Raw genomic sequence first — 104,757 nt, 5'->3', positions numbered from 1 at the left:
TTCATGTGAAAAGTCATCTTCAGGTATTAAAGCTTTCTAAAGTACTGTAGATGTTACCCGTAATATTGTTTCAACTTCCCCCCACAAATTAGATTCATTTTCTTTGTTCCCTGTAGAAGTACCGAATTGCAAAATACATACCAGACTCAACAGAAGGTAATGCCTGTAACAATTCTGGTATTTTTCGGAAGAGATTTATTGTGCTTGATTTCTTTGGTCTTAGCTGGCTGAACTTTTTCAAGTATAATTTAAGAAGGGTGGAGTAATTCATGTTTTTGCTTTGCATTTTGTATATGAGTGTCACTTTCCTCTCATCATGAGGAGATTCCTTTATTTTTCTTTTTATTTGCATTAAATTTCTATGGAATAATTAGGTTCATGATGATGATGATGATATCTGTAATTAGATCACAACAGCCCTAGCATTTATAGACGATCATTCTCATTATTCAAACCACTTCAGAGAGCCATGCACAGAGTGCTTTTAATAATAGGCTGGCCTTTTTTTTTCTCAGATCTGACAATCAAGCATTTGAGGTGACCCTTAATCCTCAATGCAAGGAGCGTTCTTTTGATTTGCAAACTAGTTAGAAAAATGACCACTTCTCTCTCGTTGTTGAAGGCGGAACTCAAAAAACCTTGAAGTTATGTTTCAGATTAAGAAAACAAAGTTTAGTTTTTGCAACTCTATAGGCTAGAGTTATTTGAGATGATATTAATGCTAGCGGTTTCCCCCCTTACTTCCTTCTATACAACTATTAACATGGCGCAAGCCATCACAAAAGTATCCTTAACCTTCCATGTTGGTATGATCAATTCCCTGAAATGATCAGGCCAACGTCATTAAAGAGAACTGAAAAGCAATTCAGAATCCATTGTTTTAAGTTTGTGTGTACATTTGTCTGTTCCACGGTGGGGGAGGGGATTTTTGGAATCGGTTGACAAGAGTTGAGCTTGCCTATTTTATACGCAAAAAGCCTCTGTTGAATTATAGATTTGATATTGGACCCCAAATCACTTGCTCTACTAATCAGAAACATGCTGATTTCCCTTACCAATGGTATGATGGCTCAGCCGTCAGACTGATATTGACCCTGTCTGCAGTATGTGAGCCATTCTAAGAAGGAAACTTTTTTACCATTCTTGTGGTCACCAGCAAGTGTTTGCTTGGCTTTGCTGACTTTCATCAATCTACATTGCTCTTTTCTTTGAATAGATTACAATGAACTTGATTTAGTTAAATAATAATTTTGATTAGAGTAGCCTTTTCTATTGCAGGAAAATTGGAGAAAAGAAACAGTATGAGCAATGTACCCCAGCTCGATGTTAAAACGTAATGTTCATGAATTTTATTCTATCGTATTGGCATCCTACTCAAAACACAATTCTCCTTTTAAAATTGTAATTCTTTGAAAATTTTCGTTTGGTTTTATTTTTCTTTTCTTCTTTATTGCTCTGTACATAATAACCCTTTAGCAGTAGAACTATATTCTGACACCAACATGTGAACTTTGAATGAAAGTGGCTTGCAGATCAAAGAGGCACTGCAAGTGCAGTTAGATGTCCAGAGGCGTCTTCATGAACAATTAGAGGTGAGTTCATGGGCTTTTCTTCTTCATTTCAGATAGTGATTTTATTTATGTCAATATATCTTCCCGTTTTACCAGTTCTCCAGTATCTTCTAGTCATTGCTTCTATATGGTCCACCCTCTCTGCATTTGTTTCCTTCATTCCATGTATAGTTTAGTTTCAGGTATCCTTCAAAAATTGATCTCTCTTTCAAGGTGATAATGACCTTTTCTTTCACAATTAAAGGAATTTCATAACAATTGGAAACAACTTTTATGAGCTTGAACTTTAGGGTCACCCAGCACAACAGCTAGGGACTTCTAATTGCCTGGCAAGACAATAGAACAGAACAGGTTGCAGCCTTCTTGAACCCCAGGCAGGAAACGTATATATAGCGTATATGTTCCCTTTCATTCTTACCGGTTACTACAAACTGGACCTCACACCTTATATAAGCACTTGCATCTGCTACTCAGGTTTCAAACCATTTATCAAGGGGTTTGCTGGTATATAATCTCTTGGCTACTAAACTTTGCTTGATGACTTATCCGGGCCAGGTTCAGCGAAAATTACAGCTACAAATTGAAGAACAAGGGAAGCAGCTCAAGATGATGTTTGACCAGCAACAGAAAACAAATAGTAGCCTCTTCCCGAATCACAACTTGGATACTTCCTCTGCTGAGCCATCAAATAGTCAAGAGGTTCAGGTTCCCATTTCTGAAGGTTCTGGAAATCCTTTATTCCCATCCAAGATAAGCTAGATCCTCAAAGCATGACATATGATCTTTTGGTTATACACCTTCAAGCACTTAATCAGTCATGGGTTCCCTGGAAGGCTTTTATCTTTTGCATATTGAAAGCAGTTAAACAGTCATGAGGTTCCTGCAAAGCTTCATTCCCTACAATAGAATCAAGACATACGCAGCAGCCTAATTAAGAATACCATGCAGTTTGTTTGCATAATCCAAACTGTGTATTTACAGTGTAAATACAATTGAGTGCACTCGTTCATAATTCCCTTCAGAAAATAACTGTTGTGTATACTTCACTTCATGCATCCCTCGTCCATCCTTAAACCTAGTGAAAAGCATTCTTGTTGTAAAAAGCTCATTTAGAGCTTGTGTTAGCGTAAGAATAATGTTGTCTTGTAATTTGTGTGCTCATGTTCTTTTGAGTTTGGTTGAAAACTGTATTGAGGGAACCCATATGAAATTCGAACTAAACTCTCTATGGATTTCTTTTCTTTGAGCTCATAATGTAGGAAAATGTTCTACAAAATGTTTTTTGGGAACCATTTAAATTATGTCCAGCTGAAGAACTTTCGAAAACATTGCCATTCATTAAACATATGGGTCTTCTTTCCTCGTAATTTCTGAAATAAAAAACGTGGAAGAATTCTAAAAAGAGAGACAACATTATTCAGAAACAGCATTTATGTTTTAAGAGAACAAATATTAAGCAAATAGACAGGCCATGGCTGCCAAGTTTTAGTTTCATCTTCTCTTAATGAATGGTAGTTTTGAAGCACGAATTCGAGGGAGGATCTGATCTTTATTACGAAAATATTGAACTGCACGGTGCATCCCAGCATCTTTACAGGGTACATCTTGTTTATCTTCTCTTCTTGCTGTTTTCCTAACAAACTTACAGTGTGGGGTCCTCATATTGGAAGTTTTCGAAGGGTTAGCGTGCCAATTACCCGAGAAATTTTATATTTAACCCAAAACTTTGATGATCTTCCATCAACATTTAACTTTGAATAATGGTTGATATAGTTGTAGGACTTATTTTGAAAAGAGAAATACTTTAGCTACAAAGAAATATCACAAAATTAAATTTATAAATTAATATATCTTGACGTAGTAGGCTAGATTGTAAAACTATTGCTATTATAAAGTAGGTTTAACATATCATATAAAATATATCATTTTATGAGTTTATTTTTATAAAAAAAATTTGTGACTATAACACTACCTACACTTTTGAAAAGTTAAAAATAATAAAACCCACTATTAAAAGCTGAGAATTTTTTTTATTTAAATTTCAAATTTATCGACTTTTCAAATAGAATTATAGAATTCGGCGGCCCTGTAGTAAAAATCACATTCCTGCAATTTTTTTCATGACCCATTTTATAAAATAACTGCTACAATCAAAGTAAATTTTCAAAAATGCTGCTCGTACACGGGAGGGGCACCCCCCGCGTACTCGAGAGTCCACGTGGGATTATTAAAACGATGCGATTTCGTTTTAATAATCGCTCGTGCTCGTTCAAATTGGCAAGACACTCGAAACGACGAAGCCGTTTCAAACCCGAAGACGACCTCCCCTTAGTTTCAGTTCAGCCACGAAGACCATGGAATCCCGCACGGAACATGGGAACCTTCCCAAGCAAGCAACGAAGACGAAGATTCACGGAGGGTGGTCATCTTCTTCAGCTCAGTTGAGCGACGTCCCCACCGACGTGCAGGAAGACGATACACAAAGGGAGGTACTCTCTTTGTCATCTTGATTGTATCTATCGATTCGCATGACCACAACCGATTCTCCCATTGGGTTTCTTTATTGAATAGATGATTTCGATTTCTCCAAAATCACCAAATCGGCAGAGTACACATGATTCTTGAATAACTGAAAACCCTAACCCGAACCCCGAACCCTAACCCTAACCCTAACCCTAACCCTAACCCTAACCCCGAACCCTAACCCTAACCCTAACCCTAACCCTAACCCTAACCCTAACCATTTCCCTAACCCGAACCCTAACCCTAACCATAATGGGAGATTTCGAAATTCTTGTGGATTTCGAAATAGCACTTGATTTAGACTCGAAATTGTAAATTATTTCGAAATACTTGTAGATTCGAAACCCTAGCCCTAATCGATAAGAAAAATATAAATACTCTGTTTTTTTTTTCGTTTATCAATTCTTGATTGTTCATTTACCGTGGTTGTTTCTTTGTCTCCTTCAGTTTGAGTAGCAGTAGGCATGATTGATCTTTAAAAAAAAATCTAAAATGAAGGCATTTTCACTTAGGTATGATCTTTATTTTGGTAGGAAAATCAAAAAGGAAAAAAATGTGCTGGATCCCAAAAACATTGAAAGCATTGGGGGACTGAAAAAGGAGTAGGTGAAGGATTGTGTGTGCTGTTTCTGGATGATAAGTAATAGATGTACGAGCAGAATTTTTCTTTCTCCTTCATCTGTTAGTCAAGATTGAGACTTTTATCTTGACTAATCATTTCTTTATTTCTACATGTGTTACAATGTTACTAGGATTGGATGATAAGTAATAGATGTTGGATTGTGTATGCTGTTTCTGGATAATAAGTAATTGATGTACGAGCAGAATTTTTCTGTCTCCTTCATCTGTTCTTAGATTGAGACTTTTATCTTGACTAATCATTTCTTTATTTGTACATGTGTTACAATGTTACTAGGATTGGATGATAAGTAATAGATGTTGGATTGTGTGTGCTGTTTCTGGATGATAAGTAATAGATGTATGAGCAGAATTTTTCTGTCTCCTTCATCTGTTCTTAGATTGAGACTTTTATCTTGACTAATCATTTCTTTATTTGTACATGTGTTACAATGTTACTAGGATTGGATGATAAGTAATAGATGTTATGTCATATCTTTATTATGGTTTTAAATTATACATCAGCTTTTCAAACTTAGATTGAGGAGCATCAAGGAAGAATTTAATTCCGTCATCTGTTCTTAGTTGTGTTTTATCTTACCTATATAATTTCTTTTGCAAGACATGTGTTACAATGTTACTAGGATGGGTTTGTGTGCTGTTTTCATAAGCATTGTGTGATTGATATTCATAAGCATCATGTCTCAGATTTTGAATCTAGGTTTGTCTCGTCTCACATATAGGAGCAAATGATACCAAATTAAATCTAGGTTTTGGTGATTAAGGAATCTAGGTTATGATGGGAAGAGGAAGACTTTAATTATTTGTAAGGTCCAACATGTAGAATATCTTATTAAATGTTTGGAGAGTAAGATTTGTTTAGTTTAAATGTGTGGAGACTTTAAATTGTCTTGATAGTTGATAGTCTTTTAAAGAAGATGCTGAAAGTTTAGTTTTGTTCTTGATTGTCCATTTTCCTTTTGTTTCTTATTCACGATAAGTTTAAGAATATCTCATCATCCACAACGGACTCTTCTTCATCTTCTGGTAAACGAAGTCTGGGTCAACTATTATGCTTCTGTGAAATTGAAGCCCAACTAAGATACTCATCTACTACAAGAAATCCAGGACGACCCTTCTTAGGGTGTCCTAACTACAACACAAAGGTAACTACATTCATGTTTAATAAAAAATTTAAATATTATGTGCATCTAACATGTTTCTCAAATATGTTTAAAATAATTAGGGATTACCATATTGTAAGTATTTCAAGTGGGTAGAGGAGGATCAATACAGAAAGTCCGATCTAAGAGAAACTCACAATGAACTGTTAAGAGCCAAGAAAGAGTTGGAGAAGATACTTGATGATATCGAAAAGAGCAAGATTGATCTCCGTAGGAGAGCGGATGACATCGAGATGGCGCTATCCAATAGAAATGAAGAGGTTGTGAAGAAGGAGTTGGCGCTTATTGTACGCAAAGCTGAAATCAGACGCTCACGCACACTACTCCGGATGTATTGGGCTGCTGCATTTGTTGTAGCATGTTACTTGTCTTGTAAATAAGTGATAAACTTACAAATAGTGTTAGAAGTTAGTTGCTATGTATATTTAAGTTGTTTATATGTTGGTTGGTGATGTTAGTACTTAGTCTGATTGTATAGTCTAATTGCATTTTTTTTTTTATGTTAATGACTTGAGTATTTTAGTCTGATTGTATATAGTGTATATTTAATTTGTTTTTAATTATTTTTTGGATAATTGGACAAAGTTGAAAGCTGCACACAAAAGGGATGAACCAACCAAATAACACTCCATTGTGAAATAAATTGCCCCGCAAACTGAGTGGTCCAATTGCATCGTATAGTCACAATAATATGTCCAATTCCATATGTGACTAATACCCAAACTGAGTGGCCTCTTCAGAGTCCTGGACCCAAATTATTAAGTAGAGTAATAGCTTGCAAATCACTTATGTAATATGAAACAATATATAATAGAAATAGAAAATCTTACAACTAGTTTGAAGACAAAAAAAATTCCTAGAAAAACTGTCGTAGCTTTGGCTTAGATAGGTACTAAAACTGCATACCAGTAGGTACTAAATTAATCAATCCAGTAAATAATTCAACCATGCGCATTCTTGGAAGAAAAACTATCATAACAAATCAAAATAATGTTATGATTTGTTCCAACTACACAAAAAATCATTGCCAACAATCTTGTATCTTTTGTCAAGATTTCCAAAAAAATTACATTTACAACTTACAAAAAAATAACCAACATGAGATCTTACATGCCATATCACCACTAAGTAGAACATGATAAACTTACAAAAATCACTAATGTTTCTACCAAAAAACAAAAAATGACTAATCCATCATATCATTTCCAGATCTTGAAAATCCTTCACCAATGTTTCTACCAATAAACCCCAATGTTTCCTGCATGTGAAGTAAGATAAAAATAAAGGAATTAATATAATTGATATAGAAGATAAAAATAAAGGAATTAATATAATTGATATAGAAGTTTGTTCCCACTGTAAAACATTCCCAATGTAATTGATATAAATATTAGCATAGTACGAAAGTCGATACTAAAATCATTCTATAACCTGGTCCAAAGTTCTATTTCAAATCTTTCAAAGATCCCTTAGACAAACAATAGCAGACTGCTAAAGGTCCACCTTCTTCTTCACTTTGATTACATGAAATAAGCCAAAAAACGAAAGAAAAAAAGCTAGTGCCTGATTACATAAGCCAGAGGTGCTCGAATGCTTATTTCATTCATGCTATGAAATTCTATTGTGAGAAGTACTGCAACTACCACCACTAAAACTGCCACCAGTAGAGCTATTGTCATCTACCAAGTTTGATCAATGACAACCCCCACAATAATGTACCCCGACACAATAATGTACCCCCACAATAATCTAACAAAACAGATTCCATATGAGGTTGTAACACGGATCATTTATTACTTTATCTATATCCTTAGCTCGTAGTACCTGGAATTAGTTCCTTGGGCTCGCCAACCACGGTTGAACCAATTGTGAATCATCCAATCCAAGTTGTTCAGGTTGTGATCCATCCAACCCAAATTGAACCTGTAAGGATTAATTTGCATAGATTAGAATAATGTCAATATTACTATTGACATATGAAAAGTTAAGAAATATTACACTTTCTTGACTCCCACCCACTGTTTGTCCAATCTGGGTTCCATCAATGACAACAGCTGATTTGTCTTGAACAAGCTGGAGATAAAAAAAAAAAAAAAAACATGAAAATCAAATAAAAACATAAATATAACATTTCTAGTATAAATATAACAAAAGTAATATAATTGCACATAACCAACATTGGAAATATCTAACACTGATGGGCCAAATAAATTCCTGCATGTGTCTGGCACTGGTGTATCTCCTCCATCTCTCTAATAAACAAGTAGCATTGGCAAGAACGTAAGTTTTTGCATGTAATAAAATAGCCCCTTTACAAATATATTTTTAAAGCTAAAATAATATTCACATGTTTACGTTTCCGGTTTACTGGTGCTTTCTTTGTCTTTCCTTTAAGTTTTCGCATCTCTTTCTCCATCTTGGATGCTCTCCGAAGAGATGAGGGTCTGCCTTTCCCTCTGACAACCAATGGACTGAGTACTTGTTTTGAACTACCCACAGTGAGTGTGTCATTTTGAGTACAACCAACATTAGAACCAGTGAGGGTAATTGATGGAGGTTCTTGATTCTCACTATATAATTCAATCATTGCATGTAACTTATGTGTGGCATCCTCAGTATGTTTTTTTGAACCCGCTGCATAAGTAATCATTTGATAACAGACTTTTAATAGACTAGAATATCTGCAAGCATCTGGCCGCTGATCCCCTGCATCATAGCTGCTATCGATTAACGTGTATCTCCTTTTGATATCCTTCCTCCATCGGTCTAAAATGAGAATGTACCGACACAGTATACCTCTCATCTGAAATAAACCACATGAACACTTAACATCTGCATCTTCCTCATTGAAGTCCACAGAAAACGTAACCAACTTACTGAACTCTTCCACACGAACTTCGTCCTCTACCAGATAGGTCTTTACTGCACCATCCCTCTTAAGTAACTCTGGATCCAAATCGATAATGCCGATAAGTTGCATCTGAACTTCCCTAAATTTAGCATTTGTGTACAACTCTTGAAATCTCTTCTCGAGAGGAGATCTAGATATGCAAGGAATGGTAACGCTAAATGAGTGGAAGTCCGCGTTATTTTCACTCTCAATTTTTTTTTTCAACGCACTATCAAACTGATCGACAAACTCTTTCAAGTTTGTCTTAGCATGAACGTAACCATCGAAAAAAGCATTCATGCTCTCACTGCGCTGCGTTGTACTCATCCCAGCCCAAAAACAGTCCTTCAAGAATGCCGGCACCCAATACTCACGCTCAGTGTATAAACTTTTCAGCCAGACATTATCATGCAAGTGGTAAGTATCGATTAACTCATCCCAAGATTTCTCAAACTCGTCAATAGTATGCGTGTCATACACACATTTCATCAATGCATTCTTCATCCTACTTTTGCACGAAGCATAGGAGGACAGCTTCTCGGGCACTTTTTTCAGTATATGCCACAAACAAAGTCGATGTCGGCTTTCAGGAAAAACAATAGCTATTGCATTTTTCATCGCTCTGTCTTGATCGGTGATAATAGCTTTTGGAGCGATATCATCCATACACTTCAACCACGTCTGGAATAACCAGATAAAAGTTTCTGTATCCTCACTGGAAATCAACCCTGCTCCCAACAGAATTGATTCCCATGGTGGTTTACACCAACAAATGGGGCAAAGGGCATCCCATACCTATTCGTCAGGTATGTAGTGCCGAATGTCACCACATCACCGAAGTATTGGTAGGCTGCCCTACTACGAGGGTCTGCCCAGAAGACATTCCTTAACCTCCCCTCATCATCCAAATCCATCAGTGCAAAGAAACCAGGATTTTTGTACTGCATCCTACAAAAATACTCTTGAAGCGCTTCTGCACCACCTTTACCAAGCCTTAGATGTCTTGCCTTGTCGATATAATTACGACAATCCTTTTCTAAAAATGGGAGGTTCTCGAATCCACCAGCGCCAACGACGAGAGATCCGAAACTCTTATTCATTCGAATACCAACCATGTCGTTTATATCTAGGACTCTTTTTACAGAGTCACTCACTTCTCTATTACATCGAAAGAAGCGAGCCTTATTTGGACTAAGGTCATGGTTATGGGTATTATTCACTGTTGTCAACCGGAAATTTCCATCAACTTTTAAGGCATTAATCTTTGCCTTACATTCTGTCTTTCCTGTTGGACGTGGTCTAGCGACATTCAATGTCCTATTCCGAGCCTTCCCACCACGGGCACAACCAAGAGTGACATATCGGACAGTTCCATCATCTCTTTTATCAGTCATTCTTATCATTACCCCAAACCCGTTTTTTTTACCATACTGCTTATAATAGACCATTAATTCTTCAAAAGTATTAAACTCCATTCCCGAACTTGGCTCTTGAATCGGATCACCACCAACTTCATCCGACAAATGTGGTGTCCCGGCAATCCCATCCTCAGTTTCTTCTGAATTTAGTCTATCTTCTTTGCTTTCTTCAACTCTTTCAGAGGTACATGGAATATCAATTTCTCTACATTTAGGTGGTTCCTCTATATCAACTCTTTCACTCGTGGCGGAATATGTAGTCATGAGAGGAGTCGGGTCACTAACATTCTGCCATGTGAAATTGACAAATCAATGACATGAAACTAAAAAAAAGGGCCAACTTATACAAACAAAAAAACAATAAGCCAATTTAATCACCACTTGAATGTTTCTTGGATCTTGCCCGCCATCAGGATATGGCGGAAAAGGCATTGCCCACGCAGGAAGTGGTCCGTAGTAATCAGGACTGGTGTAATCTACAAAGTACCGGTTACTTGATGGTATATCCTAACATAATTACACAAGTTATTTATGTATTTTCAAAATAAATATCAACTCAACACAGAAATAAAGCAACATTGTAAAAAATATAATATACAGCGATTGGGGAATTTGAGCTAGATGGTATTTGAGGAGACGAGTATTCTTCCCCTTTTCCCATGCCGAGAAGAGATGAACTGCATAATTCCACAATCAATTACTTCATAAAAAAAAATACTTAGCCACAAAACTTCAAAGTTTTATCTTCTCATTGTCATTATGACTTGGGAGTGCGCATACTTCAAAGTTTTGTGCGCATACCACAAAACTTCTAGTATTTAACTGCGCATACTTCCCTGCACTTCTACTCGGGAGTGAATACAAATTGAACTTGGAACTCTTAATCGGCGGTTAGGGAAGGTAACTCTTGTAGTCCTAGTCCTAGTCCCACTTAAGAATTCTCATAATCCTTTTTAGTATGAAATAATGCAAATACATCCATTCTCTAAGATTTTCTTAAAAATAATAATAAAAAAAAAAGGATTTTGCAAGAGGAGAAAGCAAATTGCAATTAGGCTTGTATTCTTGTCCATTGTGGTAAAATATAGAAATATTTAGAGGATTGCATTAATGTAGTCTAATACTAAAGTTAGCGACATTCAATGTCTTATTAGGAATTTGCCCAAACAATATATGCTAATAACAAATTTTCACTGTGCATAAGAAGGTAATTACAGTAGAGGTGTGCATTATGACTTGCATGCATAAGAGGTGTGCCATGTTTTTGGGTGAGTGTTGCAAGTGTTTGGGCATGTGCTCGAGTCTTGTGATGAAATATTAAGCTTCAATCATGTGAAATTGACATATTTTCCATCCAACCAATCAAAAACAATTGAGATATTGAATTAGATAATTAAAAATGATTTCTTTTAACAATCCCAAAAGCAAACATGCATTAGCAATTCTTACAAAACCATATTGCAAATTCTGGCCAATACCATATGAGCTAAGGACCAATAATCATGTTCCAGACAAAAGGAAGAAGTTAATGGCTGTGCGTCCATAAGCGTGGCATAACAACAAACACATTTACTACAAAAAAACAATGAATATGAAAACCACCAACAGGAATGATTCGAACAACAAAATTTATAACAAAGAAAACATTACATTCAATATCTCCGTAGGTGTTCTATTTATTTATGTTCTATTTATTTATGATAAAGAAGAAAGAAGAAGATCGGCTGCTGTTTAGACTAGCATTTCTTGAGACAGAGCAAGCCCATATCGTTTCTTCAGACACCCAAGAGGAATACCAGTACCAGTAGACGGTGATGGAGCCGATGATGCCAAAGATGAAGGAAAAAAAAAAAACCATAAAACCAGAGGCACCTTCAGACGAAGAAGATGAACCTGTTTTCTTTTTCTCAGAGCCCAAAATGGTTTCGGGGTCCGACGACACTCACTTGAACGCGATGAAGATCGACAAACGGATTTTCCCTTTCAGCGCAAAATGGTTTCGGAACAATTTGGAGAACGATGAACCCACAACATTTGGCTCGGCAAAAATGGTTTCTGAAATCAAAATGGTGCTCTGAAACGAGGCCTTTCCGCCCTTTTCTTTCTTTTTTTTTTCTTTTTTTTAATATATAATAATCGCTGATGTGGCATTAGCCACATCAGCGATTCCGCTACGGGTACCTGTAGCAGAACTGGTAAATTTTATACATACGTTATATCTATCTTTATAATAAATTTTTTTTAACTAAAATATTTTTCTTTCGTAAATTCACCCACAGTAGAAAACCGAACAGAAACTCATCAATTCCTCCCGATTTTCCAATAACAGTGACGGAAACCGTTTGCCCAGAGCTCTTGGACGATGTCGTCGTTGACATCTTCTTCGAGCAGCTTGCCAGAGTTGTTCGACTTCCATTCGAGTCCGTTATTTTTCCCTGATCCCAAACAGCCTCTTAATTGAATAGTAAAAAATAAGAATGAAATGGTTGGGTACCAGTTTATGACAATCCTGTCAGGAAATGGTGACATGGAGATATTATAGGCCAGTCCATGGTATCATAACGGCTTTTATAAAAAGCCAAACAAGCCCTAAGGAGAAGTACACGGAACCCCATCGTTACCTAGACCAATTCGCACACTGGGCAGTAGGCACTTCCTTTGCCCGCACAGAGAAAGAAGAAGAAGAGGAATGGAGGACATGAAGAAGAGAAAGCTGGGAGAAGCAGCGGGTGACGAAGAAATACCATCGGAAGAAGAGCTCCGCTTGCTGCTTGATCCTCTCCCTAAACCCCAGCTCGTCCATCTTCTCTCTAAACTGTACGTTTCTTTATCCTCGTCCCAATTAAATCACCCCCTGCCCATCTTTTTTTCCATTTCACTTCGCCCCCTTCCCCAATTTCTAGCCCTGAAAAGTGAATAAGAAGAGTGATTTTGGTCTGTGTTCTTCACTTTTCAATTATTAAGGTTATACTTTAAAAGCAAGGTTCTATTCCTTCCCCCCCCCTCCTGTTTTTGTATTTTCGTTCGGCGGACGAATTGAAAAAACGCCGTAAGTCTTAGTTTTTATGGCACAAAATGACATCTTGGAAAGCAAATATATATATATATATATATATATATCACGCTGGTGATCATGAAAAGATGTAAAAGACATTGGAAACCATTGTATCGTTTTTTTTATCCTTCCGTTTTTATTTTTATTTTCATTTCTTGGATACCAACGAAACTATTTCTATACAGAACGTATTTGTATTTTCTATATGGTAGATAATATGTATAAATTTAAGGCAGTTGTCCCATTCTGGAAATTTGGTGTGTATTTCATATTGATAAATATAAGGCTTAATGTTGGTACTTTGTTTTCTCACTGCCCTCTAGTATATGCAGTGATAGCATCTCTTGCTTATCATAAATGTTGTGTTGGGTACTGTAAATCATTTGGAATGCAGCACAAATACGTCAAGTCTTGGAGTTAAGGTTGTGTATTTGGCTTTGGAAGTCACTTAAAAGGTCGGTCTCTCACAAAGGCCGCACTCCGCAGGAAAAGAATTGGTTAGTCTTATTAAGGGAAAAAGTAAAACGAGATACAGGCTCTGAAACCTGCAGATTGCTGTAAGGCCTGTAGGTATCACAGGGCAGTGATGCTCCATTATTTAGACATCACCTGATATAATCATTAAAAGCTACTCTTTGGGCTGTGAATCTAGCCATTAATTGATTTTCGTCAGGTTCCGGAACTTCTACTGTTTTATGCACTTGGAAATAGTATATGAAGTGTTAATATAAAACATAAAAGATAAGGAAATGAACTAAAGCATGATAATAGTCAGCTTTAATGCATGAAGTCCGGAACTTGGAAATGAACTCAAGCCATGAAACCGTGACTTTGAAGCAGGCCTAAATGCCTAGAGCCTTGAAATATAGAGGGGCCTTGTCTGAAACGTATACGTGTGTCTTTTTGTCCATGCATGTGCGTAATAACGACAATCACAATCTTGAGTTTTTCAAACAAAACATCAATCCGCCTTTGAGTTCGTATTGGAATTTTGGCTCATGTTGCATGTGAGAATGTTGTGCATGTGTCATGAGAAGGGGCCACATCAGTGTTGCTCCTGACTGTATGCTGTCTGATTGATCCTGTGCATGTGTGTTTGCTTGCATGTTGAGGCATAAAGAGGGTCCCAATATCCTTCAATTGCAGAAGAAATTAGAAGTATTGCCAGTGCAGATCCTGTACATCGAAAGCTTTTTGTTCGTGGCTTGGCCTGGAATACCACTTCAGAAACCTTGTATGCTGTGAGTGCATTGCTGATTGCTGATGGTGTTTTGTGCGTCATGCTTGTGACTGTCCCATGATTGTTCAATGAACTTATATCTTCAACTTAACATCTTGCCTTTAGCTATGTTTCTTCTTGACTTCTCAGAAAATTGGAGCACTAAGCCTGTATGCATGCTGAACATTTGGGATATTTTGTTCAGGCATTTCTAGTGCATGGAGAAATAGAAGAAGGAGCTGTGATCTTTGACAAAGCAACAGGAAAATCACGCGGTTATGGCTTCATTACTTACAAACATATGGATTCGGCTCAGAGTGCATTGAGAGCACAGAGTAAAATGATCGATGTAAGCATTGTCCCTTTTTGGGTGAAATTGGACTTCTCAATCTCATTTAGACTTGTATGCTAATCTTCCCTTCTCATATTGAATCCTCTTCCTGAGAGGAAACTACTGTCTACACTTGCAAATACGTTTCCAGTGGTTTTATAGAATATCCTGGAATGTAAACATCTCTTTGTCATTATATTGTACTGTTTGCAGTGGGGACAATCGAGTGTTCTTCTCATCTCTCTCCCTCTCTCCATACAGACATCTACACTATAAAACCATAATTTTCCCCATGCTGATTCAGAGTTATTATATAAGAGCATCAACTCCATCCTGTTGCATAAATGGACTCTTCAGCACAATGATGAGTTTCTTGTTTTCTTTTCATGGTTGATTGAAAATTTTCATTCAGGGCCGATTGGCTGTTTGTAATCTTGCTTGCGAGGGCTTGAGTGGAGCAAGTACAACACAGGATTTAACCCAGAGGAAGCTCTACATTGGGGGATTGTCACCAGATATCACTAGTGAGAAGCTGCTAAGCTTTTTTGGGAAGCATGGTGAAATAGAAGAAGGTTCAGTTGCATATGATAAAGATACAAATGAATCACGGTATACTACCATGGCCATCTCTTATGTTGTCGAGATTATTTATTTATTTATTTATGATAATTTAATAATGCAACCATCGTTCTCAATTTCCTTTGTGTAGTGGGTTTGGCTTTGTGACATACAGGACAGTGGACGCTGCAAAGAAGGCCATAGATGATCCAAATAAGATGCTTGGGGTGAATAACTATAAGCCTTATGTCTAGTCGTAATATTCAATATTGTTTTCTTCATGCATGACCCTTCAAAGGTAATAGGCCTGATTGGTCTTATGCCTGGAGATAATTTCTGTTAATGAAGCCTAAAGAAGTATTTAGAAAGAAAGAAAATAGAAAATTACACATACAACCATTTTGAGATAACAACTTCGAGAAATCAGATCTATTACCTTTCCCGTTCAATGTAAATGAAGCCTGTAAAAAACAGCATGTTGAAAACTTTCTCGTATTTCTGAAAACTCAATCTCATTTTCTTGATTTTAGGCACAAATTTTAGATTGTGACTTTTTAGGAGACTCTTGTATACACAACCTATATACTTAAGTTTCTCATCAATTCATTGGAATTTTTTATTGGCTATTGAAAGAAAAATATGAAAGAGAGAAAATTTCTTGCTTTATCAACGGGAAATGGCAATATTTAATTTTTTATTCTCCATCTTATTTCAGTTTCTACCAAGTTAGTAAAATTAGTCAATACAAGAATGGTTGGAGAAAGCTCTATGCTTGGAAGAATATAGGACTTATAGGGGGTAGAAGATTTTGCTTTAAATCATCTTGTTTTGTCACTGAAATAGTTGGTTTATTGATGATGTCAATGGTTACGTGGATTTTATTTTTTGGTGTTAATTTGTTGCAGGTGTAAACTAATTTGTTTCTCAACGTAACTAATTAACCTGATGTTTAGTTGTACAGGATTTGTATGTGGTGGCCGTTCCATATGTGCCGATTTGAAATAGCACTTGATATAAATAAGAGCCTTGGATTTGGAGGATTTTTAGTTTAATTTGTACATCTTTTTACTTGACGAAAAAAATGTACACTTTTGTGCAATCCCTGGTAATTATATAGAGTTTGGTTGCAGGGAAGGAATATAATTGTGAAGCTTGCCGATTCTCACAAGGGCAAATCACTACAGACACTGTTACCCACGGCAGAGGTCCCTATGTCCTTTCCTATGGCAGCTGGATATCCACAGCCTGGAAGTGCACATGCCAGTACTACTCCTGTTGGCTATACTTACCCTCAAACCGTAGCATCATACACTGCGTCTGCTTACCCTAGTGTTCCTGCACCACATGCTCTGTACCCGGCCCAACCTCAAATTTCCTATCCACCTGTGGCTTTAAAAGAAGAATCCCTAGGATTCCCATCAACACAAGTAGGAATTGGCGGCTACCCATATTACATTTCCAAACAATGAGTACAATGGCTGAGTGAACTATAAAGATGGTGAGTGAACTAATCTTCATCTCTCTCTCTTTTTCTGTGTTTGTTGATCTGATCTCAGCAACTACTACTTCAATAGTAGTTTTTTTTCTCACTTACTCTGTTGTATGTCATGGTTTCTGCAGGTCAGTACTTGGTCTTGCGCATCTGGGAAGTATTGTGATTTCATAGATGGCATGAAATCTAGTGTTTCAACATTTGTTTCTACTTTCTGGTTATATATGGCTAGAATAACGGGATCCAGTTTTACAGTGGTAGGATAGTTTCTCACAAATTCTGTAATTCATATGATTGTTTTATCTTTCTTGGATCAGACGTATAAGTGTTAGGATGAAGTCCTAATCTTATTATTTCCTTCTTGGATCAGAAGTAAAAAAGTGTTAGGATGAAGTTCCTAATCTTATTTCTCCTTTCTATTGATCGGTTTTTACTGTTTGATCTACTATAAAAGCTCCTTTTCCAATCTAAATACAGAGCAAAAGTTGAGGCTTCCATCGAAAATAAAGAGGCAAATTTACAATTAACGATGTCCTAGTTATCTTAGCATATCACTACTGTCTTGCTTGCAGGTCACTGTTTTGAAAGCCGCCTTCGTGTAAGTGAAGGCATAGGAAATAGTCGACTGCCTACAACTCTACCTTGAGTCCCAAAAGACTTTATTATTAATTCCTTACATTGTGTTTGGGAGAAGGGATTTGGGCGGAAAGGGAGCGAGATGAACAGAAAATAATGCAGCAATATTTGTAATATAAAAAAATGTATTGTTGTTTTTATTATCTCTTGGGCGTTTTTGAGTAGGCAAACGAAGGACTGACGAGGAGACTTGTACCCTTCAGGTGGGGGATCTGCTTTCTGCGGAAATGTGGACGAATTCGGAGACAAGGGGAAATTGTTCCCCGTTTTGAGGATATTATTTCTTTCATCCATTACAAAATTACACCTTACAAAATATTTGCCTTGTGCTTTACATTGTTTGAGATTCGTCATAGCACGGATGTTAATCCTAAAGAACACAAGCACCCAAAATCAAGTAAGATAGCACATGGGATTTGCCCAAATTTTCCTTTTTTGTTAAAAGAATGTACTTTTTGATTGTGAAAATGCATTACCAACTTACAAGTCGTCTCTTGTGAATGAGAAATTATATTTATAAGAACACCGCTACGTACAAGCATCTTTGCGCACGAATTTGCACATAAAGCTAACATGGCATCTTTCTCAGACTACTTCTTTCTTTATATGTACATAACGTGATTTTAATACTAATTTGTCAATGGGCCTCACCTTCTACACCCATTAAAGAAAATAGCAACACTAGCATTAAGTTGTGATGTACATCACGCATCCTCTTTCACATACTATTTTAATGCTTTTCTGAAGGTCAAGTCCGCCATAATCACACTGCGCCACCTTCATCTTTCTCTTTCTCCCTCTATTTTTCTATAACCAGAGTAACTATCCATTCTATAAGCTTATACAAACCTTCTTCAAGATTCTTTGGATTTTTCAAAAATAATGCCTGTTCAGTAACGAACTCTCGATGTGGCGGAGGATGATTCTGTGCAAGATAACCCAATAACCACCATGAACAACCAAAGGACACCGATGGTGCGAGTTTTACTTTAGCTTCCCCAAAATCATCTCACGAAACCTTGAAGATTTTGACAACAAAAAGAACCTGTTTGCACACATTTTGTTTTCAATTTTTGACTTTTCGTTTAAGTCTCCCAATTGAAACACGTTGCTTCAATTTAACACATCTTATGTAAACGCACTGTATCAATTTCTAGTTGGCCAAACTAGATCTTCTTCGTGCGCAAAGTCGCCGCATCCAATTTTTATCTATTTATAACTCTAAAATGTTTAAGTGTTATGTAATTTCATTAAATAAATAAATAAATACGAAACTTTAATTATAAAAAATTAATTTTTTAATAATAAATTTTACTATATTTTAAAATAATTATATAATATTTATTATTTTATGACTATAATTAATATTACTCCTCACGAATAACAGTTGTTGAGAAAAAGATGCTGCATCTATCTTTAAATTTTAAAAAAATTGAAAGAACAAATTTTAGAGTGTTTGGATAAAAAATATTTTGTAAGAAACTTGATCCTGTCAAGCCTGAAGACACCCAAACATGCGTGTCAGCCATTAGGCTATAATAACTATAAGATGGCCTTTGAAGGTTTTATATTTTTTCTTAAATACGAACTCTCGATTTCGTGTTCGCCTTTTTCCTGTTATTCCCTTTGTTCCGGGCTTTTGAAGCCTCGAACTTGAAGCGGCTCCATGAATCGACCATGACCTAAGCTGGACTCCACCATCAATGCTTGGTGTAAATGTTTTTGTATATGAACTGGCATCATTCCTCAGAATCATCTATGAATATCCCATAACTCAAAATTACTGAAGATACTCCCCGGTCGTTTCGCGATAACTTCGTCGAAAACCCTTCTCTGGGAGTTTGGGGCTTAACTGCTCTGGCACCAAAGTTCCATAAATATGGCTGCCACTGAATCTCCAGAACAGAACTTCGCAACTCAAACTTTAACGCATACTGAGTAGACCGCACATGTCATTTCCGCGCACCCATCAAAATCAAAGGTAAGAAGTTCAGCCCAGAGACTTCATAGTTCATACTCCTTGCTATTTAACCTAAAATTGACCTACTGGGTTCTCTATTAATCACCCACTGTTAAGTCTCTTCAAACTGGTCATGACCCGTTTGGCGAAACTGAGAATACTATCTCTTCTCAAAGGGGTTTCTTCAAATATCGGTGAAAGCCTCCTTGGATCATCAAAATCACCATTTTGGCCAACGAGGGCTTTCCTCATTGCCCAAAACCCTAGGTATTATAGAACAAAAAGAACTCTTCAAATTGAAAACTGTGAAGAGTTGGGTGAAGCTTCTTCTACTAATAGCAAAAATGTTGGTAAATTTCATCGTGCCATGAGAAAAGAAGCCCAAGCTGCATTGCTGGATTATTTGCATTATACTAGGAGCATACAATTCGTGGATGCTGAGAACATGAGTAAAAACTCGCCTCATTTTCTCGGAAAGCTTTTGGAAAGGGTCGAGAATGAGGAGGACATTGCGCGGTCTATAACCCGTTGGTTGCGTTACCATCCTATTAATGAATTTGAGCCTTTTTTTGAGAGCTTGGGTTTGAAGCCTTCTGAGTATGTTCCTCTTCTTCCACGTAAATTGATATTTCTGAGTGATGATGATTTGTTGATGGAGAATTATCGTGTATTGTGTAACTATGGGGTTGCACGTAATAAGATTGGGAAGATTTATACAGAGGCAAGACAAGTTTTCCGATATGATTATGGGGCATTGTCATCAAAGCTTCAAGCTTATGAAGAGCTGGGGCTTTGCCGGTCAACCATAACTAAGTTTATTGTTTCTAGTCCATATATTTTGATTGGAAATGTAAATGTGGAGTTTGTTCAGGTATTAGAGAACCTGACGAGTTTTGGAATGGAGATCAGTTGGATTGAGGGGCATTTGCTGGAGGGGATTACTTATAAGTGGAGTCAGATGCTTCACGTTCTATGCTTGTTTAGGAAGATGGGATTAAGTGAGGAGCAGTTGGCTGGATTGATCATCAAGCATCCGGGGCTTCTATTTGAGGGCTCAGGGGAGGGGACACTTTCTATAATTGGATTCTTATTGAAACTTGGATCTACTATGGACCAGATATGTATGATATTTTTACAGTTTCCACAAATCCAAGTTATAAAATTTGTTTTGAATTTGAGGCAGTGTTTTCTTTTTTTGAACGAGATTGAGATGGAGGTTACTGAGATTAGGAAGATCGTCTGCTCTCACGCCCTATTGCTTGGTTCATGTACTTTGAAGAAAACCAACAGCTTGCTTACTAATTTGAACGTCGGGAAGAAGCGACTCTGTAGATTTATCCAGGATAACCCACAACAACTGAGTAATTGGGTTCTAGGAAATAAAGTTGAGGCATTACCAAACTCGGGAGAGGACCTAAAATCACAAATCCTGAAGTCTGAGTTTTTGTTGAAGTTGGGGTTTGTAGAGAACTCGGACAAGATGAAAGCAGCATTAAAGGCATTCCGGGGTAAGGGAGGGGAGCTACAGGAGAGATTTGATTGTATTGTGAAAGCTGGTTTGAATCCAAAAGATGTTTCCAAAATGATTAAAGCATCACCTCAAATTCTTAACCAGACGAAAGATGTGATTCAAATGAAGATTGATTTTCTTGCAAACAATTCAGGTTATCCCATTTCAACTTTGGTGACATTCCCAGCCTATCTTGCATACACAATTCAGAGGGTCAAGCTCAGGTTAACAATGTATAATTGGCTCAAAGGTCAAGGAAGAATAGATCCCAAATTGGCTCTGAGCACCATAGTTTCATGCACAGATAAAGAATTTGTAAGGCAATGTGTAAAACATCATCCTAGTGGCACTCAGGTTTGGGAGGACTTGAAGAAAAAAAATTGTTCTGAATAAGTATTCATGAGAAGGTGGGGGAGGCATCGGTTGAGGACAAAATGAAGGAGAGTCATAAAGATGGATTGGACTGGTGAAAAACTTATGTCCTCATATGTGTACGTGTTATATTTAATCTTGCATATGGACTTGTTACTGCTCCATATCCATTTTCCTGAAAAACTTATCTTCTCATGGCTCTACCTTCTCGTTAGCTTTACTTATTTTATTATCATGAAAGCACAAATTGGTCATGATAGATTGTAATATCAAGTTCCTGCATGGCCACCCAGTGCAGTTTTGGGATTATTAGTTCTATTAGAGATCGATCAACAGTAGCAATGAGAAACACAAATGCATATAAAAGTAACCACGACTCACTTCTGTTCTCATCTAATCTGACTAATAAAGTAGCAAGCAACTAAAACTTTCCCGTAAGGTATCAATCCAGGTTTGTTCGTCAAAAAAGGTTTCAATCCAGGTTTTCATAGATTTGTTTAAAAACAGGTAATCATGTTGACTGACGTCCATTACTCAGAGCTTAGATAGTTTGTCACTTCGTTTTTTTCTTTTGGCCATGCAGCTGATACTTGGGAGTTACTGGTAGTGGCAAGCTCAATGGGGTAAAATCCTAGCCCACGGTCACCTTATGACAAGGAACAGACTTCTATGATGTTTAATTGCCTTCTCCAGGTGTAGATTCGTAGTCAAGGATTGCAGTGGTATGATTCCCTCCTAAGGCAGGAAACCTTGAAAGAAGGCAAGTTTTTATGTTTTTGTGGGATTCTTTTTCCAAATACTTATGCGAGCATAGAACTTTTATATACCATGCTGACACTGACACCAACTTTCATATTGCCCGTGTTAGCCAAATCATATTTAGCGAGCAATGGTTGCACTTTACTATAGTGAAGAGCATATATAGTGAACTTTGCAGCTGCCTCAATTATTTCATGTTATTTTCATCATGCATGGAGAGAAACCGATAGTAGTATTAGGGTGTGTGTGTGATTTTGACTCGATGAGTTTCTTGCAGCTGTTGAAACAAAGATAGGAGTAGTTGTTCTGATCTGTAACAGGAGTTGCTCTCTCATTCATTTTAACCCCGAATATAAGCTCTCTCTCTTGAAAAAAGAAATTTATTTACATGGGCAATTGGGGGTTGGATAGAGTTGCTCCCAATCTTGAAGCTTTTTTTTCTCTCGAAATTCACAAAAATAAGAAACCTCTCTCTCTTGAAAAAAGAAATTTATTTACATGGGCAATTGGGGGTTGGATAGAGTTGCTCCCAATCTTGAAGCTTTTTTTTCTCTCGAAATTCACAAAAATAAGAAACCTTGACACTTAATACGGTGTGAGCACTCTGAATCCCTGATTCTAAAACCATTTCTCTTTCTTGAATCAAACGAATTGAGAAATAAAGTCAAGCTTTGTAAGCGAATTTGTGTCTTCCAACGTAGCATCTGGTAGTAATCAGGAAAGTGATAAAACAGAATTATGAGTATGTTAGTGATGAATAAAGTGACTAAACAGAACCTGCAAGAAACTCGTGGGATTGATTTCATGAATTGAAATTGTGATTTGCGCATGACTGTCCTTCAATAACATCAACAAATTAGCACTTCTTACTGTTCTCAGGCTATACACCACAAAACTCGATATGCATCCAAAGTCTTCTTAAAACGTCAAAGAGCCTCGTTTGGTTATGCAGTTTAAATGAGATGAGATGAGATGTTTTGTTAAAAGTTGAATGAAATATTGTTATAATATAATTTTTGTTTTTTAAATTTGAAAATTTTGAATTATTTATTATATTTTGTGTGAATTTAAAAAAATTATAATGATTATATGAGATCAGATAGTTTAGTTTTGATTAGAATTATGTTTTAATTAAAATTACCTTTTTTTTTTCTTTTTTTTTTTCAATTCATGGGCTCATTGTTAGCTTGAGGTATGGTTGGATTATGTTAAATGAAGTAGGTACTCCTTTTTCTCTTTTCATTTGCAAGTAATATTGTTTGTTTCCTCCGATTAATTATAAAGATGAACAACCTTTGCAGTTAGGATTTTTCCGATGCTTGTTGGGAACCTAAACAACAGGGCAACCGACCATTATCTTTATTTTGACCAGAATGATCAGCATTGTATCTGTGATATGTAAAACTTACGTACGAAAACAACCAATCTAGTGAGACCACCGAGACACAGCAAAATGTAGTGGTATCCACGCTTTCTTTATCTCCTCCTGAGCATTTTCGGCCCATTTGCATTCAATATCTTTTCTCATTTTATTTCGTCTCATTTTATTTTAATTAAAAATTTTATTATTATTTATAAATTATTTCAATTCATTTCATCTCATATCTGAATCCAAACGAGCCATTTGTACACCGATAAAGCAAAATAGTTTTTTCTTTTGTTTTTTTTTTTAATTTTTTTCATACATTTTTTTATATTTTTAAAAAAATATTCATAGCATCATTACAAAATATTTTCTTAATCATTAAATAAAAATAATAAAAAAAAAAATCAATCGAGAAAAAAAAATTGGTGTCGGTGGCTGTAGCTTTATTCTAATATTTGAGCACTTATTATATATTGGTACGATATGCAGTGATGTTGTCTTTGAATAGTTTCAATTTTTAATTTTTTTCCAGCTATATTGTAGTTTTTTAAAATTATCTAGAAAATATTTCTCTACTAATCTAAATTCTAATATCATCAATCCAATGAAAACACGCAAGTAACAATACATTGAGAATTAATAAGAAGATCTAAGAAGGAATATGTTACTAGCAATATAAAGATAAATTATTCTATTTGAAAATCTTTACAGTACATACTATTTAAATTTGATTTAAACGATAAATTTTAAAATTTAAATCTTATAAATTAAATTATGTCATATAAATAAATCAATGATGTGTAATATAAAAATTTTCAGATGAACGTGCGAATGGTATATAGTATAAAGACATTCAATAAAACAAATTATAATTTTTTTAAATCTTTTATTTAGTAAATTATTTTTTATAGTGTCATGTCACGTCGTATATATTATCGGTTGGCTATATAAAAGGTTTTTTTAAATAAAGTGTAACCTACACTCATGATTTTGATCCCAACCAATTGGCTTCATCAAGCAAAGTCATATATTTGGTATAGGCTACCTACCGTTAGGGCTTTGTGATTGGTGTTTTTATTTATTTATTTATTTATTTTCTTCTAATATTATTTATTTATTGCTTAACAACAGTTGGTGTATTCTAAAACATTGAACCCTATCTACGGTTAAACGAGATTCCACTTGTCACTTGTATATTCTTTGCTTGTGAAAGTTCCACTAATAACTCATTCGCTTTAAAAAAAAAATAATAATAGTTTGGAAATTTGACAACTTTCACCTCTAAATGAAAAGAATCTGACTTTTTTTCTTACTAAAATGAAAGCCCGGTGATGATGGATTACTCTATAACGTATCCAGCGCTGATAACACGTGATATGTCAATAAATATAATTAAAATTCTACTAACTACACTATTATCTTATTCTTATCCTAAATGATACGACATTACCCAATTCTTAATTTTTTTTTTATAAAAAAAAATAGACAATCTAAGGATAATGATAAATGTCAGATTTTATATAGTTGAATGATACTAAGGCCTCATTTATTTTCACGACTATTCTCATCTCATCTTATTTAATTATTTTAAATTTTTTAAATTTTTACACAAAATAAAATAAACAATTCAACTTTTTCAAATATCAAAATAAAAATAATATTAAAAATATATATTCTAATAATATTTTTTTATATTTTAACTTTTATCTCAGCTCATCTCATTTATAAAAACAAACGAAGCCGATAAAAATATGACATATAACACTATTCTAAAAATAAATAAACATCGAAGAGTTGTTAGAAATCATATAATTTAGGACGCATGGCTTTTAGGATAAAAACATTTTATCTGTTTTAATCTTATAATTTAAGTATTTATTAATGAGAACTGCTAAAGAAATAAAAAAAATTATATAAAAATAAATTTACAAACTGACGTATCTTTATGAGATCCGTTAGATCTACTTTATAATAAAATTAACTTTACAATAAAAATAACTTTACAATCTAATATACCATATCAAATTACGTTAATTTATATATTTATTTTTATGTAATTTGCGTGGCTAAAGTATTTTCCTTTATTAATAATTATAAGAAATTTGAAATTTCTAAAAAGTCAAGACGCTATACTTTTTTCTACATATGATTTATCACAATTTATACTCAAAGAAAACTATATTCAAATAACTTCGTAATCATACCAAAGACAAGTTCGCAATTAATACATTCTCTCTCTCCCTCTCGTTCCTCATTTCTCCGTTACCCATTTTGCTTATTAAGGTAGTTCTATTTTTTCAGTTTTTTTATTTTTTATTTTTTAAAGGTTGAAAATGATAGATCTACATCTTTTTATCAATCATAAATAGACGTGTGCAGTACAAGAAAACTCTTAAGCTACAAATCATTTGGAGGCTAGTGACAGTTTTACCAAAATTACTGCGCGTGGTCCTCACGTATCGCTCACAACTGCATGTGATTCTCACCTGCCACCCTTCTCGATAGTTTTTTTCGCCACACACGTCGAATCATCGGAATCACCACATCAGATATTTCACACCTGACTTTTGTGGCTGAAAAAATATAAGTGTAGTGTCTTCTCGTGCCGTCACAAATTTTGAAATTTATTAGAATTGATCAAAACTGTAATCCATCTTTTTTCACATCTATTTTATTATTTTCCTTATTGTTTAGTAAAAAAAAAAAATTGAATTCGTCTCTTTGACCTTTTTCCTAAAGGTTGAGTCATATCTTTTTATGAAGAGTGAGGTTGAGTCTATGTTTAGGCAAAGTGTTATCTTTTAGATATTTATTTGTAGAGAGTATCAACAGTAGTAAAAACCAGACCTGTCACAAAAGAAAATAGTATACTAGTGGAGCTCCAAATACATTAATTGGTTTAAGAGGTAATAGTTTATATAAGAATATACTTACATGTATCTAGTCATGAATGTAAATTTTTTCTGATGAACGATATTAACAATTTTCCTTTCTAAAAAAATACATTCTTTTTACATGTATAAATATGTTATCAAAGTACGAGGAGATTACTAATCTATTAAAAAAATTATATTCATTATTTTTATATTACACACTTGATTTTATTTTTTAATTATATTTTAATAAATATATGATATGAGGATGATGAGTAAAATTCAATCTGCTAATTAATAATTTATAATTGAGTATTCACCCAAAATTTGAAAAAGCGAAAGGTTGGTTCGAGCAAGCCTTCGGCAAGACGCCTACTACATTTTTTACCACACAGACCACCATTTTAACCCGAGGATTAAAAAAAGGGGGAAAATCCATTTAGCTTCTCGACCATTTTTCATTTCCTGGCTCTCTCTCTGTCTCTTCCTCCTCTTTGGCTAAGCTCTCAAACCCAGTATGTATATGAGAAACCTCTTCAAGCCTCAATCGTTTATGCTAACATTTTTCCTTTATCACATCATTGACTGATCTGGGTCTTCAGTAGTTCTCTTTCAGATCATAGCTTCTACCACTTTTTGGCCTCAGTCACTTCACGTTGAAACCGTCAATAGAAACAAACCCACTTGTTTCTTGCAGTTTTAGTCTTCCGATTAGTATAAATCAGATTTTGAGAATTGGGTTTTGCTTTTTACATGCAGAAAATGGATGTGTGCTTATAAGGTTAGCTTCATTTTTGTCGTTTCTCTCTTTCTGTAAAACATATTGTATAATAGCAGTGATATATGTTCGCTCTAAAGTTTTTGCTTTCAGAAAAGAATTAAACTTGATCTGTTCTTCTGGGAATACATTAGAAAATAAAATAAATTACTATTTGTAATCATAGATTCTCGTTTTTTGAGGACTGAGAATTTAAAGAGCTCTACTTCACTGAGAAAAATTAAGCGCAGATAGGCCAGTACTTCATTTTCTGGTCCGAAACGATATAATACATAGGATTTATGGTTTTGGTTCTCCCTTTTCTCGCTTATTTATTATCGATTTTTTTCTATGTATTGCTCAAAGTGAAGTTAGCATCGATTTACCTTTGTTTTGATCCTGAAAAGAATTCGTTTTGCTTATTTGGCTCGTTATATGACGAGCGTGACTTTGTTTGTGATATTCTATCTTCTTTTGGTTGTTTATCCTTTGATCTTTCCGTTCTCGATGTATTTGTTTCCCATGGTTTCCCTTGCTTTGTGCGGACACTACTGATGCTTGAGTTGGTTGACTAGAAAAAGGATGTAGGAAGAGGAGGCCAACTAAAACCATGAATTTAATTTTGTTAAATAGAACGTCAGAAGCATAACCAATTGGACTTATCGAACTTATCAGCACGGTTAAGGCGAGTTTTCATATTCAAAACTATATGATCGCAAAACAATTGATTCAAGATTGTATTTTTATTCTATTTTATCTTTTTTTGGCTTCCTCAGCAACCAAATAGAGGGTAGTATACAGATTGTTATATTTTATCATGATGGACTGTAAGCTTTTTAGTTTGTTTATTTTCCATTTTGTTTTTAGTAAGGCTGTGGATATGCCCTCTTCCTTAAAGATTGCTGATTTTGGCTCAGGTTATATAATCCCGATTCATTCCCACCTGTTGTCATTATGAGCTTCGATGTTGCCATGATATAAAAAGTATCTTGAATCCTCTGCCTGTGAAATAGCTAGCCTCTTAGTTTTTGTGTCATCATTTAAAATTTGCAGTCTCAGTTAATACGTTTTAACTTGCGTCTCTAAGTTTATCCACTTTACTTTGCAGAAATCTCCTTGACTTGATCAAAATTTTATCAGGGGAGTTTCTTCATTATGGGAAGAGGTAGAGGAAAAGGAAAGAAGCGAACTGCTATTGCTGCCCGTGAGGATCCTGGAAGTGGTGAAGAAGGAAAAAGTCCAGGGTACAGGAGAAGAGGAAGGCCTCAAAAACCATTGAAGGATGAAATCGAAGAAGAAGCAGAAGAGGAAGAAGAAGAAGTTGCTGAAAAGATAGAAGAAGATGGTGAGAATTCTAAACGCAATATTTCTAGAAAAGATGTGAAAAATCCAGCTACCATAGAGAATGGACGAAAGAGGAAGAGGTCTGCCCAGGTCAAAGAAAGCATAGATTCGGTGGGAGTGGAGAATGGTATTGGAACAAAATCAAGCCCCAATGATTCGACTAAGTCTGTCGGATTTCGACAAAATGGAAGTAGGAGAAAAAATAAGCCTCGCCGAGCTGCTGAAGCTGGTGTTGAGTGCAAGTGAGCTTGGATTAGCTATTATAATGGTTGCATACCTTCTCTTCCCTTGGATAAGTCATTCGTATGGAGAGGGGCTTTGTTAACTTTCCTATGGTTTCCTGTAATTCCTGTGTCATATATTTGCTTTTTGTAATATCTGAGCTCCCATTCCTCTATGAATGATTTTGATTGGGAGGTTTTGGAGCAGATTATCCTACCAGAATTTTGCATGGAGCTAGCACCTTTAAAAAATATTTACTACTTTTCTGCTATTTTCCTTCCGTTGAATGAACAAAACTTCTAGACCCCCTGCAAACATTGTTTCTCTTACTTCATTGATCTCGAATTGTACCAATTACTTTTGTTTCCCTTTCAGTTTTCTTTCTTCTTTTCCTTCCTCCCCCAGCATGGGATTTGCAAGAAAAGGAGCACAAGAATTGGAGCAGATGTGTATGATGAATTAGCACATTGGAAGGGATCCAGATCCCAGCAAGTTGGTCATAATATAAGAGTGCACGATGCAGGTTGGTGCTCAGAGAATGAAACTGTAGGGCTGGAACTGGAAATTAAAGGATAAATGTTATGGGTTAACACAGGCTAACTGAAACATTGATCAGATATGACTCTGGTAATGGACGGCTGCAACATGATCTGTATTGCTGAACCAACTATGCTTCATTAGTCACTGATTACTACTTTTGACATGTAGACAGATACACATTCAGGGTTGCGTTCTTTGCTCATTGTTAACTCTAATTCTTGAACACTTCACCATATAAAACGAGGTAAGTAATAAAAATTATGCATTTCTTTTTAATATTTGTCTTTTGGCGTTTAATATTTTTCCCTGCTTTGCTTTGCTGCCAATTTTGTAATGATAGATGCATTTGTATGGTGAAATGGTTGGATTATATCCTGTGACACATATAATGATGCGAGATTCATGTCGATTATACTACGAAGTATATTCTTGCTCTTGCCAATATATGGAGGAAACATTTTGGAGATCAAACATGTCGTAGGTAGGTTTGATGATTGGTGCATCTCGGTTTTAATTTATCTGGAACCTGCTTTCTAGTCCTTCAAATGTAAAATTTTCTTGGTGTACTCTGTGCTGGAATGCTGAAAAATAAGGGAAATTGATGCTGGAAGCTTTGCTCTGGCAGATGGGAATAATAGTTGGATGCTGAGGAGAGCATGAGCATGCAGCTTCCTTTCTAGGATTCCAGGAGTTCAAACAAGTTTCTGGATGCAGACAGTACCCCTAAATTCTAATGGAGACTCTGCACATGTGCACGCATCATACAAAATACTGGAGCTCAGATTCTACTCATCAAAAAGAAAAACCCAAAAAGAAAGGAGGACTTGTAGAAGTGATTGATTGATACAGTAATAATCCAATTTTAGCACTTGGTTGCCCAGCAATTAGACATGGAACATCTTGACAAAACCAGCAAGAGACTGATTGTAATATTCAACGTTTCTAAGAATCCACATCTTCACTGAAACCAAACCATCTCATCTTCATTACAACTTTTTCAATCTCCCACAAAAAATATAATAAAAAATTCAATTTTTTCAAATCTTAAAACAAAAATAATATTAAAAATTTATATTATAATAATATTTTATTTAATTTTTAACAAAATATCTCAATTCATCTTATCTTAACTGTATAGCCAAACGAGGCTTATTCAGTTAATTTTTTGCTAAACCAAAACTCTCATTGTCATTATCAAGTCTATAACTTATCATAGACTTTCTCACCTAGTATAACATTTTATCCTCGTACTTGTAACGGTCTACGTGTCCAGAGAAAAATTTACGATTTTGGGTTGCTTCTGGTCCATGTGCAACCAAATTGTGCATAGTCATATAACTGCGGGCTGGCCCATTTGACTTCTTTAAAGAGATTTTCTTATATTCGTGGGCCACTACTTCCTAGAGCTACAATTCTGCCGTCCTTGGATCGGAGAACACTTCGCAATAATATCCTTTGCTTTGCCTATTTTCCTTCCCTTACAAACTCCCCCCCATAACGTTTAATTAATTTAGTTTTGATTAATATTATAAATATTAAAGATTAATGTTTATATGTATGCACTTTAATTCTACGAAAATAATAATAATAGCAATAATAAATCCTTGTATTTATTATTTTGGACGGTGTTATTTCCTCGGACTTGCCACCGGATTTACATAAAAAGAGACACAGGCTATATAGCTGGATCGTTCCCGTAAACATGGTTGACTTCCTAGGAACTCACGTTTTTTAATTCTCTGGCTGTGGTGTTCGAACTTCATTCCCATAGACAATACGTGGGCGAATCTCCTTAGCGTGGGATACGTGATAGGGACTTTCTACTGCCTCACGTGTACTCCAATTCCCCATCCCTGCGTTATAGAATCTGAGATTTTGAAAAAAGAAAATCTCTTCTTCTTCTTTCTTCTTTCTTCTCTTTTTTTTTTTTTTTTTTTTAAGAAATGAATGCTGTTTTTTAAATATGGATTTTAAATTTATTTATTTTTTAAGTGAGTGTACAAGATTTATATATTTTAAAATTAAAAATATTATTTGATTTTTTTTTCTTGTCTATCAAATAAATAAAACCTATTTTTTATTTTCAAAAACACTTATTAATTTTTTGCAATAAATAATATGATAATCCTCTAAAGAACACTAGTATTGGATTATATATACATCTATATATTTGCATAATATAACCTTAAATTAAACTCTCTCCTCTTCCTCTTTCTCTTGACACCAATGGAAACAAGTCATCTCTCGAAACATTTCTTTCTCTTGCTCTCCCTTTAGACACTAACAAAAATAAATTTAAAAAAATAATAATAATAATTTATTATTTAACTCAAATATGCACAATTTAATGTAAAATTTTTTATTTTTATATATAAAATTAATATTCAAAAAATATGATTTTACATGTGTATATAAAAAAAAGAAAAAAATTATCTAATTGTTATCGTTCCATTTGACTGTTCAATAATTTTTTTTTATTAAATGATTAAATAAGTAATTTTTAATATATTGATATATTTTTTATATTTTTAAAAATATTTAAAAATAAAAAATATTTATGAATAAAAAATTGAATTAAAAAAAAATTATTTTTACACTAACAGTCACGATAAGCTGAAAGCGGCACGGTGGTAGTGCAGCTCATAAAAGAACAACCAATGTCATACTCTTATAGCATCCCTCTTTTCACATTTGCTCTCTCTCTCTCTCTCTGTGGATAATAAAAGTAGTGTGTACTGTAACCTACCTACAAGCATAATTAAAAATAAATGCTAGGTACGAATATACTGTTTATTTTGTTTTATTGATGGTGGCGTTATGTAGTACTAGGTGATTTATTGATTATAAAGAATAAGTACTAGGCGATTTATTAAAAATAAAAAATGTATATTTAAAATAAAATAAAATCTAAAAAACATACAAAAATAAACTCTCACAATTTTAATTAAGAGATGAGTTGAAATTATTTATTATTATTTATAAATTTTATTATTATTTATAAATCATTTCATTTTATCTCTCAATCTAATATCTTTTATGTTTATATTTTTAAATTTTTTTTAATAAATTGCTTGACATTGCATTGTGGTGGTTGGTCCACGAGACAAGGTGAACGGCATAACTTTTTTTTTTTGAAGCAAAGAACCTCATCTCATTTATAATGTCAAGAAACTACAATTTCTGTCCTATACAATTTTCTGTATGACTTCCTGTGGACTTTCCTCAATCCAACATAATTCAGTATTTGTATGTAAAGCCTTTTTTGCTAAACTATGTGCAACACTATTTCCTTCTCTATGTATAAAACTCAAAGACCACTGAAAGCCTTGTGCAAAAGCTCTTTTGGTGTCCTCGATCAGTTGACCATACTCAGACTCGTCAGCTTCCTTTGCTATCACTGCCTCTATCATTCCCTTTGCATCTCCCTCCATCATGACAGCCCCAAAACCCAGCTCCTTGCAAAGATCTATAGATCTCTTTAAAGCCTGGCACTCGGCAATAAAAGGGGAAATAACATGATCCTTCCTGGAGCATACCGAGACCATTACCTCTCCATTGCTGTCCCTAATAACAATTCCTATACCCATCCTCCTATTCTTTCTATCAACCGCAGCATCAAAATTCAACTTATAAAAACCTGGCATAGGTCTCTTCCATTTTCTGTCCCTCCCATTCCCTTCCCTAATTTCCTGCCCTGTCTCTCTTCTATTGTTAGCCTCCTGGTGCTCCTCTAGAGATAGCAAAGCCAACCTCATCACTTTGCCAGGGCTTCCGAAAACCTTTTCAAAGACAAAGGCATTTCTCCTCCCCCAAATTCCCATCATGATGGCAACCACTCTTTCCAGACAATCCTTTGAGAGCTTTTTTATCAAATCCATCCACAAACTTGTGAAATCTTGCACCTGGTTCCTCCACTTTCTCACCGGGCTTTCAGCTTCAGCCCACACATCAGCAGCCGCAGGACAGCACCACAGAACATGCTTAACATCTTCTTCTTCTCTTCTGCATATCGGGCAAAGAGGGTCCTCAATCACTTTTCTTCTGACCAAGTTAACACTTGTAGGTAAGGCATTATTCAAAGCATTCCAGGCAAAGTGTTTAAATCTTCCCGGCACCTCCAGAGACCAAATCTTCTTCCACTGCTCAGCATCTCTATTCCCTTCCGAAGAACCCCATTTCCTTTCTGACTTCCATTGGACATCAGCATGGTAAGCACTTCTTACCGTGAATTTACCTGTCTTTGAGAATCCCCAGAACATTCTATCGTCTGCCCCAAAGCTACTAATGGGTAAGGCACAAATCATATCAGCTTCTTCCTTTTTAAAGACCCTTGAGATTAAATCCACTTTCCATTCCTTCCTATCATCATCAATCAACTCTGCCACCCTTGCATCAGCTGCTAAAACTTGTACAGGAGATTGAACACAATGAGAAATAGGAGAAGGAAGCCATTTCTGACCCCATATCTGAATTTTTCTTCCATTTCCCACCCTCCACCTCAGGCCCCTTTCAACCATATCCTTTACTTCCCATAGACTACGCCAAATTAAGGAGGGAGATCTCCCTAATTTTGCAGCAGTATAAAATTTCCCCTTCAGATATTTTTCATTAAAGATCTTTGCCACCAGTGAGTCTTGCCTCTGGACCAACCTCCATCCTTGTTTTGCCAACATAGCTCTATTAAAACCCTCCATGCTTCTAAAGCCAAGACCACCACCATCTTTAGAAGTCCCCAACAACTCCCATGATTTCCAATGAATACCAGCAGCTGTCTTGTTATTTTTCCACCAAAACCTTGAGATCAAAGCCTCTAAGTCACTATACAACTTTTTTGGCAACTTAAAAACACTCATAGAGTAAGTAGGGATGGCTTGCAAAACAGCCTTCACCATCACTTCCTTTCCAGCCCTAGACAAGAAATTAGTCTTCCAATTTTGAATTTTCTGCCACACTCTATCTTTGATACTACGAAAAGTGTTGTATTTTGCCCTTCCTACCATTGCTGGCAGCCCCAGATATCTTTCAAAATTATCAAACAGAACAGCCCCAGCCTCTCTTTGTATCCCCCCTCGAGTTGAGAAGCTAGTATTAGAGCTAAACATTAAGGATGTCTTTTGTTTATTCAAAATCTGCCCAGAAGCTTCTTCATAACATTTCAAAATAGCCTGAATATTTCTCCACTCCTCAGCTTTTGCCCTACTGAAAATGATACAATTATCAGCAAACATGAGGTGATTCACTCTAGTTCCACCCCTAGCTACTACCATTCCACGTATATCACCCCTTAACTCTGCCTTTTCCAGCAATTGGCTTAGGCCCTCTGCACAGATAATGAACAAATAAGGGAACAAAGGGTCCCCTTGCCTCAACCCCCTCGAGGGTTTTATAATATCCCCTGACTTTCCATTAAGTAGCACTGAATAGGTCACTGAACAAACACACTCCATGATCAGCTTTATAATTTTATCCCCAAAACCCATTTGCACAAGTAAAGCCTTCAAAAAAGTCCATTCCACCCTATCGTAGGCTTTGGCCATATCTAGCTTAATGGCCATGTTACCCTCTTTCCCTTTTTGTTTTTCTTTCATAGAATGTAAAAGCTCATAGGCAATCATGATATTATCAGTAATGAGTCTCCCCGGGATAAAAGCACTCTGGTTTGCTGAAATAATGAATTGCAAAACCCCCTTAATTCTGTTTGCTATCACCTTAGAGATCAGCTTATACAGCACATTATACAAGCTAATAGGCCTATAATCTTTTGCAGATAAAGGGGATGTAACCTTAGGAATTAAGGCTAGAAAGGTGTAGTTAAGCTTCTTATCCAAAGGACCTCCCTTCAGCACCTCAAGAACAGCTTCCTTTACTTTTGCTCCAATCACACCCCAATTATTCTTATAAAAACCAGCACCAAAACCATCAGGTCCCGGAGATTTTAAAGGAGACATTTCTTTTAAAGCCCTCTCCACTTCCTCCTCGGTAAAATCTCGTTCCATATTCAGTTTCATTTCCTCGGAAACCTTGGTTTCTACACAGCTAAGGCAGGTATCAATTTTCTCATTTGAAGGGAAAGTGGAAGAGTAAATACCTTCGTAATATTCTTTGAATTTTTCTGCAATCCTCTCCGGTTCTGTCACAACCTCCCCTTGTTCATCTTTTATATTACTAATGTAATTTCTCTTCCTCCTTTGATTAGCACATGCATGAAAAAATTTTGTATTCCTATCCCCCTTTTGCAACCAATGCCTTTTAGCCCTTTGCTTCCACGCTAAGTTTTCCTGATCAAGTAATTTCTCCACTTCTTTTTTTCTCCTTTTTATTTCCTCCAGCCTGTCTTGCCCACCCCCTCCCCTCTCTTGTAGCCCTCTTAGTTGCTCAGTTTGCAAAGTGATCTCTCTACCTCTTTCTTTAACTAAATTTCTGCTCCAGTTTTTAAGGGAACCTCTACAACCATCTAATAAGTTCAATAATCCTGCCATACCCTCCCTTTGATCCTTTTTTCTCCCCCACTCATGTTCAATAACCCTAGCACATCCCTCTTCCAGATCCCAAGCCAGCTCATATTTAAAGCTATGTCCTCTTCTAATTTCCCTTCTATCCCCACTACTAGAGCAGACCAATAAGGGGCAGTGGTCAGAACATACTGTAACCAGCACCTCCACCTTAACTTCAGTATTCAAAGCCAGCCAATGATAGTTAGCTACCCCCCGGTCTAGTCTCTCCATTACATAAGTGTCATCCACATGCCCATTCCACCATGTAAAACGATCTCCCTTCCATCCCAAATCTGATAAATTGCCCTTTTCCAATGCCTTTCTGAATAGATCCATTTGTTCCTCACTTCTTAATCTCCCCCCTTGTTTTTCATCCTGACTCACAATCTCATTAAAATCCCCCACCACACACCAACCAATTCCAGCCTCTGGTTCAAGGGAATTCAATAAGTTCCATCCTTCTCTTCTTTTGTGCACTATCGGATCCCCATAAAAACCAGTCAAAACCCATCTCTTTCTACCTCCCCCCTCATCCACCCATGCATTGATGTGTCTGTGAGAAAAATTTATCAAATCAATCATCTCCTCCCTTTTCCAAAAAAGAATTAGTCCCCCACTCAAACCAATGGGCTCCACTACAAAGCAGCCCTCAAAACCTAACCTCCTCTGAATACCAATTGCTTTACACTGTTTCAGGCGTGACTCCATAATAAAAATCACTTCCGGCCTCTTCTCCTTTACCATCTGGCAAAGGAACTGAACTGTTCGGGGGTTTCCAAGCCCCCGACAGTTCCAACTAAGAGTTTTCATGGCCCCTGGCGGGGCTGTTTAACAGCCTCCGCCAAACATATTTCCAGGCCACTTCCCAGAGCCATCCCTTTTCCTTCCCCTTCTTTTTTGACTTTCTTTGAAAACCCCTTATTCCCATTTTCTTTTTCCTCTTCTCTGTCCACTCTTTTCTTCCCAGTATCTCGAACTATAATAGCCTGTAAGTCATTTTTTGCCCTAGCCCTGCGCTTCCATCTACCCTTTATAGAAAACTGGTTTCCCCCCTCATCACTACTCACCACCCTTGCTCCTAATAAATCTGTCTCATTAATCTCTTCCTGTCTCAACAGACTACCCTGCCCCCCAGCTACCTCACTTGCCACTTCCATAACAGCCCTCCCCAAACTAACATCCCCAACCCCCTCCACTCGAGCAGTAGCCAAAGCCTTCTCCTTCTCTCTAACCCTCCCTTGTCAATTGTAGTGTCTTCTTCCGTACACTCTTCTCCCCCTTCCCTTCCCGCATTCTCCCCTCCTTCTCTCTCCTTATCACCATACTGAGGGCCAGACTCAAAGTCTCTCGCAGTATTGTAATTCCATCTGGATTTCTGTTTTACATCTTTTGTTATGAAATTTTTCTCTGCTCTAAGCCATGCGCCAAATTGGGGCACCATAGCTTCCATACTCCCTCCTCCCTTACAACCACCTTCCCCATGAACCATCCAACCACACGTGAAACACATTCTCGGTAGCTTCTCATACTTGAAGCCCACCCACACCTTCTTACCATTGACAGTAATCAACCGACTCCTAGCAATTGGTTTTCTCAACGGGACCTCAACTCTTACCCTCAAAAATCTCCCCCACCCAACCCCATCGGGAGGCACATCTACCTCCCAAACTCTCCCTACAGAACCACCTATTTGAAAGCCCCTGGACTCATCCATGAACCCCATAGGAAGGTTATGGAGTTGGATCCAGAAAACTTCCTCCTCGAATTTCATAGTGCCCGGTTGAGCCTCCGCATCAAACATCCGGAGTGCAAGAAGGTGATTATCGAAGAGCCAAGGTCTTCCTTCCCAAACTTTTTTCCAAATCAAAAATAGAATGGAAAGTAATAATGAAAATGTTTGTACCTATCTCCTGGAACACTGCCGCTTTGCTAATCTTCCAGATCTTTGCCATCATTGAAGACAAAATCTCTTTCCCGATCACTCTATCCAAGCAAACCTTCCCAACCAGGCTTCGGTCTCCTTTATCCTTCATCGCATCTTCTTCTACTTCGTTTACTTCTAGGTCTAAACTTTCCTCCTCCGACAACCGAAAGTTCTCCCACAGCACCTCTAATCTATCAACTCCTACCCTCGCCATCGCCGTCCTCGACGGAGAAAAACAGTTATGTTCTTCTGAAAGAACCCTAACTGACTACCTCACTCCACCTCTGCCCCCGTAACAGACACAGAGAGGATACTGTGAACGGCATAACTTAAACGACATGATAACATCACTCATAATTAAATAAGGTAAGGTTATTATGCCGCCAAGTGGTTATCGAATTTTCTTTTTTTAGCTTTTTTTCTTTTTATATTTTTTAATATCTTTAAATATTTTTTAAAAAAAAATATATTAATATATTTAAAATCATTTATTTAATTATTAAGTTAAAAAAAAAATTAACCAACGATCACATCAAACTAAAACGACAGAATATCTTTTCCCGATTAAATATGCCTAAGAGAAGTGTACTTAGGCTATATTTGAAAAGTTAGATGAATTGAAAATATCTTTTCTTATCTAAAAATTTGTCATAATTTAGTTTTTAAATATCACTTAACATAAAATATTTTTTAATTTTTAATTTTTAATTTTTATATAATTATTAATTTTCAAACAATTGTTACTAAATTATTAAAAAAATTTATTAAAAAATTATATTCACTTTATAATATTATATTTAATTTTATATTTTAAAAAATATAATAAAATATTTTAATTTAAACGATTACATTATTATATACGAAATATCAGACGATATTATCCTCAAGGACGACTGTCGTGCGAGGGATTACCTCCACGTAATCTAACAGACGAAATATCATGAATTATTCCCAGACGAACATGAGTCATAAGTCATAACCAGGGCTGCACTGCAAACAAGACGTGGGTGAAAATATCGAAGGGCACTTGCAGTTGAAGGGACATGGACAGAGAGCTAAAGGCAAGCAGCCTGGGCTGGGTTCATTTATTTTGTTTGTTTTGATGGTTGAGTGGGGGAGAGGTGATCGGGGTGAGCGGCAGCAGCACGTCCACCGGCTCATCATGGAAAGATAAAAGGTCAAATCAATGAACAGGTGCTACTGCTCGTTTGTGCGGGCCGCGGGGTCCATTCATCCCCGATTCCAATAGAGCCTGACATGATTTCTCAAACCAACCATATTTGTTGGATGGGGACACCTTTTTCCTGTTTCGACCCATTATTGTTTCAACTTTTCCTATGTGCTTCCTCAGGGCGACATGATTTACCTCTGCTTCTGTACATGGACCAATCTTCTCTTTTCCAAAGAGATGACGACAGGCATTTACATATATATATATATATATATAGCTTTGAAAATATCAAATAGTGGTATATTTTCCAGGACGGAAACTGATGATGCAAGTAGTCTGGATTAACTGGTTTTGATCTTAGTTTCAGTCAAATTTATGGGAATAAACCCAGGATAGGTGGTGTTTTCGTTTCGTACTGTCTTTTTTTCTTTTTTTTATGCTTTCACATCACCTTGGGACACGTGGTGGGGCTCGTTTGTGAAAACCCACCATGTCCCTCGCGTGTTAAGTGCCCAAACTAATTTTTAGTTGCCGGACGTGTTTTAAAATAGATATGAAATCTTAAATATATAAATTTTATGTAAATATTTTATAAAAAAAATGGATTTTATTGTGAAAAATTCGTTTTTTTTTTTAATCTAAATTTTTACAAAAAGAATTATATAAGATTTTCATATTTAAAACTTGTCATTATTAAATAAATATTATTGTATGCCAAGTATATTACAATTAAATTACAATTAAGTATTAAAAGTTTCTTATTTTTATTTTGCTTTGAATCACTGTATTGTCAGTACTTTTTAAATAATGTGAAAAAAATAAAAAAATTATGGTAATGGGTTTGCCACGCGGGTGTAGAGGTATTTATCAATCGGATCAAGTGATGAGTTGAACTTGCTCCAAAAGTATAGCTGATATAGAAAGACGTGTAAGATAAAAATAGAAAGTTAGAAACTTGCTCCAATTTGTTGTTTTGCAAACAATTATGATTGTTATCTTGAAGAAGTCCATACCTATATTGATTTCTCAAAAATATATATAATTAAAAAAAAAAAACCCTACTTTACAAATATTGTTCAAACCCAGCTGATTGATTTCTTAAGGACTTTGCTGTCGGGTATCCTAAATAAAGTAGTCGATGGTACCAGCTGCCTCCCATTTCATCCGAAATAGGAAAAGTGGGCTCATATTTTTTAAGGATACAATGATCGGTGTTGAGTTTTTTAATTCCCAAAACATCCTCTTGTCTATATCACGAGTAATTTGAAATATAATTATAGATTATGTAACTGTCATATATTTTTTTTAAAATAATGTGGTTAATTATTAAAAATTTATTTATTTATTTTAAAAAAGTGCACAGTACTTGCATTACTCATGATGCATCTAGCATTACTCTTATATTATTTTGCATGATCAAGATGAAGGCAGTAGAGTCTTCTTTTTATTTTGGATAAAATTAATTTAATTAAAATTCATTCTTATAAATGATAAATATATATGGTATATGAGATCTCGCATTATTTTATAACGATAAGTTATTACTCTTTATAATATTTAAGTGAGTCTTCTATTATATAATTGACTAACCATTTTGAATTAGAGGTTACATGGACCACGAGAAAGAATGTAAAAGTTATTGTTCTTAGAATTCTAATTATAATATTAATTAATTTTTAAAAAATATAGAGCATGTGATTTCACTCTTCCATTATAGCAATTTGAAATGGAAAGTTACATTAACTGAAACAATGTTTTAAGATAGAAAAATTATATTTATCATTCTTATACACTATATATATTTTTTCTCTTATCAAATATGTGATATATGGATGACGAGTAGAATAATTCAACTAATTTAAGAAGAATAAAACTAACATTTAAAAATAATAATAATAAAAAATATGGTGTGTGGGATGATAAATAGCAAAACTTTTTAAGAACATTCACATTAGGCTCCCTGTAATTTTTCCTAGAGTTTGGCTAAAAAAACACACTTCTTAAAAATTTTTTTCTAAATTTTACTCATATTTTTAAAAATCTTATACATCTCATTCTCTATAAATTTTCTATTCTATTAAAATAATATTTATCAATGATTTATTTATTACTTTTTTTCTTTCGCTTCCATTTACAAACTTAACTACTTAATATTTTATATATTTTTTTTTATATTTTGAACTATTACTAATTACTCTCTAGATAATATTTTAAACAAAAATTTAAATTATTTTTAGGAGTACGATAATATTTTTAATTTTTTGTTTTAATTTTATATTTTCCTAATTATTTAAATTATTATTTAAAATTATAAAAAATATAAGTATAAGAGAAAGTGTAAATGATTGATAGAATAATTTATTTTATTTATTATAATAAAATATTTATAAAAAACAATTTAGAAATGAATAGCGGCTTTCATATTTAAAGAGTCACTGATTATATCTCAAAACTTTTCTCTTAAATAAGGAACGGGATGGTGAGGACTTTTGGTGGAAAAGTTAAATTTTTTTACTGAAATTAAAGAAATTAGGGGCTTTAGGCATTGGTCTCAGATGATACATTTGAATATCAATCTGTCGATTTCTTGATCCAAAAGACAGAGAGCCTACGTTGGGGGAGGGGGAATGATACTCCAACCAATAGGGGTGAAAATCGACGTTGTCGGCGCGATTTTTGGATAAAATTAACGCCGACCGACGTCTGAAAAAATGGGAGAGGCACCAACTGTAATTGGTCGATGGCGATAAGGACACCAATTGAGGCGGTTCTCAATCGGTATCGATTTTTTGACAATTCTACTAAGAGAATAATGAAAGAGAATGAGAGAGGGAGAGATGCATAGGAGATATATATATATATATATATATATATATATGAGAGTTGGGGAAGAATAAGACCCTTATCGAAACGACGCCGTTCCACTTAAACTTAAGTGGAACGGCGTCGTTTCCAATATCTATTGTAATACTTATTAATTAAAATGATGCCGTTTCACTTAAGTTTAAGTGGAACGGTATCGTTTCGATAAGGGTATATTAAAAAAAAAGATTTTATTATATCGGTCGGTTCAGCAGTCCGGTCCAGCTTCAAATCAAGATCAAACCACTGAACGTTAATTTTTTGAAATTTTCACTGCATGCCGACCGGTTCTCCATCGGTTCCTGATGCGACCGGTCATTGCCGTTGGTTTATGTACAGCCCTACCGACCAACATCTCAATTTATAGCGTACGGACGTTTTGATCCCCATAACTGGATGTTCAATTAGTAGTACAAGTTTGTTGGTTGCTAAATAAGAAGAAGGTTGACAACGTTGTACGTGCCCTGCATTTCAATGAGGAGGGTCCTAAATAGATGGGACTTTTTGGTTTGATTTAGGGCTGTTTGTTTTCAGAGATGAGATGAGATGAGTTGAGATTAAAGTTAAAAAGTTGAATAAAATATTATTAAAATATATTTTTTAATATTATTATTATTTTGGGATTTAAAAAAGTTGAATTGTTTATTTTATTTTGTGTGGAGATTTAGAAAAGTTGTAATGATGAGATGAGATGAGATGAGATGTTTTTGAGATGTTTTTGAAAAACAAATAAAGCCTAGGTGGTGGTTGGAGTCTCGTCATTCTACCAAAAGTAGTCATAAATAATAATTAAAAAAAACAAATCTTAGGTCTAGTTTAGCCGGGCTAGATATTGGGGCTCTAATAAAAATTGTATGCCCTCTAATAAATAAATACTTTTTTCAACATTCATGGGTCAAAGAAATACACACCATCCTTCCAATTCAAAATCACATTCTTGTTGTTTGTATTTATTTGAATTTATGGTGAGGAATGTTATATGTAATTGTAAAATATATAAGTATTATATAGTTATTTTTTTAAAAAATTAAATTTATTGTTAAAAAATTATTATTATTTTATATATATATCTTATTTATTTTTATTTTTTAAATAATTATACGACGCTTACGTACTTACGACTATAACTATTATTTTTTAACAAAAAAATATCTATTATGACTATTCTATAACTGTAATAGATCATAAAATATCTGTGCTATAAATGAAAGAACTCAGAACATTTGAAGGTAGAGTTTGATAACTCAAATTAATTATGTATATATAAATATAAATAACATTTACACGGGATCATGGTACGAAGATGACCCACAAGCATATTCAAAAACGACTAATAAGTATATTCAAAGTTATTAATTTCGATGAATCTTTTGGAGATGTATAATAATCAGCAAAATGTTTTAGTAAAAAAGATTATATAAAAATAAATTTATAAATAGACATTGTTTGTTGTGATATATTAAATTATAAAATTATTTTTATTATAAAATAAATTTAGATAATATATCACATAAAATTATATTAATTTATAAATTTAATTTTATAGATGACTTGTACCACTTATAAGAATATTCAAGACTCAACTTTGGACTGACTTATCCGTAATTAAGTTAAGCTGAATAAACTAACTAGTACTTCATCGTTACTTGTCTTCTTTTTTCATTACACACTAGGTAGTCTAGTGCAAGTAATGACGTAAAGGTAACACTGGAACCCAACTTTTATTAGCATCATTTACTTTTGGTGTAAATATTGGTGGACACTTTGACCACTATAAATCATCCATAAATACCCACATTTGCAAGGCACAAAGCAAGAAATAGGGGCTTATTAGACTTTTCACTTGAAATATAATTGAAGTGCCCCCATACATCATGCTTATGGGCACCCATATCACAGCCATTGCCGCAGAGAAAAGAGGATAGAGAAGGGAAGAGAGAGAGATGGGAAAAGTTATCTAAAAACGACACAGCATGAGTTATCGTTACAGGATAAAAGGCTAAAACTAAAAGCAGCTTCGTGAAAGCTCCTCAAACCCAAAGTACATCTTAGTAGTCTCTCTTTCTTTCTCTCCTCTCTCGTACATTCACCCTCAGTTGGCATGGCCCGGCGTCAGGTCCCTGCTCTGCTTTTCTAGGCTTCTCCACCATTACCATCCTCTTCACTCGCTCACTTCATATCTGAACAAAATATCTCTCATCCCCTCTCGCTCTGAATACTCGACTGCAGCAACAAGCCTATTAAGTTAGAAACAGTGCGTGCGTTGTGGGCCTCAAAAGTTGCAATGGATGGGCTCTAGAGGGTACGCATGGAAATGGGTTCGGGCTCTCTGGCCGAGTCGGGAGGTTCTTCTTCTGCTTCTCCACCTATCTCATCCTCCGAGTCACTCAACGGCTTGAAATTCGGGCAGAAAATCTACTTTGAGGATGCGGGTACCGGGGCTCCGACCAAACAGGGTGGTGGGACCGGCTCCTCGTCGTCCGGGTCCACCCCGCCGAAGAAGGTGAGGAGTGGTGGTGGTGGTGTGCTGCAGGGGGGTCAGACACCTCGGTGTCAGGTTGAAGGGTGTAAGGTAGATCTGAGTGATGCTAAGGCTTACTATTCCAGGCACAAAGTCTGTAGCATGCATTCGAAGTCACCTAAGGTCATAGTTGCTGGCATCGAGCAGAGGTTTTGCCAGCAGTGCAGCAGGTCTGGTTACTTTTCCTTTTCATTTGCAACATTTTTATTTGATTCCAAGTTTTTATTTTTTACCTTAAAATCTTTGGTGGGTTTTGCTTCCTGTGGTTCTGGAGTTTGGTTTGATCGTATATTGTTTGGTCCGGTGTTATGTTTCTTGCATATATAGATTGTTTATTCGTAAATAAGATGTGTTTTAATTTTAAAGAATATTGTCAAAATTTTTTTTTTGTTGCTTCAACTATTGTCGCCGTCGGTAAGTTTTGTGTCGTGTTCTTTTGTGCCTGGAAAGTCGTTTGTTCTGTTCTGCAGTTTCTCAGTTGGATGGAGTTTTTGGATTTCTCGGCTTAATTGGTTATCCAGATTAAGTGTCTTTTTATTAACCTGGTGGTTGATGTGGGCAATTGTTATTGGGTTTGGTTAATTGTTGTTTTGTGATTGGATATATACGGTGTGATTGCTTCATGGTTTGTTTGTGTGGTGGTGGGGTGCCAGTGGGGAGTTGTTCGTGTCTCTGAATGTTATTGATGCTGCGGGATATTGGGCTTTGTTTAGGTCTTTTGTTTTCTCTTGTTTCAAGCTTTGGGCTTGGCTTTGGGTATTTGCGTCGATAGAAGTCTATTTTTATCCTGTTATTTTGGATATTCTCCGTTTGAGGTTATTTTTGTTGCTATGATGAAAATTTATGTTGTAAATGTGTTTTGGAGCATGAGTTCTTATGGTATTGCTGCCAATTTTAGGCCCCTTTTCTCCATATCCTTACAAGTAGGCTATGGCAATACCTTGTCCATAAATTCTTGTATAACTTCCTGTTTTCTTCACACAGAGACACGCTAAGATAGCCCACCTTAGGAATTCAACTATACTTTGAAGCGTGCAAAAGCTCATTACAAGCTTAATTCATGCTGGCACCATTCTAGTTATTCTCTTGTATACTTCCTATGTGCGTGGGCTATGCCCATTTTCGTATCAATAAATTTCTTATACTTGCAAAAAAAAGTGCTGGCACCATATAATGTACGATTAACATTCTTTACCCCATCAAAATGTCTAGCTTCGAGAAGCAAATTTTATACCTGGGTTCAACAAGAGCCAATAGCTAGGAATTTTATAGCGTTTAGCTGGGAGCCAAGTAGTGGATGTGTTCCAGTCAGGGATTGTCCATGTTTCCTCGTGGTTGGATGGATATAGACCATATGATTTGGATATTATATCTCGAACAATCCTCCTGAAGTGTATTTCATTCAAATGGCAGGTTTGGGAGGTGAGATGAGAATTTTGTGTTTTGTTTGAAAGTTTAAAATATTATGTTTTAATATTATTATTGTGTTGGGATTTGAAAAATTTGAATTGTGATTTGAAAAAGTTGAATTGTTTATTATATTTTGTATGAGGATTTGAAAAATGTGTAATGATGAGATGAGATGAGAATTTTATGTCTCATCCCACCCCCCAAAATTCTGACTTGTGAGGGCACTAAATGTAATTGCAATTGGGGGGGTGTGTTCGAATGTGTTAATTCTGTAAATGCAATTGTTTTTATAGGTAGTCTGCAAATGCAAATTGAGATAGCTAACTTTCTGAACACAGAACTTTGGAATGTAGGACCATGAACGATCATGATTCATGGTTTTGGATGTGAGCATGATTATTTGAATTGTAGGGCCTGGCAATGTAAAGTGCCAATGGTAAGTCATGTGAAGCTGATAACGTTCTTCAGTTTCTTTTTTCCTTTTCTTTTTGTTTGCTGTAGTGAATAAGTGTATATCTGAGTTGACTTAAACTGGAATGGAAATTGACCTGAGTCATCTGAGAAACTTCGACATTCACATAAATATGCTCTATCTTTGAAATCACGTTCTTTGGGATGTATTCCAACTTTTGCCTCTTCATGTATTGAACGGAATCATATGTCAGACTGAGGCATGTATTTGATTGACTTTGTGCTGACCCATTGTAGCTGGTAGCATTGGGTTGGGTGCACATCTGGAGAGTAATGAATCACAGACCTGTTTACAACCCCCTCCCCAACTTTAGGACTCCTTGAAACTTGTACGATGAATATATGTTGCCGATACGATGCCCCGATTAATCGAAGGATGAATTGTAGACATGCCTGATTAATTTTGTCATGATATGATAGACAGCCTCTCTTCATGTTAAGTTTAATGTTTTTATATTCTTTTTGGGGTGCCTCCTATAACTGGAATTTCTGACCTCTTCACCTGATCATATCCGGGATTTCTGCCAGAACTGAGTCGGAGCTCCTTGCTCAAATAGTCACTTAACGTTTGAGAGCTTGTCTCTGTTGTGAAAAACGATGACAGAAAAAGCAAAACAGAATAAGAAATCAAATCACACGACACAAAGATTTACGTGTTTCGGCAACATACCTAAGTCCACGGAGCTGCAGGGGATTTTATTATTTTAAGGAATGACAAAATACACTTTGGGGCAAAATACAATGCTCAGAACCTTGCCACACTGTTCATAATAAACATATATAGGGTTGTACGGTAGAAATCCTAATTTCACAATTATTGGGTTATTCGCTCGAGCGAACTCTTTGCTTGAGCTTTGCTCGAGCGAACTTTTTGTCTGGCTTGGTCTGGCTTGTGCTTGTTTGCTTCGGCTTGAGACTCCACAGAGAGAGAGAGAGAGAGAGAGAGAGAGAGAGAGAGAGAGAATCCTTGTCGGGTTGGGTCATCGAATCGAGCTGCCAAAAGTATGAACCACACTCCACAAAACCAACTGTCTCTGCACAGCCATGTGCATTGAACCGATGCCAAGTGTGGATACTAGAAACTTTTCTAGTTCCTCTTCCCAGGGCAATGAAGAGTATGCCGCACCATGCTGGCAAGCAATATGCCAATATTCTTTATTAATTTATTAAATGTTATTGTTGTTGTTTTCTATGTTTCTATGCCTCAAATTCTTTCTGTATCAAATTTATGCTAGAGGGAAACCATTCCACTGAGTAATAGACGGTTATGCCTTATTTATCCAAACTAATAGCCACTATTAATCTGTGCCAGATTTCATCTACTTCCTGAATTTGACCAAGGAAAACGAAGTTGTCGTAGGCGTCTTGCCGGTCATAATGAACGGAGGAGGAAGCCACCACCTGGATCATTATTGTCCTCACGCTATGGGCGACTCTCTTCATCTTTCTTTGGTTAGGAGACATCATCAGTAGAATTTTTGACAAATATGCATGTTATACTTACCCAGCTTAAAAGTTAAAGTTCAATTGTTTGATTCCTGAAATGACAGGCAACAACAGCAGAGGAGGTTTTCTGATGGACTTTTCTGCATATCCAAAGTTTACTGGGCGGGATGCATGGCCGACTACAAGATCGGAGCAGGTATCTGGAAATCAAACTACCACTTCAACGGGAAAGTTTCTTCCACATCCATGGCAAAGCAACACTGAAAACCCTACATCTGACCTTTACCTGCAAGGTTCAGTAACTGGCATGGGTTATCCCGGTCCTGGAATTCCTCCAGGAGAATGCTTCACAGGAGTCACTGACTCAAGCTGTGCTCTCTCTCTTCTGTCAAATCAAACGTGGGGCTCCAGAAGCCAAGAATCAGGTCCTATAATGAAGGATTTGATGAACGCTGAAAGGGCACCTGTGGCTCAGCCAACAGCTCCTCATGGTGCAGTTGTCAATCAGTTTCCAAGCTGCTCGTGGGGCGTGAAGGGCAATGAGGTTGGTAGCAGTTCAGACGAGATGCCCCCTGATCTGGGTTTAAGTCAAATTTCTCAGCCTTTCAACAGTCAGTTTTCTGGTGAGCTTGAGTCCTCTCAGCAGAGTAGGAGGCAATACGTGGTGGAACTTGGGCACTCCGGGGCTTATAGCTCCTCCCCTCAGCAATTGCACTGGTCACTTTGACTGTCCTGCTTCTCACGAACACCTTATCGACTGAATAACTTGAATGTTTGGCAGGTGGTCACTAGCTCTTTTGTTGGGATAAACCCTAAGTTACTCTTGTTTTGTGTTTAAAACTGTTAAAACTGATATTGCTAAGTGTTCACCTTCCGCTACTTATTTCGTATTTTGCTAATATTTGTTTGGAAACATCTGTTGATGTTGAGTGAATGGTTTTGATGGTGGAATCAGTCTCAAGCTCATTGCACTGTGAAGGGATCTGATGCCCACTTAACAGCCTCAGTAATGCTTTCTTTGCTAATGCTATTATTTATTTGTTAGAGAGTGATATTACTCTTCGTCTTCTATATTAACCTCAGGGCACGAACATAGAACGAGCCGTCTCCCGACGATCTTGATCGTAGGACGAGCCGTAAAAATTGAACTATTATTGTGTTTTGATTTCGACTTTGGGGCGGAGTTAGAGATATCAAAAGACATTACTAATTTTTTTTTTGAGTTGGGTAGGGGTTCGAATCAAGACCTTGGAGGGTTGAGTGTTATGCTATGCATGCCTTGCGCAAGACATTACTATTTCTATTGAAGAGAGGATCGACATTGCATATTATTATTATTATTACTATTAGAGCAATGTAAGGTACAATTTTTATTTGAGACTGCAATGCAAATTTAAGTAATTTTATTTTTAAAATTATAAAAATATCATTCCTAAAATGATATTTTTTTTATTTAATAAATGATCTGTATATACGATCTCTATTTAGAAATTACAAATAAAATTTCTCTTACTATTATTATTATTATTATTATTTATTTATTTGGTTTTTATTATCGAATACTTACTACATTAGAAGTCTAGGCGATAGAAGTCATGGCGGCCCAATAAACTGGGGCCCAGGTTACATTTAAAAAAGGAAAAGAAAATACCTATGGTCGTCAAACACGTAATGACGTCACATGATCTCCGAAATGGGCTCTGAAGCATGGGATTACCGCCATACACATTAACGACTAACTGAACTTTCCGACGTGGACGCCAGCTCAATTAAATAAATATCACCGCCATCGTTCCAGTAGTATCACTCTTTCTTTCTCCTGTGTAAACCTCCATTATCAAACATTCCAAACCCCTCTCTTCGGTACACATACACTCTCCCTCTCTCTCTGAAACTCAGAGAATAGCTTCCTCAGAAGTACATCCGAGCCCTAATTCTTTCTTGTGAACACTTTTTTAATTTCTTATCAGTTTTCTTTCCAAATACATCGAAGTCGACGCTATTATTATCCTTCCAGATTTTCTTGGTGATTTTCTACTTTCCCATTGTTCCTAAAGATTGATGATAACCTCGGGTCTTGAATCTTTCTATGACGTTTTATCTTTAAATCTTGGCTTGAAAACTCGTTCTTGATCGTGTTTAATCAGTGTGTACTGACTGGTTCTCGAGCAGTACTCTGCTCCTTTTCGGACTCTGAGAAAGCAGAGCAGAATAAGAGATATTCTGGTTTGTATCTCCTTTTTCTTTTGATTGAACTTCAAGAAAAAGAAAAAACTTAAGCCGACTATACGAGTTTCTTCAACAGAAAATTCAAAATTTTTTCTCCTTTTCGTTGTTCCCATTTTATCGGGAACCAAAACAGTCGGATTTTGTTTCGCACTTTTCTTCTGTGACATGAGTATTTATCCGTTGAATGTACTTTTCTCTGATAACGGTCTATATATTTCCAGGAAATCACAGAGATTGCCCGACTGATTTTCTGATTATCGCGAAAAATGGCCAAGCAATGTGTTTGTTTGTATCTAGTCCTAAAAGTGTTCTTTGCAATGCTGGCTTCACAGGCTTGGGCATTTACCAATCCAGTCGACGGTAACTCTACTATATCCTACTCTTTCTCTTTCTTCTTGATTTTATTGCGTACCATGGAGTCCTTTTATATAATAATGTTCTGAAACCTCTATTTGATTGGTGAGAAAATAAAGGATAATTAAACAAAAAAGATTGTTACGTTTTATATAATTTTCACTGACGGAACCATGGAATAAATATAAAGGAAAGCCCAGAATTACGGTTTTTATTCTCTGTTTGAAGCAAAATCCCAAGATTCGGTTTTTCGCATTCTTTACCAGCAACCGATGAAAAGAAAACGCTATAAAAGGTTCCTTTTCGGTGCTCATAATTTTTTGTGGCCTAAATTTTGGCGCTTTAGTTACTTTCTCCATATTGGACCGTCGGAAGTTACTTCCAGGCATTAATCCGGCGCTATTGAGCTCGGAGATCAATCATCTAGAGATGTGCCTTCAACTTCTACAGTGGGATCCAAATGATATGTGATGGACGCCAGTCATGACTCATGAGGATTTAATTGCCTCTTTTTTTGGGGATCGGTATTTCTGCAAGTCTGAATTTGTGCATCAACTTTTGAGTTCAAAGTATAACTGACTTAATAGGAACGAATAAACAGAGTTCATGATAACCATTTGTGTGCTTGGTCATCTCAGTAACTTTGTTTCTTTAACCTGTGCAGTCACTGCTCTTCAAGATCTGTACAGGTCCCTGAACCAACCACCCGAGCTGACGGGATGGAAACTGGATGGTGGGGATCCTTGCGTGGAATCATGGACTGGAGTGTCATGTTTTGAGTCATCTATTATATACCTGTAATGCACATAGCTCTGTTTACCATCTAATAACCTATATTTGTAAGTAATATACTTTGCTTAAAACCTAACTTGTATCTTAACCCCTGCAGTAAAATTCAAGGACTAAACCTCACTGGGCATATTGGAGGCCAGCTCCACAATCTATATAACTTGAAGCACCTGTAAATGATTATGCTTTGTTGTTTTCAGCTCTAAAAACAGTTCTCCAAGTTGTACTGTTTAGTTAAATCCTTTATCCTGTTTTGTTCTTTAGGGATGTTAGCTCCAATAAAATTGAGGGTGAAATTCCATACGAGTTACCCCCCGATGCCACTCATATGTAAGATGCTACTTTTGTACATTGGGATTATTGTATGCTTATAATCTATTTTATAATTATGCTATTCATTTATGTTTTTGGTTTTTCTTTTACCTTTTCATGAATGCAGAAATATGGCGCACAACTATTTGCGCCAAAATATTCCCAACTCTTTACCAACCTTGAAAAATCTCCGGTATCTGTAAGTTGCTTATCCCCTGAGCCTATTTACTGGCTTATCTGAGTTATCTATGTTTTATGATTATCCGGTCACAACCCTTTAATTCTTTACCTTGTAGAAATCTAAGCCGCAATTTCTTATCTGGACCAATTGGAAATGTGTTTAATGGCTTACAGAATCTCAGAGTGTTGTATGTATTCTTCAACCCTTTTTTCTTGGCGTTTGAAGTCAGAGAAAGTAAGGTGCTTTTTAAGCACTTGAAAATGATGCTCTCTCTTTTTTTTATAGGGACCTATCACACAATAATTTCACTGGAGATCTACCGAGTTCGTTTGGATCTTTGACAAATCTTACTAGACTGTGAGTTTGTACTTTTTACATCCCAACTTGGTTAAGGCTTCATTGCCTGCAATTATTTTGACATGTTGGTTTCATTCTTTCATATGTCGTCTGTGTACAGGTTCTTGCAGAACAACTACTTCACTGGATCAGTGACCTACCTGGCTGAGCTTCCACTAACTGATCTGTAGGTTTCTCAATATCTGATTTTTGCTGCATTTTGTATCTGGTACTGTTTGATCTCTTTAATTGCCGGCTCACTCATCTCTGTTGTCAGGAACATCCAAGACAATTCTTTTAGTGGCATTATCCCAAAGCATTTTCGCTCAATACCAAATTTATGGTAGATGATCAAAAGTTCAATTGTCTTCACCTTCCATTTGCCTTCATTAAGTAGAACAAATTTATTCATTCATTAAATCTCTTCTTTTAACTCTTGTTAGGATTTGGGGCAACAGGTTCCATGTAGGGGATAACACCCTGCCGTGGGATTTCCCTTTGGAAACTGTGCCCATAATGCAAAACATTAGTGCCCCTCCCACAACTCACTCAAGTGCCATTGAGAACTATCGCTCTCCCAAAGAAAGTGGACACAAAAAGAAACCGATAAGCCGTGGAGGAATTGCTTTTATGCTTGGTGGAGGAACTCTGATGGCAACGTGCGTGGCACTTGTCATTGTGATCCGCAACCGATCCTGTGCACAGAAGCTTAAGAGGTTGGAAAGCGGAAATAGCTCATTGCAATCTCTTCCAGTGACTACAGCTAGAGGTAAGCTAAGCATCTTATTATTTACAATAATTTATACAGATCAAAGTTGCGAAGACTTGTGTATTAATAAACGGATCATGTTAGATTTACTACCTCCTACTATTCATTTACTACTCTATAGTGTATTTGACACTTTTATTTTTTTTAAATTTTCTTTTAAAGTATTTTTTTAACATCTTTAATCATTAAAAAAAATTAAAAATTATACAATTTTACTTATAATCACTTCTTTAACCATTAAGTAAAATGATATGTATATGATCCTTTTCGTAATATTGAATTTTAATTTTATTGTAGAAGTATATTCTTCCCCCTTAATTCCTTGGAAAATGAGGAAATTCTATTTATCTTTTTAATTGGTATCATTTTATTATATCTTGATGTAATATTAAACGAGTGAAAGATATCAAATAGTTTTTCAATCATAAGCTCCGTTTAAATCTAAGAAGTGATTCATTTTATCTTATTATTATAATTTTTTTAAATTTTTATATAAAATAATATTAAAAAAATTAATTTAATTTTTAATTTTTATCTCAAATCACCATCCAAACTGCACATTAATAACATGTTAAGAAATGATGAAAGGTTGACACTTGACAGTTAAAAAAATGATAAATAAAATTTCTCAATTTCTTTTATCGGAGAGCTTCTTAGGATTACTTGGTGCTTTTTTTTTTTTTTTTTTAACAGTTGACGGGTCTTCTACTGCACGAGGAGAGAGCCCACAAATCTTGGATTTGAGCTCTCCACCAGCTCATGGTCCGAGGCAGATACCTCCTGTTTATCATACCAGAACTGAGAGAAAATCGAGAAGAACTGCCTCTATGAAAGGCAGACTCCCAGCAAGAACAAAACTTTACACTGTAGCAGAGCTTCAATCAGCTACAAACAGCTTCAGTGAAGAGAATCTTCTTGGAGAAGGATCTCTTGGTTCAGTTTACAGAGCCGAGTTTCCTGATGGCCAAGTACAGCCTGCATATACTATCAATATGTTTTTGCCTCTTACAATAACGTTCGAACTTAATGCAAGTCACGAGATATTTTGTCCTCTTTTTTTCCCCCCCAGATTTTGGCTGTGAAGAACATCAACATGGTGTCGCTTTCTTTCAGAGAAGAAGAACAGTTCATGGATGTTATTTGGACTGCTTCCCGCTTGAGGCATCCAAACATTGTTACACTTCTTGGCTATAGTACAGAACATGGACAGCATCTTCTTGTGTACGAGTACGTCAGAAACTTGTCTCTTGATGATGCTCTGCACAGTGACGCGTACAAGCCTCTGTCATGGGGCCTCCGTCTCCGGATTGCCCTTGGTGTTGCTCGGGCTTTGGAGTAAGTTTCCTTTATTGTTCTCCCGACGCATGTAGTTTCTAGTTCCGGTCGCAGAATGGATCTTTGCATCATTGCATACCAAACACCTGTTTTTTAATTGTGAAAAAAAAAAAAAAAAATGCCAAACACCTGTTAGGATAATTGATAAAGCATACTGTTTTCAGTTTTTGTACCGTGGCCTTTTGCAGGATCTCAATAATCTTATGTAAGAATATATTTCCCAGGGTGTTGATTGTTTTTATTTTCCAAATGTTGTTTTCAGCTATTTGCACTCCACATTATCGCCTCCCGTTGCTCATAGCAATTTGAAGGCTGCCAACATCTTACTTGATGAAGAACTGATGCCTCGTGTCTGTGACTGTGGGCTAGCCATTTTGAGGCCACTCACAAGCAATAGAGTTAAAATTAAGGTAAGCACTAATGAGAATCGTTTCATTTTGAAATTTTGCTAATATTATTGATATTTTCCTAAACAGGATATGGGTTCTTACAAGCTAGAATGCTTAAGCCGAAAGTCCCAGAAGTAAATCGGGAACATATTCTAGGATGACAAATTTAAGAACATTTTCTTGTCCTGTGAGAGTAATCTGCTTATACTTCATTGCAATCACAGCCTAAAACATATAAACCTGTCATAAAGGAACTCTTCTATTTATAGAGATGGATAATGAATGGTGACTCATCCATTACCGTCGTTTATTGATGCAAACAGGCTTCTGAAATTGCTCTTTTTGACACTGGCTACATTGCACACGAACATGGAGAACCAGGAATTGATAATACTAAGACTGACATCTATGCCTTTGGAGTGTTGCTTTTGGAGTTACTAACGGGAAGGAAACCATTTGAGAAGTAGGGTTCAGGATCAGTTTCTTTGTTTCCTAACATTCTGGTTGTGTTTCTTAATTATAACATGCTCTGCTTTTTTAACATAGTTCAAGACCAAGGGAAGAACAATCTCTAGTGAAATGGGCTTCATCACGGCTTCATGACAGCGAGAGTTTGGAAGAGATGGTTGATCCGGCCATCAAACGATCCGCATCATCCAAGACTCTCTCCCGTTTTGCCGATATAATCTCCCTCTGCATACAGGTACTGTTTCCTATGTTTTGCATTAGGTATTTAAACCTTTAAGGTGCACTCGGAAGCAAACTGAATTGAACGGTCTTGGTCGACATCTTTCTAGAATGAAATTTAGAGTATATTTTGTTTATTTTCTTCCTTCTTTTTCTTAATTTCAAACTGGGTCTCTTTGAAACTCTGAGATCAGGAATCATCACTAAAATATTGAGTTTATTTTGTATTTATGTTAAGCCGGATTTTAAAACTCCATAAAAATCATATTAATTGAAGCTGCCTGCTGGTAAGCTGACATTAAAATCAATGTCTACCTACGTCTACTTATATCGATTGGCATTGCTGTGAATGTGATATCATTTTTGTATGTCTGTCTGTGCGTGAATGGGACTCGAACAGCCGGTGAAGCAGTTCCGACCACCGATGTCTGAGATTGTGGAATCACTAACATCTCTGTTAGAGAAGTTCAGCATGGCAAAGGGTGGCGCAGCATATGGTAATGAAGAGGAGGAAAAGTCCTTCCGCTCAACCAACACTCGCTTCATAGGCTCACCTGAGTTGAGCCACTCATCCCCTTGACCACTAATTACCAGTTCAGAATCTCTGAATTTTACTGTATTGCCATTACCATAAATGCCACACAATCAACTTGGTTGTTCGGCAGGTTTTTGTAGTTTTTGATGATTGCTCCTACTAAAAAAAACTCCCATAGTAAATTTCACATGTACAGCCCTCATATCATGTAATGCAGCATGAGGATTCCTTCTTAGGTTATCCTGCAAAGCTGAGTGTGCCAACGAAATGTGTTCGAGTAGGCCTTATTCTTTTTCTCTATACCAAACCTGCTTTTAGTTTCTTCAACAAACACAATTTTTTAGTAGTTACGCCCATTAATATTAGAATATTAAGGTTAAAAAATCAAGTACTGATAGACAAGGGATAAGTGAGAATTGTATAACACGAGGAATATGGCTTATAACAAATTTTCTTTCTTTGAAGTGGTTTTTATAGAGACGCAGAGGATTAAGATATCTTCTAAAAAATACCTGGAACAGCAAATAAGAACAGCCATAGCTCTTTTTGGAGGCCAATTTATGCACAAGGACAGCAGTATCGTGCCCCAATAGGCAATAGGAATAGCTATAGATTTACATGCAAGCCACTGTGAAGGACACACCATCCAAGACCCTTTTATGTGGTAAGATTTGATTTGCAACATTCAAATATTTTTAAATTTTTCTTGCAAACCAAACATGCCATGTCAAAGTGTGGAAGGTGTGTCCACGCCGACTTGCAAATGGAATTTTTCTTAATCATATCAGCAGTCCACAACAAAGTATAGGGGAACTCTCTTTGATAAGTAACTCACCAACACAAGGCAGGCATTATCTCCAACTTAGCTTTGTAAATACAAAAGTAAATCGCTCACTAACCCAAACAATCTGTCTGACTTATCATTGCAATACAATTGAAGTATTTGAGACATCATTGATACAAGTGATACTACGGTAAATGTACTGTGAGTGAAGAAAAGAAAAGAAACAGAAAGGAGTATGAGAACTAATCATTATGTATAAAAGGTAGAGAACGCTTGGGAAATTGAAGACAACTCATGATACACAGTTGGCATCAGGGACATCATCAAGAATGAAAGGACCGAGTTTACCTGCCCTAAATAAAGTAAGAAACTTTTTTGATATCATCAGACGAGCTTCTGAGGCCTTATGAGGTATCTTAAATGCCTTCTGTAGTGCTTCGAACTGCTGCTCTATAAGACCCTCCAAGTCACCCTCATCTTCCACATTACCAGTGAATTCTGATAGAGTTAAATACAAGGCACATTGGACTTCTGTTACAATATCCTGAAAGGGCACAAAATTATAACTAGGAAATTGAGAAATGACAACAACCAAAAAAGGAAAAAAAAGATCCTGAAAGGTACCAATAAAAAGAAGAGAAATGTTTTAGCCACAAGGAGATCCCACAAAAGCAAACATACAAACTAGCGGGTCTTGATGTGGTATGTTAGATTATAAAGCTACTTTTATTGTAAAGTAGATCTAAAGTACTACATCAAGCCATGTCAGTTTGTGAATTTATTTTTGTGGGATCTTTTTATGGCTGTAGCACTTCTCTAAAAAGACAGAGTCCCAAGAGGATCCCATATTACCTCAATATAAAGCATTTTCATTTAGGAGAACAGTCACATGTTGACCATAAAATAATTAAAAACACTCGACTATCATACATAAAATATGAATACGCAAGAGGATCCCAAGTTACCTCAATATAAAGCACATCAGAGTTATTTGGTGGCTTCCTCCTTTTGGGCCGAAGATCTTTAAGGCTATACTCATGTTTCCCCTCGGAATCAAATTTAATCCCTTCCAGTCTCCTGTTGTTCAGGTGGATCCAATGAAGGGGAGTTCCTCTGGTATTTAGAACTGCCAACAAGTATTGAGCAATACGCTCCTCCCCAACGACCGAGTCTTTCACAGACCCTTTATACACATGAAAGAACTTCGTAAATTTACTCAAAAGGATAAGAAGAGAACAGTGTTGCGATAGTCATTTCATGTGACTTAGACCACCTCCAATCAAATGGATAAGGATAAGTTGAATGAGCATTGTGTGTGACAATTAAGTACAAAAAGGTCCGTGCTTTTTTTATCGGTAAATAAAATTCTATTGATCATAAGAATAGGCAAAGTCCAAGTACACGGGTCATATACAAGAGCAACGTCTAGGAGTGATGTTCTGGTGATACAAGGAATTCATGAATGGTCATGCCATTAAAATCAATTACAATCGACCATTGGAAAAAAGGTCTGTGTTTTTGAGATTCATATATAATTATATCACAAAATAGCTAAAAGAATGCAGGATGGTACCTGCAAGAGCTAGCTTTAGTCCTGTCTCTATGTCAGGTATGCTTGGAACCAATACACCTGGACTGTCTAGGACATATATGCTTGGCTGATGTGCAATCTGCAGATGTTAAAGCAAAAGTACTCAGAATAGATCAACAAGAGTAGAGGAAAAGATGGAGAAGGTAAAAAATTAAGTTTTTTTTTTTTAAAAATCCAAATTCTTGATAATTTGACTTTCAATTCCAAAATGCGACTTCAAATAAAGGCTTTATGGAACTGATTTAGCTATTGCCAACTTTTGAAAATTATAATAGAAATGTGATCCTGAAGTTTTTCCTCTATTCTTATGCCTTCAAACAATAGCTAACTCCGGAATAAAATGTGGAAGTAAAAAATAGATAAATAAATTGATAAAGAAGTCACAAAAATAAATTCTTTGCAGTTGGTCTGCTCAAGAAAGAAAGATAAGTCACTAAATGTCAAGTGATAATTGCCATTAAAACAATACACCCATGAACCAACAACATCTTTCGAGCAACAAAGTCAATTGAGTGGGATCCAGTCCTAATCATTAAGTTTAATTAGTCCAACAGCTTCATGCTTATGTTGGTTCAGTAAGTATGGAACACTAAACATTATGAAAGATAGGTGAAGACAGAATCTCAGCCTCGCTTTATGCATAGAAATTCCCATGACACTCTAAAGTATATATAGAAAGAGCATAGTCCAAGTGTACTATGTTAAAATCTCTGGACCTTATATCCAGCAATATCCTGAGTAACACCAGGCAATGGGCCCACTGTAGCTCGCTTCATCTTCCCCTGCACTATGAATGAAAAATAGAAGTTGTTATTTTTCAATTTACAGGGCTTTAAGACCACAAACAATAATAATTTAATAGACTTCCAAATTTACACCTATGATGAGAAAATGACATGTCACGATATGAAGCAAAACATAGTAGTGTCTTACTAGGAAAGAGAGATGATGCAATCTGATGGATTGAATTAATTAAAGCAGACTTCCCAACATTAGGAACGCCGACCACCATAACAAGGAGAGTGGGCTCCCTTGCAATAACTTCCTTCAGTTTGAGCTCCACAAGATCAAGAAGCTTTGGTTCATGTATCATAAAAGTACATCATGAGCATGAACAGAAGTAGTATATTCAATACCGCATACGGTACAAGGATGTCAAAATTTGCCCGAGCATAAATTTTGGCGTCCTAGAAATACAATGCAAATGTCATAGAGATTTGGAAAAGCTAGTAATTTAAGTTAAACCAGTGCAGAAATAACTGAAAAAACTTATTTTCCCAAGTTCTTTTGGCAACGAAACAGAGTATCAGTCACCTCATATTTCGCATAGAAAAAAAATTGCAGAAAGTACAGACAGCGGGCGATTATGCAGATTGCAGCGTACGAACTAACCTTCTTAACAGAACTCTTGCTATGCGCATTTATGGCAATGCAGTCTTGCTTGCACGAATCGAAGTAATGAATCCATTTCTACGAACGCTTAAAACAATCAGCCATTGTATTTGCAAAGAAGATTGTAATAGCAGAAAAATCAAGAGAATAGGCATACGAACACGTAAAAGTAAGATAGATACATGCATGATATTGGGGTTGGCCAAGTCTCTCTTGTTGAGGGCAAGGATGCGGCGTTTGGAGGAGAGATGGGGCTGGAGGTCCTGGTTGGCGGAAGACAAGGGAATACGAGCGTCGCGGACCTCGAGGACCAGGTCAGCCAGCTTGAGCCGCTCCCTGATGGCGCGCGTGGCTGCCGCCATGTGGCCTGGGAACCAGTTTATGGCTCCGCCTCCGGCGTTGAACCCCATTTCCCCCAACCCCTTTTTTATCACCCTCTTTACCTTTCCCATCTTCAGAATCTCTCTCTTGCAATATCAGCTACACAGAGACTCTCACTTTCGAGAATTGCAATACACTTCAGGTCGATTAAACCCTAAACCTCCCCCGAACACTCTTTGTCCGTATTCCGAAACTAGGTAATAACTATTCGGATATTTAATATAGAAAAATTCTTCTACACACTCTATTGTTTGGAGAAGCCCCAACACACTTAATGTGATCGGTTGAAAAAAAAATAAATAAATAATTATGTGAGGCATGTCGAGAGTGCTGTATATAGTATGCTGATGCAAAGCATTTCTCTTTAATATAATTTCAAAGGTTTATAAGAGAGAGAGAGGGGAGGATAAAATGGCATTTCCTTCTTTTCGTGAAAAAGGAAAGTAAAGGTAAAAACAAAATCGCATTTCTTTTTGTGAGGGTAATATGGACAATTCATGAGGTTTCGCTGATGCGGTGCGAGGCTGCAGCTGAGCACTTGGAGGAGCATTTTATGTGAAGCGAGTGCGCCCGACTGACAATATCTTTCTCTCGCCCATTGTGCATTGCGTCCGACACTCGGAAAGGTAAGCCTTCTATTTCCTTTACACTTCTTGGATCGTATCCCGGCTAACAATCCAGAGGTTCTTCGCTTCAAATCCAATGTAATTTCATGTGTATATATCTAGGGTTTGAATTAACCAATCCTAAATTTGAATAATAATTACCGATCCTCGTTTGTGTGTTTCAAGTGAGCGGAGATTCGATCTAAATTCGTATTTCTTCTTTTTTGTTCCAAATAACGCGATCGAATGCTTAGTTTTGTTGCAGTTACGTCGTTTGCGTTACTGCAGTTTGTTTGGGTCCTCAATTTACTTTTTTGTTCGCTGCTTTTCGTATAAGAAAAATGTATCCGTTTTCCTTTTTGTTTTTTTTTGTTTTTTTTTTTCTCACATAAAAGTTCTTGCAAAACGTTATTCAAAGGTTTTCCCACCTTTATTCCCCCATCTTCTTCTCGATTAGTAAGAGTTGAATATTGAGAAAGGAGATAACTTCTATCCACGTTTCATTTCTGTTCCAGTTGTTTTAGTGAGAGTTGCTGGGAAATTGATTTTTCCTAACATCGTGTTTTTTTCCACATAAAAGTTGTGTTGACACAGAGAAAAGTGAAATTCAAATGCCTTGAGTTACTTATACGTGAAGCCATTAACGAAGCGTATGATCAAATGCACTCAAGGAAAATGGGGACTAGAACAAAATTATTTTTTTATGCGAAAATATTTTTCTGTTGAAACAGGTGGAGCTAGAGGAACTTTTTTTTTTTTTTTTTAATAAATGGAGCCAGAGGAACTTTTGATTAAATGGAGAGAAACGTGTTGGTGGTCTAGGGTCTAGAGTGCAACTGTTGTCTTTCCAGGTGATAAATGTTGTATGAGTACTGATTGTTCATTTGTTTGAAACTTTGGTTTCTACCCAGTTGGCAGTTAGAAGAAAGCCATGGATATTGACCCTGCAGAACGTAGGTATTTGGAGGAAGAGGATAGTCCACTGATGAAGACAATGAAAGGTACAACAACAGGTTTTGCTGCCGGGACTATTTTTGGGACCATTGCTGCCACATGGTATGATGTGCCTCGTGTTGAGAGAAACGTTGCTCTTCCGGGGCTAATAAGAACCCTGAAGATGATGGGTAACTATGGGGTGACATTTGCTGCAATTGGGGGAGTTTACATTGGTGTTGAGCAGCTTGTGCAGAATTACAGGATGAAGAGAGACTTTGTCAATGGAGCTGTTGGCGGTTTTGTGGCTGGCGCAACTGTTCTAGGTTTCAAAGGTGAGTGCTTATATTGATTTGTTTTTTTTTCCTGCATTGAGTTTCATTATTAGCTGGAGAGTTTTAATATGTGATAATTGGTATGGTTTGGTGACAGCTGGAGTTAGGACATGTGACCACATTTGATTTGATCTTCATTTATCAGTTACTGTATTAGATGATGATAATGTGACTTGCATTTATTTTTCCTTGGGTTCTCTTTTTCATTTCCAATTCAAAATTTAAGATATGAGGTTATCGCGAGTCATTTAAGTGGTATGTCTTGTTTCGCAAAGATTGTGACTGTCAAACTAGTTGCAAGTTGCAAACATCAATTCAAATTTCTTTCATATTATGATGATGATGTAAAAATTTTGTATAAGCAATGCTAGTCTTCATCGTGGATTTGTTATCACACATGATGTTGTTCATTTTAAGTGGTTTCACACGACAACCACTTGTGAAAAGTCAATTATAATGCATTATATGATTCACATCAGCTAGTGTAATTGCAAATGATAAATTTCATGATGAAAAATAACATTTCAAATCATGTTATATTGGCCTGTCCAATGTGCCTGGCATAGAAATTTTCTCTTGCCTCCAATGCAAAGTTATGCTGCTCATAGTTGGTGCAGATTTGAGTTTACATGCCCTATACAGGGATCAAATTCAGACTTGAGTCACATTAACTCAAACATGCTTATTCCCTTCATTATGCATATATGTCAATCATATATCAATTATGGGTTTTGCTACACATCCTCCTACACCACACGTTTTATTTTTTATTTATTTTTTAAATTTTATTCCTACTAAACTAATTGAGTTATTCTACTCATCATCCCTGCACCACATACTTGCTAAGGAAAAAAAATCAAAAGATAAAAAATCAAAATAGATGTGTGGTGTAAGGATGATGAGTAAAATTTTTCATCAATTAAGTTGGTTGATGGGCTATTCATTCTACTTGTAAGGTGTGGAGGTGACCTCCCCTTTATAGGCGATTGCATCGGGATATTGAATTTTTAGTTAGTGTTTTATTTCAGCTTGTTATCTTCAACGGCCATTATTGTCAAGAATAATGGTTAACGTAGTGTAATTTTACAGGAAGGAGCATTAAAACAGCAATTTCTGCTGGAGCAGCATTGGCAGTCACTTCTGCTTTAATTGATGCTGGCGGTCAGACTACAAGAATTGACAATGGCAAGGAATACTACCCTTACACCACCAAGAAAAGATCCACTGTCGATTGATAAATTTTCATTGCTGCCGTTGTCAAAGAAGAAATTGGCATCTTACTGGAGAAAATCATCACTGTTTACTGAACTGGTTGTATGTCTGTTTTCAGAGATGTTGATCATACTCTCCTCGGATATCTTTCCCTGTTTTTTTTTTTCCAAGGTTTTATTTTGAACCAATAATGTAATAAATAGGCTTTGTGATGTTGTCGAAGTTAAGGTAGATGTTAATTCTGATTTGAGAGCAGTTCTGTTAGAAAAACAAACCACCACAGGGGCAGCTACCCTTTTGACGGAATGAGCACCTCATGGTTAGGACTGAGCAAAATTTTGAAAATTTGACTTCGCTTATGACTGCGCTCCAGTTTTACTCTGATTTCAGTAAGTCAAAGTAGGAGATGGAGTTTTTTAACCAAAAAAGTCAAAATCAGAGTCAGAGGTAATAATAGAATATATGCATATTTTATATATTAATTATATATGTATTTTGTATAACTATAACTTATATAGTTACTTAAATTTAATAATATACTAGTATGAACAAATTATTATAAAATAATATACTTAAAATGTAATATAAATTGACTATTACCATCATGTAACACTAATGTATAATAACAATTAATGTATGATCACTAATGTATCATTGTATAAACACTAATGTATAATAATATGTAATACTAATTATATAATAACTAATATATAATAACATTTAATATTAATGTATTATGTATAAATACAAATATATAAATTTATAATGATATATAATACTAATGTATAATAACATCAATTTGTACAATGATTTATTTTTTTAATTTTTGTTATATTTTAATAAAATTGAAAAGGCTAGATCCGATTAGTGAGCGTCTAAAATTGTCAAATTAAAAATTCAAATGGACTAGAAAAAAGCCACAAAAGTCCAAATCCAACTCCGCTCTGACAAGTTGGAGTTGGATAGGAGGCTATACGAATTGGAGTCGAATTTATTTTTTCAAATTTTGTTATGTTGTAATAAAATTGAAATTGAAAAACTATTTTTTTAAAAAAACTGAAATTTGAAAGGCTAGATTCAATTAATGAGAGCCTAAAATTATCAAATTGAAAGTTCAAATGGATTAAAAAGAAGCCACAAAAGTCCAAATTCGATTTCACTCTAACAAGTCGGAGTCGAACGCTATACAAATTGGAGTCGGAGTCGGAGGTAGGACACTCTGACTCTGACATTGTTGGTACTCAGCCCTACTCATGGTGGATCAATATGGGCCACTGCCACCCAAGCCAGCAAGAGGTGAATCGCAATGGAAGCTACCCCTCAGAGGAGATTTTGCCTGTTTACATTTTAGATTATTATTATTATTATTATTGGTTTTGACAAGTGAAGAAATTACGTGGCCCAAATATTAGATGACAAACCTATTAATGTATGAAAATGATACACATACATAACTTTTCACAATATTTTACATAATAATGTTTTAAAAAGATGGGTATTTTTGTAAAATATCTTATAAAACTAGCATCATTTTATAAAAATACTTTTATTTTATAACATGTATTGTAAAATATGTTATGAAATGTGTTGTGTGGATATCTTTACTCTGTGATTTATTTTAATAAGTATCTTATGTGGAGATTGTAGATGTCATATGATAAGTTAAAAAAAAAAAAGCAAATGCAAATCTCAGAAACTGTCAAAAACGGATTTTCACTTCCGTTTTGGTCGTCACCACTACCGTTTTTCCCACTGTTTCCATTGGCGTCCAAGATGGATGCAACATATCCGGTCCAGTTCTTCTGCCACGTGGCATGAACCCATTGTCCTCCTAAATTTCTTGGGTCACCCGTTATCTATACTCTGTAGTCCGTTAAGTTAGAGAGAGAGAGAGAGAGAGAGAGAGAGCTCAGAATGGCAGGCATCGGGTTTTCTTCGGCCTTGTCTTCCACAAGGTAAAATCTGGTCACTTTCTTACCTACTTGACTCAAATGCACGACTACCCACATTCATAAGTTCTGGCTTTGCTTAGCTATTTTATTATCCATTATTTGGTTTCAGTTTCTATTTCCAGAAGATAGCAATAAGATGTTAGATTTCAAGTTAATTAACGTGAGTTTCTCCCTTCTCTTATGGAATGAAAAAACAACAGAGTTTGAATGCTTATTGGCTTACTAACTTAACGTGAATTCTTCGTTCTTATGAACTTCTCGACAATGCGGAGATTGAGAATCTAAAAATTATTTTGGTTTCTTTAGCTCGGAATTCTCTGATGCCAACCGATCGCTACAGAGAAATTTGTGGGTTTTTTAGATACAGATATGTCAACCCTATGTTCAAAGTCGAGTTAGATATAATTATATTGATCGTGGCATGAGAATAGAGCTTAGCGAGAATGGAAATTCTAGGTTTCAATCACTTTACACACGTGTTCCTTCAAGGTAAATGTGCTCTTCCAGGATGTTAAGTTACTACTTGTCTTGAAATCTTCAATTGATAAGAATGATTGAACTTCGATGAATTACACATTATCCAACCAATTCAGCACTTGGTTGTTAGATTCAACAGCAGAAAAGAAAAGAACAGAAAATGAAAGTTTTGAATCTTTCAAGGAATAACAATTTGGATCTATGAGTACGGTAATAAGGGATCAAAGTTGTGTTTTTCAGAAGCTTTCGGACATCTTGCTTGGTATCCGAAACTCATATTGGAAGGACCATGCCGGGGAAACTACTTCACCGGAAAAATTTGAACATTAAAGCAGAAGTGAGTTATGTGAATGCTGAAGAAGCAAAGAAACTAATATCAGTTGAGGAGTATACAATTCTGGATGTGCGGGACAAATCTCAATATGACAGAGCTCATATAAAATCATGTTATCATGTGCCTCTTTTTATTGAAAACCAAGATAATGATTTTGGTAAGCTTTCTTCCTATGCGTGTGTCTGTGTGTCTGTTCTTGTTAATACAGTGTTTACTGTTTATTCTTTCTCTATGCCTCTGTAGATTTGCAGAGTCTTTTGGGTTCCATAATTTTCTTTAGCTGGTAATTTTGGTGCAGGAACAATCCTAAAGAGGACAGTACACAACAATTTTTCGGGGTTGTTCTTTGGGCTGCCATTCACTAAACTCAACCCTGATTTTGTGCAATCTGTTAAGAGCCAATTTTCGCCTGGAAGTAAACTCTTATTAGTCTGTCAAGAGGGATTGAGGTTAGTTTCCATACATTAGATACAATCTAATTTGGGACTTTGAGAGTACGCCCATTTTATTTCTTTTTACTTTACATTGAGTTATGTTCTGCCTAATCTAGAAACCTTTTGACAGGGTTCTGTTTCCTTTTCAATGTCAAGGTCTGCTGTTGCTGCAAAAGAGCTAGAACAAGCTGGTTTTCAAAACATAGCATGCATAACATCAGGCCTTCAAGCTGTGAAACCAGGTTAAAATTTCATTCCAACACTTCTACTGAATCTGGCTAATCCTGTAAGGGGTAGATAAAGAAAGTAAAGGATTTGTGTTTGCAGGAACATTTGATTCTGTTGGAACCACTGAATTACAGGATGCGGGCAAAGGCGGATTGATTACAGTTCAGGGAAAAATCTCAGCTGTACTAGGAACTGTACTTGTCTGTAAGTTCTTCTTCAAAAGCCCCATGAGGCTACCATGCTGATATGCCTCATCTCTTGAAAAAAATTCATATCTAAATGTGCAGGTGCATATCTATTCATTACCTTCTTCCCGGAGCAGGCAGAGAAGCTGTTCCAAATTGCACCAGTGAGCTAGGCTTCATTAAAAGCTAAAACTTTGCAGTACCACTCAAATAGTTTTAAAATGTGGGAGGAAAGTCTGTTAATATGTATAATGATAGTAGAAAGCCATTTTTAATGCGTGGTTACTATGCTTTCGATGTAAAAAGTGCAAGCCCCTACTCATTATATGCTGCTACTAACCAACCATGTTTGTTAAAATGGGGTAATGAAATCGCTTGAATCTATGCATATATACATGTAGCCACGACTCAGAGACTCATAAATCCGTAGCATAATGGTCCTGCTGATCCCTTTATGATCATTAAGGTTCTTGGCCACGACATTCCCTTCATCAGAACCCTTCTCGAGCATTGCTATTCATAAGTCCATACACCACACACCATAATTTTTTTTTATTTTCTTTAATTTTTTAAAGATTTTTTTGATTTTATTATTCTTAAAATAATTGAATTATTCTACTCATAATTCATATACCACACATTTGATAAGAGAACAAAATTAAAGAAATCATAAAAAAAGATGGTATGTGGTGTATGAGGCTAAGGAATAAAATTTTTCTTTTTTTTTCAATGACTCCTTGGCGCAGCAAGAACGTTGATTCATACATTCAGTGCAACAGAGCCCTTCTCGAGTTTCTATTTCAAGGCAGAAAATATGATATTTTACAAGTATAATCCTTTGAAGTTTACCTTATATAGGATTTTGTCGAAGGAGATCGTGTATTTAAGATTTACAACGGGTCCTGAATTACTTTGAACCAATCCGTAACTTGTTGATATGCCAACTCTCATCATACCCCACCCCTTTCCATCCTATTCTCGGACGAATTACAGCAAGTGTTTGATATCCAGCTGCAAATTCGAATTGAAATTCATGGCAAATTTGGTCGGGAAGAGTGAACTCAAAAACTAAATAAATAGGGAGCAAAACTTGAAAGCTAAAGAAATTCAGCATGATAGACCAAGAGAAAATTCACAACACCGTGAACCTAGTTAACAGAATATTACAGCCAGATTTTCTTTTTTCAAAAATTAAATATTACAATGAGATTAGAAAATGTATCTTCCAACTCCACTTTGTGCACCAGTTTCAGTGCATATATAGCTATTACCATTCTGAAGAACAATAAAGTTGATTCTCAGCTGCCTGCAGTACCACCAGGAGTGGGAACAGGAACTTGGTGACCGTTGAAAATTAAAACTAGAGAGCTCACTTCGGTAACATCCTTAAATTGTGACATTGCATCATAACAATTTATCAGTCACCTTGTAGGCAGTAAAGTTGACGGATGTTTCCTGAAGCTGTGGGTAAAAATGCAACATAGTTAAACCTCATTAAATAGTATGTGGTGATAATATTGTTGTTTTATTATTATTTGCAAAGAGACCGATCCCAACCCTCACCATCTGAAACATATAATATACGGAAAGAAACACTGCAAAAATAAAAGGATTTCATCCGGCACCACTTTTTGTGTTGGCTTCCAGACAATGACAACAACTCTAGAATGTGTGGAGCCTGTGGAAGAAAACATATTCTGTAGAACCAGAAAATTTATCCCCATCAAAAGATTAGGCCACCATGAAACCAACAAGCAAGCCTGGTGCAACTGACCCACCTCAGCTGCATCTGTTTCCAAGCAATATCAAAGCCAAAAGATGACTAGCATGTAACATCTCTTGGCAAACCCTCAAGTTGCACATTTTATATCTCCAGAACATGAAGATTCTAGTATGCAAGCTATCTTCGTATTTGCATTGATTAAAGCTAGACACACCCAGCAAGGAAAGCAAAAGGAACGGAGAGTCGGATTCCTTCTATAGAAACACCATAAAACAGGAATTCAAAATTTCTAGTATGACAGAAATTTCATCGGACCAAAATTTCCCATGATGCTGCAAGTAATGTGTTAAACATAATTCAATAATTGCCTTACATACAGAGTAACTACACAACTCCACGCTTCTCTAGATAAGGCAAGCCATTTTTTTTTTGTTTTTTTCTCAATGATCCCCTGAAGCAAAAGAGAAGTTGGGAATTTTATTCATGAGAACCACTTTTCTCTTTTTTATTAAACTTTGGTTTGTGAATGAGAGTCTTATAAGCAATTAGCCGGGACTGGAATACTATTTCCAATTATGACTCCTTGCCTAATGGTAGAAGATGGGGTGTCTTGGAACTCCAGAGACATTGACCGAACTCTTTTAGGGATAAACAACATAACATCACAGTTGATAAAATTCAGACAACAGCCTACTAGTCCTAATGAATAATGTGGATGATAAGAAGAAAGAAACCCTCGAGAATATTTTAGCACTATCTTATCAAAAAAATCCTTTCAGAACTAAAGGCACATCAGACAACCAGCACTAGAGTGTGAAAGCTACCTCAACAAAAATTTAACAGTTACATTACCAATGAAATAAAAGATGACTAATAGAAGAGAAATTCTATATGCAGTCCCCACTTGGGGACTGCATGTACAGACCCCTTATTAAATGAGAAAAAGCATAATTTCAGGAGGGATAGTTTTGTAATTTTAAAAAAAATTAAAGATAAAATTGCCTAGGCTTGCATTGCAGTCCCCAAATGGGGACTGTATCTAGCATTGCTCCTAATAGAATTCTGTACTGGGGTGGATCTCTTGCAAGCACCTTTTCTCTTTAGCTAGTTTGGTGGATCTCTTGAATACTTTCTGTGTACTCGGCGGCTTACATTTTCTCCAGTTATTAATGATTTTTTTTTCCATGGCTAAATGTTTCTTTCTCACCAATAAAATTTATGTTTGCCAATAAAAAAAATCTTAATAAAATCTTATCTTATATAAAAATGAGTTATTTATATGAATATGGGTTTATGGGCTGGTCCAGAATCCAAATGCATATAATTTTCAAGCAGCTTTTAGACCATGTATCAATAAAACAGACAGCTGAAAGAGAAAATCATTACCATATAACCAGTCTCTGAAATATACATGAAGTGCAGATGATAACTCTCGTTTCCGATTTTCTTCAAGGGGTGCTTCCCTCAATAATTGTTTGATCTCCCCCAAGTTTTTTTGCTGGAAAAACATCAATTAGGATTACAAAACCCTTCAATACATAACAAACCCCGGTTATATAATAAAAATGTCACATCTCAATTAATCAGCATGGTTCAGTGGACATACATTTCTCTGCTGAGCCATCAAATAAACATCTGGTAGTGGGAATGGGTTGTCTTTCGTAGACCCAGAGGATTCACATCCAAACCAGTCTGGAATCTAGTGTGTCAACGAATAAAAGAGGCATACACACCATAAATAAGTTCAAGAAGAGGAAAAAAAACTCTAAAAAAAACCCCAGCCCCCAAGAAAAAGAAAAAAAAAAAAAAAAGCCCAAGTCAATATGGGCTCGTGCGCACACACCCCACAAGAAAAGAACATAAAAATAAACTAAAACAGAGATACTGTCCAGAAATCTATGTACTGGGTTTCATAGACTATTTAATTGCTCAATAACCAACAAATGAAGCACTGAAAAACTTCCCACCCAAGTTAGCACAAGCAAAGTATAAAACATACCAAAAAGTTCGTGAACTGGTCAGGGTCCAAGCGTGTAGCTGATTCAGCCTGCACATCAGAGACACCTGCGGGATGAGATAATGAATCATGTGGATCAACCATTCCTAGTGCCAGGGGCTCATCCCATCTATTAATTGTAGCCTTGACGCCAACTTCATTCATGTGCTCTTCCAAGTGAGAGTAAAATGTATTGTATGGTGCCACCTAAAACATTAGGGTAATGAAAATTATATACGATACTGTTAAATATTAGTATAACTTACATACAAAAACACATTATAATACTGCTTAACAAAAAGCTTCTTAGAATGAAGGAAACTTGTTTTTTTTTTTTGATTGGCACCGGGTGTCCGGGAACAGCATCCTGGCTAATCCAGGGGGTGCACAGGTCCTCGGCAAGGAGTTTCTCGCAAGTAAACCTCGGGTAATTCAAGGGAAAAATCTCCCAGTCCAATGGCCCCTAAAGATTGTTTGCACCCAAGGGAATTTGAACCTTAGACCTGGGGTGGAGCATACACCCCCAAGCCCAAGGCCTTTACCACTCAAGCCAACCCCTAGGAGTCAAGAATGAAGGGAACTTGTGCCAAGCCAAGTTCATTTTTTGAACAGTGACTATTTCATTTAAAACAAAATTGACACTGAAGCTTTCCAGACAACCTAGTTGTCCAAGTCGTCATAAAAATGACAATTTAACGAAGAAAAAATATCCAGCGAATACTAAGGTCCCTTGTTGAGCACATAACCAGAAAGATAAAATAAAAACATCAGACAGTAAATCTGATCAACTAAAGATCTCAGAGAGCTCCATACATTCAAACGTATAACCACAATCCTTTGAGAACAGAGGACAACGCCAAGATTGTCTATTATCAGAAACACAAAATTACAGTGAGTTAATTATAAATTCAATTATTCAAATCCAAGAATCATGACTAAATGCACAACCACACTCGGGGAACCTTTGCCAATTTCATATTATAATGTCAACACTACATTATAAGCCAAGCAGTGCTGACTGGTAACTGCATAGGGGGATTGAAGTAAATAGTTTGAGACACCCACCTGAAGCTTATGGTTATCACCAACAATAAGCGGTTGCTGGTTTACCCCCAGAAAGAACACACATTCTCTGCAGTTTGCTATGCAGATTCGTTTTGCTGCTGTAATCACATGAACTCGTTCACAATGCTCAATCCTTACAGCCTGTAAAAGCCCACATCATTTAAAATGCATTCAAGTCAGTTTCCATTCAGATGTTCACCATTCATAATTGATAAGAATAGCAATGAATCAAGTTAGCAACCCGTCTTTTGATTTCCAAGTGCTCATTTGACATAAGCATGCATGATATGCAAGCTGCGTTAACGTGGTGGCAAAATGGGGGCTCAGTAATCACTTAACCAAACAATATCCACTCAGTAATTGTTTTTGAAATGTTTATACAGTAAAAATGCTACACGTACAAAAATGAAAACATATATCATTTCTCAGAGGAAGCAATGCTGCTTCAACCAAGTATACTAACTGCAGTGAAAGAAAAATTTTAATCTGTTTGACAACATAATAAAACAATTGATAAATAACGGATAACGGTTGACAAAACAGCAAACAAAGCTTTCCAATCTCAAACAACTAAAGATAAATGATCGCATAATGGATAATTCACTTCTTAGATATGTAAATAGCATCTGACTTCATAACTGATAAAAAAACATTCATCTGACTTCGTTGAGTCACTTTAATGTTGAGAATACGTCGATGATTTCAGTGCCGATGTTTGTTAAAATTCTCTTCATAATATGACCACCTCAGTAGCGAAAGCTAAAGAACAGCCAACCTACCTTATCACATTTTTCTTAGCTGGAAGTTCAGACACCTGAAAGTGATAAAAAGCCAGATACATGGAATTTACAACCATCAAACGATTCAGTGTATCCAATTCCAGCTAATTACAAGAACTCACATAGTGACACACAACCTTCTTCCTTCGCAACTACTAAAGTGCCAAAGTGTGATCCAATGATACCATGGACATTTTTCAGAGGTAATCACTAGATTAAAAAGTGCCAAAGTGAATGAACTCATGCAAACAGAAAACTAAATAGAAGACATGAACCCAAAATGTGCTAGCAAGCACTAGACTTCAAACATTCAGATTGGACGAGAAATTTTTAAAAAATCAATCAATTGGATCATCCCTAAACATCAAGTAATAAAACAGTAAGTACTAAAATCTTGGTTACTACCTTCCCAACTGCTCCAATAACTATAGTAGTATCAGAGCAACCGTAAACAGTGGCATATCTCAAAGGTGCTAAGATGTAAATGACAGAATCGTGACAATTTAGGACCTGCAATGGTATACTACTATGTTAGATGCAGGTCAATACAAAAAAATAATAATAATAAAATAGTTCTTGAGGAATGGGGACACAAGTGAATTATCACAATTGTATGCGCAGATATTAAATTATCTTCGTATAGATGACGATGTATGATCTGTTAGTAGGCAATGACACATACTATTTATTGTCTAAACTGTATGCGAGCAAACACAGATATCGGCTGTATACAAACCTTTACAGAAGAACCTTTAAGATCAGATGCTTGCTTTACAAGTGATGATTTGGAGATCCCTTCAATAAAACTAGGACCCCTAGCACTTGGTGAGGCCTTGATTGAAGTTGTGCAGGCATCCGCCATAGAAACATCCTGATCAGAGGCACTAGCTGGGCCATTTTCTTTAAGAGAAGCCCTTTCTGAAATATGTTCCAAAGCAGAAGCTATATTCTGTAGAAGCCACTCGTGAACTTGTGCTGCAGGAACAGGTACAGCAGGCATGTCAGGATCTGAATTTGCAAAAAATGGAGCATGTTGACTCAGCTGAGTTTCTTCAGGTCCCTTATCACCAAATTGAATCAGAAACCCAAGGTGCTCAAATCTATCCATAGTCAAAACCTAAAACAATCGAGTAAATTAGCAAATTATAAGGAGGCCAGAGGAATGCTAACAAACACAGACAAAACAATAGAATGAAAGACAAACATCAATGATAATTAGCAAGTGAAAGTGAAGTTCAATATTTAAATAATTTGGATTTGGTAGTCAAATTAAATCATAACCCTGTAATGCATTTTTTTCAATAACAGAAAAGGTAATGGTTCCATCCACATAAACATTGGTGAAGCCCAACAAATAAACAATATGTTTTTTTTTAATAAGTAAACGGTAGTATTAATAAGGATAGACATAGCCCAAGTACACAAGATGGTATACAAGAGATAAGATAGGTCACTATAGAAGAAACAAGAAAATCATGAACATTTAGGCCATTAAAATCTACAGCTATAGCCCAAAGAAATAAGGTGTGAAAAAATAAAGCTCGAAGCTCCTCTAGTGTCCGCTCCTTGGCTTCGAATGTCCGCTTGTTACGCTCTCGCCATAGGCACCACATAATGCAGATAGAGATCATCTTTCACACAGCTTTGATTTGTAGAGCACCACCCGACACCACCCAACTGGCCAATAACTCAACCACTGTAGCAAGCATAACCTAGTTTAACCCTATTCGACTGAACATTTCGCTCCACATGGCTCTAGCTGTCTCACAATGTAGCAAGAGATGATCCACTATCTAGCCAGCTTTCTTGCACATACAACACCAATCTGAAATAATTACTCGGCACTTTCGCATATTATTAGTAGTCAAAATCTTACCCAGGGCTGCTATCCAAGTGAAAAAGAGTGCTTTGGGAGGTGCCTTATTCCTCCACAGTCTTCTCCATGGGAAATGAGTATTTGGTAGAAGTGTAAGGGACTTATAGAAGGAGTGAACCGAGAAAGTACCCTTACTTGCAGGTGTCCACCATAGCTTATCGTCGCACAGTCCATTCAGCTTTGTAGAGTACACTAGGCTGAAAAAAGCCTTGAAACTGTCTATTTCTCAATCTTGGGCTGCTCTACTAAAGGTGAAATTCCATTGGACTTGGTCCCCTGAACGAACCATGAGGTCTGCCGTAGAAACTTCTTGATCACATGACACTCGGGAAAAGGATGGGAAAGAGTCATTTAGAGCCTCCTCCCCACACCAAATGTCCCTCCCAGATTTTATACGAGTACCCTCCCCCACCATAAATTTAGTATGGCAAGTAAACACCTCCCACTCTCGTCTTATTTGCTTCCAAACCCCCACACCATAGGACCCATTCCCCTCTCTAGTACACCAACCCCCCATAAACTGCCATGTTTGCAATCAACCACTAATTTTCAGAGGACTTCTGGTTCCATATTGTATCTCCGAAGCCATTTCCCAAGAAGTGCCCGATTAAACGTTCTCAAGTTCTTTATCCCCAGCCCACCTGACAGAATTGGTCTGCACACCTTATCCCAACTAACTAGGCGAAACTTGAATTCATCTCCCATCCCACTCCATAAGATATCAAGTTTTTCAATCTGTGCCACGCAAGCTGGAATTGGAAATAAAGACAGAAAATAAATCGGTAAGTTAGAGAGAGTACTCTTGATAAGAGTCACTCGGCCTCTTTTTGACATATACAATCTCTTCCACCGTACCAATTTTCGTTCTATTTCTCAATAACTACATCCCAAATAGATAAGGACCTTGATGCAGCCCCCAAAGGTAATCTCAAATATGTCATAGGAAGAGAAACGACCTTACACCCAAGTGTGCTGGTCAATTGCCGAGTAGCATTGACGTTCCCAACTAGCACCAACTCTAATTTATTGATCGAAGCATAGAAGAAGCGCCTTCAGTGCCCTAAGTTGGTCTTGCTCTGCCTCGCAGAAAATTAGTGTGTTGAGATAAGGCCCTTATTTGGATCACCCACTAAAAATCCAACCATAAAACCGTTGCTAACCACAACCGATAACATCCTACTCAGTGCCTCCATGATGACAACAAAAAGAAGAGCGGACAGGGGATCTCCCTGTCTTAAGCCTTGAAAGCTGTTGAAAAAACCCTCTGGACTGCCACTGATCATAACTGAGAATCTTGCCGTTGAAATGCACCATCTGATCCACATACACCATTTCTCCCCAAAGCCACATCTCTTCAATAAATAAAGGAGGAAGTCCCAGTTTACACGATCATATGCATTTTCCATATCAAGCTTACAAATAATCCCTACAATACCAGACTTTAATCTACCATCCAGAGTCCCAGACATTCATTGGCTATTAGGACAGAATCCTGGATTTGGCAACCCCTTATAAAAGCATTTTGTGGCTTTGAAATTATCTTACCTATGACCACCCCTAGCCTATTTGCAAGCACCTTGGAAATGATTTTGTATACCCCAATTATGAGGCTAATGGGCCTAAAGTCCTTCACTTCCGATGCTCTGGTCTTCTTCGAGATCAAAGCAATAAAAGTAACATTCAGACTTTTCTTGAACTTACTAGCTAAAAATAATTCCTGGAACACATTCATAATGTCCTCTTTCACTACCTCCCAACATGTTTGAAAAAACCCCATCGAAAAGCCGTCTGGACATGGTGCTTTATCTTTCACCATTCTTCTGACCACATCATATACCTCCTCTTCCTCAAAAGATCTTTCTAACCAAGACGCTGTTTGTGGCTCAATAGAATCAAAACCGAGTCCATCTAATTTTGGTCTCCATCCCTCTCCTTCTGTAACTAAATGTTCAAAGAAACTCACATGTTCCCAGATCACAGAAGCTTCTGTGAAGTCTCTACCATTGATTTTCAGCATCTCAATGGTATTATTTCTCTTATGAGAATTTTTTTTTTTTATAAGTTAAAAGTTTTATTAAGCACAATGTAATAGGTCTCCTATGAGAATTAGCCACTCTATGGAAGAATTTTGTGCTTTGATCTCCTTCTTTCAACCAAAATGCTCTTGATTTCTGTCACCAAGAGATCTCTAAAGATAATATACTCTTTCCAACTCTGAGGCCAGCTCTGCCTTACGTGAGACTTCCTCTGAGGTGAAGACTCTATCGTCAGTAATCCTCTCAAGATTCTATAATTCCTCCATCATGGTTTTCTTTTGCTCCCCTATGTCACCAAATGTTTGAAAACTCCAAAGCTAATCATTCTTTAAAGCTTTTAGTTTGCCTGCAAGAATATGAGGGGGTAACCATGGAACTTATAGGATGACCACCAATGTCTTACCCTGTCCACGAAGCCTTCGCTTTTAAGCCACATGCTTTTGAACTTAAAATAGTGACGACCTCCTTGAATACTACCTCCATCCAAAAATATGGGAAAGTGATCCAAGCATAAGCGCGACAATCTCTTCTGACAGACCTCTGAATAATGACTTTCCCAATCCGGCAATATTAGGAATATGTCCAGCCGAGACCATGTGTAAAAGGACCACCTATTAAAGGGAGATCCACCAGGTTCAAGCAAAAAATGCAATCTGAAAAATTTGTCATGGCTGGGTGTAGGCGACTGTCTTCAGATCTTTCACTAAGGAACCTTATTAAGTTAAAATCACCATCTATGCACCAAGGGAGGTCCCACCAGCTATGTATTCCAGCAAGTTCTTCCCACAAACGACTTCTGATGTTGTCAACATTCGGTCCATATATACCTGCAAAAGCCTACAAGAAATTATCCTCCACCATCTTAAAAGAACAGACCACTATGTATTCCCCTACAAACTCCTTTATTTTCTCCACCACCCTTTTATCCCAGATCACAATAATACCACCCGATGCCCCATTCAAAGCCAGATAAACCCAATCTACATGCGGGCAACTCAACACATTTCTCACTAGTTTTCTGGTCACCAATTTCAACTTGGTTTCTTGTAAACAAACAATATCCACCTTCTATTCCCGAAACAAGTTTTTTATACGAAGGCACTTATTAACCTCATTCAGCCCGCGAACATTCCAAGACACAATTTTCGGCTTCATAAAGAAACAACAGTACGCTTCCCTTTGGACCTATCACGGCTTGAGCTACCCTCATTCAATGACCATTTAAGTCTCTTAAGCTCCCTTTGTTTCTAGGATCTAGCTTTCTTGGATTGAGAATGACCCACCTCAATGGTTGTGAGAAGGGTCATAAACTACTCTTCATAACCCACACACTCCATTCCCACAACATGTTGAATATCCTTTACCTTTTTTAGCACACAGTCAGAGATCTTGAACTCATTTGGTAACAGACAGTTCAGTGGAAATGGATCCTTTTCACCAGCATCTCCCTCCCCCACCCCAAACAGGTTATGTCCTTCCCATTCGACCACAGTATCCATGTTGATCTCCACATTATCAGAGAAATGGGTAATCATACTGGTGTCAGGATCCAAAACTACATCATCACTAACCTCTATGAGCCTTTGAGGTAGCCCCGCAACACTGTCCTCAACGAAATCCAAACTCCTCTCGTCCCCACCTTTCAATAACACCTCAAGATGCTCGACAGAAGCAAATGAGGCCTCCATCTGGGAAGGTGTTGTTTCCATGTTGACTATCAACAGGTTCTGTGCGCATAAATCGGGGAATAAAGCTAGCGGTGGCAGTATTTCTTCTTTTTCCTCTTCGTGCGACGGTAATATCTGCTCCACCACCATTGTCAGAGCTGTCTGGACCACCGGCACAGGGCCCACCACGAATGTGGTGCTTCCGATATGTTATTCGGCAAGGTTGTAGAGTTACCGTTGGTGGCAGGTCGCAGGTTTCCCTCCTTACGGATTCTCCAAGTGGTGTAATGCTCGATGAGCTGGGGCCTTGTAATTAACAGGCTCATTTCCACTGCATCCCAAGTTATTCGGCTTAAGCCCCTTAAGCCAATTATCCCTTGAGTTCCCCACAAGATGAGGCCAAACATTTGTGAGCTCATGCCTATTTGCCTGAGGCCTAGCACTAATTTGCTTAGCACCCACATCCATGCCCACGTAGGGCCCATTACTGTCCGAGCCCATCTCTTTCCTTATTAACCAGTCTATTTTGTTTTACAAGTCTTCCAGTTGAGCCTTAGCTTCCAGCAAGAAATTCAGAGTCTCCCCCTCTGCCACGCCACCTACGTGTCTGCTTCCACCCCCCTGCCACTGTACTAGACGCAACTCTCTGTTAGAGCCATGTCCCATAGCCGCACCTCTGTCCTAGCATGTCGTCATTCCCATTCCAAGACACGGGGATGCTCCACCATCAGTGCCTCCCTGTAGGAATGATGTTGTGATTGAGCCGTGGCCATCTTCCTCTTCTTGTTTTTGTCGTTGTGGGTGCTTCTCCTGTCGAAGAAAAAGTCCCGCAGCGCCTCCCCCATCCTATTCCAGCCATTACCCTCTTTCTCAGGAACGAAGATAAAATTCCTCCTCCCTCCACCACCAAATTTCACCACCGCCATATAGCGACCTCGATCATTCGAACAACGTTGTGCTATAAAGTTGTGGTTGCCTTCCTGGACTGTGGTTTAAAAATTCATTTTTTCTTCCTTTGAGCATGCTTCAATGGCCTTAGCCAGCCACTACACTGATGAAGGTCCCAGAAGCACCTTAGCCACCACCCTCCAACTCCTCTCTGTAATTACCAAGCTGCCCCCCTTTTTCACGAGAGTAAAATATTTAGAGTCTATGACCAACTCCTTAGAGAGACCCATTTTGTTCACTCCCATAAAACTCCCACCACCTTCCATCTTGGTAGCTTTGTAAACGTTAGCAGGAAAAGGAAGAAAAGAAACAAAAGAGAGAGAGGAAAGGAAAGGAAGAGAGAATCAACTCCAGCGAGAAGCTCTGGAGATGGGATTACGTGCGTGCATGAGAACAGAGGAAAAATGTACAAAGAGAAAAGTGTATTAAAGAGTTTTACTAAGAGATTCCTCCTAACAATTTGAAGAATTTACAGGTGCAAAGAGAATGCATGACTGCACCCACGCAGGATCGAACTACGGACCTTCAGTTTACATGTTTAGCAGGGAATTGGCAAAATAACTGTCATGTCAAAGTATAGCAAAGGAGTGGCCCAGGTGCTTCCACCTGATATTAGTTAAGAGAAAAGTACACAAACCATTGTGCAAATTCATTATATTCATGTTTATGTCATTGCCAGGAAAACTTGGTGGATATAATGAAATGAGAAATTGTAGAAACTGTACTCCTTATAGCTTCCAACGTTCTTTCCCAGAGATTCTAAGATACCAAATTATTTCTCAAGAGGCCCAATTATGTGTAGAATATTTGATTTTTGGCTTCAAAGGCGGTCCCATAAACCGCTTAAGAATTTCAACTCCAATTCCACAACAGAATATGTAATAAAGTACAGAATTGTGTCCAAGCTGAAACTATTATCGAGGAAGAGACAACGGCAAAAAGTAAAATAGAAAAACTAGCACTAAATTCTATGTCTAATGAACATAATTTACTATGTACTGAATACAAGGAGAATAAAAAAGTAAAGAAGATGCAAACGCTCTACCAAACTAAGTTTGCAAAAAGGCCACAGTTTTACAAACCAGAGATTCTTCGTCTTCCCCCTCCACAGGTTCAGCTAAGAGAGAGAGAATGTTAGCCAAGTGCTTTTGAAGATATGACAACTGATGAGCCTCTTCATCAGCCTGTGATGGAACAAACCGGCGGCTGTTGCTCCGTACAAGCTGCCATATGATGGAACACCAAGCTTTAAATAAATTTGACTATAATTAGTCAAATAACTAAAATCAAAGGTCCCAGTGACGATTAAAGTTTCCAACAACTAAATATGGAATGAGAACTATGACAGGAAATGAAATCTAGCATACTAAGAGATTTAGTCCAGGTATTCAGCACAAAATATGTAAAACAAACTAAGTCAGAGTTATGTGATACAGAATTCATGAGCTTTTAATTGAACAAAACCTAGGACTGATTTGGTTACACAAAATCAAACCATCTCATCTCATATAATCATTACAACTTTTTTTTTTATATGTTATAATCATTACAACTTTTTCAAACTCCCACACAAAATATAATAAACAATTCAATTTTTTCAAATCCCAAAACAAAACGAGGCCTTAGGTTAAACAGATATGGTTCGACAGTTAAAAAACTTGGTAAGTCCACACACAATGGTTGACAACAGTTAATCAGGAACAGTACATCACATGGACAGGAACAGTACATCACATGGACTTGGGAAATGTTTGGGTAATGAGAAGATATAAGAATTTTGTAAATAGTTGTGAAATAGTTTGAGTTAAAATATTTTATTGGGTTTTGAAAAATAAGAGGAAAAAAATTGAATAAAAAAATTAGAAAGTTATAATATTGTTATAATATTATTTTTTAATATTATTTTGTTTTGAAATTTGAAAAAGTTGTATTGCTTTTTGTGTTTTGTGTGGAAGTTTGGGAAGTAATGATATGGTAATAATTGGATAGAAAAATTGAATATGTGAAATTGAAAAGTGTATTTGTTCGAGTGACGTTTGAGAAGAAAATTATGAGAAGTTTTAATATGAGATGAGATCATCTCACTTCTCAAAAAAGCCCTTAGGTTCAATAGACATGGTTGCAAAAAACTGAAATTTTGTATTAAGTTAGGTGAGAAATATAAATTCTTATGATTTTTTATACTATGTTAAGAAAACGTGTTTTTTGAGTACTTGGATTTCCATAGATAAATAAGAGTTTTGTTTGATGGGCCTGAAGAAACCTCAGAGAAGAAGCTCTTCTCTTAGGTCCTTGCTTTTCAGTGCAACACAGCAAGGCGCCCTCTTTATGTCATCCCTGCAGCTTTCCAGATTTTGAATTGAAAGCATGGCGTAGCCAGGACCTTCAAATCATGTTTCAGCCTATGAAAAAAACCAAAACTTCATTTTCACTGATAAAGGTGAAACTAGGAAAATTCATGCAAATTCATTTTGAATCCAATTGAAAAAATTAACGGAAACTTATAAGCAACATTTCAGAAACATAGAGCAAACAAGTTCAATGAAAAGGTAGGAAGAAAATGAAATGGAAATCAATTGAAAGAAGATCAATGAAAATGTTCCGACACAGAATTCGTTCCTGATAAATTAACACTAAAGCCAACAAGCCGATTACAAATTGCAAACTCCTCGCAAATAATTAGCTTCCAATGCGCATTCAAAAACTAAGTTCCGAGAGAACGTAGTCAAGGACGAATTATGCATTTCGAATTTGACCCACATTGTAAAAGATTGATGGAGATAACCAAAATCACCTGAAGAGGCGAGAGAGCGGACAAGTAGCCATCGAAGGCGGAGGTGGAGGGCCAGACATCGGCGACTGCGGCTGAGTCCTTGTGCGTCCTTGGGAGCAATTTCTTGTAGGACTGGATGTAAAGGAAGAGGAGCAGATCGTGCACGTCGGCGGAGGAGGAGTTAATCTCGTCGGGCTTGGAGCTGACGAGCGGATCGGAGTCGGAGTGGAGGACGGAGGCAAGGGTGTCGAGGACGAGGCAGGCGTGGTCAGGGGAGATCTGGAGGGATTGGGAGAGGGCGGCGGAGTCGACTCGGCGAGTGTTCGTGGAGGAGGAGAGGAGGGTTTGCTTGATGGGGATTAGGGTTTGGGTCGGGTCGGTGAAAACGAGCTTCGGGATTGGGAGCAGGCCATGCTCGAAAGGCTCCCGCCGAGGGTGGAGTAGAGAGATCGGGTTCGGATTCGAATTCGGGTCTCCTGCCGAAGACGATGAAGATATCGATGTCTCAATGGGGTCGCTCATGGCTTGGGAGGAGAGAGAGCCTGGAGTTGCAGTGTTGCAGATCTTCGAGAGAGATGAAAATTGAGAGAGAGAGAAGGGGGGGGGGGATTGGATGTGTGGAAGTCCAGGGGGAGTGACTGCGTGGCCTTGTGCTATTTGATGATGGGAGAGAAATCAGAAATGGAAGTCAAAGAAGATGATAAACGAATCTGTACTGTTGAATGTACTTATATTTTTATTTATAACACTTATTTTGTTAATTCTTTTTTAAATTTAAAATTTCATAATTTTTAACGTATTAATAATTGACATTTAAAAAAATAAATTTTTTTATAAATTTTTCTTAAATATATATAATATTTTTCTATTAGATGATACTAATTTATGAATTTACTTTTATCATATCAATTTCTCTAAAATACATTGGAACTTAAAATAAAATTAAACCAATTTAGGTTAATAAATGTATTGAAATTTTCTTTCCTTTATCTTAAGTTTGATTATTTTCATTTACATAATTAATAAAAATAGTTAAAATGCATTAGATCCGTTAATATAATTAAAAATAACAAATTATTAATTACATATTTATTTTATGACAAAGACAATAATTTCATGATTTATTAATTATTCAAGAGCCCTTCTACTTATCATATTTACATCACACACAACACTTTGATTTTTTTATTTTTATTTTGTTTTATTATTGTTAAACTAAAATAATTTTTCTATTCATTATCTATTCACCATGCATTTAGTAAAAAAAACTATACGTAATATGTGGTATAAAGATAATGAGTATATTTTTTTATTATTCAATAGAGCCAAGCTAAAGTGATTTTTATTAATTAAGGATAATTCTCTCAATCATATATTTAGTACTAGAAAAAATATATTTATTATTATTTTCACAATATTTCTTGATGTGACATCAAGTGATAGGCTAATAAATTAAATATAATAAATAATTAAATATAATAAATAATTGTAAATTATTTAATATTACATCATAAAATAATAAAAAGACGATAATAAAATTGATGATGAGTACATAAGTCATGACCAACACAAATCTTGCAACTCCCCCATTTCGTATATCGTTTAAGTCTATAGTAGGCCTAAAACAAATTGGGCTGAGAGTGTCCGAGCCACGTGATTGGGCCGATGTTGGATTTGTTTGAAATAATTTAAAGCATCCGATATTTTTTTAAGAGTAATGTTAGATAAATAATAGGTTGTGCAAATGTCATAGTTATGCATATTTTTTTAAAGAATAAGGTTAATTATTAAATAATTAATTTTTTATATAAATTTTATATTTACTAATTTTTTTTAAAAAAAATGTATGGCATTTGTGTATTTCATAATTGTAAATATTATAAAAATTGTAAAATATTGTACATTAGATCTACTATTTATAGATATTCTGATATGTTAGATTGTAAATGATTTAAAGATAAGAATTATTATAGCCACAAAAATATTATATAAAAGTAATTATAAATTAATATAATTTTATTTAGATTTATTTTATAATAAAAGTGACTATACAATATAAAATACCATATCAATTCTCATTAATTTATGAGTTTATCTTTATGAGATTTTTTTGTTGCTTGCATTTCTCTTTTAAAAACGAAAAAATATATTTATTATAATTCTTTTAACATTTTTTGATGCGACTGACACCTCTTAAGTATTAAGAATATTTTATTACTATTTATTATGTTATTATTATTATTTATTTATTTATTTAATTATTTTTTTAATATTATTCACAGAAACTAACTTGCTAAAGAAGAATACTTTTGATGATGTGTCGCTGCAACTCCAAAGTGACATGTATGTCATGTTCTGGAGGTTTCAAATAATTTATTATTATTATAAATCACATCCTCGGCCAGTGAAATTCCCATTTTGCTCGTTATAAATACCCAACCCAAATCCTTTTCAGTTTTTTTTTTTAGACGTCGATCCTTAGTTATTTTAGTAATTTTTTTTAATACATAGAGAGAAAATTCAATCATTAATTATTTTAATGAAAAATCAAAATATTGCCTATTCATTAAACAATCTAATTCCTTTTCAGCTTTACATATGTTCCAATTCCATCAATTTAAAAAGTGATGCCCGCTAAATATTTGTGACCATATAATTCATATTCTCTCGAATAGGAGTATGGGGTTGGAAACTTCTTTTTCTAAACTTAGATCTCGTTATGATTTGAAAATAAATTGAGATAATTGTAAATAGTGATAACTTGAAATGAATCGTAAACTTAAATTTGATATAATAATAATAATAATAATAATAATAATAATAATAATAATAATGCTCAAAAAGTGGAAGGGTAGAATTGGCATCCAAATAATGGTAAAATGACCTAATAGTACTTGAATTACAGTCGACCAAACTGGGGAATCCAATGACGCTGTTAAAACCGCCACACCGCCGCAGTTGTCCCATAAACAACCAACGTTTTTCGCACGTGATAGGCCCGACCGTAGTCCTACGCACGCTTGACCCGGGTCCCACTTCCTACTGTACAGCATCAGGCTCTCTCTCATTCACGTACACAATCAAAAAAGAGAGAGACGGTACCTTCTCTGTTCTGTGTATATCTCTCACATATTCATCAGATCCCATTCCCACCCCCCACTCCCACAGACAAAAGCAAAAGCAAAAGCAAAAGCTCTCTCTCGCACTTTCTACATTCCCCCCCCTCTCTCTCTCCCCTTCGTTGTTTATCTCACTTCGGCCTCGTCAACCAAACTCCATTTCCGTTTGCTTCAAATGAACTCCGTTGCAGCTTCAAGGAGGTTGTCGGTCTAGGGTTTCGGTAATCATCGTCTATCTTCAAGGTAACAACTCGAAACCTCTTTGCTTTATTCGAGGTCTCGTTTCTAACCCTTTCCTTTTTGTTAAGCTTTTTTTTGAGTCCCTGTTTGGTTGCCGAGAAAGTTTGGGAAATGTAAACCGTATTTATGAGCATTATAGTTTTTCTAATGTCGCTTTTGTCTGGGGAAGAAAATGATTTAAGCAACTGAGGCAGATGGATAAGTTTGAACCGGTTGTGTTTCAGGTTTTCATTTTCTAAGGGTCGGCATTTAATGAAAGAAGAATGCTGTTTTTTTTTTTTTTTCTCGCATATGCTTTGCCGTTTTTTCCGGCAACCCTGCACAACATTTGAATGTCTGTTTCCTCTGCACTCTGATCTAAAAAATGCCGACATGATTGTACTTTTAGTGGCTTGAAACACCGTTTCCTTCTGGTTTTGGTTTAAAAGGTTTCGATCATTTAGATCTGACGTTCCTAGGTCGTTTTGTACCCGTGAAACTTCAAAATTTCTTCTGCCAAAAGATCTGAGGTTCTCAGCGCTTACCATTGGTGTTTATATTTATCATCGTCCTTTGCGATTCTTAAAATATAGTTTTAAATGGTCTCTGTTTTTTTATATTTTTTACTCTTATCCGAATATCTCAGCTTTTTCCCCCTTCAAATCGTAATATGTATATGTATATGTATATGTATATGTATGTATGTATGTATGTATGTATGTATGTATGTGTACGTATGTATATATGTATATGTATGTATGTATGCATGTATGTATGATTGTTTAGGTAACTTTGTATGGTATTGAGTAACGGCTTTGACGCTGTTTCTTCCCCCGTTTTAGGTTTCTGGCAACCTACAATTAAGAAAGACTCAGGTACTTCTATAGCATCAAGCTACTCTACCTTCACTCTTTCGATTTGGGTGTCTCTGCTTTGGGAACAAAAGATGCAGATCAGGCCTCCACCAGAAGACTTTTTGTTGAAGGAGACCAATCCCCATCTTGGAGGGGGAAAGGTCACCGGCGACAAGTACACAAGCACCTATGACCTCGTTGAACAGATGCAGTATCTCTATGTGCGCGTTGTTAAGGCCAAGGATTTGCCTGCAAAAGATGTCAGCGGTAGCTGCGACCCCTACGTGGAGGTAAAGCTTGGAAACTACAAGGGAACGACCCGGCATTTTGAGAAGAAATCAAATCCCGAGTGGAACCAGGTGTTTGCTTTCTCCAAAGACCGGCTGCAGTCTTCGGTGCTTGAGGTTACAGTGAAGGATAAGGATTTTGTGAAGGATGATTTTATGGGTCGGGTTTTGTTTGATCTGAATGAGGTTCCGAGACGGGTTCCCCCAGATAGTCCACTGGCACCTCAGTGGTATAGATTGGAGGATAGGAAGGGGGACAAGGTTAAGGGGGAGCTGATGTTGGCTGTTTGGATGGGTACACAAGCTGATGAAGCGTTTCCTGAAGCATGGAATTCAGATGCAGCGGGAGTTAGTGGAACTGATGGTCTTGCTAATATGCGATCGAAGGTATACCTCTCTCCTAAGCTTTGGTATTTGAGGGTCAATGTCATTGAAGCCCAGGACTTGCAACCGAGTGATAAGGGTAGGTTCCCGGAAGTGTATGTGAAGGCTATCCTAGGAAATCAGATTTTGAGAACCAGAATTTCTCAAAGCAGGACTATTAATCCTTTGTGGAATGAGGATTTAATGTTTGTAGCATCTGAACCATTTGAGGAGCACTTGGTGTTGAGTGTAGAAGACAGAGTTGCACCTAACAAGGATGAAGTTTTGGGGAAGTGTGCAATTTCCTTGCAGTATGTTGATAGGAGGTTGGATCATAAACCAGTGAACACTAGGTGGTATAATCTGGAAAAGCATGTCATTGTTGATGGGGAACAGAAGAAAAAAGAAACCAAATTTTCCAGCAGGATTCATATGCGGATCTCCTTGGAAGGTGGTTATCATGTACTGGATGAATCAACACACTATAGTAGTGACCTTCGACCAACGGCAAAGCAATTGTGGAGGCCCAGCATCGGCGTACTTGAACTTGGGATTCTAAATGCTCAGGGTCTGATGCCAATGAAGACTAAAGATGGGCGTGGAACAACTGACGCCTACTGTGTTGCAAAATATGGTCAAAAGTGGGTTAGAACTAGGACGATTATCGACAGCTTTACACCCAAGTGGAATGAGCAATATACTTGGGAGGTATTTGATCCTTGTACGGTCATAACAATTGGGGTGTTTGATAACTGTCATTTGCATGGAGGAGATAAGGCTGGAGGGGCCAAGGATTCCAGGATTGGGAAGGTAAGGATTCGTCTCTCCACACTTGAAACCGATCGGGTTTATACACACTCATATCCACTTTTGGTTCTACACCCCAATGGCGTGAAGAAGATGGGTGAGATTCATTTGGCTGTGAGGTTCAATTGCTCCTCTTTACTTAATATGATGCACATGTACTCACATCCACTTTTGCCTAAAATGCACTATATTCATCCATTAACTGTTAGTCAACTTGATAGCTTGAGGCACCAGGCAACTCAAATTGTATCAATAAGGTTGAGCCGGGCTGAACCACCGCTGAGGAAAGAGGTGGTGGAGTATATGTTGGATGTGGGCTCCCACATGTGGAGTATGAGAAGGAGCAAAGCAAACTTTTTCAGGATCATGGGAGTTTTGGGTGGGTTAATTGCTGTAGGAAAATGGTTTGATCAGATTTGCCACTGGAAAAACCCCATCACAACTGTATTGATTCACATCTTGTTTATCATACTGGTTATGTACCCTGAGCTCATCTTACCTACAATTTTCCTCTACCTTTTCTTGATTGGGGTTTGGCATTATAGACTGAGGCCAAGACATCCTCCTCACATGGACACTCGCCTTTCTCATGCTGATTCTGCGCATCCTGATGAACTTGATGAAGAATTTGATACTTTTCCAACTTCGCGGCCTTCTGACATTGTAAGGATGCGGTATGATCGGTTGAGGAGTATTGCTGGGAGGATTCAGACAGTGGTTGGTGACTTGGCAACTCAAGGGGAGAGGCTGCAATCTCTGCTGAGCTGGCGAGATCCAAGAGCAACAGCTCTGTTTGTAATTTTTTGTCTGGTTGCTGCTATTGTACTCTACGTTACACCATTCCAAATTGTGGCCCTTCTCACAGGCTTTTATATATTGAGACATCCAAGGTTCCGGCATAGGCTTCCTTCGGTACCCTTGAATTTCTTCAGGAGGTTGCCAGCCAGAACAGACTGCATGTTATGAGCGAAGTAGTTTCATCTCCAGTTGCTTTTAAGTGGAATTGCGCTGAGTTCCCCTCTTTCTTGTTAAGTCATTGGAGAAAAGGTGGAAACAAAGGGGAGATTGTCTGCTTTCAATGTTTGGCGGCTGTTGTTGGGTTCTGTGTGTAACCTTCCTCTGAAGGTAGTAGATTTCGTGGACTTGCGGCTTAACCGATGCCATTTTTAGTATTCCTGTTTGAAGCTTGACTTTGTGGTAATCAGTTATTGTTCGTCTATAATTTTGTAGGTTGTGAATTAGGCTATGCTGAACCATCTCTATGCTTATGAATATTTACTAGATTTTTGCTTGATTGGTCTTTTGACAGTAAATTCTAAGAACGGAGTAGGATCTCTATCATGCTCTGATGTGTATGCTCATGAATCTTAGTGTTTACTCCTGACATTCATACTTTTGCATAATGTGATTTACTGTGTCTGCTTTCTCTTTTTGTGCCCCTAAATTTCGTCACATGATCGGTCCATCTTAAATCTTGGCACACCATTAGTAGCATACTATATTATATGAATGAATGTGGCTATTGTTCTTGGCTGCGAGACGAACATACAATTTGTGTTTTCTTTGATCTATTATCGTGCCTTATTTCATGTTGGTTTATTTTACTAGTGATGCAGAAAGTTTTATGGGAGGGAGAGATTGAGATTCTCTTCCCCCTCTCCCGGTGCCTACAATCTTTACTTGATAGGTGCGAGTGCATTGTAAAGGCTGTGGATTGTAGTATTAAACCATGATCGATGTGTTTGTATTGCCTGGCTGCAGATTTTATTCTCATTGTTATTTTTCTGCATCTTTTTTATCTCTGCTAATTTTTAATGATGAAAAATGTTTACTTTTATCCTTTTAATCACTATTTTTTTTAGACTTTTTTTTATATGCTATTAAATAACTGGTAAATAAGTGAAAGGATAGTTAATAATAGAATAAGAAAACCTTACTCATGAGGATATAGCTGTTTATGCACTGTCCAGATGAGCAAAGCGCTCTCCTCCCATATGAAAAATCAAAACTCCCTCTGTTCTGTGTGCGGTGCACTTCCAAAAACAGATCGATCAAAGTGCCCGCAACAGCGGCGCCTGTCTGATATTTGAACAGCAGTATTTGACTGCAAGGACCATATTAAAGAGTGGCCTTCTTACCAAAAAACAAGAGTCGTTGATTCTTGTTCGTAACCTGTGGCTGCTGCTGAACCTGCCATGCCCTATGTTATGTGGGGGACCTATCTCTGCTGCTCTTTCTTTTTCTCTTTACAGCCTGTAACAAACTTCCCTTCCTCCAGACTTTTTGTCTTTGTTCGGCCGTGTCTCTTTCTTGAGCCCACGATGCTATTCTTGGGCTCAACAATGCAGCAGCGGCGGCTTCGTGGTGGCGGTTTGGGGGTGGGGGTGAGGCGGTGAGCATTGCAATGTTTTATTGGAAGCTGTATAGTAACTCTTCCCAATACTCTCTCCTTTGGGGCACTCTTTCCATTGAGTGGCTCTGTATTTGGAATTGTACCGACTTCATCATATGGGTTCGGTTATAGCTTATAAGCGCACCAGGAGTCTGGTTTGAAGTGATCATGTGCCCTCTAGTTTATTTGAATTTGGAGCATTAAATAAAATAAAAATAAACATATAAAATAAATTATATAAAATTTATTGTTTGTAACTTTGTATAATAAATTTATAAATTTTATTATACTAGCAGCAGCTAATTTTGTAAGACTTATTCATGTCTTTCTATCTTCTACATAAAACGTCCAAATTTATTATCTAACAATGAATGGTTAATAATCACTATGTATGGTTAATAATAAGAAAAATTTTATTCTCAAATTATTGTATAGATCACATTTAATAAAATATTTATATGATATAATTTGATTTGAAAAATAAATTTTAAATTTTATAAATTAAATTTTATTATGTGAATGTGTGCTTCGTGGAGCCAAAGTCCATCGGTAAGCTTCGCGGGCCTACCATCAGGAGCATAAAACTCCCCCTTTATAACCCATGTGGGAGGCGTTTGTCCTAACTTCCTATTGTCATGACTGATATTGACAACGAGATCTTTTGATGGGTCCCCCACCCTTCTTATATTTTTTAAGTGATTTTTTATTTCATTAAAAGAATAAAGAGTGACATATAACATCAGAAAGTAACATTGCAAGGGTAATATCAGATATAAATTTTAAATAAATAAATTTTATATAAAAAAAAATTAGATTCTATCAATAAAAAATATTTTTTTAAGGTGAAATCTTTTTATTGCAAAAATTTATACAGAATTTATTTATTTAAAACTTGTGAAAATAATTATTAAAAAAAATCATTTTCAAATTTCGATTTAAAAGGATAGGTATGGATGTACGTCGCGGATGATCCGGAGAAATGTGGTCGGTTGGTTGGAGGGTCATTTAATGTGGGGGATACAGTTGTTGGGGCAGGGCTCGACCTATTTGAAATCATTAGGAATTAAATTATCTAAATTTCTGAGGGGTCGATGTCCGCATCATGTGCTTTTTCATTTATAAGCTAATTAGGTTTCTTTTCAACCAAAACAAAACAAAACAAAACAAACGATAACAAGGATAGGGACTTTTGGAGAATTCACATGTCTTGCTTTCGCAACAGACACGACATTGGTAAATTTCCCATCTTTTTTTCATTCCTAGCTGCAGAGCCATGATCTTGGATATATATTGGCGTTTGAGACACCGTTGTGGAGCCCAGGAATGTAGATCTATCGAAGTTTAAATGATGGGTTTTAAATCATGAAAAAAAAAAAAAAAATCTCTCAAAGTTTAGAAAATTTGAGAATTTCAAAATGTTATTGCTGCTTTTTTTTTTTGCAGTATTAAATGCTTAATATATGTTTAAATACCATTTTATATGGCTATTTCTCTATCATTTGAAGCCATCAAATTCTGGATCTTAAACCAAAACAATGAAACATGTCCTAATAATCTTAAACAATATTGCTGCCAACTCTGATAACTTTGCCATAAAGAAGATGTTTTGTAAAATCACTCGACCTTCTTAACGCATTTCATGAAGATCTTCCGTTTTCTATTGTCTAAACCAAAAAAACAGAGGACCAAGCCTTAGGGGCTTATTTAAGACTATAGAGTGATTTTCGCGACTTACAGATATGATTTGGATAATTTGGATTGGCAAACTCTGGAGGTTGTCGTATAAAGACATCTTCTTCCAGATCGCCATGAAAGAAGCCATTCTGGGCATCCAATTGATGTAGGGGCCATCGAGAAGACACGACAATGGAGATGAGGAACCGAATCGTGACTGGCTTGACCACCGGACTATATGTTTCAGAGAAATCGACAGCGGGTCGTTAATGGAACCCCTTGGCCACAAGGTGTGCCTTGCGACGCTTAAGAGATCTATCGGCACGACGTTTGGTTTTCAACACCATTTGGAACTGAGAATGTTGAGGTTGTGAGAGAAGGGAACCAAATCCCACGTGTTAGGAGTGTAAATTTAAATCGGGAAACTGGAAAACCGGACCAGTTGGTCCGATTTTGAACCGGTCCAGTCCGAAACCGATTCCTATATTATGAAAACCGGCCGGAACCGGTCCGGTTTTGGTTCTGTAGTTTTCGAAACTGGACCGGTTGGAAAAAAATATATATATAAAAATTAATTTTATATATTATAAAAAATATTTATATATATAAGTTTTATATATAATATATAATTATATATCATACATGAAATAATTTCATATTATAATTTATAAATTATAACATAAAATGTTAATTTTAAATATGAGCATTTGTAATTTGTTTGATCATATGTTATTAATATAATTATATATAAGATAATGTTATTATAATTTATAAAATAAAAATTTTATCTTAAAAATGAAAACTTAATTGATCATATGCTTTAAACATAATATATATATTAAATTATTAATAATATTTTATCATAAGAACTAACATTTTATTATATGTTTTTACATTTTAAAAAAGCAGGAAAATCGGACCGGACCGGACCGGACCAGAAACCGGTAAAACCGGATGTACCGGTTTAGGAGGGTAACTAGAGTGTAATCGGTTTTGAAAAATGAAAAACTAGTACATACCGATTCGATCCTAGATTTTGTCCAAACCGGACCGGATCGGACCAGTTACACCCCTACCACGTGTGATTAGAAAGAAGAGCTTGAAATTCGGAAGACATGGCTTCAATCCATTCATGATGCTTAGAGGCCTCAATGAAGGAAGAGGGCTCTTCGTGAACACAAGAGGACGCAGTAACAGTGAGGTGAAGGGATGATTTGGGGGGAGGCTAGGTGATTGTGCCATCAGTGCATTGGAGAGGACAATGAACTTTATTTTTTGAGCGAGTAACCATGGAGTGGTGGGGTTGTGGTAGAGGAAGTGGGGATGATGACCTAGCATATTGGGTGAAGGGGATCTCGTTCAGGTGTAATATGGGTCTGGTTAAGGGGGTTGGGTTGAGTTTGTGAGTCTGAGGGAGGATCGGGCCTAGGTAAGAGGTGTGAGGATGGACACGGAAGGGGAATGCTAGTTGGGCCCTTGAGATTAGAGTCAAAGGAAGACCTGAAAGGAATGGAGGCAAACAGGAAATTTGTTTCGTGAAATTGAACATCCCGATATATATATATATATATATATATATATATATATATAAGACATGACCCGTGGGGATGTGGAGACAAAGATATCCTTTGTGATCTGGGTTGTAGCCCATAAAGACGCATGGTTTGGATCTAAAGTCTATTTTGTGTCTATTGAAGGGCTTCAGATTGGGCCAACAGAGACAACCAAAGGTCCGCAAGAATTTATAATTGGGAGACATATTAAAAAGGGTCTGAAAGGGAGAAATATTTTTAAGAACATGAGTTGGGAGTCGATTGATTAAATAAACAGCCATTTGAAAGGCCTCGATTTTTGTGGGATTGAGGCATAGGCAAGTAATTAGAGCCGAATCTCAACTATATGATGGTGATGTTGTTCGACGGTGCCGTTTTGTTCATGAGTATGGACAAGAGAATCAGTGAGAAATGCTAAAGCAGCATATGTGAGAAATGTTAAAACAATTGTGGAGACATCTGATTTGGATTGAAGGGGGAAGAGCCAAATGTACTTAGAAAAATCATCAACCATACTTAGATAATACTTACAACCAGTGGAGGAGGAACAGGTGCCGGTCCCCATATGTTCAAAAATAAAAGTAAAAAGGGTGACAAAGATAGGACTTGAGCTAAAACCGCATCTGAGAGGGAGGCGTTGATAGTAGAAACTATTAGTTGATCCTGTAAAATCCATGTAGTGTATTCGAGATTTACATAGCCATTGACCATGGGAGATGGGATGGGTAAAGTATCATCCACATAGCAGAAGAGCTGATGCCCTTTTAGGAAGGGCACAATTTGTGCCTTCCAAAGGAGATAATTCTCCAAGGTAAGTTTGATTGTTATAAAGTGTGTTGATGAATTGATAAGAGTTGGGTTGATCGGATATGGGTGGGAGGAATTTTTGTCGGAGGATTTCAGGGTTGACTATGGTTGGAGAAGGTGGACATTGGTCCCATGGGCTATGATACCATAAAGAAGCTAACAGAATATCAACCTCAGAGTGCAAGAATGGTGTTTGACAAAATGCCATAGTCAGTGTTCAACATTTCAGAGTATTCTACTTGATATATATTTCCCATTACATTTGTAGCCCCTGTTTACTACCATATATACACATGACAAGCTTGAGAGAGAGAGAGAGAGAGAGAATAGTACATCAAAATTTACAAGATTCACCAAATATCACAGGTACAACATTCTGTTACGAAGGAATATTCTAGACTGACATTTGCTCTTGTGCGTGATGCACCTATGCTGCAGGAACATCTTTTTCTGTTGAGTCATCCTCAACAACTTTGGTGGAATGCTTGCCTTAATAGTAGCTAGCAGTCCTGCATGGGCTCCCTCTTTCTGTAATTTGACGGGTCCAGTTGTGTATATTGGCCCATCTGAGAAAGATGGTGATCTTCCTTCCTGGTGTAGTTCAACTTCAGATATATTGCTAGCTTTTAACTGCTACTGCTGATTGGTAAATGAAGAAAAGTTTGTATCTTTGAGAACAAATTAGCATTCTCCCTTGCCGGAGTTTGTATCTTTAACTTGACACTTGATAGTCTCAGGTGATTGTCTTCCCAATTTATGAAAAATTAATTAAAAAAAAAAAAAAAAGGTTCATGGCAGCTGTGGATGGCCATGGGTACAACGATTGCTCCATTTTTAAAATTTTTTATTTTTTATATTTTAAGAGTACATGAGACTACTAATTAAATCAGTTGGTAAAACTCCTTATAATAAAGTACTTAATTTGTAGGGTAGGTGGCTAAATAATTCGGTCCCAATATATATAGCAATATTGCTCTTCCGAACGATCCAACGTCCTTCGGTCTACCGAGGCTACGCCGCCTTGCATGCATGTCAAGCGAAGCCTAGTCAAAAGGAGGCCATTTTCTAGCTCTCTCGATCAGTCTGAGTTTTCACACAGTGCATGTTTTGCTGTATGGGGTACGTACGTACGTAGTTGTACGTTTTACTTTCATTAAATTCCTTGATCAAGATGTTCCTAACACCTACTGTTTTAAGAGATTTTGTAAGGCATACTACGTACGAGGAAAAACTCTTGCCTCGTTTGTGTTGTTTTATTGATGTGAAAGGAATTTGCCGATAGATCAAACACTAGAAAGAAAAAAAGTGAAGGGGGTTTGTAGGTTCCGAGAAAAATAATAAAAATACCTTTGGGTCTGATTGTATATTATTTTATCTTATCATTATAATTTTTTTAAATTTTTATATAAAATATAATAAATAATTTATTTTTTTAAAATCTTAATTTAATTTTTTTAAACATAAAATAATAATAATATTATAAAAAATAATATTTTAATAATATTTTTTTAACTTTCATCTTTTATCTAAAATAATCTCATCTCATTTCATCTCATCTCTAAATACAAATCAATCTCAATTTTTGTGAAACAATCATGACATGCATTATCTAGAGGAATAATGATATACACAAAATATATTATACAATAATTTTATAAAATGAAGATATTTTTATAAAATTATATTATTTTTATAAGATGTTTTATAAAAATATTTTTTATTTAAAATATAATTATATGAAATATTATAAAAAAATATTATGTATAATCTAGAGAATAACACAGGATGAATATCATTATTTTCGAAAAAAGAACCAAAAATCAAAGAGACAACTAATTTGACACGATTTCTTTAATGAATTTCTCTCTGCTCAAAAAGCCAAGCCAGGCTGCAAGCCTGCAACCAGCCATTGATGGATCAGAGGCCAGTGGATCCAGCAGCTATATTTGAACTTGATGAATAACAAAACAGAAAAAAGAACTTCTTTCTGGTCAAGCCGAAATCGAAAGGAAAACTTCGTTCAATGAGATTGACAGCTGAAACGTACACAAAACCCCAGGAGAAAAGTTCTCCTTCTAAATTTAGAAATTGGAAATGAAGGCTCTGGGGCCCTCCCATGCACTCCCACTTGGGAAATTGGACAGTCTTGATAAGAGTGGAATTATCAAGGGATGTAATTAAAGAGGCCCATAATGCCCCAATATTTCATATTTAAAACATAGCCATAAGGCCGAAGCCATACCAAATATAGCATTAATTAATCTGCTAATTATCTTTTCTCTAGCCCATCCAAATAATAATCACGTCTTGGATGTTTCAACCTGACGGCGATGGCTCTCCATCCTCTTTGATGTTCATTCCCTTCAGGTAAGGCGAGAGGAAAATGAAGAAGAGCTCGTTATAGCTATGCTTTAAAGCCGCAAGTCGTTTAGCACAACAAAACTGTCCATTTTCATAGAGTGTGTTTAGATGTTGAAGTGAGTTGAGTTAAATTAAACTGAGATAATAAAATATTATTAGAATATTATTTTTTAATATTATTATTATTTTGAGATTTAAAAAAATTAAATTATTTATTATATTTTATGTTAAAATTTAAAAAAATTATAATGATGAGTTGAGATGAATTTAAAATCCAAACTCACCCTAAAGATAAGCTTCACACTTACCTAGAGAATTAGAAAAACTTCGAGGTGGAACTGATTAACGAAGTTTTTAGGACGTTGCTACGTCCACACCGAACACTCTCTCTTTTTCCTTCACCATTTTTTTATTATTTTTACTTTTTCTTTCACCATTTTTCTAAACTATTTAGGTATTTTTTTTAAAAAAAATCACATATTCATTTAAAAATATTTACTTAATCATTAAATTAAAAAAAAATTCGGTAAAAATGCATGCATGCATGCACGGAATTTGATCCTCCATGTTAGATATTATAGGAAGGATAATAATGATAGTTTACTATTTTCTTTCACTTATTTATTATTTTTTTATTTTTTTTACTTAATGGTTAAAGAAATGAGTCTTAGTGAAGTTGTATATTTTTTTTTAATTTTTTTTCTTAATTATTAAAGATGTCAAAAAAATACTTAAAAGAAAAAAAAAATCAAATACATTATAAAGTAATAAAATAGTGATAGGAGGATAGTAAACCTATAATTATCCGAATACGTACTACAAATTGTGGCTATGTAAGTACCTTGATCTCTTGGAGTACTACCTAGCTCATATATATGTCAACTTAATTTGTGTTGGAGGGAATCTTAGTATATTGAAGCTTAATGTTGATGGGGCCTCGAGAGGGAATCCTAACTTGGCAGCTGTTGGAGGTGTGTTTCGAGATTTGGATGGTAAATTAATTATGGCTTTCTTGGCTGCTATTGGCACAGACACTAATAACTATGCTGAACTTATGAGTTTGTTACATGGTTTTCCGAATTGTTAAAAATATGGGTGTTGTGCATCTTGATGTGGAGTTAGATTCTTTGTTGGCGGTCAAGTGGTTAAAGGAATAGAGATGTGATAAACGGTACCTAGAGGACTACAAGGATGAAGTCATGGATATTATCAAGGAGTCTCGGTCTGAGTATTTCATATTTTTAAAGAGGGGAATGCTTCGGCAGATTTTCTAGTAAAAATGGGAGCGTAGGGAAGCAACGGCATATGGATAGTTTTCTATGGATATTCCATCTCGCCTTAGGGACTCTTTGCGTATAGAAAGACTAGGTCTTCCTATTATTCGATCTGCTTCGGATTGTTTTATTATGTTACTGGGTCTATTTTGTTTGCCTCACATGTTTTAATGTGTATTTGTTTTTTTTTTTGGCTTTTTCTGGTTTTTGGGTATATGTATACTGTTTGGTTGGTTTATGGTCTTTTTTTTTATTTTTTATATCTAGGTTTGGGTTTTCTTTTTTAATATTTGTAACTCCAAGGTATTTGTCTTGTTTTTGGCTTGGTGTCTAGGTTTTTTTTAGGCTTAGATTTTGGTCTTTCTTGAATATTTGTAACCCCTAGGTTTCTGGTTGAAACCACGATTTTCTTTTACCATAAGTGGTAAGGGTTAACAATAAAATTAGGGTACTATTATCTTCTTTAAAAAAAAAAAAAAAAAACTTAATTGTGCATACCTGTAGGGAAAACGTGCTTTAAGAAGTAATTAGATTCTTTGCACATTTCTTAGTTGGATGGAGCGGTGATATCTTTTGCACGAGGATCCTATTACGTGCACTGCGAAATCAGACCGAGGATTTTTACAGGTAGTACTGCAAAGTTTATTTTTATTTTATATTTTTTTTAAATATTTTTTAAACTCCCTTAAACATTTTAAGAAAATCATAACTTCATTAAACAACACTTCCTTAACTATTGTTTATTAAGTAAAAAAAAAAAAAAAAAAACAACAATCGGTACATTAATATATAATCCTCGATAGGATTTGTACGTAGGTGGAAATAAATTAATATCATTTCCCTTTGCATAATGCATGATATCTAACTCAATATTGCCTTTGCCCTCAATCAATTTAAGTACATTGATATAATTTTTAAGATATATTTATGTATTGATAGCCAGTTAAAAAGAAGAGAAAACCTTCCCGCAGGTCCCAACCGATATTCCCCTATAAACAACAACGAATGGTAGGCTGCCATGTAGACCTCACATGAACTCAATGGTAGATCGCACCGCATAAGAAATAAATATTTTTTTTTTCTCAAATTTCACTCCGTCCTCCTTCCCTCTCTCTCTTTCTTTCTCTCTCCTTGGCAAACAAACCTTCGAGGAGCAGGACCACCGTCGGAGCTCTATAAGCCTTTCTCTCTCTTCTCTCTGAGCCAGGCTTTTAGATCTCCACTGTAAGTCACCCTCCCTCCTCCATGAAACCCACTAGATGGTAACCCTCCCTCCCTTGACTCATGAGTAGGAAGCTCAACGTATATATTTGACAGTGAAATTTTTGCTGGCATAATAAATGTGATCCAAAACCATTGATGTTTCTCTTAATATTTTATAGAGATTATGAAGGTTGATCAGAGAAGGTACTAAATGCAAACCCTCTGCTCAGAGGTACATTTAAATCGTCATTTTTGTGTGCTTCCAAAAACGTAATTATGAATTATCCAAAAACATCATGAGTTTGGTGAAGAGAGCAATCTCGCGCACACAAACACGAGCAAAATTGTACTAATAGCATCTCAAAGAGATGAAGTCAATGTGCTTCAAGGAGTTCAAAAAATCCAAAGACAGGAAAAAAAAAAACAAAATTATAATCACTGGGCTAGTGTTGGCTTTTCTTTCTTCAATTTTGGCAAAAACAATTTATTTCAAGGAAATCAACTTCAAGATTTTAAGTTTTATCCACCAACTAAGATTATTTTTCTTGTATATACTTGACTATGCCTATCAGTCTGATTTGGAGCTCCTCCACTGGGATCAGAGGCCGTACAACGTGCGTTTGAATGTGGACGATCGCGATCTGGGTTGATGGTTCTAAGGAGAAAAGAATACACGGATGGATGTCAAGGACGTCCTTGCCTTTCGATTTGCTATGCATGGTGCGAAGCAGTCCAAAATGAGAATGAGTGCTTAGGTGACGTGACAGTTCCCTATTGGCTTCCAATAAACTCATATTATCCGATATGCCGTTCCAAAGAGGAACTGTAAAAAGAAATAATAATGCTTGCTTAATTAGTTGACCAACTGCGTGCTCAATTTAATTAAAAGTCAACGTACAAGAATGAATGGAATATGTATTGTAGTAATAGATAGTGCAAAATAATTAAGACAAAATTGTTTGATTCAGGAAGCAGTGGTCAATTATTCATTGAATCTGATCATGATCTAATTGGTATATTATTATTCAATCATCACCATTTAGGTTGTCATGTACTGTTGCTTTAATTAAGATGTATGTGAGGAATAATTATAAGAATCCTAATTAACTATGGAGAAAGAACATATATACAAAACAAGGAGACCGTCATGAAGAATATTGAGAAAAAAAAAATGAAAGAAGAAAGGCAACTTGTCTTCTTTTATGGATATATGGGCATATAATTCAAACTCATGATCAACCAGACCCTAACAGACAGGCATCTATATATATTAATTTTAGTACTGCATCATATTTATTTTGATCTATGTATGTGCATATCCATATGATCCAATACTAATTAATTACCATATTTTTTTTATCCAAACAGTAGTACGTATGTACATTTTTAACATTATATATACTATCAATCTATATATCTCCTTATACTTAAAAGCGTCTATCGCTAATAAACAGTAATGAACAGTATAAATAGTAAACTTCGTTTTACATTTTCTTCTTCTCCTTACATCCGTATGCTTCTTCACAGCAAAATCGCAACCACAAAATTGTCACAAAATCACCACACAAGATGTATAAAAATGACCAAAAAAAAAAAAAAAAAAGAACAGGCTATCATTTTTTACGTTTTCTTCTTCTCCTTACATCCCTCTCTACTTCCTCACAGCAAATTGCAGCCACAAAATCACCACACAATATGTACAAAAATGACAAAAAAAAAAAAAAAGAGGGAGAGGGTTAGGCTTGTTGTGGGGGAGAGAGAGAGAGGGGTCTGTGGGGAGGAGATCGGCGTGAGGAAGGTCGCCGGTGACTGGGCTTGGTGGTGGCGCAATAACAGCGACCGGCGGCGCTGAGAGAAGCCGAGGAGAAGAGAGATTGAGAGAGAGAGGAGCGTGTAGCTGGAGGGAGGGAGGGAGGGAGGAGAGAGAGAGAAGAGGGAAAAGTGAGAAAAAGTTGGGGTTTGGGGCTGCTGGTGACTGGGCTTGGTGGTGGGGCGTTAATGGCAGCCAGCGGTGCTGAGAGCAGTCGAGGAGAAGAGAGATTGAGAGAGAGGGAGGCGTGCGGCTGGAGGGCGGGAGGAAGGAGAGAGAGAGGGAAGAGAGAAAAGTGAGAGAAAAAGTAAGGGTTTGGGGTTTAAATCCTAGTCTTTCATCTTGAATCTCCAAAATTGATCCAAAAGTTAAAATATTAAAATAAACTAACTTAAAATAAATAATTAAAATATATATATTCAACTTTAATTTATAAAATATTAATTTTTCATCATTAAATAAATGATAGAGTTTTGTTAAATATTTTTAAGAAAGTAAAACTATATAAATAATTAAAATTTTTAATATAATGTAAATCTAGTAATATTCTTAATTAACTAAAATCATTTAGATAAAATGATTTTCTACCATTATAATATTTTTAGAGTTTCCAAAATAAAAGAAACTTACTTTAATGATGAAAAAACGTGAGAGCAATATAAAAATAAAAGACTGTATTTTTTTAGTGCTCCTTGGGTCATCGAGAAGTGTGATTGAGTTTTACAATTAATATATTTTGCTATGAAAACTATTGCTTGAATATCTAAAATCTTTTAATTTTCATATTACTTATATTATTGTAACGTTTTGGTTATTGATGCTTGTTAAAATTTGTTTTTTGCTCTATGCATTAAATTATTGACTAATTAATTTTATTTAAAAAATCATATTATTTTTACATTTTGTGAATATTAATCATTTCTAATTTTTAAAAAAGTAAAATTATATAAATAATTAGAATTTTAACATAATTTAAATATGTTAAATTATTTATGATATATTAGGCAAATGTCCCTAATATATATGTTAAATTAAATAACTTAATTAACTAAATTAGGCAAACGTCCCTTGGACGTTACCTACTACTAGTATATATATAATATACATACATTTTCTAACGTCTATATATAAGCCATGCAATATGCTACTTCAATTTGTAATTGAGAAATGCTGATCATATATATATATATATATATAGACACACACATACATATATATGGTATTAGAAAACACTCCATAAACCTAATATTGGAGTGCACAAATTAACATATTATAGTCACAACGTCAACTTATTATCATATTACATATAATATGAAAAAAAGAGGGCCGCGTATAAATTAGGACAAAACGTGCTTGGAATTTAGAGTCAATGGCATATATATACATATATATATATATATATATATATATATATACATATAAGCTGATGATCAATTGCACACGAAAATTATAAGGTTCAAATTAACACTCATGAGCCAATCACGGACACCTTTAATAGGAATTATTGTACATTGGGGATTAATTAAATAATGTCGTTTTCGGGTTGGAAATGTCGACTCGGCCAGTCGGAGTTGGTGGAAACCCTAGCTACTTGAATGGCCTTAATTAAGCAGACCAATAATAATCTCATTATAAAACTACTTCACTTTGAGGACGCGATATGATATATATACCTAATCCATTTTTATAATTTACGTACACACACACACATATCATGAATTAATTGGGGCCTCTCTCTCTCTCTCTCTCTCTCTCTTTTTAAAAAACATCATGAATTAATGCAGCCTCTGATCTGAAGCTAGCGAAAATCATGTACGGTAAATATAAAGGAATACAAGCATGTACGTGCGTAGGAATATTATTAATTATTTTCATAGTCTTCTTTAATTTTCAGTATTCAACCAAATTAATAATTTTTTTTTAAAAAAAAATTACACTAACATGTGGAGGATCACACATTGCGGTAGGACGAAATCATGGTCTCTAGCTCTCTTAATTAATAAAACCCTAATGATCCTACTTCTGCCATATATGATCAAGGAAATTGAGTGTGTTTCTTCTTCTAATTGATCTTCTTCTTCTTGATCTACCAAAAACTTATAGTCAACAAATTTTTGTTGAACTTCTGATCTATTAATGGATAATATATTTATATATATATATATATATAATAACAGGCCTGTGTGGTGGTTATGAAACATATTATATATATATATATAAGTTTATAATTTAAGATAAATTTGCTACTAGATTGCAAGTGTGCACCTTCTTTTTATTTCATGTACTGCTCAATATTAATTCATCAATTACAGTGCACCTTTGGGAGATGACAGGTTATAAACAGTTCAATCAAACAAATTACTGTTTAATTTCTAGATCATTAATCAGGCTTCTTCATTTAAGCAATATTTTCATGGAATTAATACGTACGTACAGATCATCATGATCTAGAGCCATGCATTTTGGAGATAATTTATGATATATGTTGCATCTGATCATGGTCCGATCAATCGGAGGGATGGAATTGCATGGTGATGATGAGCAGTTATTTAAAGAAAGAGATACAATCTAAGAGTTGACTTTTTGAGTCTCGAGTCCATGTGCCAGCTACGCGTACTTCGTCTCCTTCATTAATTTTTCCTTCAACCTGATCGGGCCCCGAAAGCCGCCATGCACGCACCCCACCCCACAATGCTAGAGAACAAGGACCGTAATGACTTGTGTTGGTGGGTGATCAGACGGCTAGAACTGGTTGTAGTGATCATGATGGCCAGGTGCCAGGTGCTTGGTTATAATTTGAGGTACAAAGTATATTTATCCCTATTATATAATATATGAGTAATGCTATTACATGAGTTATGGCTTGAATAAGAGTCGCATATTAATTTTAAAAAAAAATTAAATTAATTATTAAAAAATTAAAATTTGTATATAAATTTTATTATTTTTTTTTTTTTAAATAAATAAATACGCGACACTCGAAGACTTGACACTCAAGGCAAGATGAAGCTGGGCGATGATTCGAGTACTACCCCTATATTCCAACTCCAATATATATGACCAAAGGTATTATATGTATATATTACCTATAAAATAGTGGAATTACTCGTTGATTACTTTACGATGCATATCTTTATTTATAAATTATTATTTTCCGATGTGATGTGGTGGTAGAAGTTTCTTGCGTGTTAACTCGATCGATCCGTTAACGGTGAAATATTAAAATTAATATAAATTAAGACCAAAAGATCAGTGACTTTGTCACACTTCCAAAGTACAAATATTATTATTATTTATATATATATATATATATATAATTGAATTTGTTAGGCATAACGATAAATTTTGCTCATTTAATGAAGAAGTATGGGTTTAGGCCTAATACAGCTAGCATTGGTTTCAAGCTGTTAAGTTTCTTAAATTGGAAAAACCCTCCAAAGAACGAAACTAATTGTAAATTGTAATGTACTCAAATTAGTGCTATTTTCATCTTTTAGAGACGTTGATGTACATGTACGTGTTCCTGGAACTTGGATATCCTGGTTTCAATCACGGCCAATGACTTGCTCATGATTTATTTACATAATTAACTTAATTAATTAATTAATTAATACCGATCGAGTCTCATCATCTTGTGTGATCTCTATTATATATTGCGTGTCATTTACAATAACCTTCTTATGGTTCTTATTTCGAACTTTTTCCCGTAATATCTTTAGTATTGTATTTTTTTTTTTAAACGTTTATTGCATAAAGACATCTCAAAAAATTAAATTTGTAATCAATATTTAATTTAAGAGTTATTCTATTTTCAAGTCGGTGTATTAAATACGCTATCCACATCACTTAAATAGTAAGATTTGATTTGTAAGATTTCAAATTAATGATATGCGGTATAGATGCCTTATAATAACAATAGTCTTAATCTAATTAGTTTTTATTTTTAAAGGTAAACTGTCATCATTCATTCATCAAAGAAACTAATTACATTCATGACTTGATACATTTTAAGATGTTCTCATATCAAACATGGCATTATAAATCAAAATAATGCATTTGGAGCTCCACTAGTACACTATTTCCTTTTATGACCGGTCTAGTCTTCACTATTGCTGATATTCTTTACAGACAAACGTCCAAAAGACAATACTCTCTACCTAAACAGAGACTCAACCTCACCCTTCATAAAAAGAGATAACTCAACTTTTATAGACAAACGTCCAAGAGACAAACTCTTTTTTTATTTTATTTTAATTAAAAATAAGGAAACAAAAAAGGAAAGCAGTAAGATAATGTGAAAAAAGACGGATTACAATTTGGACCAATTCCGGTAGACTTCAGAACTTGTGACGGTCCGTGAAGGTAACTCACTTGTATATTTTCAGCCACAAATGTCAGATTTGAAAGGTTTGGTAGTTGCGAGTCTACTGATCTGGCGTGTGTATCGAGAATAGCTGCAGGAAGGAGTGGCGTATTAGGACCATGCGCAGATGTGGGTAGCGCGTGAGAACCACGCAGTGTAATTTTCGCAAAAGTATAACTTTTCTCCGAACGATTTTCGATTTATGAATCTGCTTGTGTCACGTATGTCTTTTGAGAGTCGTCAAAAAGTTGTAGATCTATCTTTTTCAACCTTAAAAAGAAAAAAAAAACTAAAAAATATATATATATTAATAAATAAGGTGGGTAAATAAAGAAATGAGGGAAGGAGAGGGAGGTGGGCGCTTAATCTAATTAGTCTTCAATCATTACTTCTTCAATCAATATTTAGTATATAATTATTCAAAAAAAAAATAGTATATAAAACTTATTTTATTTATTATGTCATTTCCATAAAATTGTTGATATATCGAATATTCTAACAAATAAATCATACCAACTATATTAACTGATTGAATGGTCAGTCATTAGGAAG

At 36.0% G+C, this 104,757-nt stretch overlaps 11 protein-coding genes across 20 annotated transcripts in view; 9 read left to right on the top strand and 2 right to left on the bottom strand.

Moving 5' to 3' along the window:
• The window catches only part of LOC109008095 (myb family transcription factor PHL5-like), a 4,345-nt gene extending 1,523 nt beyond the window's left edge, over window positions 1-2,822 (top strand). Inside the window, exons 3-7 of one of the 5 annotated variants that reach the window (XM_035689895.1) lie at window positions 1-23; window positions 120-156; window positions 1,279-1,333; window positions 1,523-1,592; window positions 2,046-2,822. The exon at window positions 1-23 is cut by the window's left edge and continues 54 nt beyond it. In XM_035689895.1, the coding sequence (XP_035545788.1) occupies window positions 1-23; window positions 120-156; window positions 1,279-1,333; window positions 1,523-1,592; window positions 2,046-2,330 (470 nt within the window). In that variant the 3' untranslated portion in view covers window positions 2,331-2,822. Of the gene's footprint in view, window positions 24-116; window positions 157-1,263; window positions 1,334-1,522; window positions 1,593-2,045 lie in introns of all 5 variants that reach the window. The other 4 variants (XM_035689894.1, XM_018988070.2, XM_035689896.1 and 1 more) reach the window with 4 other exon arrangements.
• A 9,698-nt stretch (window positions 2,823-12,520) lies between these two features.
• On the top strand, window positions 12,521-17,280 carry LOC108981757 (UBP1-associated protein 2A-like). Its single transcript, XM_018953002.2, has 7 exons — window positions 12,521-13,021; window positions 14,380-14,500; window positions 14,684-14,827; window positions 15,222-15,418; window positions 15,519-15,594; window positions 16,498-16,865; window positions 16,988-17,280. The coding sequence occupies exons 1-6, from the start codon at window positions 12,894-12,896 to the stop codon at window positions 16,834-16,836; spliced, it is 1,005 nt and encodes a 334-aa protein (XP_018808547.1). The 5' UTR covers window positions 12,521-12,893; the 3' UTR covers window positions 16,837-16,865; window positions 16,988-17,280.
• A 1,798-nt stretch (window positions 17,281-19,078) lies between these two features.
• LOC108981761 (transcription termination factor MTEF18, mitochondrial-like) lies at window positions 19,079-22,223 on the top strand. The gene is made up of 2 exons (XM_018953008.2): window positions 19,079-21,456; window positions 21,921-22,223. The coding sequence occupies exon 1, from the start codon at window positions 19,589-19,591 to the stop codon at window positions 21,356-21,358; it is 1,770 nt and encodes a 589-aa protein (XP_018808553.1). The 5' UTR covers window positions 19,079-19,588; the 3' UTR covers window positions 21,359-21,456; window positions 21,921-22,223.
• Window positions 22,224-26,773: 4,550 nt separating this feature from the next.
• LOC108981759 lies at window positions 26,774-28,938 on the top strand. Of its 3 annotated transcripts, none has more exons than XM_018953004.2 (2): window positions 26,774-27,116; window positions 28,233-28,938. In XM_018953004.2, the coding sequence occupies exons 1-2, from the start codon at window positions 27,102-27,104 to the stop codon at window positions 28,680-28,682; spliced, it is 465 nt and encodes a 154-aa protein (XP_018808549.1). In that variant the 5' UTR covers window positions 26,774-27,101; the 3' UTR covers window positions 28,683-28,938. The 3 variants fall into 3 exon arrangements, with proteins under 3 accessions (XP_018808549.1, XP_018808550.1, XP_018808552.1); XM_018953005.2 differs by having other exon boundaries at window positions 26,775-27,116; window positions 28,201-28,938; XM_018953007.2 differs by having other exon boundaries at window positions 26,778-26,850; window positions 28,201-28,938.
• A 14,653-nt stretch (window positions 28,939-43,591) lies between these two features.
• LOC108981756 (squamosa promoter-binding-like protein 9) lies at window positions 43,592-48,503 on the top strand. The gene is made up of 3 exons (XM_018953001.2): window positions 43,592-44,340; window positions 47,364-47,503; window positions 47,602-48,503. The coding sequence occupies exons 1-3, from the start codon at window positions 43,958-43,960 to the stop codon at window positions 48,222-48,224; spliced, it is 1,146 nt and encodes a 381-aa protein (XP_018808546.1). The 5' UTR covers window positions 43,592-43,957; the 3' UTR covers window positions 48,225-48,503.
• A 1,489-nt stretch (window positions 48,504-49,992) lies between these two features.
• On the top strand, window positions 49,993-55,685 carry LOC108981755 (protein STRUBBELIG-RECEPTOR FAMILY 2). The gene is made up of 16 exons (XM_018953000.2): window positions 49,993-50,086; window positions 50,745-50,877; window positions 50,970-51,041; window positions 51,134-51,199; window positions 51,309-51,380; window positions 51,478-51,549; window positions 51,648-51,719; window positions 51,820-51,885; window positions 51,976-52,041; window positions 52,142-52,467; window positions 53,161-53,435; window positions 53,537-53,802; window positions 54,065-54,212; window positions 54,515-54,654; window positions 54,738-54,894; window positions 55,279-55,685. Exons 1-16 carry the CDS (start codon window positions 49,993-49,995, stop codon window positions 55,456-55,458), a joined length of 2,205 nt encoding a protein of 734 aa, XP_018808545.2. The 3' UTR covers window positions 55,459-55,685.
• A 623-nt stretch (window positions 55,686-56,308) lies between these two features.
• LOC108981741 (short integuments 2, mitochondrial) lies at window positions 56,309-59,840 on the bottom strand. Of its 2 annotated transcripts, none has more exons than XM_018952987.2 (7): window positions 59,363-59,839; window positions 59,181-59,258; window positions 58,722-58,863; window positions 58,505-58,575; window positions 57,771-57,867; window positions 57,163-57,380; window positions 56,309-56,741 (listed from the first exon to the last, which is right to left on the bottom strand). In XM_018952987.2, the coding sequence occupies exons 1-7, from the start codon at window positions 59,630-59,632 to the stop codon at window positions 56,490-56,492; spliced, it is 1,128 nt and encodes a 375-aa protein (XP_018808532.1). In that variant the 5' UTR covers window positions 59,633-59,839; the 3' UTR covers window positions 56,309-56,489. The 2 variants fall into 2 exon arrangements, with proteins under 2 accessions (XP_018808532.1, XP_018808534.1); XM_018952989.2 differs by having other exon boundaries at window positions 56,535-56,695; window positions 59,363-59,840.
• Window positions 59,841-60,058: 218 nt separating this feature from the next.
• LOC108981758 (outer envelope pore protein 16-3, chloroplastic/mitochondrial) lies at window positions 60,059-62,901 on the top strand. Its single transcript, XM_018953003.2, has 3 exons — window positions 60,059-60,187; window positions 61,078-61,434; window positions 62,524-62,901. The coding sequence occupies exons 2-3, from the start codon at window positions 61,098-61,100 to the stop codon at window positions 62,667-62,669; spliced, it is 483 nt and encodes a 160-aa protein (XP_018808548.1). The 5' UTR covers window positions 60,059-60,187; window positions 61,078-61,097; the 3' UTR covers window positions 62,670-62,901.
• A 1,618-nt stretch (window positions 62,902-64,519) lies between these two features.
• LOC108981743 (rhodanese-like domain-containing protein 9, chloroplastic) lies at window positions 64,520-66,646 on the top strand. Its single transcript, XM_035689893.1, has 6 exons — window positions 64,520-64,601; window positions 65,316-65,566; window positions 65,708-65,858; window positions 66,000-66,085; window positions 66,171-66,275; window positions 66,359-66,646. Exons 1-6 carry the CDS (start codon window positions 64,561-64,563, stop codon window positions 66,427-66,429), a joined length of 705 nt encoding a protein of 234 aa, XP_035545786.1. The 5' UTR covers window positions 64,520-64,560; the 3' UTR covers window positions 66,430-66,646.
• A 700-nt stretch (window positions 66,647-67,346) lies between these two features.
• On the bottom strand, window positions 67,347-81,742 carry LOC108981747 (TBCC domain-containing protein 1-like). 3 transcript variants are annotated; one of them, XM_018952995.2, is made up of 9 exons: window positions 81,141-81,742; window positions 79,429-79,569; window positions 72,556-72,936; window positions 72,225-72,329; window positions 71,041-71,181; window positions 69,979-70,182; window positions 69,586-69,678; window positions 69,366-69,477; window positions 67,347-67,717 (listed from the first exon to the last, which is right to left on the bottom strand). In XM_018952995.2, the coding sequence occupies exons 1-9, from the start codon at window positions 81,639-81,641 to the stop codon at window positions 67,674-67,676; spliced, it is 1,722 nt and encodes a 573-aa protein (XP_018808540.1). In that variant the 5' UTR covers window positions 81,642-81,742; the 3' UTR covers window positions 67,347-67,673. The 3 variants fall into 3 exon arrangements, with proteins under 3 accessions (XP_018808540.1, XP_035545783.1, XP_035545785.1); XM_035689890.1 differs by lacking the exon at window positions 67,347-67,717 and adding an exon at window positions 67,725-68,233 and having other exon boundaries at window positions 81,141-81,714; XM_035689892.1 differs by lacking the exons at window positions 67,347-67,717; window positions 69,366-69,477; window positions 69,586-69,678; window positions 69,979-70,182 and adding an exon at window positions 70,784-70,841 and having other exon boundaries at window positions 81,141-81,714.
• Window positions 81,743-84,193: 2,451 nt separating this feature from the next.
• On the top strand, window positions 84,194-88,062 carry LOC108981746 (FT-interacting protein 3). Its single transcript, XM_018952994.2, has 2 exons — window positions 84,194-84,481; window positions 85,300-88,062. Exon 2 carries the CDS (start codon window positions 85,404-85,406, stop codon window positions 87,732-87,734), a length of 2,331 nt encoding a protein of 776 aa, XP_018808539.1. The 5' UTR covers window positions 84,194-84,481; window positions 85,300-85,403; the 3' UTR covers window positions 87,735-88,062.
• The last annotated feature ends 16,695 nt before the right edge of the window (window positions 88,063-104,757 follow it).

The sequence above is a fragment of the Juglans regia genome, chromosome 4 (assembly GCF_001411555.2).
Source record: "Juglans regia cultivar Chandler chromosome 4, Walnut 2.0, whole genome shotgun sequence".
NCBI classification, from domain to species: Eukaryota; Viridiplantae; Streptophyta; class Magnoliopsida; order Fagales; family Juglandaceae; genus Juglans; species Juglans regia.
This window is presented reverse-complemented; position numbering and strand designations above follow the sequence as displayed.

Bases quoted from the DNA above. Each gene is read 5' to 3' on its own strand.
- LOC108981757 (XM_018953002.2), top strand. From the start codon at position 12,894: ATGGAGGACATGAAGAAGAGAAAGCTGGGAGAAGCAGCGGGTGACGAA. The intron at 14,501-14,683 runs GTGAGTGCATTG...TATTTTGTTCAG, and splicing joins CTTCAGAAACCTTGTATGCT to GCATTTCTAGTGCATGGAGA. The intron at 14,828-15,221 runs GTAAGCATTGTC...ATTTTCATTCAG, and splicing joins CACAGAGTAAAATGATCGAT to GGCCGATTGGCTGTTTGTAA.
- LOC108981761 (XM_018953008.2), top strand. From the start codon at position 19,589: ATGACCCGTTTGGCGAAACTGAGAATACTATCTCTTCTCAAAGGGGTT.
- LOC108981756 (XM_018953001.2), top strand. From the start codon at position 43,958: ATGGAAATGGGTTCGGGCTCTCTGGCCGAGTCGGGAGGTTCTTCTTCT. The intron at 44,341-47,363 runs GTCTGGTTACTT...AATCTGTGCCAG, and splicing joins TTTTGCCAGCAGTGCAGCAG to ATTTCATCTACTTCCTGAAT. The intron at 47,504-47,601 runs GTTAGGAGACAT...CTGAAATGACAG, and splicing joins ACTCTCTTCATCTTTCTTTG to GCAACAACAGCAGAGGAGGT.
- LOC108981755 (XM_018953000.2), top strand. From the start codon at position 49,993: ATGGCCAAGCAATGTGTTTGTTTGTATCTAGTCCTAAAAGTGTTCTTT. The intron at 51,720-51,819 runs GTGAGTTTGTAC...GTCTGTGTACAG, and splicing joins TTGACAAATCTTACTAGACT to GTTCTTGCAGAACAACTACT. The intron at 54,895-55,278 runs GTACTGTTTCCT...GGACTCGAACAG, and splicing joins TAATCTCCCTCTGCATACAG to CCGGTGAAGCAGTTCCGACC.
- LOC108981741 (XM_018952987.2), bottom strand. From the start codon at position 59,632: ATGGGAAAGGTAAAGAGGGTGATAAAAAAGGGGTTGGGGGAAATGGGG. The intron at 59,259-59,362 runs GTATCTATCTTA...AAGCGTTCGTAG, and splicing joins CCAACCCCAATATCATGCAT to AAATGGATTCATTACTTCGA. The intron at 58,576-58,721 runs GTAAGACACTAC...TTTCATTCATAG, and splicing joins TGCATCATCTCTCTTTCCTA to TGCAGGGGAAGATGAAGCGA.
- LOC108981758 (XM_018953003.2), top strand. From the start codon at position 61,098: ATGGATATTGACCCTGCAGAACGTAGGTATTTGGAGGAAGAGGATAGT. The intron at 61,435-62,523 runs GTGAGTGCTTAT...GTAATTTTACAG, and splicing joins AACTGTTCTAGGTTTCAAAG to GAAGGAGCATTAAAACAGCA.
- LOC108981743 (XM_035689893.1), top strand. From the start codon at position 64,561: ATGGCAGGCATCGGGTTTTCTTCGGCCTTGTCTTCCACAAG. The intron at 65,859-65,999 runs GTTAGTTTCCAT...TTCAATGTCAAG, and splicing joins GTCTGTCAAGAGGGATTGAG to GTCTGCTGTTGCTGCAAAAG. The intron at 66,086-66,170 runs GTTAAAATTTCA...TTGTGTTTGCAG, and splicing joins CCTTCAAGCTGTGAAACCAG to GAACATTTGATTCTGTTGGA.
- LOC108981747 (XM_035689890.1), bottom strand. From the start codon at position 81,641: ATGAGCGACCCCATTGAGACATCGATATCTTCATCGTCTTCGGCAGGA. The intron at 72,937-79,428 runs GTTTGTAAAACT...CGATTGTTTTAG, and splicing joins GGGAAGACGAAGAATCTCTG to GTTTTGACTATGGATAGATT. The intron at 71,182-72,224 runs GTAGTAACCAAG...GGGCTTTTACAG, and splicing joins TTATTGGAGCAGTTGGGAAG to GCTGTAAGGATTGAGCATTG.
- LOC108981746 (XM_018952994.2), top strand. From the start codon at position 85,404: ATGCAGATCAGGCCTCCACCAGAAGACTTTTTGTTGAAGGAGACCAAT.